The sequence below is a fragment of the Dendropsophus ebraccatus genome, chromosome 8 (assembly GCF_027789765.1).
Source record: "Dendropsophus ebraccatus isolate aDenEbr1 chromosome 8, aDenEbr1.pat, whole genome shotgun sequence".
Lineage (NCBI taxonomy): Eukaryota > Metazoa > Chordata > Amphibia > Anura > Hylidae > Dendropsophus > Dendropsophus ebraccatus.
Window position 1 is genome coordinate 28,577,873 of NC_091461.1, and position 144,179 is coordinate 28,722,051.

The 144,179-nt window shown below is 43.8% G+C and overlaps 2 protein-coding genes and 2 long non-coding RNA genes across 4 annotated transcripts; 2 read left to right on the forward strand and 2 right to left on the reverse strand.

Moving 5' to 3' along the window:
- Positions 1–257: 257 nt before the first annotated feature.
- On the forward strand, positions 258–44,847 carry LRRC27 (leucine rich repeat containing 27). The gene is made up of 11 exons (XM_069978947.1): positions 258–354; positions 1,088–1,289; positions 4,459–4,589; positions 8,605–8,663; positions 24,109–24,261; positions 25,549–25,765; positions 27,244–27,333; positions 29,409–29,502; positions 35,956–36,092; positions 38,226–38,352; positions 43,669–44,847. The coding sequence occupies exons 2-11, from the start codon at positions 1,134–1,136 to the stop codon at positions 43,813–43,815; spliced, it is 1,311 nt and encodes a 436-aa protein (XP_069835048.1). The 5' UTR covers positions 258–354; positions 1,088–1,133; the 3' UTR covers positions 43,816–44,847.
- On the reverse strand, positions 5,486–37,630 carry LOC138798475 (uncharacterized). The gene is made up of 3 exons (XR_011364086.1): positions 37,591–37,630; positions 10,416–10,528; positions 5,486–5,662 (listed from the first exon to the last, which is right to left on the reverse strand). It is a non-coding gene; the product is annotated as an uncharacterized lncRNA (long non-coding RNA).
- A 17,579-nt stretch (positions 44,848–62,426) lies between the features above and the next one.
- On the reverse strand, positions 62,427–66,394 carry LOC138798476 (uncharacterized). The gene is made up of 3 exons (XR_011364087.1): positions 66,315–66,394; positions 63,678–63,778; positions 62,427–62,531 (listed from the first exon to the last, which is right to left on the reverse strand). It is a non-coding gene; the product is annotated as an uncharacterized lncRNA (long non-coding RNA).
- A 12,139-nt stretch (positions 66,395–78,533) lies between these two features.
- Positions 78,534–109,232, forward strand: PWWP2B (PWWP domain containing 2B). Its single transcript, XM_069978948.1, has 3 exons — positions 78,534–78,828; positions 86,187–87,852; positions 108,943–109,232. Exons 1-2 carry the CDS (start codon positions 78,686–78,688, stop codon positions 87,838–87,840), a joined length of 1,797 nt encoding a protein of 598 aa, XP_069835049.1. The 5' UTR covers positions 78,534–78,685; the 3' UTR covers positions 87,841–87,852; positions 108,943–109,232.
- Positions 109,233–144,179: the final 34,947 nt, after the last annotated feature.

The following is a 144,179-nucleotide window of genomic DNA, read 5'->3' on the forward strand; positions in this document are numbered from 1 at the left end:
AATAAAAGAGAAAGGGGGTTAGAATGAGGGGGATATCAAAAGGATGGAAGAAGCATAGATAGACTAAACACAGTGATATGAGTGACATGATGTCAGCAGAGCTATAGCACACAGCATGGCGCCAGCCTCTCTTATACACACACAGTACAGAGGGTGTAATGTATATCAATGTAAAACCAAACTGTACTGCGGCTGCGCACACTCTCACCTCGCGTATTCTTGACTCCCGCGGGCCGCCGTAGTCCGCCTCTGGTTGTCTTGGTAACGCGTCTCTGTTGCCGGCTTTCCGCTGTACATCAGTGTATAGCCACCTGATGAGTGCAGAGTACCGGCGCTGTGCACCATCATAGCTGGGTAAGTGACCGCTCTGCAGTGAGGATGAATGTGCAGCACGCGGGACGTTACCTTACGTTACCTGCTGTGTTTGCCATTGATTATGCCTGAGTATTGTAGTATTACATTACAGCAGTACTACATTGTCCTTATAATGTCATACAGCGCCATAGCAGTACCCAATATGATGGCTGGCCCTTATGCTCCTATACTGTTATAAGAAAAACCTCAACTATTAGTTATAAAGTATCTAATACTGAATGATCAAATAAAAAACTTCATCCCATGCCTCCCCCTTCCTGATAATGAGCAGTGGATGAGAGAGGAGCGAGGGGGGCTGGGGAAAGTCTTGTTGAATGCAGATTAAGGCATATTTGCCTAATAAACACAATTACAAAGTTTCTTAAAATCGCCGGGAGTATTGATTTCTGCAAAGAAAAGAAAGAAAAAAAACACGACAGTGACACTTTAATACTATTAGGGAACTGTGGGCCTATCTACTATACAGGTTTAAAAGGGGGGGGGGTATCTACTATAAAGGGAAAAAGGGGGGGCCTTACTATACAGCAGCACAAAAGGGGCCAATCTACTATACAGGAGCACAGAGGGGATCTATCTACCATACAGGGGCTAACTACTATAGAATTTCTATCATGGCATCCATGGAGGTCTTCTTGTTGCTACCTTGGAGGTTGTGTCCTAGGGTTGTATATGTTATTAGTGTGTCATATAATGCTCTATTCTATTTTTACAGATATTACTAGAAAACGGACGCGCTCAGTATAAGGTAGGCCGCCACCATGCATTCCTCAGTGTTACAACATCCCGACACCTCGATCGATCAAGCCAATAGGAAAGATTCCACGGAAAACCTGAAACTTGAAACTTTGGATCTAAGTAAAAAAAAATTGCAATGTCTTAGTGAAGATCTGTACAGGAATAACCCCTGTATAAAGGTATGGTAATGCAGGTATATTTGAAATGTTATAGTTTTTTTTTCTCATTCACAGTATTTGTGATCTTTAACTTTTGTTATAAAAAAGTAACAATAGTTTATCAGAGATTTCCTGTACTATTTATTTATTTATTTATTTAAATGAGTTTTGCAGAAAGGGTTTAAGATACCTCCTGTACATATGCCCTACAATATAGAGAGGACCCCCTCCCCCCTCATTTATAAGGCATAGAAGAAGGCTTGGTGTGAATGACTGAGGTCACCTATGTATTACACAGTAGCCAGTTGACTTCCATGGGTGCCTTGTAGGCCACGCTGATTTACTGAGGATTAGGTGTGGATTCTACTGATATTCCCCTGGTAAGTTATAACCCAGTTACATGCTCAATGTGTTTATTATTGCCGTCAAACATTTTAGCTGTGGATCCCTATGATTACGGTACCATTGGGTAGCTGTCACCAGAAAAGATGATACCCCTTCCAGTGGAGCACATTTCTTTTTTTTTTTTACTTTGTATAGAATGATGGATGTATTTATCAATTCAGTGGTGTACAAAACTCCATTGACTAGGGTCAGGTTCATATACATCTGGTGATCTGGTATAGTTGCCATTATGGCTATGGTTGTGTCCATGTTTTCCAGGACTCCCTAGAGCTGCATGCAACTTCAGCCACTTGTAATTAAATGCCGCACGCTCGGGTTTGGACGAACTGGAGCAGACTAGAAGATAGCTCAACTCTAGTTGCCATCCAGCATGGTTGCACTGGATGAAAAAGTTGCATTCAGCCACAGACATATTATCCATTAATCTAGCACTGTGCCAGTCGTCAACCAGATTGTTGCATCTGGTGTCCCCATCCGAGGCGTCACTGAATCCCAGCCTAACGTTAACTATTTGAGACTATTGCTGCACTGAAACACTTGTAGATATGTTCTCTTTCTGATGTAATCCTCTTTGTCTATGTGCTATATTGGTGGCTGATGGGATTCAGTTCATCATGAGAACATAATGGTCATAGCTGATGGCAGGAGTGTTGGATGGGGTTTCAGCTTACACTGTAGCTTATGTGGATGGAGTAAACATATGTGACACGACTTAATCCCTAGACAAATATATTGTATGCGTTGCTCTGCTACTATAGCCCAAGTGTTACTAACAACCATAAAGGTACAATACTGTATCCGTCATTGCTGGTAAGAAGTAACAGTCAGCTTCTCTATATATCATTCAGTCAGGTCAGTACCGGGTCCTCTTGTTACAGTTCACACCATACGTTTAACAAGTCTCCCTGCTTTCAGTCTACATGAGTTTATGCTAATCAGGCAGTCTTGTCACAAGAACCGTATCTTCTTGAATCTTAGCAACCCCTTTTTTATGACATCAGTGACATCACTGATGACAATCATTGACAACAATGATAACTTTATCAACAACATCATCAGTGACATCTCTGATCAATGTTCTCATCATTGTTGACATCATTGATTACATCATTGATGACATCATTGAGTAGTGATGATATCATCAATGACATCATCGACTACATCGTTGACATCAATCATGACATTATTGATTACATTATCGATGACATTGAATAGTGATGACATCATCAATGACATCACTGATGAAAAATCATTGAAAACAATGATAACTTTATCGACAACATCATTGTTGACATCACTGATGACATCATTGAATACGTCATCGATGATATCATTGAATAGTAATGACATCATCGATGACATCTTTGATGACAATCATTGACAACAATACTGGTGCGTTTACACAGACAGATTTATCTGACAGATCTTTGAAGCCAAAACCAGGAACAGACTATAAACAGGGATCAGGTCATAAAGGAAAGACTGGGATCTATCCCCTTTTCAAATCCATTCCTGGCCTTGGCTTCCAAAATCTGTCAGATAAATCTTTCTGTGTAAACGCACCCTAACTTTATTGACAACATCATCGTTGACATCAATGATGACATCATTGATTACATCATCGATGACATCATCTATGACATCATCGAATAGTGATGACATCGTCACTGATATTACTGATGACATCATTGATTACATCATCGATGATGTCATTGAATAGTAACAACATCATCGATGACATCACTGATGACAATCATTGACAACAATGATAACTTTATTGACAACATCATTGTTGACATCACTGATGACATCATTGATTACATCATCGATTATATCATTGAATAGTAATGACATCATCGATGACACCATTGATGACATCATTGATTACATCATCGAATAGTGATGAAATCATCAATGACATCACTGATAACAATCATTGACAACAATGACAACTTTATCGACAACATCGTTGACATCAATCATGACATCATTGATTACATCATCGATGACATCTGACAGATTTTTTAAGCCAAAGCCAGGAATGGATTTGATAAGAGGAAAAATCTCTTTCCTTTATGACCTGTTCTCTGTATATAGTCTGTTCCTGGCTTTGGCTCAAAAAAATCTGTCAGATAATCTGTTGGTGTAATAGGGCCCTAAGGGTATCTTTACACAGAGAGATTTATCTGACAGATTTTTGAAGCCAAAACCAGGAACAGACTATAAGTAGAGAACAGATCACAAAGGGAAGACTGAAATTCTCCTCTTTTCAAATCCATTACTGGCTTTGGCTTCAAAATTCTGTCAAATAAACCTCTCTGTGTAAAGGCACCCTAAATAACGGCTCCTGGACGTACTTTACATTGTGTTCTATGGCTAATTGGAGTGTGGGCACACCTGAATGTGTCCGCATTTCAATTAAGAGGAAGTGATGTTCACCTGGCCGATACTGCAGTATCCCACAACTGCATTGTCAACCAAAGGCTGTTGTTTGTCCCACGTGTGAACATGGCCTTAAAGTGTACATTCAACTATATTTAAAGGGCTATACCAGCAAAAAAAAACACCACTCCACCGCAATAGGGAGAATTCTTGTGAATGCATCAGGCCCCACAGTCAGACACCGATCCCCTACCCTCTTTTGTGAAAGCACAGATAACATTTTCATAGTATGTAATATACATTGACATAGGATTATACAGGTGTGTTTGCTTTTACAGCACCTTGCCATAGAGAACATTAATAAAAAGATGTTGAAGCTGATAAATGTCTATTCTGTTGTCAGAGCGTGCATCTTGAGGGCAATGCATTGCGCTCCCTCCCGGAGAATCTCTTCATCAATCTGGCACACCTCGTCTGGTTAGACCTCCGAAACAACGAGATCACAAGTTTACCGAGCACTATAGGAAGACACAGGTAACGTTTATATCTAAAGAAGCCTTTCCTTCATTTTGACACCTTCCTTTCCCAACCTTTAGATTCGCACACACCTGCTTGTGAGCCAAGCTATACTTTGTATACACGCAGAGAGTGTATACCTAGCATTTATGTCCCCTATCGCTGCTCCCCTCCCCCTCCCCCACTTACATTTGATTGACATCCTCTGTGCTGCAGGGGACAGATTTGCTGAGCACTTAAACAAATGCCCTTGTATACTATGCCCCAGTCCTATTGAACTCTGAGTTGAAGATTTCCCATTTGTATTGGTCATCCTCAGCTGATAGGGAGTGGAATATACAGTATTGGTGATTACAGCAAGTAGCGTAGGGCCTAAAGCAGTAAAGCAACCTGACACCATTCTGCTGCCACCACATTTCCTGTTGGTGCTATGTGATGTTGTTATTCATCAATCCAATGAAAATAATCCCAAAAGGCTTAAGGGTCACCAAGGTGTTTCTTTTTTATTTTAAAGGGTTTCTGAGACTCTTTTATTGATGGCCTGTCCTCAGAATGAACCTCATGATCTGATCCATGCACATTAAAGTGAATGGTAGAAGAGCTGCAGTACTTAGTATGGCCACAACACAATGTATGGCGCTGTATGCTCACTGTGCATTATGGGCGCAGCTCAGGCAGACAACGAATTGGCGGTGGTGCCAGGTGATCGCACCCCATTGATCACTCATTGATGGCTTTTAGAAAGGAAAATAAAGTCCCTTTAAAACAAAAAACCCTTTAGATGCAGGGAATTTCTATGGTCCTCTTGGTTAGCAGCAGTTTTTGCCTTGCACCTTCTTTTTCTGGGGTAAGGAAAGCATCCAGTTCCTTAGACGTTCATCTCCGGCCTCTTTAATGGCCATTTGTGGTTGCCTGACGTTAGTTTACACAGGAAATAGGAAATAGCCCAAACCCAATCTTGTTTGCCATGTAAAGCATGTGAAATAATGCATGCTCCGGTAATGGCCGAGCTGTCAGAAAAAGCATGCACGTCCCATGACTGCTTGACCTCTCACACAGAACTCTGTATATTCTCCGTCCTCTGGCCGTATCTGTCAGTAAATAAAATATCAGTGACAGCTAAGATCAGATGACTGACAGCAGACGCCTGCGTGAGGATAAACAATGGTCATAAATAAATCATAGGAATGAATAAATTACAGAGAATATTTAATCTGCAAACTAAAATAGAGTGGAGCCTGTGTTGGTGGTTGTGTGTGTGTGTGTTTATATATATATATATATATATATATATATATATATATATATATATATACAAACACTCTGATCAGCCATAATATTAAAACCAACAGGCTTTTGTGTGTCACCAAAATAGCTCTGACCCATCAAGGTTCTCCAATACCTCTGATTGTGTCCTGTGGTTGGTATCTGGCACCAAGATTTTACCCCGTAATAGTTTGCTCTAGAGTAGCTGTTCTGTGCGAACATCACATCTATGTCCACCTTAAAGTATATGTCAATATTTTTACCATTTACTTTTTTTTCTTGAGTCTAAATAGGTTAAAAATATTCATTTTTACCATTTTCTTTTTTTTTTTTTCTTGAGTCTAAATAGGTTAAAAATATTCATATATAAGTCAAAGATCTGTACTTTAATACACCTGCCTGCAACCACCACTAGGGGGAGCTTACAGCATCCTGGTTATACATTATACTCGGCTTGTCTCTTTTAGAGACAGCTGCAGGCAGCCACATGGTATGTTATAATTCTGTATACAATTTAGAGCCTTGAAAGATATACAGATATATGAAGAATTTTGGATCGTAAAAGGACAAGATGATAAAATGCAGAGATTCCCTTTAAACTATTCTGCACTTAGGTGTATCTCTCACGTATGACTGGCTGGGGTATGAGAAGGCCTTAGAAGCGAACAACTTATGCTGCATTATTTAACTCTGCCTGATGCATAATTTAACTGCAGATAATTATCCTCAGTCCTCAGTGCTCCACATAGACACCTGGTGCCCAGTGCTGATCCTGCAGGAGCTATCCCACTGGCAAATAAAAGACAAGAGGTTCTACATTCTATCAATAAAATCCATCTATTCTGAAGTTAATGACGGTTATCGTTCCGTGAGGGCCACAACCACAGTAATAGTTGTAGGCTCTGCTGAGTATGATGGCTCAGTGGCTGTACAGAGTTTCTACAGTATGATCTCCCTATGATTGCATGGATTTCCTATAGTTTCCTCCTAGTCCAGAAAAAAAATGCATTGTGGACAAGCGCAGAAACTGATACATCTGTTAAATAAAACTTCTATCCCTTAAAGGAGTACTCTACATTTCTATCAAATCAATTAGCGTCAGAAAGTTACATAGATTTAAAAATCTCAAGTCTTCCAGTACTTATCAGCTGCTATATGTCCTGCAGGAAGTAGTATATTCTCTCCAGTCTAGCACAGTGCTCTCTGCTGCCACCTCTGCAGCAGCAAATCCCCATAGAAAACCTCTCCTCTTCAGATTAGAAAAAATACTCAGTTTCCTGCAGGACATACAGAAGCTGATGAGTACTTGAATACTTGAGATTTTTAAATAGAAGTAAATTACAAATCTATATAATGGTCCTTTTACACGGAACGATTTATCATTCGTTTTTGCACGATAACGATCGAATTCGAACGATAATCGTTCAGATCGTTCCGTGTAAACATTCTTTCAACAATTTCACCTATGTGTGAGATAGGCTTAAGCGATCGCAAAACGATTTTTCCGTACAATGTATCGTTCCGTCTAAACGCTGATCGTTATAAAAAAAACATTGTTCATTCAAAATCGTTAATCGCGCGATCGTGCGAATTATCGCTCCGTGTAAAAGTACCATAACTTTCTGACACCGGTTGATTTGAAAGGAAAAAAAATGTCACTGGGTATATCAGATACTGTTTTAGGGTGGGTTTACATGTAACAAAAGCAGCAGATTTCACACTGCGAGTTCGCAACAAAATGCGTTGCGATTCCCCTCCTGTCAGTTTTAATAGGATTACATGCTGGCAGCGGAATTATCATTGCGCAGCGAGTATGTAAGAGGCACCCCCCTTAGCCTACGGCTTCTTTTGTGGCTCCTGGCGTCTGGACATCGTACTGATTGGCTGAGCACTATGTCCGGATTCTGGGAGCCACAGAACAAGCTGGAGCGCGGCCCGGTGCATACATTACCTGGTCCAGGGGGGTTAAGGGGGCTGTTGCTTACATACTTACAGCAGGATGACAATTTAGCTGTGAGTATGTAATCCTATTGAAACTGACAGGAGGGAAATCGCAGCAAATTTTGGTGTGAACTCGCAGCATGAAGAGTACAAGCAGAGCGGAGCTAGGGGAGTCTAATAGGTGATGATGATCGGGGGGATAGGATAGGTGATGTAGTTGTGTAGTTCACAGGATGTCAGTAACACAGCAGACCCTGACATCCTGTCTATACCATAGAACTTGTAATTTTCTGGTTGTCAGACTGATGGTTAAATGACAGATCTGTAATGAAATGTATGGATGCATCTGAGCTGGTATGAAACAGATGATACTGTAGGAATAGTTAAAGTATAACGTGCATTATATGAAAAAAAAATATAGGACAATAGTGTAGTGCTTCTTTTACAGCTTCCCTATAAATTTTGCCCTTGTATGCAGAAGATTAAAAAATTAGATTGTGACCCCCATTCAGGGCACAGTTCATGATGCTAAATTGTGTTCATCGCTGCAGAATTTATTGGTATCATGTAAACAAGAGAAAATCAATACATTATTAGAGATTAAATTTGTTGAAATCACTCATCAGATTCGACTTAGATTTAGATTCTTACAGGAGCAGGGACTTCTGCCAAAAGACAGGTGCTCCTGCTCATGTGCTTCATTTGCCTGAAATAAACCCCTTTATAATTGGAATATGGAGAAATCTGATTTTTGGGGAAATTTGAAGCAAATTGATTCTAAATTAATTATTATGATTACGATTTCTTTTCATTACTTTTCCCACAGGCATTTACAATATCTTCTTCTTGAAGGAAACCCAATAAAAGAGCTTCCAGTAGAGCTGGGTAAGTGAAGTGTTTTGTGCATTGCTGTATACAGAAGATATACAGTAAAGCTTTAAGGTACAGTTGTGTCCCTAAACCCAATATATTCCAAGGTGCTTGATGAAACAAACATGAAGAAACATGCACATCCCACAGAGGCCATACATCAGTCATCTTTTAGCCATTGGTCTATTGGAATATTCCCATCTCAACTAGCATAGATAAATTTGTTAGAGAAGTCCCACCAAATAAAAAAAAGTCAGCAAGCCAGAGAGGTGCAGGAAAATAATAAAGATACTATACTTACCTATCCCCGCGCCCCGTAACGTTGTTCCTGGGTTCCACTGACAGCCGGCGGTGACCTGCAGCTCTTTCAGCTGCAACGCCACATACCGGCTGAATGATTGGCCGCTCAGCCAATCAGTGACACTGCCCCAGTCTTTGACTGGCTGAGCTGGCGATCGCTCAGGCGGGCCGTGACGTTGCAGCTGGAAGAGCTGGGTACATGACTTACCTAGTTTCCAGCAGTGATTAGCGGAACCCAGGATCGGCACAACGGAGCCACGGGTACTGATGAGTTGAGGTTGTTTACTATTTTCCCGCACATTCCTGCTTACCTTTTTTTTTTTTTTTAAATCGGTGGGACTTCTCCTTAAATATTTTAGCAAATACACTCATTCAGCAAAATTGTATGCTGCTCTTTCCTTCCCATTGTTGACAGTTTATTGTCCAGGTTACTGACCACCGCTCTGCTCTTAAAGTAGTGGTTAGGCTTTATTAAAGCAGTGTATTAAAAAAAAAATTAGTACTCTCCAGAATACCCCTTTAGGCTATGTTCACACTACGTATATTTCCTGCCGTAGTTCGTACGCGGCCGGACATGTGCGGCTGAAACTACGGCCGTGGGAAAAATAGACATGCGGCCGGATTGCGAACATGCGGGCGAACCGCAAACATACTCCCGTAGTACAGTTCTGCTTCCCTAGCTTGTTTCGAAGCGATCTGAAACAGGTCATTTACTTGAAAATCTTCACCCAGCCCAATAAACCACACAGAACCTTTTGGATCGAAAAATCAAGTTCAATTTGGCTAAAATAAGTACTCTGTACGGGACCGCATGGAAATCCACGGCCGTGAGTTGGAACAGTTCTGGCCGCAAACAATGGTCTTGTTCATTTTTCATGGCGCCGTATACGATCCGGCCGTAGGCTCATACGTAGTGTGCATTGTGCGGCCGGAAATCGTATACTTCCAAGCGTACGCATCAACCTCAAAACTATGGGCGTATATTTGCGGTTCGCACTACGGCCGGAAATATACGTAGTGTGAACATAGCCTAAGGGTGCGTTCACACGTAACGGATCCGCAGCGCTGTACCCTCAATGGCATCCCTGCCCTGTACATTCAATGGCAGACAAACTCGCAGCGGGATGGACATCCTGCTGTGAGTATGTCCGCAGCCTGCCCTGTTAACCCCCCCGACGCCGGAGCGTATACATCACCTGCTTCACACTCTGGCTTGCTTTGGGGCTTCCGGCGTCTTCACGTCCCGCTCAGCCAATCAGTACGCTGCGGCGGGAAAGCGCACTAATTGGCTGAACGGGACATGCCGGGAGCCCCGAAGCAAGCTGGAGCGGGGACCAGGTGATGTATACGCTCCGGCGGCTGGGGGGTTAACGGGGCGGGCTGCTGACATACTCACAGCGGGATATGCTGTTACATGTTACATGGAGACATTTATACTAAACTATCCAGTTATCCAAATTATAATACCTTATAAATTATGGCTGTATGTTTTCCCAGGGTTGCGTCCAACTTCTCCACCAATCTGATGCAGAGACTTTTGAGTTCGGATGGACTCGAGCGTGCTTGAGTTGCGCTTATCCCTAAAATGGAGATAAATTTCCTAGCTGATCATTTTTGTCCAGTTTTCTGTAAAATTCCATATTTTTCTGGATTATTACGTGTTGGATTTATGATGCTAGACAGATGGTTGCGCAGTCATTGGACGTTAGTTATTGTTGTACCACTTGTAAGTGTCATTATCCACTACTGTACCGAAACACACAGAGCCGGGGGATACGTTCCTGCTTGATAAGACGAGGAATTAATATAACCAAATACTGAAATATTATTACAATGCTCTGATATTTTGTATCCTATTTTTATCTATGAGGTTAGCTTCTCGGGAGATGGAGAAGATGAGGTAGATTTCCGGTAATCATTGTAGCGCTGTAGTGTTTTGGTTGCCATACACCCTTCATCAGGTATTATTGATTGTGACGCTGATTTGATTGCAATAGAATAATGATTTAATCGCTGAGTTCCTGATTAATAATTTGCATATTTTAGCACAGGATATTGTTAACTCTTTAGACGACACTTCTTAGTGAGCTGAATAATAGGGCAAGGTTATGTCTTCCACTTGAAAGCACTTACTGTGATCTTACACACTGCTAGTCCCTGTAAGAAAATGGTGGCCCGTGGGGGGAGGACGTAAATGGTCAATATAGTTTCAAACAACCTCCCTCTGTTTAGTGGCCTATGTGATTCCTAACATTTTTGTAAACGACTTAATTTATAAAAAAAAAAAAAAATACTTCTTGCCCCAGAAAAATTACTTTAAAGTTTTGGCCACTGGGTGTCTCCCCTCCCTGCAATATGCTGTCCACTGCCTGTTGTTGTGGGAAGTCTGTCTTTAGCAACAGCTTTAGCAGGACAGAAGACAGGAAGTGGGGCATACTATGTGCCCTGTGTATTAGAGAAGGAGTAGGAATAAGCCAGAAAGCCTGGGCTGTGTACCTACAAACTATGAGCCTACTGGCCACCTGCATTCTTGACGCACAGTAATACTCAACCCTGGTCCTGCCCTTTGAAATGTAGTGAATGACCAATAGCCGTGCAACATGGAAAGGACACTAAGGGGTTCAATAACAGCAGTGAGAAGGATAAATTTACCTTGTCATGATGCTAAAGGGTTAATCTGATAAAACCACACAGGTTTTTAAAGACTTTTCGAAACAATAGGTACGCCTTGAAGGGAAGCGTCAGCAATAAAAATTTCTTTCAAATCAACTGATATCAGAAAGTTATATAGATTTGTAATTTACTTCTATTTAAAAATCTCCAGTCCTCCTGTACTTATCAACTGCTGTATGTCCTGCAGGAAGTGGTGTATTCTTTTCAGTCTGACACATCACTCTCTGCTGCCACCTCTGTCCATGTCAGGGACTGTCCAGAGAAGTAGCAAATCCCCATAGAAAACCTCTTTCTGCTCTGGACAGTTTTTTTCACGGAGGTGGCAGAGAGCACTGTGTCAGACTGGAAAGAATACACCACTTCCTGCAGGACATTCAGCAGCTGATAAATACTGGAAGTCTTGAGATTTTTTTAATAGAAGTAATTTACAAATCTGTATAACTTTCTGATTCCCCCCCCCCCCCCTCTGGAGTACCCCTTTGAGAATATTGCTGCATCCATGCCTTCAGCTCAGCAAAAAATTTAGATGCACTTCATGTATCCAAGTTACAGTGGATCCGGTACAGTGTCATAACTCCCATCTATAATGCCAGTGTGAACATCACCTTATCTGTAACCTGTGATAGGGAGGAAGGCAAGGACTGTATTACGAGCTGTGAACAGCTGCCCCTTCTGTGACTCGCTCTTATCCTATTATAAGAACCAGGGGCGTAACTAGACATGGCTGGGCCCCATAGCAAACTTTTGATTGGGCCCCCCCCCCCCCCGACTGACCACTAAACGGTCAAGTGAAGTCATAACTACATAACTGCTAGCTCTGGTCAGGAGTCCTTGCAGTTAAAGGGACATTTGCAAAACCCAGGAGACCAGCAGGGCCACCCGGTGCTGCAAATGATGACGGCTCAGGGGGCCCAGTGTATTGCAGGAGCAGGCCATGGGGCCCCCTGATGCGGCGGGCCCCATAGCAGCCGCTATGGCTGCTATAGTGGTAGTTACGCCCCTGATAAGAACCTCATTACGTCCCCGTAGCTTCAGATTTTAGCAATAACAGGAACTTTATCTATCCCGCATAGGAATTTTCTTCTACATTTTAGCACCATTAAAATTCAGTAGCTGTTAGTGGAAAAGTTCGGAGAACTAATCTAAACTACATATTCATCTGGTATTAAATTCCAATTTGAAATTCAGAAAAGCAACTAAACATTATCCTTCAGAGAAATGATTATACGCGTTGTGCTTCTTGTACTTTACATGGTAAATTGCCCCCCCCCCCCCAATCTGCTGTACTGTATATGAGCCACTGGGGTGCTGCAGCTTTATTGCATGGTAAGTGTTGGTAAGCAGCTCACAGGTTCGGAATTAACATCGGCATTTTGTTATAATTCCGCTAAAGTCATTTAAATCTCAATAAAACCATTAATAGAGCTTTGCTAGTTCCATTTGCTGAGAGGTGACGCTGATGGCCGTGGTTTCCGCGTTTTCCATACGTCGTAACAGTTAAGATTAATTGCAGCCATTTTCTGTGCTGCTGAGCATGAATGTTTGCTAATGCATCCCGGCAATTGTATTTCACCGCGCACAACTTTGCGTCTATAGACAGTCACCCAAATGTATTTCCTACTGTGACAATATAATATTGTTTTTCCTTCTCTGTCCTTATAAAAACATGCAAATGGGTTCTATGGAGAAGAATATATTAACTCCTTCCTGGTGGAATTAGCAGCTTTGCCAAATTTTAATGCCTGAAGCAGATTGCGTAAGGGTAACGTCACTCTGCGTTTTTGCGGTCCGTTTAATGGATGACTTTTTAAATTGTTACTTTTAATGTAAAGAAAAACGTGGTCACACTAAAAAAATAAATAAATCTTTTGCCAGATTTTTTTTAATGGAAAAACGGGTCAGTGAGATCCTTTCTCAACTGTGTCACGTGGCAAATCAGGCTCCCAATGTAAGTCTATGGAGCCCGATTCTTTCACTGACATTGGTACAGGTTTGAACACTCTGGACCCTGGACCGATTAAAACTTTTGACATGTTGCTATGACTTGTGAAAAGTTTTTCCAAATGACAGTTTAAATATTTTTTTCTAATAAATTAGTTTAGCAAACTCGTCTGCTTTTTTCCTATTGTTGACAGTTTGTTGTATAGATATGCAGTGACAGATTGGCCCCCAGAGAACCAGAGGATCCTCCGGTGGGCCCCTAGCTTTAGAACCTGTAAAAACACTGACTGACATGTTGTTTCTCACTGGTTCTTCATTAGTGGGCCCCCAGGATCATTTCCTCTGGTGGGCCCCAGATACCCCAGTCAATACCCCAGTCCGACACTGTAGGTATGTGTCCACCACTCTGCTCCAAAAGCAGTGGTCTGTCTGATGTGTTTAGCACTGGAGAGGTTTCTTATACAGTACAGTACTGTAAAAGATTGTTGGAGTGCATATACAGTACAGTAGTAGTACAGTCAGTGCACCATCATCTTCCATCCTATACTGTATAAGACTGCTGGAGTGCATATACAATGCAGTAGTAGAAAAGTTAGTGCACCACCATCTTCTATCCTGTACTGTATAATACTGCTGGAGTGCATATACAGTACAGTAGTAGTACAGTCAGTGCACCACCATCTCCCATACGTTACAGTGCTGGGGGGGGGGGGGGAATCTATACAGTAAAGGATGAATAAGGAGTTGGTGACTTCTGTACTATAATTGTTGGTTTTGTTGAATGTTTATTGTATATAATGTCCTGTACAGTATAGTGCTGTTCTGTACTGTACTGTAGAGATTAAACTCAGCACTTTTCAATGTAATATATGGGTACTGTAGGTAATTATTGGTGGGTGCTGGAACCAATTAAACTCATTTACATTATTTCCTATGGGAAGACACTGCTCGGTTCTCAAACTGCCTCCCGGAACCAATTAAGTTCGAGAACCGAGGTACCACTGTATATATATATATATACACTCACCGGCCACTTTATTAGGTACACCATGCTAGTAACAGGTTGGACCCCCTTTTGCCTTCAGAACTGCCTCAATTCTTCGTGGCATAGATACAACAAGGTGCTGGAAGCATTCCTCAGAGATTTTGGTCCATATTGACATGATGGCATCACACAGTTGCCGCAGATTTGTCGGCTGCACATCCATGATGCGAATCTCCCGTTCCACCACATCCCAAAGATGCTCTATTGGATTGAGATCTGGTGACTGTGGAGGCCATTTGAGTACAGTGAACTCATTGTCATGTTCAAGCAGAAATCGAGACTCATCAGACCAGGCAACGTTTTTCCAATCTTCTACTGTCCAATTTCGATGAGCTTGTGCAAATTTTAGCCTCTGCTGCTGCTGTAGCCCATCTGCCTCAAAGTTGGACGTACTGTGCGTTCAGAGATGCTCTTCTGCCTACCTTGGTTGTAACGGTTGGCTATTTGAGTCACTGTTGCCTTTCTATCAGCTCGAACCAGTCTGCCTATTCTCCTCTGACCTCTGGCATCAACAAGGCATTTCCGCCCACAGAACTGCCGCTCACTGGATGTTTTTTCTTTTTCGGACCATTCTCTGTAAACCCTAGAGATGGTTGTGCGTGAAAATCCCAGTAGATCAGCAGTTTCTGAAATACTCAGACCAGCCCTTCTGGCACCAACAACCATGCCACGTTCAAAGGCACTCAAATCACCTTTCTTCCCCATACTGATGCTCGGTTTGAACTGCAGGAGATTGTCTTGACCATGTCTACATGCCTAAATGCACTGAGTTGCCGCCATGTGATTGGCTGATTAGAAATTAAGTGGTAACGTGCAGTTGGACAGGTGTACCTAATAAAGTGGCCGGTGAGTGTATATATATATATATATATATATATATATATATCTATAGTGTAGATGTATAAATAAGGTATATATATATAGGTGTATGTATATATATATATATATATATATATATATATTTATATATATATTAGCTATAGTGTATATGTATAAAGAAGGTATATACTGTATATATATGTGTGCGCATATATATATATATATATATATATATATTAGCTATAGTGTAAATATATAAATAAATAGTGTATATATACATATGTATACTATAGCTATATATATATATATATATACACACACACACTCACACACCAGACCACTGCTTTTAGAGCACAGTGGTCAGTTACCTAGATAATGAGCTGTTAACAAGAAGAGGGAAAGAGCAGCATATCAGCAGGAGCTTTGCTAAATGATTGTATGTGCAAAAATTTCAACTTGACGAGTCCTACAAATATAACTAATATGTTAGTTGAGATGGGAACACCCTGTTAATGGGAGTTGCATAAACAGTATAGCATTTTGAGCTTTGGTGTTTATATACCTTTCTGTGTAGTAGTATGATGTTTCAGCAGCTACCATTAAAGGGGTAATCCCCCCAAGAGCTAAAAATAAATAAAAAATAAAAAGCTCCCAAACCGAGCAGGACTCGCCAAGTCCCCCTGAGAATTTTAAGCTGTCTCCCATCTTTCTAGCTGCTTCCATTCCATAGTTACAAGTTTTTTATCCAACATGGCGCCGGCCAGAAAACTACATCTCCCATCATGCAATGCTTATGCCTGATTGGTCCATGATGTAGCAGAGCTGATAGCCACAAGATATAGCAGAGTTGAGAGTGTTGCATAGCAGAGTTGAGAGTGTTGTAAGAGTTGAGCCATGATTTGCCCAGTTGAGTTGCGGGGGTGTTGTTTATTGCGGGAAGGGATGTTGGTCGCCCCGGGTGAGTCGCGGGGGGTGGGGGATATAGTGTGCCGGTTGCTGTGGGTGAGTCACGGGGGGGGGGGTTGGTGAGTCGTGCTGTGAGCCGTGGGGGAGGGTGACGCTGTGAGGCTGCTGGCCGTTGCCGCAGGGGGAGGTGGGGGGCTTTGCTGGTGCCGCGGGTGAGCCGGTGAGTTGCGGGGGGCGGGATGCTGGTGCCGCGGGTGAGCCAGTGAGTCACAGGGGTGGGGGGGGGAGGCTGGTGCCACTGGTGAGTTGCGGGCGGGAGGGTGGCTTGCTGGTGCCGCCTGTGAAGCTGTGAGGCTGCTTGCCGGTGCCGGTCTGTGCGCCCTGCTCACTGATCCCTGGCGACAGCGGGACTGCTGCGGGTGAGTCGCGGGGGGAGGGGCTCTCACGGGTGAGTTGCATGGTGGGTGGGGGGGGGGCTGTTGAGCCGCAGGGGGGGCAATGTCAAGGGCACAGTGTGGGGGCCACAGGTGAGCTCAGGGGCGGGGGCACACAGGTAACCTGGGGGAAGGAAGCTTGGAGCTGTCAGTGTCCTCCCTCACTTCAATGGGCAGGGTTAGAAGCCAGCCCATTGAAGAGACTGAGGACATGTGATCCCGTCTCGGAGGGGGGGGGGCAGGAGCAGGGAGTGGTGACGGGTTGGACTGAGATTTGATGATTTTATGCATTTGGTTGGGGTGAATGCATCTAGATAACAGCAAAACTGTGCAGAATCCATAATTAATTGATATTGAAAAGATGGAAAGCTATGGGTTGGGCAACGTATTCATGCAAAAATAATTTTGAAGGAGAATACCCTTTTAAAGTCACTGAAAGTTATACATCTTGGCTGTTTTTGGCTTCCTAACCACCTCCAGTGACTGTAAGCAAGTCATAGGAAGCCATGGAGCCCACATTGCTAAATGGGAATACCCCTTTAAGGTGGTCATAAACATTAGACAGCTGTTGGCTCCTCACTTATTCCGCAAACAGGGGAATAAGCCCCTGCCGGACACCTCTAACAGAATACTGATGTATTATGGAGTTCAATATGGACTGCTTCAATATGTATAAATCTGTTACCATATAGAAGCTATCTTCCTACACCAAGCAATACTATGAAATAGCACTAAACTGAAGTGTCACGTGTAAGCTAAGCCTAATACAGTTGTAGATAGCAAGAAGAATAGGTAAAGCATGACTTGCACTCATTAGAAATGTATATTCCCTATAGTCCATTTTGAATATGTTCAGTGCACCTGTCATTATGTGAAAAAAAATTATCACTAAAACCGGCAGGAGAGAAACACACTGCTGTGCACTTCTCTCCCTACTCTGTGTCTGTGTAAATATGATGATCCCATATATATATAACACAGTAAGAAGTGGTCGGCACTACAGCCTGGAGCTAGACCTTGAACAGCAACCAGATCGTGTTTGGGAAAATGTGCGGTGGTGCTAGTTATGAATACAGTCTCTGTGGCATACAAGAAATAACGAGGAAATGAAGAAACTGCACTCACCGGCATATAAAAAAATATTTACCACTGTTGTGGCAAGATGACAAACTGCAGGTGATGACGAAAGGAGGAGTTAAAGTAGTGTCTCGCAGAGCCCCCACCATAGGAATGACTCTATCCCCCTCACTTTATGTTAGAGAGAAACCCAGGGAACAAACCTGGCTAGATGTGAAGGGGTCATATAAGTGCGGACATCAGCGATGTATAACGTGTTCACATGTTGCGATTTCCAAAGAAGTAACATCATGTTCTAATAATAATACATATAAAATCCAAAGTTACATAAACTGCAATACAACCCATGTAGTTTATGTTGCTACCTGTACACTCTGCAATGTACAGTATGTGGGGTGCACATCCACCAGCCTCAAAATGAGAATTAGGAAACACATATCAGATGTGCGCAATGAGGTGGTGAATGTATCATCCCTAACCAGACATTTCAGGGAAACCCATGCTGGAAAGGTACAGTCCCTAAAAGTTATGGGCATTGAGAAAATCTGTCCACCAAAAAGAGGAGGTTCTCTGAGACGTAAACTATTAAATAGAGAATCCTTCTGGATATTTAGACTAGGAACGAGAGTCCCAGAAGGTCTGAATTCAAGACATGATTTGATCCTGACATATTAAGGTCTATAAATATATTGTCTGGTGCTTTATATACTACATTTAATGTAAGCAACTTTCTAGCCATGCTTTCAATAACCTATATGATGTATGAGAAAAATTGGTTATATTCACTTTCTACTTTGAACTTACCCCTTAAGGGTTAACTTGCTTTCCAAGCCTGTGAAGTTTTTAACATGTGTTATATGGTTCTTAATTGGGGGTTAGTCATGTGATGTACAGCACTACCCTTTATATAGCAATATGAGCTTGTATGTATCATGCTTCAGTTGTGAACAAGGCGCGAGAAGCGCTGAAACGCGTAAACTTTTATTACTGTCCTATGTGAAGATTTTCTAATAAAGTATGGAATTTTAATGGTATATGCTGACCTGGTGCTGGACTTTTTTCTCTGGTATGCTGTGACCCTGGCTCCGGGTCTTACCGTGCACCGACGGCTATACCACAGCAGGTGAGCTGACCAACAAACAGACTTTTGCAATTATCCTGGAACCAACAGGTCGTGCACACCTAGCTGAGCTGAGCACACTAAGACTGAAAGATACAGCATGTCTCAGCAATCTTCACAAACGGATAATGGAGAGGCATCAACACCCGTACAAGCAGGCATCGACCAGATACCACTGGGAGACAACGCTAGCAGGAAGGCTAAAGCCGCAGGCGTGTTTGAGATGAACCTCAGTTCAACGGGTGAGAATGCCTCTTCTGACCTACTTATACTTATGCGAAAGCTTGAACAGTTGACAATTAAGGAGTTAAAAGTGTGGTGGGATAAAGAAACCTTAATGAAATATGTGGAAAAAGAGATGATACCACGAGGACTGAGGTTGAAAAAATTGCCCACACGTGTATATGACCCTGAGTTTAAAGAAGAATGGGAGGCAGCTTTATCTGAGTGCTCACAAAAAATTATGAAACTTATTATCAACAGAGAGCAAAAATATCTGGCTGCATTGGCGGATGAAATTAAAGAAGCCAGAACCCAGATAAACCAGTTTCAACAAGTAACCGGCTTTGATGAATTAAATGTTGCCATTAAAACTAATGTGGAAAAACTAGAAAGTGAAATCATGACCTTCAAGCGCACCAAATTCCAAAGAGATGTATTGGACTATGAAAGAAAAGAGGTATACGCCTGGAAAAATTTCCAAGAACAAAATGATTTGGAAAATGGTGCCTCTACCCCACGGTCTATCCTAAAAAAACGCTTCTCCAAAAAACGCAAGTCGAATAAAAGTCCTGCGGATAAACCGCATGTGAGCTTTTCAGATTCTGAGGACCAACGAGGACTTTCTTCCGAATCAGACACATCGGTGGCAGGACCATCGACCGCAGCAACGAAAAAAAGCACTACAAAAAAGACGAAAACTCCAAAAAACGGAGGAGAAGAGGCGGCCGGAAACACGGGAATAAGAAGGTACCCAAAGAGACAATAATACCTGAACTGTCAGTTATAAATCTGTCTGGCCAAATTATCTCTGATATACAGTTGTCTGTCTTACAAAAGGGATTGAACTTTTCACCTACCTGTAATTTTGATTTATTTAAAACTATACTAGATGTTAATAAATTTTCTCGCAATTTAACAGTCAAAAGACACTTTTTTGACAGCCAGAAGGAGGATAAGGTAACATCTAGTATGGAAAATATGTATTCTGTTAACATGTGTACTAATTTAACTGAACAGCTGTCCACTTTGAATCTACATTGTCTAGCTGCAGAATCTATGATAGAGGACAATTCACATGCTGCATCTTTTGTGACTAGCAATCCTGGGTTTTACCCAGTGGCTTCACGCTGTGAGGCACTGGATAGATTCCAGGAGCTAGTAGAGAGGGATCTTACGAACCTTGAGTCGGCAGTAATACTGAACCACGCACAGGATAATTTAACTAAAGAAGAGCGGCTTGCTCTCATGGAATTAAAAAATAATAAAAATCTTACGATCCGTAGTGCAGATAAAGGTGGAGCGGTAGTACTGCTTGACTCGGGTTTATATGAAAAACTTAATTATGAAATGCTTGCGGATACCAATACGTATCGTAGGCTTTCATCAGATCCTACAAAGTTGTTTCAGACCAAACTTCAACGATTGGTAGAGGATGGTGTAGTTATGGGGGCTATTACTCAAAAAATGGCAGATTTTCTGCTGGTAGAAGATCCTATTACCCCGACATACCACTCTCTGCCAAAAGTACACAAGGGGACCTTCCCCCCCCCCATGAGACCCATAGTAGCCGGGATCGGCTCTATGGGAGAACGACTAGGCTCATGGGTAGATCATTACTTGCAACCTTTGGTTACAGTAACCCCCTCTCATGTGAGAGATACGAAACATGTACTGAATATCATGAGGAATTTTGGTTGGTGTGAGGGGTGGAAATTAGCTACAATGGATGTGGTAGCGTTATATCCTTCCATTCCGAGAGAGATAGCTATTACATCACTAGAATACTATTTAAAAAAATTTGGCTCATACTCAGATCCAGAAATTGAATTTATCATTATGGCTACAGATTTCCTTTTAAGCCACAATTATTTTGTGTTCAATGAAGAATATTATTTACAGATCCAAGGAGTGAGTATGGGAGCCAAATTCTCACCACCCCTAGCAAATATTGTGATGTCATGCTTAGAGGAAAAATACATATTCTCAGCAAACAACAAATTTCTGAAGCATATTCAGTGGATCGGTCGTTATATAGACGACTTGGTCCTGGTGTGGAAGGATTCGGAGGATTCCTTCAAGCTATTTGCTGAGTATATAAATAACAATGAATATGGTCTGAAATTTACAACATGTTTTGGAGGTAATGAAGTATCCTTCCTGGATGTGCGTTTGGTGGCTGACACGAACAATAATTGTGTACAGATTATGCCATACAGAAAGGATTGTGCAGGTAATTCTATACTGATGGCTACATCGTGTCACCCACCACACGTCATCCAGAATATGCCCTATGGGGAGTGTCTAAGGCTCAAAAGAAACTGTAGCAAGCAAGATACATATGAACTGGAGTTGGAAAAACTAAAAGACAGATTTAAGGAAAGGAAATTTCCGCAAGAAATTTTGGATTCAGCAATAGAGAGGGCAGCATTAGTGAGTAGAGAAGATCTGCTGAGTGAGGAATTGTCTAATAGGAAAAAGAAATCTAAGGACAGATCGGACAATAAACAGGTAGTTTTCGTCACCACCTACAGTAAACAATTTTCTAAAATAAGCAAAATAATAAAAAAATATTTACCACTGTTGTGGCAAGATGACAAACTGCAGGTGATGACGAAAGGAGGAGTTAAAGTAGTGTCTCGCAGAGCCCCCACCATAGGAATGACTCTATCCCCCTCACTTTATGTTAGAGAGAAACCCAGGGAACAAACCTGGCTAGATGTGAAGGGGTCATATAAGTGCGGACATCAGCGATGTATAACGTGTTCACATGTTGCGATTTCCAAAGAAGTAACATCATGTTCTAATAATAATACATATAAAATCCAAAGTTACATAAACTGCAATACAACCCATGTAGTTTATGTTGCTACCTGTACACTCTGCAATGTACAGTATGTGGGGTGCACATCCACCAGCCTCAAAATGAGAATTAGGAAACACATATCAGATGTGCGCAATGAGGTGGTGAATGTATCATCCCTAACCAGACATTTCAGGGAAACCCATGCTGGAAAGGTACAGTCCCTAAAAGTTATGGGCATTGAGAAAATCTGTCCACCAAAAAGAGGAGGTTCTCTGAGACGTAAACTATTAAATAGAGAATCCTTCTGGATATTTAGACTAGGAACGAGAGTCCCAGAAGGTCTGAATTCAAGACATGATTTGATCCTGACATATTAAGGTCTATAAATATATTGTCTGGTGCTTTATATACTACATTTAATGTAAGCAACTTTCTAGCCATGCTTTCAATAACCTATATGATGTATGAGAAAAATTGGTTATATTCACTTTCTACTTTGAACTTACCCCTTAAGGGTTAACTTGCTTTCCAAGCCTGTGAAGTTTTTAACATGTGTTATATGGTTCTTAATTGGGGGTTAGTCATGTGATGTACAGCACTACCCTTTATATAGCAATATGAGCTTGTATGTATCATGCTTCAGTTGTGAACAAGGCGCGAGAAGCGCTGAAACGCGTAAACTTTTATTACTGTCCTATGTGAAGATTTTCTAATAAAGTATGGAATTTTAATGGTATATGCTGACCTGGTGCTGGACTTTTTTCTCTGATATATATATATATATATATATATATATATATATATATTTATTTATATATATATTTCTAACACATCAGTAGGGAGAGAACATGCTAAGCGCACACACTAGCTGATTCTACTGGTCATTTGGGGGTCTGATCACAACAGTCAGAACCTTCGATATGTCTTTATTACAGATGAGCGAACCGGGTTCGGGTTTGAGTCCATTCTAACCCGATCGTTCGGCATTTGATTAGCTGGGGCTGCTGAACTTGGATAAAGTTTTTTCTGCAAAACATGGATACAGCCAATGACTATATCCATGTTTTCCACATAGCCTTAAGGCCCTATTCCACAGAACGAATATCGGCCGTATTCGGACGACATCAGCCGAATAGAGTGCAATGATCAGCCGACATCATTCATGTCGGCTGATTGTTGCAGTCGCTTGTTTTTCAACATGTTGAAAAACAAGCGACTGATATAGCATCGATCTGCTGCCGTCGCTCCGTTGAATAGGAGCATCGGCAGCAGACGCTGCTGTATCCTATGGGCTGCCCGGAAGATCAGCGATCACCCGGGCAGCCCCCCTGCAGCTCCCCGCCGCCCCTCCCGCACTCACCCGCTCGCTGCTGCTGCTGCGTTGAATAGCGGCGGCAGCGAGCGGGGAACGAGGAGCAATCAAATGCCGAACGTTTGGATGGACTCGAGCATGCTCGAGGTTCGCTCATCTCTAGTCTTTATGACTTCATATCTTAGTGCCCATTTAGTCCACTTTAAAAAAACGCCTGCAACTTGCTCTGCCCTTCATACAGTCGCTGCAGATTCTCCACAGATTCTCCAGTCCGGTTCCAAAGTTTTTTAGCACTCGCCATGTAGGATGCAGGAAAATACTTTAATCCTCGTTCCCTGAACAAAGTAAAGAAGGTTACAAAGAGTGTCTCTTTCTGGAGGACCTGTAGTACGCAGACAGCCTGGGATTTGAATAAGCACCATGGAATGTTTCAGTGCTCATGTGGTCTAGGATAGAATGGCATTTAACTGGGCTGCGGGGACATGTTAGTAATATAAACTTACCTGCCCCGTTGCACCGCCAATGCAATTTCAAGGTATGCCGCAACGCACCGTTCCCTCTGGATATGGAAGCTTAGCATAGCCAGTATAAATTCTTTGCTGAGCTTCCACCTCACAGATATCTTGCAGAGAGTGGGCAGCCTAGGGCCCGGCAGCAGCATCGAAACAGGACAGGTAGGTATACAATATAATTTTATCCCGGACAACCCCTTTAAGCTCTATTGTCCAAAGCAGAAAACTCCTTTAAAGTTTGTACTGTCAGACTCCTTAATTTGAGTTCTAATTGAATTCTGTTTTTTATTGTACAGGGGACCTGTCTACACTGAAAGCCTTGAACCTAAGACGTTGTCCTCTTGAGTTTCCACCAGAAGAAATTGTTCACAAAGGACTCGCATCCATATTATCTTTTCTGCGTAGCTTCAAAAAGCAGGCTCCTGTACGTCCTGATTCTGAGGTGTCAGGTAAGATGACTCAGCCTTGTGCTATACATTTTAGGTATGTGCAGCTATAATTAAAAACACCATACAGCATGGTCCTATAGCCGTCTATGGGAGCCGTGATACAGATTTATATAAAGTAGTTCTGTAATAAGTGTGGGTGCATTGATCCAACATCAGTCGGACCTGACAACTGAAGGATTATCACAAAAGCACAGGCAACATGTAGGCGTTGAGATACTTCAGAAACACAAAACAAAATGTAAAAAAAAAATCAGCATTTTTTTTTTTTACTTTAGATGTGTCTCTTATCTTCCGAGGTTTATTGTTGTTTCAATTGTATTTCTTAAAGTGATACTGTCCCCACCATGGAGTAGTTGCCGTTTTTCGGCACCATTAGCTACTGATTCTGTTCTGTGTTCCCAAAATACCCTTGACAGAGCTGTCCTGGTCCTTCTTTTGGTGAAAAAATGCTTGTAATCATTGGTGGACAGTGACATAGAGGCGGGGCTTCTCAGCCTCTAAGTCCCCTCTTTCCTCTCTGGTTCCTAAATCCACACCCCCAACCCCTTGTGACGTCACCAGGGGACAATCCTAATGCAGCATGTGCCAGACCGAGTAGGGGAGAGGGGACTCCGCGGCCAAGAAACCCGCCTCTATGACACTGTTGACCTAAGGAAAGACCAGGACACCTATGTCAAAAGTAGTTTGGGAACCTACAGCAGACATAGTATTCATGATGCAGAAAACAGCATCTACCCAGTGGCAGATTAATGGTACCCTGGGCCGTCCACCCACCCTGGACTCCCATCCCCCTGCCATGTACAGACGCACTGACACGGTACCCTAGAGAGACGGGCATCAGGGCGCCTGCAGCACATCCGTAGCTTCGGTGCAAGATTTGTGATGGAAAAAGAAACAACTCACTTCTCACACACTCCCGTTGTTGCAGCTCTCCCGGCACCCACCCTCCTCCTCTGTCTTCCGACTGTGCTCGAAGTCCCACCCACCTGTCAGCTCTCTGTATTTGATTGAGCGCTGACAGGCGGCCGGGCGGCGTCTGTAACACATGCTGCCTGTGCTGGAAGACAGAGCAATGGGGGAGTGTCTGGTAGGTGAGGGTTGTTTTCTTATTCATCATTTATTGTGATCATCGGGACCATCTAATTTAGAGGGGCTGCACAGAGTTTCTGACACCTCTGTACCAAATCCCCACAGGTACAGCTTCACTTTTCCCATAGTCCATTCATCCATTGCACTCTCTGTGTACAACATGAGTATCGGTAATCACACAATGTTTCCTTCCAAAAGAATTGCCCCCTATGGAGAAGCTGAATCTGAAAGAATTGCGATCCAGCATGGATCTGTCAGGTGACTGGTCAAGCAATGAAGAAATGAAGCACTTTGAGATGCTGAAACATAAAATAGAAGAGAAACAAATGGAAGAAATGCTTAGCTGTCATAGGAAGCCTCAGAACATGAGGGACCCTCCGAAAGGATCTGGGTGGAAATTTCTAACTGAGTCAAGGTAAATGAGATCTAGATAAGGGCAGAAGTATCAATCCTCCCAATACACATGAATGTTCGGTACCGCTGAGCATTCATGTGTACCCTATGGGAAGTGGTGTGGTAAGCCACAGCCAGACACCTCTTGTGGCAGCTTATTACTCCGAGCACAAAGGGGGTCAGGCAGTGAAAATCCATCTTATCTTGTTCTTATCTCCACTGACATCACCTGTTGGTGGAGAGTGGGGCGGCCCCCTTACACCTTACACTGTTCTCGAATCTGTCGGCCCTCCATACACGTGACCCAAAAAAGCTCCTGTGTTGACTGCTAGGTGAAAGTAGCGACACAGATAACATTACTGGTTTTGTGCTTTGAGTTTAGTAGGCAAAACCATGTTTACACAATGTATCGTCAAAAAGTGGTTTTCTGTAGAAAAAAATCTAGAAATATTTTCCTTGAAATGATCTAAAACTGCTATTGCAACCACAGTAAAGCCATGGCTAGTGAGTTTTTATAGCTGTGCATTATATGTAAAGGTATAGGTATGTGTTTTAAAGTGTCACTGTCGTGTTTTTTTTTTTTTTTTTTGCAGAAATCAATAGTCCAGGCGATTTTAAGAAACTTTGTAATTGGGTTTATTAGGCAAATATGCCTTTATCTACATTCAAAAAGACTTTCCCCAGGTCCCCCTCTCCTCTCTCTCATCCACTGCTCATTATCAGGAAATCTTGACTCTTTTACATCAGTCGAGCCCTGTCTAACCTATGGAGAGGGGAGGAGGGAGATTAGTCGCCAGCATAGAGCAGAGAACAAAGGATTACACAGTGGGACCTGTGTGAAAGCCTATTCAGAGGTCAGAGAAGTCAGTGCTGACTTCAGAGGAGATAGCCCGGTGATGAAGCTGTAAATTAACTCTTTATTGTCCTGTTTTGGTGCCTCATCTCCCTCCACCCCTCCTCTCTCCATAGAAAATCATGAAGACAGGGGGGAGAGTTTCATACTGCTTTTTCATGATAAAAATGCATTTTTCGGCTAATAAACCCAATTGTAAACTTTCTTAAAATTGCCAGTGACACTTTAAAAGTAAAGCATTACTTTCCTGTATACCATTTAAAGGGTGGTTTTTACCACCATAGACCATATATTACATATCCACAGCCTATAGGGCCCCACTTAAGAATTTCTATAAATGTTCATGGTGGGAAAATCCCTTTAGTTCCTGAAACCATAATTTATTTGTGAACTTCATAGACCATTACAGGCCATAGAGATGCAGGTAACACTTTGGTGATGTTTTTGGGCATACTGTAGGACAATATGGGAAGGAAGGCGTGGATTACAGCTTCTATAAGTGATTTATTAGGTTTTTATCAAGCAGACACAGAGTATTTTATTAGTCTGTCTTTTTTCCTCAAGCAGCACATTTCTATGACCCCGCCACCGCTGGGATTCACCGTGTAAATCACTGACTTGTATTCTTTTTTTGGACATTTCCCCAGACCTGCAATGCTCTTAGAAAGGAGAAAGTCAGAGGCTGATAGACAGGCAGAGGAGAAGGAAAGGCTAGCCATGGTTATTCAGAAGCAGAGGTGAGTTATGACTCATGGATGTGTCTCATAGCTTTCCGAAAGCAGGAAACTCATCAGGCACATACTGTCTTCGAGGGGTTTTATGACTAGGGATTCATGACCTCCATCAGTTAGTTAGGAGTGAGCCTCGCTCTCTTTGGAGAACACGTCTGTGTATTATATGGATGACATATAATTGAGAGCTGTGTAATGCCTCATTTCTCCTCTGATTGCACTGTTGGGGAATTTAAAGGGTTATTCTACTCAGGGATATGCAATGAGACGTCATTCTCATTGCTAAGAAATGTCATCACTGTATAACCGCTGGGGGTTTGACATCTAAAACCCTGTCAGGTTCTGAGAGTGAAGTGTGTATGTAGGGGGGTGGGGGCTGCAGGCTGATATAGAACTGTGCTAGGAACTATACCATGATCACATCTGAGTGTAGGGAAGACATAGAAGGGGACACAGCACTAAACCTGCACTGAAGCTGTCAGGATTGGTGGGAGTTCCAGGGGTTGGACCCCCATCGATCATAAACTGATAGCATTTACTATGGGAATGCTCCTTTAACACATACTGCCAGGTCAAAAGGGGTGGGAAGGTGTTAGCAAAATGGGTGTGAATGCTAGACTCAAGAGGGTGATTGGGAGCTTCATAATCAGTCCCCCTCCCAACATGATTATGGGGCTTAAGGCTATGTTCACACTAGTAAGTTTTGTAATAATCACGGCCGTTGTTGCCAATTTGCAATAACGGCCACGATTATTACGGAACTTACGTAGTGCTGTCCTCTTTGGAATCCTGGCCGGAGTATATACACATAGTATACACTCCGGTCGGGATCGGACAATACAGTTTTCGCGGCCACTATTCACTGAATAGCAGCCGCAGAAATCCTGTCAGTGCACACAATGGAGCGTGCAGCGGCGAATTGGGATGCTGGCCGTTCTGTGACCCAGCCAGGTCCAGAACGGCCAGTGTCTTGCAAAGTGGGAACATGGCCTAAAGAAGTATTCCGTTCTGGATGGAGTTATGTGCTATATCCACATATGCAGAATCCACAGGATAGAGCATAATTAAGAGATGGAGGTGAGTATAACCGCTGGGGTCTCTCTCCATCTTATATGGGGACCCCAAAATCCCTGCTAGATGGAGCTGTGGTCCATGCATGGACGTAGCCACTCCATTTATGTTCTTTGGAGCGGCTGGACATAGATGAGTGCACCTTTCGCCTATCTTCAGCAGCTTTATAGAGAATGAATGGCATGGCGACAAGCGTGCGTGGCCCACCGCCTGGTTTGTGGGGTCCAGTGCATACTGTGGATAGGGCATGACTGATCCAGATAGAAATACCCCTTTAAAACCATATGAGACAATCGAGCCACTGATCTCCTAGATTGGAGCTTGGATACGGAGCCTATTACATGGCTTAATAATTCTGTCAACAGGATTGCACAAACATTCGCTAGGTCATTCGTGCAGCGCTAGCGTTAGTAAGCCATCGGAGAGTTGTACAGCCAACAGCATTGTATTTTTTATAACGTGTCACAAATTAGCGATCAGCCAATGATCATTGTTGGCCCTATTACATTAGATGGTATCTGATTGAGCACATGTAATAAGGCCTTAAGCCTGGCTTTCACACCCCATAAAGTTTCTGTCCACTAGACAATTCAGTATAAACTGCAGAAAAATATGTGATAGATGGAAGAAAGCTGTATGCTGTGATATACCAAAGGATTTTGAGCAGGATGTCTGTGCACACAGTAGAGTAAATCCTAGGAGTGAGAGTCCAGATTATCCCCGTATAGTGATGGACCGCCATCTATGTATACACTGATACAAGTAAATCAGATTGTTGTATATAAAACGTGTGACAGTACTGAATCAAATTCATTTCCATAGGAGCCACAGGGTCATCATACAGCAGTACATGGAGCGCCTACAGCTCTACATGTATAATACATTACTCAAAGACAATACAAAGACTGGCAATGACTCTTTCCTCCCACAGCTTTTTGTGTTGTAGCTCAGGTCCAATGATCCAAGGTTAGAATTTAAAAATTTTAAATAAATGCTATTTCCCTTGTTAGGAATCAAGAAATCCTCAAAGATTGGCAAAGACAGACCAAGCTCATGCAAGATCAGAAAGCGAGAAGCAAGAAGAGGACAGAAAATCACCATGAGGTAGGTATATATATATATATATATATATATATATATATATATATAAAAATATCTGTTACCAATACAAGATGCAGAAGAGACAGGGCCAGCAGAGGGCGCTGTGGTATCATCTGCGTGATTGCTAGAGGTTGGAGATCCCTGCCTTGACATTTCAGTCATCCTTATTTTCCTATGTAAGACACTATATGCTTTATAAAGGAAGCTAAAGGTGACTATACACATTAGACAGATATTGGTGTCACTCACTTGTTGACCATTCATTGCGCCCCCTACAGCAGATGTATAGGGAGAGAAGGGTCAGGCATGTTGGTGGCAGAGACGTCTGGCAGTAGCTTTTTCCTTTCTCCCCATTCAGGACATATGTGTTAGTTGACATGTATATGGTATAGTGGTCAGACAAGTGGCTTATAGTTATCTAAGATGAATGACCATTGAAAGCGCCATGTAAAACAAGTAATGATGATGATGATTATAGGGGTATAGCCAGCCCCCATATTCTTAATCACACATGATGGTGAAGAAGATTGGGTTAACTTATAAAGTGAGTCTGACAGCCCCCCTTTATATATGTCACTGACATCAGAGCATGGAGAGGACGCTGCCAGAATGATCGCAGACATGGAGCTGCCCGAACCATGACAGGGTCTGGTATGGGAACGTTGATGCAGTGTATTCAGGATGGAAAGACATCAGTAAGGTTTATTAGTTTAGGCAACTGAGCTAGGCTTCACAAAGTCAAAGCCATTTAAAGGGGTTGTCCAGCGAAAATCTTTTTTTTTTTTTTTTTCTCAAACCAACTGGTGTCAGAAAGTTATATAGATTTGTAATTTATTTCTATTAAAAAATCTCAAGTCTTCCCATACTTATCAGCTGCTGCATATTATGCAGGATATGGTGTTTTATTTTCAGTCTGACACAGTGCTCTCTGCTGACATCTCTGGCCAAGGCAGGAACTGCTTAAAGTAGGAGAGGTTTTCTATGGGGATTCATAGAAAACCAAGACAGAGTTCCTGTCTCGGCCAGAGCTGTCAGCAGAGGACACTGTGTCAGACTGAAAATAAAACATTTCCTGCATGACATACAGTACAAGCTTGTCTATTGAACAGAACACTGAATACGTTTTTTCACATTGCCTTTCACAGCATCTGGTGGGGTGGAATGCATGTGGGGTACTTCCTGACTTATACCTCCATTGTATAGCTATGAAGGATGACTGTGGCATCCACCATATATAAACTCTGATTTATACTGCTCTGTATATTTTCTTTATTTTACTGAATCCTGCTCTGCGGAATAGTGTAGAGGTGTTTAATATGCCAACCGGCAATTGAAGGGGTACTTTCTTTCAAGTCAGCTGGTTTCAGAAAGTTATATAGGTTTGTAACTTAATTTTATTGAATATCTCAAAAATCTCAAGTCTTCCTGTACTTATCAGCTGCTGTATGTCCTGCAGGAAGTGTTGTTTTCTTTCCACACTGGCATGATGCTCTCTGCTGCCACCTCTGTCCGTGACAGGAACTGTCCAGAGTAGCAGCAAATCCTCATAGAAAACCTCTCCTGCTCTGGACAGTTTCTAACATGGACAGAGGTGGCAGCAGAGAGCACTGTGTCAGACTAAAAAGAAAAAAACACCACTTCCTGCAGGACATACAGCAGCTGATAAGTACTGGAAGATAAGTACTGGACTTGAGATAGAAATAAATTACAAATCTATATAACTTTTTGAAACCTGTTGATTTGAAAGAAAAAGATTTTCCCTGAATTTCCCCTTTAAAAGGAGACCACCTGATGGAGGCCGCTGTGAAACTTTTATAAGGTGATTGGAGTCTGTGGATTAGTTTTTTCGATATTTTTATGCATACAGACATCACTTATGTACTGTGGTCAGAGCCTTAAAGGCCTGTTCCCACATAGAATAGAGGATAACAAGCCGGGGTTCTGACCACTGCTGTGAGAACATAGACTAAAACATCACCGCAATGAATGGAGCGCTAAGTTGAGATGGGAATACCTCTTTAAGGCTCGTTTACAGAGGCCGATTTGTCGGGAAATGCCTGTAAAGGGCCAGGAATAAGCCAACGATTGAGTATATACTTATTTGTCAGCTGAATAGATCAGCCATTTAAATTATTGTTATGGACCTCCCATTGCCCTGTCTAAACAGAGGCTGTGCGGCCAATAACATTGAATTCACATGGGCCATCTGATTTAGCCTTGTAAAGGCTGATCACTGATCGGCGCTGGTTTGCTGCCAGGCCTGTAGAGTATTCAGTGTCAGGCTATGTTCACACAACGTAAGAGACCAGCCATGTCACGGAACGGCGGGTCTCTGAAAAGATGCATCCGCCGCATCAGAACTTCCCACAGCACACTATGGAGCGAGCGACCAGAGCCGCACACTCCACAGTGTGTACTGACAGGGTTTTGTATGGACGCTATTCAATGAATAGTGGCCACAGAAAACTGACGTCAGTTGTTTACGGCCCTGCTAGGAATCCCGGCCGGAGCGTATACTATGGGGGACATTTATGAAGGAAAAAATGCGTATTTTTCGTCCGAAAAGGGCCAGATTTGAATAAATGTATTTGTTTTACGAATAAAATATTCAAATCTGGCCACTTTCCCCCCGGTACGCCAGGGGGGCGGGGAGCGGGTTTGGAGGGGCTGGAACTGGGGGCGTGGACTATTCATCATTTTCTTTGCAATAAAATAGTCAGGAAACCTACTCCAGCTATGAGCTGGCGTAGGTTTCCTGGCACGCGCATTGGTGCGCACGGGATTTATGTAGAGGCAGTGCGCCTCTACAAAAATCTCCGGACTGTCTGAGCTGCGGGGACATTTTGAAAGGGGTAGTGCGGCGCTAAACAATTATTCACAAAATAACACACATTACAAAGTTATACAACTTTGTAATGTATGTTATGTATGTGAATGGCCCCCTTCCCCGTGTTTTCCCTCCACCCACGGTAGACCTGGAAGTATGGTGCATTATACTCACCGCATCTCGTGTTGACCCCCGTCCGCCATCTTGGGACAATAACGCAGTTTTTCGGGAGGCCGGCCGAACCGCTCCATCAGTCCCTCATGTCGGCCCCCCTCTGCCGCCTCATAACTGTGCTTAGCCGCGATTGGCTGAGCACAGTTATGCTCAGCCATTTGCAGCGGAGCTGCTGATGACGCGGCAGAGGTGGTTTTACAAAAATATACGTTGTGTGAACATAGCCCCAGACAGCAACAGCAGATATACATTATTATTTTGGTGCAATAAAATAAACACTGATGAACAATATGCCCTGGTGAAATCCCTGCTTGAACCGCACCTTAATGGTGCGTTCACACCTACAGGATCTGCAGCTGATTTTCTGCTGCGGATCCGCAGCAGATCTGCAGCAGATTTCATTTAAATAACTGAACACAGCATCAAATCTGCACCATCAAATCTGCTGCAGATCTGCTGCAGATCCTGTAGGTGTGAACGCACCCTAAATAATCATTACAGATTCTAACACTTAAATAGTTGTTTGTGAACTACAGTTTTCAGAGACACCCTTCCCCAGCCATCCCGTACCACTCTGCACACAACTACTTTCTTGTGAAAACAGTGCCACTCCCATCCTCAGGTTGTGTGTGGTGTTACAATTCAACTCCATTCACTTCCATTGAACTGAGCTGCAATACCCCACATCCAAACTGAGGACATGAGTGGCGCTGTTTCTGAAAGAAAAGCCTGGACAACCCTTTTAATGCTGTCACACTTCAGCATTGCCCTTTTATAATACTGTTGTGTTTTTGTGTGGCCTAAAGACCATTAGGCCCTTTTGGACATCTGGGCTCAGGTGGGCTGCAATCACTTTACATCTAATAGGCACATTGCTGTTTGCTCCTGTTCTGCATAATACACTGACTAGGAGTCATTTAGGCAAGTGATGAAACCTAAATTGATAATAGATTCATAAGCTGACAACATGCACAGTATTGCAGGGAAAACACGCACATTTTCTCCACGTATGACACTACACGTAGCTGCCAGGATGTGAGACTACACCCTTGTGCTAACCAAGGAAACGCAACCTGCTGCTGCCATAAAGCAACGACTTTGCTGTAAAATGTGTCACAATACACAATCTGTCATTTTTGTAGGACTGGTTATGAAGGTTGAAAAAAAAAGGAAATTCAAAGAATCATCTGTGGAAATGTTACAATATAAAAGCCTAACAAAATTATATACGGATAGTATGTGAGTTCATCGCATGTGGATAAACTTTAAAGAGACTCTCAGCAGGTTTATGTTGTCCTATCTCAGGGTAGCATAAACTAGTGACAGAGAAGTTGAACTGAGGATGTATCACTTACATTTGTTTTCTGCAGCTGATTTGGAGATATCCTCCTAGATAACATGGAGAATAAGTAGTCCTCTCCATTATGTGCATGAGCCCAGTAGTCCTGGATATACATGAGAAGCAGAAAACTCCACCCACCAGCTGCTGATTGCCAGTTATCTATCCATGCTGTGTATAGGCAGTCACCTGTCAATCAGCAGCTGGAGGGTGGGGGGAGGGGTGTGGCAAGGATACTATTCTCTTGCATATTAGGAGAACAGTTGAACAAAATGATGTAAGTAATACACTGATCTGTTCAGCATTTCTGTCACCAATTTATGCTGTCCTCATTTAAGGCAGCATAGACCTAGTGACAGATTCCCTTTAAGGAGTCCAGTGGGCGGTGTTATATTAATTATCTGTACCTATTGATATATATTTATATGTATTACCAGTAGTATGCCTATTATTATTACTATTATGGCTTATATATAGTCACAACTCTGTTTCATTCTCTTGGAATTTTTTATTTTTTTTATTTTAACCCAGATTATGACAGATTGTGTTTTTTCACACATTTTACACCAGCAATTTTTAACAGAATAACCTACAATATGCTGTAATGGTAATAATTCAGTATTTATACACAGCCACAAGTTACTTCACAAGGCCTTGGAGGGAGCGTTATTGCCGTAAATCTATATTTATGATCACAATCCATGTCTGGGTACATTGCTGAAGGCCGTGACTCAGAAGATGATTTATACAATTTATCATCTGGACGTTTTACAAGGACAAGACTTTATTTCAGCACAGTGAATCAGGTCCCATTATGAGGCCGTAACATCATACAAAGCACTTGTTCTAAGTAAGTTTTCTAAACTACAGGATGCCATATAGTGCGTGGTATACTTCCTTTCTACATAGGAGTCCATGGATGACGCATGTTGCTGGAAAGTATATGCTGGCATGCATCAAGGCTTTATGCTCAGTGCTTACATCAGGGAGAGCCACTGAACAGAATGTCAAAGCGTTTTACATATCTAAGTGCACATTCCATAGCATTGTATAAAAAAAAATTACATAAGGACATAGCTAATAAGAAATAATGGATTTACCACCTGCAAGATAAACTTGTTCTTTGCAACAAAGTTTTCAGATTCTATATATACGCAGACAGTATAACATATATAACATATTGTTCAGGGACAGTCTTTGTGAGTGCTTGTAGCTATAGACTATGTTCACACTACGTATATTTTCGTAAAATCATGGCCGTTGTTCAACGGCCATGAATATTATGAGAATATAACCTTGCATTGCTGTCTATGGGATCTATGAGATCCCGGCCGGAGTGTATACATATAGTATATGCTGCGGCCGGGATCCCTCGCGGCGCCACGAAGAACTGACATGCCAGTTTTCTACGGCCGCTATTCATTGAATAGCGGCCGCAGAAACCCATGTCAATGCATACTGTGGAGCGAGCGCTGCGGAGTTCTAATGCGGGCGCGCACGGATGCACCACATCAGAACTCTGCGACCCGAAAGATCATCCGGCCGGTACTGCAGTACCGGTTGGGATGATTTTTTCAGAGACCATGATCATGGAACGGTCGGTCTCTTACACTATGTGAACATAGCCATATAATGATTTTCCCAGGAGATCACCAGCTGTATAGCTCTATAGACTGGCAAAGTGATGGCCAGCAAGACCAATTGACATTTAAAGGATGACAAACAAAATATTGATTGGGATCAGCATCTCTGTGAGTGGCGTATATGCTGTGGTTTGCAGTCTCGCTGTAGGTCTAGATCACTATACGAGCTCGTTCACACAGGGATTTGGTCAGAACACAGAAAAAAAAGGGGAACGTCTTTCCACAGAACTTTCCTCTCTGTTAGTTCTGCTCCTGACCAAAAAGACAAAATATTGATAGCCTGAGGCCATGTTCACACAAGGGATTTATGCCTGCTGGCTCTAGTCTATTCATGAAAAAAAAGTTTAGCTTTTATAGACCATTACAATATTTATAGATGTCATTTCTGTTTAATATTTCAGTGTAATTTCTATTTAATATTTTGTTAGAGATCTGTGCCCCTTACTCATGGCTCTGTCATTACACATGTCTAGGTGCCAGTCACTACTCCTCCATTTGCCACAGATCTGGACACATCCCAACACAAGAATAAGCAAAAGAATGCCGAAAAACAGGAAACGATGCCAAGGGTCATGTCTGTGAACTCATTGAAAGAAATGGAGAAAGCAAGGTTTGTTTCATCTACAGTCACCATATTCAGGGTGTTAAAATGTGAACCACATCACTAGATGCCCTGTGGTACACCCAGACGCATGCCTCGCCTGGCACGGGCTCAAAGCTCCAGCAAATGGAAATTTTCTGGCCGCTCTACGTCTGTTCTCAGTCTTGTATTGCTGCAGAATTTATCCTGTAGTCCCAAGAGGAAAGTTCCCAATCATAGAGAGAGTCTGTACCGTAGGATGTTTTTACAGTACGAAACCGTGAATCCTCAGTATTAGCAGCTATGAACAAGATCAAACGTTTTCTGTAAACCAGGTGGTTTATTGTAAACTGATCACATGGAACTGTGATCAAGGAAAGTTCCGGCTGGCCGTACATTTCTTCTGTACAGGTTAGGGATGGCCAACCATGTAAAGCACAGTCCTGAACTGCTAGAGCGTGTGCTCCTTTCACTTTCTGGCTCCTGGCTCTAGGTAATGGAAAAGAATCCCAGGCATGGTCCCCCTATAAAATTCATAGGCCCCAGGAATGATTAAGGAGCAAGGTTTTGCATCACAAAGACAACCTTTTTTATATAAAAGCTAGACTGGATGTTCCGGGATGTCAGCGTGACTTAAGGCCCTCTTACACAAATCGATTATCGGGCGTATTCAGTCGATAACGAGCATTACGGCCGAAGTTGGCTTAGTGTAATAGAAGACATGCACAATGTCGGCTGATCATTGTCGCTTTCAGTGTCTTTCAACATGTTGGAAGACCAACTATGAGGATAGCAGCAATCTGCTGCCATCGCTCCGAGGAATAGGAGCAGTGGCAGCAGACAGCCACTATCTTCTATGGGCTGCCCGGATGATCTAGCGATCACCCAGGCAGCCCCCCGCAGCTCTCTGTGGCCTCCCTGCTCTTACCCGCTCACTGCTGACATGTGTAATAGCGCCAGCAGCGAGCAAGGAACGAGGAGCAAACGAGCGCTGACCTGACAGGTCGGCACTTGTTTTCTCCTCTTAATCGCCCCGTGTAATAGGGGCTTTAGTAGTCAGCTTCCCTTATAGACAGGGGACGCATCACTATCAGTCATCTGAATGACTTCCTGTGCATGTAATGCAGAGATCCCCAAACTTTTGTAACTAGCAAAAGTGGAATTATTATTCGTCTCCATTCACTTTAATGGAACTGAGCTGCAAAACCACACCACAGAAACAGAAATGTTTTTCTTAGCCTGAATAAACCTTTTAAGACACACAAACAGTTAAGGCCCATGTATCAACTAAGAGATAGGTATTATTATTATTATTATTATTATTATTATTATTATTATTATTATTATTATTACTTTTATATCTCTATCAACTATCTGCCCATGTCAACAGCTCTAAGCATGATATACAGCTGACCCCCTAACAGATTGTGGCTTAAAATGGATTAGCTAGTTACAAAAGTTATGGACCTCTGCTTTTACTGATTATTAGACATGATCGAACTTGCTGAAAGTTCAGGTTCACACTAACCTGAATGATCGGCATTTGAATCCTGCTGCCTGGAGAAGGTGAATACAGCCTGAGAACGGCCTGAAAAACACGGATACAGCTATGATCACTCCTAGGACTCATTGATGATTCTGTGCAGCTGAGACAAAGAGCAATTCACAAAGTGTCCCCGTGTCCATCAATCAGATGTAATCTGAGGGAAAACCTTACAGTAATGGCCCTATTAAACCAAGAAATTATTGGCCAGTACGGGCAATAATCACTTGCTGTAATAGCTCCTGTTAAAAGGCAACAATCAGTCAACTTGCAGTCCACGTAACTCTAACTAATTCTCTAAAACATTATATAAAAATAGTGCTTTTTATTTGGCAAATAGCAGTAATACATAATTTGCTCTGATAAAGAAGAACGTTGAATAAGATGCTTTGTAAAAAGCTTCTGTGTTACACAAATGGGTAAGACGTCCTGACGTTGAAGCGAGTTATTACACACAAACGTCCATGCCAGTTTGTACATAGGGCTTTTATTGATGGGTTTCCTGACAGACTGTTCCTTTGGCAAGTATCCCTAAAACAAAACAGGCCAGTGTCCTCTCTTATGAGACAAGAGGATCATTGTGTCATAAATTAGTAATCTTTCCTATTTTATATGCGTAGAGCCTCGAGAGACCTCCGACTGGAACACCGCATCAAACAGCACATCCAGAGCATGCAGGAGAGGAAGAAAAACCCCAAGCGTTCAGCGCAGGAAGAAATGGAGGCAGCAAGGAAGGAATTAGAAGTGGTGAGTCACGCTCCAGTTCACTAAACTGGTGAATTGCATTTATTATACCCAGCCACAGCCATCTATTTCATCCTTCACCGAGGCAAGCATGAACTCACACACATATATATATAGAGAGAGAGAGAGAGATTAAGGCATTATATCCATATGTGCTTGGTTAAAAAACATGACCAATAGTATGAAGTTTTCTATAGCAGACTTCACTGTTCTGGAAAGTATAGACCAGAAGTGTCAAACTCAGGGCCTTCAGCTATTTCAGAACTACAATTCCCATCATGCCTGGACAGCCAAAGCTTTAGCTTTGGCTGTCCAGGCATGATGGGAATTGTAGTTCTGAAACAGCTGGAGGCCCTGAGTTTGGCACCCCTGGTAAAGACTATGTATGAAATGTGCAATACCGCAGATTCTGGAGCATGGCCATAGGTCACTATCCTCTGTTACTATGAACATCTTACAAAGCCATTATCCCAGAATATATAGCTTCCGGCTGTTTGTCCCACCCAGAGGTTGAGGAGTACCGGGTGTTAAAATAAACTTAGGGTCTTATTAGATTGTCCAAGAAAGTAACCCAACCCTCAGGCCCAAAAGGGTACAAGACCCCTTTATAAAAAACCCACATCTGAATTACAACCTTTATTCTTGTGCTAATAAAATATGAACAGTTCAAGTTTAAAACTTCAACAGTAGGGTAACAGTAGGCTGCCCAGATGATCCTTATGGTGTGTTTACACAGACAGCTTTATCTGACAGATTTTTGAAGCCAAAGACAGGAACAGACTAGAAACTGGGAACAGGTCAAAAAGGAAAGACTGAAATTTCTCCTCTTTTCAAATCGATTCCTGGCTTTGGCTTCAGTAATCTGTAAGATAAGTCTCTATGTGTAAACGCACCATTAGGCTATGTTCACACTATGTATGTGTGCGGCTGTATTTTTTATGCGGCTGTAAATGTGCGGATGAAACTACGGCCGTGGGAAAAAATAGACATGCGGCTGAAAACATACGGTCATTTACTTGGAAATCTGGTTCAACTAAAAATAACAAATAAAATCTTAAGAAAGTGATGCAAACACCTCTGGATGCATCTGGGAAAGCAGGGAAACAGTTTACATGAATTGCTATTACCGCGGTTTGCGATCCTCTGCAGTATGCCGATGCCGATGCCTCTCATGGTTAATATATTGAATTATTAAAACACATTTTCTTTGTAATAAAGTCCCTTTCATTGTTCAATAATTTAATTCTAACGAATCCATCATTTTGCAATTAAATATACTGTTAAAATAAATATATATATAAATAAATGTATATATATATATTTATTTTTTGACAGTATATTTAATTGCACAATGATGGATTCGTTAGAATTAAATTATTGAACAACGAAACTGATTTTATTTAAACGAAAATGTGTTTTATTAATTAAATATTAATTAGTACAGGAAGCTCCAGTAAGCCGTTAATTCATATTGCCGGCAAAAGAGCATTCTGTACTAATCATCACTTTACTTTAATTAAAACATCAAATGTTTCTTCTAATTATGTTATGACAATAGCATTATTAGAAGAAACATTTAGAATTATATGTGCGCTCAGCTGATTGGCTGATCGGCTGAGTGCACATATAATTAGCGGGTCCGCAGCACAGTGACTTCATTGTGCTGCGGACCAGCGAAGAGGACACATCGGGGTGAGTATAGAGCTCTCCCCACCCCCTCCCCAGCACTGCACCCCTCCCAGCAAGGAAGGGGGGTCACTTAACCCCTTCCTTGCTGGGATGGGTGCAGTCTGACATCAGTCTGGCCCCCAAGGGATTAAGGGGGATGCAATACATCCTCCCTTAACCCCTTGGGGCCAGACTGTAAGCAGCGATCTGTAAAGATGCTGCATACTGTAAGGTGCACAACACCGCTCACAATGATGGGTGTTGTGCTCCTGTTTGTGTGTTTTTTGTGTGTTTCTCCCTTTTTGTTTTTCAGATATCGGTATCCTGGGGATTACGTCGGATTCCGTGGACTACGTCGATGACCAGCGGTTGTTTGTTGTTTTTTTTTAATAAAATGGTCAATGAGGGGTGTGGGGGTGTTTTTATTTGAATAAAAAAAATTTTTAACTTGTGTCTTGTCTTTATTTCTTTACTTTATAGACTTAGTAGTGGAAGCCGTCTAATAGACGGAATCCATTACTAAGTTGGGGCCTAGTGTTAGCCGGTATAAAATGGCTAACACTAACCCCCCATTATTACCCCAGTACCCAATGCAACCAGGGGTAATGGGAAGAGCCGGGTGCCAGTGGTCCCAGAGCGTAAAAATTGGCGCTCCTGGACCGGGCGGCAGCAGGCTGGTAAGATTTAGGCTGGGGAGGGCCTAAACCAATGGCTCTTCCCACCCTGGTGTTACCAGGCTGCTGTCGTTTGGTTTTTAACCCGGCTGGTTATAAAAATAGGGGGGACCCTATGCGGTTTTTTTTTTAAATAAATAAATAATTTTAAAAAAACCGCATAGGGTCCCCCCTATTTTTATAACCAGCCGGGTTAAAAACCAAACGACAGCAGCCTGGTAACACCAGGGTGGGAAGAGCCATTGGTTTAGGCCCTCCCCAGCCTAAATCTTACCAGCCTGCTGCCGCCCGTTCCAGGAGCGCCAATTTTGACGCTCCGGGACCACTGGCACCCGGCTCTTCCCAGTACCCCTGGTGGCATTGGGTACTGGGGTAATAATAGGGGGTTAGTGTTAGCCATTTTATACCGGCTAACACTAGGCCCCAACTTAGTATTGGATTCCGTCTATTAGACGGCTTCCACTACTAAGTCTATAAAGTAAAGAAATAAAGACAAGACACAAGTTAAAAAAAATTGTTATTCAAATAAAAACACCCCCACACCCCTCATTGACCATTTTATTAAAAAAAAAAAAAAAAAACAACCGCTGGTCATCGACGTAGTCCACGGAATCCGACGTAATCCCCAGGATACCGATATCTGAAAAACAAAAAGGGAGAAACACACAAAAAACACACAAACAGGAGCACAACACCCATCATTGTGAGCGGTGTTGTGCTCCTTACAGTATGCAGCATCTTTACAGATCGCTGCTTACAGTCTGGCCCCCAAGGGGTTAAGGGAGGATGTATTGCATCCCCCTTAATCCCTTGGGGGCCAGACTGATGTCAGACTGCACCCATCCCAGCAAGGAAGGGGTTAAGTGACCCCCCTTCCTTGCTGGGAGGGGTGCAGTGCTGGGGAGGGGGTGGGGAGAGCTCTATACTCACCCCGATGTGTCCTCTTCGCTGGTCCGCAGCACAATGAAGTCACTGTACTGCGGACCCGCTAATTATATGTGCGCTCAGCCGATCAGCCAATCAGCTGAGCGCACATATAATTCTAAATGTTTCTTCTAATAATGCTATTGTCATAACATAATTAGAAGAAACATTTGATGTTTTCATTAAAGTAAAGTGATGATTAGTACAGAATGCTCTTTTGCCGGCAATATGAATTAACGGCTTATGGAGCTTCCTGTACTAATTAATATTTAATTAAGAAAACACATTTTCGTTGAAATAAAATCAGTTTCGTTGTTCAATAATTTATTTCTAACGAATCCATCATTGTGCAATTAAATATACTGTACAAAAAATAAATATATATATATATATATATATAAATATACATTTATTTATATATATATTTATTTTAACAGTATATTTAATTGCAAAATGATGGATTCGTTAGAATTAAATTATTGAACAACGAAAGGGACTTTATAACAAAGAAAATGTGTTTTATTAATTTAATATATTAACTATTAGAGGCATCGGCATTCGGCATCATTGCTGGCTATTTTTGAAGTACTCCGTACGGACCGCCTGTCAATCCACGGCCGCATTTCCAGCCGTAAACAATGGTCTTGTTAATTTTTTACGGGTCCGTTTACGATAGGGCCGTAGATTCATACATAGTGTGCACTGTGCAGCCGTATATCCTATACTTTCCAGTGTACGCATGAACCACCAAAAATACCGCCGCACAATTACAGCCGCAAATACAGCCGCACAGTTACATAGTCTGAACCTAGCCTTAGAGCGTTCGGGCTGTACATTGAAATCAGCAGCAGACTGCCGCCACCGCTAATATTACTCGGGGCGACATGCTGCAGATCATCACTGACATGATCAGGATCTTTCAACATGTTTCATCAAGCCTACATCTTGCGTTCCTATTACACCAAACAGCCAATAATGGCTGATAATTGTAATAGGGCCTTTAGTTCTTAAAGTGTCACTGTTGTTTAATTTTTTTTTGCAAAAATCAATAGTACAGGCCATTTTAAGAAACTTTGTAATTGGGTTTATTAGGCAAATATACCATTATCTGCATTCAAAAAGACTTTCCCCAGGCCCCCCCCCCCCCTCCTCTCTCATTCACTGCTCATTATCAGGAAATCTCAACTCTTTTACATCAGTAGAGCCCTGTGTAACCTATGGAGAGGGGAGGGGGGGAGATTATTCGCCAGCTGAGAGCAGAGAACCTAGGATTACACTGCGGGAGGTGTGTGAAAGCTGGTATTCAGAGGTCAGAGAGGTCAGTGTTGACTTCAGAGAAAAAAGCCCATTGATGTAGCTGTAAATTAACTCTTTGTTGTCCTGTTTGGGTGCCTCATCTCCCTCCACCCCTCCCCTCTCCATATAAGAACCATGAAGACAGGGGGGAGAGATTCAAACAGCTTTTTCATGAAAAAAAAAATGCATTTTCAGCTAATAAACCCAATTACAAAGTTTCTTGAAATCGCCTGTACTATTAATTTCTGCAAAAAAATTTTAAACCACAGGAACACTTTAAAGCAAAATGTACTGCCGGTACATTGATTTTCTGATATTTACATGGATAGAGCAGCGCTGGCATCTTGCACGGTATTTTTGGTCCCTGTTTCAGTTGGTATCTGTGGTGGGTAGAGATGAGCGAGCCGGGTTCGGGTTCGAGTCGATCCGAACCCGAACGTTCGGTATTTAATTAGCGGGGGCTGCAGAACTTGGATAAAGCTCTATGGTTGTCTGGAAAACATGGATACAGCCAATGACTATATCCATGTCTTCCACATAGCCTTAGGGCTTTATCCAACTTCAGCAGCCACCGCTAATCAAATGCCAAAAGTTCGGGTTCGGATCGACTCGAGCATGCTCCAGGTTCGCTCATCTCTAGTGGTGGTCAATGCCATCGGATTAACACACGCAGAAAAGGCAATAAAATGTTATATATGTACTATACACATCACATGTAGTTTTAGGCTTTAACTGTAATTCCTGTCTATATTTGAAGGCTTCATCACTTCAAGCAGAAATATTACAGAGGAAACGGGAACAGGATTTAGCACTGGAATATCGATTCACTGCCTTCACAGGGGACATTTCCCGACCACCTTCTCCAAGAGGAGGACCTCACAACATCTATGCAACTACAATGTGATAAACTCTTTATACTTTTTGAAACTAAATCCTGAATTTTCTACTCACAATGAAACTTCAGAATATGAGGAAGACAAATGATCTTCAGTGACCTTTTGTGAAGGTTCATATATGGACAGTGAACTGAACCAGACATATAAAAAGCTGACATCTCCCCTCTACCAATCACTTGTCTGCTCTATACATTTTGGGGCATAGCTCTCTACAGTTTGTAACAGCTGTCTCTGCACTACGGCGTGCTGGTGCCATTCACACACCCATAGGTATTGCAGGGCCCTGATCTGTGCTACAAACACTGACCGCTCTGAGTATGGATCGCAATTGTGTCAAGGATTACCATTCACCAATGAAAGGGTTCATGCATTGCCGATAGACACGGATGCACATTTGTAAGGCTGTCAGTAGCTATGGATCCGCGGCTATGGACCACCTTACGGACATGTGAATTTAGCCTAAGGCTCACAATTTCTCCATATGTGACACATATACATTGGCATCCTGCTACAATGGGTTCCAGCATATACAAGCACATAGACGGTGACCCTATTCATTTTAATGGCTTGTATGTAGTCATCCAATGCTACAGTTGGACCATTTCCCACATGTACATGTTTACTTAAAGTGTACCTGTGGTTTAAATTATTTTTTTTGCAGAAATTAATAGTACAGGCGATTTTAAGAAACTTTGTAATTGGGTTTATTAGCTGAAAAATGCATTTTTATCATGAGAAAGCAGTTTGAAGCTCTCCCCCTGTCTTCATTGTTCTCTATGGAGAGGGGAGGGGTGGAGGGAGATGAGGCACCAAAACAGGACAACAAAGAGTTAATTTACAGCTACATCACCGGGCTAGCTTCTCTTAAGTCAGCACTGACCTCTAAATAGAGGCTTTCACAAAGCTCCCGCTGTGTAATCCTTTGTTCTCTGCTGCTGACTAATCTCCCTCCTCTCCCCTCCCCTCTCCATAAACAGACAGGGGCACGTCTGATGCAACAAGATGTGATTTCCTGATAATGAGCAGTGAATGAGGGGGGGGGGGGGGCTGGGGAAAGGCTTTTTGAATGTAGATAATGGCATATTTGCCTAATAAACCCAATTACAAAGTTTCTTAAAATCGCCTGGACTATTGATTTCTGCAAAAGAAAATTTTAACCCTGACAGTGACACTTTAAAAGTATGGTGTGCTGCTGAAAAAAACATATACATGCAAGCAATAGCATCGGCTATTGAAGTGAATAGGGCTGCTGCCTGTAAGTGCTAGTTCACATGCCATGTGTGGACAAATCACAATAGGATTGAGCCCTAACCTGTTTCTGGATCACCAAAATAAATCCTTTTTTATGGTTACTGTACATGCTTATTGTACAACACGAGGACAGTTGTATTTCCCATTGTATATTATAACGGAATTGGAAGGACGAGGTTTGACAAATGTATAAGGACAGTAAAAGTGAGAATCGACTGAGGGAAAGGGAGAAAAGTTTATCCTTTAGTAGAGAATGTGTGGAAGTATATAGAGATAAGGCTGGAAATGTAATGCGTGTTAGCTGGCTAGAGGGTAAGATTATATAGGTGATCTGGTATTAATGGGAACGTTAGGCATCTGAGGGCAGAGCATACTGCAGAGTTTACAGGAAGGGGTCATCTTCTGCCACAAGCAAGTCATTGATCTTATGTTATATGAGTATCAACCCCTAGTGGCCCAGGGAATAGTGTCATATTTTTAGTTTTAGTTTTTGTACTTGCAAAGCGCACTGTTTATATTATAGAAATGTCTCTGGATTGCCCGCCAGCAATTTCAAGGAAGGGTCAGGCCAAGTCACAATGAACTGTAATGTAACTCCAAAAATGCATCATTTAGTTTTTAGGTCCAGACCTTTGTGATCTGGGTTAAATGTCGGTTTTCCTAATAGTCCAAACCTCCCACTTACTACTATGCAGCTTCAAATTAAAAATGTATGACTCCCTGCAGCCACCATTAGGGGGAGTTTGTTGCATACAGATTTCTACAGCTCCCATATATTAAGTGCAATAATAAATCCATATGTAGTAAGTTCCTGCAGTTGTAACTCTTTGTGCCAGAACTTTAATTTTTTGTATGTAACAATATTATAAAATAATCATTGTTGTTTCAGACTTCCCTTACGGGATTCATAAGATATTTGTATATCACTTAATTTACCAAAAATGACTCCTTACCATAGAAAACAGCTCTAAGGTCTTGGCCACTGTGTGTCTCCCTTCCCTGCAGTCTGCTATTTACTGCCTGTTGTTAGGTAAACCCTGTCTCTAATAACAGCTAGAACAAGACAAAACACAGGAAAGGAGGGCAGGGTTTAGCATGTGCTCTGTGTAGGAGAATGGGAGAAAGCCTTAGCTGTGTACCTGCAAGCTGAGCCATTGTTCCTGCTGAAAATGATCCATACTGTTGCTGAAAGGTAAATCAAGTCTTCCCTCACCCAGGGCACTTACCAGGGCACTTACTGCTGTATGTCCACAGTACTTTAGTGTAATCTCCCCTCTTCCCCCGTCCTTTAGCTTCTCAGAAGCAGCAGCAGTTCAGTGCATAGTTTAACCCCTTCTTTGCTGTGATGCCACTTTCTGCTCATTTAGCAATTTGCAATACCAGTGCATCAGTAACCTTTTCTCCCCATGTCCCATCTATAGTACTGGACTATATAAAACACCCTGAACCAGTACCATCCTGTTCAGTCCAGTTCTTTTTTCCCAGCGCTATGTCCTGGCATAGCAGCAAGGAGTATGTGCTGTGCAGTGATTGGTCAGAGAGGTAAGGGAAAGAAAGCCATATGTATGTGTGTACTACTGGCCAACAGACCCTCAATTCATTATCATTAGAGAGGGACGGTCTGATCGGGGGCTGATTGGCGCTTTGGGGGGTGGGCAGTGCTCCTAACGGGTGCCCCAGTGCTTCTAATGGTGTCACTGGACTATGGAGCATATGACTAACTGTGCATTAGAGGTTATAACCTGCTGATAGTTCCCCTTTAAATCAAATGCATAATCATTTTATTATAACATATTCACATACACCGTCCCTTGCATGACAGATATAGTATGCTGGTAATAAAAACCAGTTTTCTCCGATGACGGTGATCTGAGTTCAGCAGAAGCGTGGTGGAGGTGGATTTTGCATATTTTTCAGCACTGCTCAGCCATCACCTATGTCATACTGAGTATGTGGAGCATGCAGGCCAGTGAAGCCGCACCTTTATAGGAAAACCATTGCCTCCTACTTGTTTACAGCTCTCTGAAACTTGCTTGCTGCCTTGAAGAGTTAGTGTCGGATAAAACAACTTTTCATAGTTTCTGCGGTGTAGCTGGGTACAGCAACCGGTCAGGGTATCTGACAGACTCACTCCATAGACTATAATGGTGAGAATAAGGGTCCATTTACACAGAAAGATTATCTGCCAAAGATTTGAAGCCAAAGCCAGAAACAGACTATAAACAAAGGTCAGGTCATAAAGGAAAGCCTGAGATTTCTCTTTTCAAATCCATTCCTGGCTTTGGCTTCAAATCTTTGGCAGATAATCATTCTGTGTAAATGGCCCCTAAGTTACATTTGATTGACAGCTGAGGAGGGAAGCGTGCTGTCCCACGCGTCACCCAGCTATATATCGGCCTGTGTAATGAGACCCTTTTCCATTAGGTTCTTAAATGGTCTTCTATTTCTTACTTCTACCTGTTTGTGGGAGACCACCTTGGCTGACATTAACACTGCCCAAAACCGTGACTCGCCCTGAAGAATGAGTGATGTTGGTCATATCGGTGGTTACAGCATAAAAGGACAATATGTCAGCTCACCCTTGATAGCCACAATTAGCGCAGGTGTGTGTGGACCTCCTGGAAGTGAAGCACGTTCTGGTTGTATTGCGGGCCGCAACCCGGAAAGTCCATGAAACGAAAAAATCCATCCACGGCTTCAATAAAATTATGGCAGCTTTATTGGGACATCACAAAAAAAAAAAATTAAATAAAAAATAAAAACACGCAGACGCGTTGCAGGGTTAGAACCCCTTAATCATGGCAAATGTATGTGGGTAACTTACAGGTTTATATGTGTATGGAATGTGATGTCCCGCCTCGGGATAGACACGCCCCAGACAAAGGAGAACGGGAGCACCTGTTCCGAGTAAGGTCACATGACCATTAACATCCATTAGTATAACATCATAGAATACAAATGAAAGCAAATACAAAATATATACATCAGATACAAATATATACACAAATTGCTGGAAAGAAAAAACAATAAATGATAATATAAATAGGGGCACTAGTATCAGCCATAGGTGTGAGGTGCAGCACTCTTTTTCTTCCCTGAACCGTATTTTGTTTCTCTCTTTTCTCTGTGTTTTGCACTCCTCCTGGTGAGACCCACATGACCGCAATTACCAGGAGACACCTGAGTGCACAGGTTTTAATCCCTCCTGTCTTTTCCCATTCTGTCTGCAGCAGCTATGGTGAGCGCAATACCTCATCCAGACTTGTGCTGTTTGGGGGCGACCTTCTCCGCCGGCGGTGCTGGCCGGGTTCTGGTGTGGTGTTTTTGGGTCTGGTCCTGTGGCATGGGGGTCGCAGGGCCGTCCCATGGCCCCCATTCCCTGACTGTGCACGCCTGCGGGGTTGGTAGCCACTGACTGGCACGGTGTGGACTTAGTGTAGGGACCCATGTTTATCAGATACCGGCACGAGGTACATGGGGCAGTGTGGCTTGATCAATTCATACACAAAATTCTGATGTGTTTTTTATTTAGCCTAGGGGCACTAGTATCAGCCATAGGTGTGAGGTGCAGCGCTCTTTTTCTTCCCTGAACTGTATAATATAAATAAACATGTTTAGTTTTTTGTTTTGTGATGTCCCAATAAAGCTACCATAATTTTATTGAAGCCGTGGATGGAATTTTTTGTTTCATATCGGTGGTTACCTAGCGTCTACAGAAAGAAGTAAAGCCAGAATGGCTAAATGGAATGGTAAAAGACATTGACCTGTTCAGATTTATTTTTCCTTCAAGGGAAAACGCTTCTCAAAGGGGTTCTCTGAGTCTTAGGCCAGAGCAGACACCAACAGCTACATGATATTGCTGAGGTTGGTGGAGAACATTGTGCAACTACAGGTGACCAGATGGCGATGTGGTTTCAGCCTCTTGTGGGAGGCACAGATGTTATAAAATTGCCCCCTTAAAGGGGTTTAAAAAAAAATACTTTCAAATCAACTGGTACCAAAAAGTGCCAGAGATTTGTAATTTACTTCCTACAGGAAGTGGTGTATTCTCTCCAATCTGACACAGTGCTCTCTGCTGCAATCTCTGTTCATGTCAGCAACTCTCCATAGCAGTAGTAAATCCCCAAAGAAAACCTCTCCTGCTCTCCAGACTGGAAAGAATATCCCTTTCTGCAGGACATACAGCAGCTGATAAGTAATGGAATACTTGAGATTTTTTTTAATAGAAGTAAATTACAAATCTTTTGCACCAGTTTATTTGAAAGAAAAATGTTTTTGGTGAACAATCCCTTTAAAGCTCTGTCTTGGAAGCCATGGTGTTATATCACATCCATAATACAAATAACCCTAATAATGTTGGACAGACCCTAATGTATGTGTAGCATGTGTCCAGAATGTGAGTAGTAATGTTGTGCATATTCATTGTGTGCTCAGCAAACGGGAGGCATGTATGCCAACAATTTTGGCAGCATGTGCAGTAGATGGTTGGCAGCATGTGCAGGGTATATGTGCAGGCTATGGTTGGCAGCATGTGAGGGTATATGTGCAGGCTATGGTTGGCAGCATGTGAGGGTATATGTGCAGGCTATGGTTGGAAGCATGTGCAGGGTATATGTGCAGGCTATGGTTGGCATCATGTGCAGGGTATATGTGTTGTGTATGATTGGCAGCATGTGCAGGGTATATGTGCCGTGTATGGTTGGCAGCATGTGCAGGGTATATGTGCCGTGTATGGTTGGCAGCATGTGCAGGGTATATGTGCCGTGTATGGTTGGCAGCATGTGCAGGGTATATGTGCCGTGTATGGTTGGCAGCATGTGCAGTGTATATGTGTTGTGTATGATTGGCAGCATGTGCAGGGTATATGTGCCGTGTATGGTTGGCAGCATGTGCAGGGTATATGTGCCGTGTATGGTTGGCAGCATGTGCAGTGTATATGTGTTGTGTATGATTGGCAGCATGTGCAGGGTATATGTGCCGTGTATGGTTGGCAGCATGTGCAGGGTATATGTGCAGGCTATGGTTGGCAGCATGTGCAGTGTATATGTGTTGTGTATGATTGGCAGCATGTGCAGGGTATATGTGCCGTGTATGGTTGGCAGCATGTGCAGGGTATATGTGCAGGCTATGGTTGGCAGCATGTGCAGGGTATATGTGTCGTGTATAATTGGCAGCATGTGCAGGGTATATGTGTCGTGTATAATTGGCAGCATGTGCAGGGTATATGTGCCGTGTATGGTTGGCAGCATGTGAGGGTATATGTGCAGGGTATAGTTGGCAGCATGTGTTGAATGTTGTGAGTATACAGAATAATCCTTTGTGCAGTTTTTTAGCATTGAAGGGAAAGTGCCAGTTCTTGCCACTTCTTGCCAGTGTCTGCCTATAGCTTTAAATGATGCAGGTTAAAGAGAGAAGATCCATTTATATATATATATAGCAAAGAGAGAGGACCCATCCCACATTTACTATTACAAATGCACCAGACATCTGATGGTGTTTGCACCAAAAGAGCTGGTACAACATTTACTATGTGTTTTAGATAGGGATGGTCCGAACCTGTATCGGTTTTGGGTTCGTACGAACCCAAACTCTCTGCAATGATTCCCGCTGCCTGGCGGCTCCGTGGAGAGGGTGGATACAGCGGGAGGACCGCCTGGAAAACTGGGATACAGCCATAGCCATAGGCTGTATCACAGTTTGGCAGGCGGTCCTCCCGCTGTATCCACCCGCTGCACGGAGCGGCCAGACAGCGGGAATCTGATGCCGAGCTTTTGGGTTCATACGAACCCGAACCTCGGAAGATTCAGTCTATCCCTAGTTTTAGACTCTCTTAAGCGTGACAGACAAGAACCTGTGTGTGTGTGTATGTATGTGTGCGTGCACTTTACTATATGATTGAATAACATTGATGCCAGTCATACATACAGATTTAATTACAGTCCTATAGGGCACCCATAGGACGCTTTCATCCAACTGAAAATAATCTGGTGCCATGTCCCATCAGATGTCCGATCATGGAGAACGCCTCCATATTCCATTGTTGTATCTAGTATACAGAGCTTTGCTTTTCCCGCTGTACATCAGTATGACCTTTATCTTCTTTTATCTATATGTCTAGTGCCGTCTTTCTCGATGACCCTGCTACAGCGGGCACATCAGGAGCTAATGGGGCAGAAAGCTGGATGCACACCATATTGGCAGGGTTAGCTGATCAGTCACCCATGAAACCAGGTGTGTGGACATCATGTCAGAGCAATGTTCTGTGTAGCAGGGTGGGGCAGACATGCAGCAACAAAAAACACATTTGTCATTGCTCGGTTTCTCAGAAATACCTTTTCTTGGAAGAAGAAAAAAAAACGATGAAATGAGCGTCTTGCAATATGTGCTGGCATGATGTGGAACCATTATAGTATTAGTCAGATGATTATACTTCGATGCCTGGAGTTGTGACTCTATTATCCACCATTCACACCTTTTTTCGGGATAAAGTTGGTAAGTTATCACTCCAGGACAAGCAGTGAGTGTCAGGTTTTTACTGTTTATTAGTATAAAACACACAGGAAAATTCTACCGTCACATAGCCTTAATATGGGAGTATATTGTATTCCATAACCAAGCTGCAACATCTGGACCTTCTGTGGTTTATCTGAATCTACTGGTGTCAGATAATAACATAGATTTTTTAATTTACTTCTATTAAAACATTTCCAATTGTCCTGTACTTATTAGCTGCTGTATGTCCTGCAGGAAGTGGTGTAATTTTTCCAGTCTGACATGGTGCTCTCTGACACCACTTCTGTCCATTTCAGAAACCATCCAAAACAGTAGCAAATCCCCATACAAAAGCCCTGTAGCGAATGGAAGCACAATTATTACATGCGTTGTTGCAGTGCAAAATTGTGATTTTTACATCATGGAAACATAGTCACTGCATAGGCCAAGTCCAAAGTTGAGAAAACATGATGTATATGAAAATATATTTTAATGTTTCAATGTACTATCCGCTCTCCTGCCGATGCTGTTCTGACAGTGCTCAGTAGTATTTGTACAGAGGACATGGGGGAGATTTATCAAACATGGTGTAAAGTGAAACTGTCTCAGTTGCCCCTAGCAACCAATCAGATTCCACCTTTCATTTTCCAAAGAGTCTGTGAGGAATGAAAGGTGGAATCTGATTGGTTGCTAGGGGCAACTGAGACAGTTTCACTTTACACCATGTTTGATAAATTTCTGCCCTGGCCTCTAATCCAATCACTGGCTGCAGTGGTGACCTGCTTCAACCTGTGATTGGCTGAGGCAACACTTCCTGTCTGTCAGACCAGAAAACAGGAAGTACTAGGCAGTGAGACCAGCACAGGATAAGTGGCAGGTGAGTATATGTTTTGATTTTTGTCTTTTTATTCACATCTGCCATCCTGAGAAGATTAAAACATTACAGTATTTTTTCTGAATAACCCCTTATAATCTTAATTATGAGATTTTTTTTACAAGACCAGATTTATGGGCAGCCCCTGGGAGAAAGTATTATACCAGAGGCAAAACCACTGGGTTCATGGTTCTGATGCAAAATATGTGACAGGACTCCTCACCCAGAGAACATGTGAAATATATTGTACTGGGGTCATTTAATGTGGCAGAGGGGCCTGTGGATCCCTTCAAGCATGACTGCTACCTCTGTTCACGCTGCTTTGTTGCTCACCATTTAACAAATCTGTTTTTAAAGTTTACAGTGTCACTGTTGTTTAAATTTTTTTTTGCAGAAATCAATAGTACAGGCGATTTTAAGAAACTTTATTAGCCGAAAAATGCATTTTTATCATGAAAAAGCAGTTTGAAGCTCTCCCCCCTGTCTTCATGGTTTTCTATGGAGAGGGGTGGGGTGGAGGGAGATGAGGCACCAAAACAGGACAACAAAGAGTTACTTTACAGCTAAATCACTGGGCTATCTCCTCTGAAGTCAGCACTGACCTCTCTGACCTCTAAATACCGGCTTTCACACAGGTCCCCTGTGTAATCCTTTGTTCTCTGCTCTCTGCTGCCGACTAATCTCCCTCCTCCCCTCTCCATAGGTTACACAGGGCTCGACTTATGTAAAAGAGTCGAGATTTCCTGATAATGAGTGTGTGTGTGGGGGGGGGGGGGGGCTGGGAAAAGGCTTTTTGAATGCAGATTATGGCATATTGTCCTAATAAACCCAATTACAAAGTTTCTTAAAATCGCCTGTACTATTGATTTCTGCAAAAAAATAAAAAAATACGACAGCGACACTTTAATTTTAACGTACAGAAAAATGTGGGCAACCATGTTTGTGTACACTAAAAATATTTTTCTAAAAATGGATCTGCTTTGTTCCTTTTTTTCTTTATAATGTAATTCAATGAAAAATGGATCTTGATGGATGGCATACAACTGCATCAGTTTTACCACACCCCTTTTTTGTTCCTTTTTTTTTTAACCATTAAATGGTTAAAGGGACAGCAAAAACGCAGTGTGATCCCAGCCTGACACATGTAGTACAATTGTTCTGCTTTTTTACTCAGAAACAATAAAAGCACAAACACTTTGACCACCAGAGGGCAGTATGTGAAATACATTTCATGCATTGGAGCTTCTGCAGAACATCTCTTCTCACACTGAGACATGAAATAAGAAGCTGTAGGCGTCTTTGTACTGTTGTTCCAATATATATATATATATATATATATATATATATATATATATATATATATATATCCCTTTCAGGACCAAGGCAAATTTTATGAATATGACCTGTGTCACTTTATTCATCAATAACTTGGGAATGCTTTTACCAATCCTTCTGATTCCAAAATTGTTTTTTTGCTACATATTCTACTTTATGTGTAAAAATGTAAAAAAAGCGCATTTCTCTACATTTGAAAGTCTCTGCCAATAAGGAAAATAGTAATACTACATTCATTATTTATTAATTCATATCTATATCATGTCTACTTTATTTTAAAAGCATTTGGTGAACATGCTTTTACTTATTTGGGATGTTAGAGGCCGTAAATGTTTAGTAGCAATTTTCTAAATTTTCGTGAAAATTTCAAACTCAGAAATTCTTTAGGCACCAGTTCAGTTTTGGAGTATATTTTAGAGGCTAAAAAACTAAAAAAAAACACAATTCAACCCATTTTGAAATCTTCACTCTTTCAAGTGTTTAAATTTACATTCATTCAGTTATTTAACCCTTTGGGCATTTCACAGGAATAACTGCAAAGTAAGAGTTAAAAGTTAAAATTTGCATTTTCTTTCCAGAGATTCCAATGTAATCCTATGTGTTTTTTACAAAACCAATTACCGTTACTGATCCACCAATGCCGGCAATTGCCGATGTTGGACCCCCTTTGGGGGTCCAGTGGCAATTACACTAAACTGTCAGCTATCAGCTGAAAGTTTAGTTGCAGCTCCCGGTCACTGTTTGTGTAAACAGTGAGCATCTGAAGCAGGTCAGTAAATTTACTGACTTTTGCTTGAAAGGGATATATATATATATATATTATTCTAAAATAGAAAAAGATATTTCAGTAAAAGTTCATTTTAGGTGGAAGTTACGTTATGTCCTTTATCAGAGTATTGAATGCAAAACAATGTACCATAATAAAAAGATGCAAATCACTAAGGTGAAAAAGACAAATCGGAGAAATTATTGAGTAGATATATCGTGAGCATCTTATATACACAGCGCGTCAATGTGTTATTGATACCGTGAAGAATTTCCTGAAATGTAGAAGACATAATCCAGCTGATAAGTGGATACAACCATATCTCTCTAATGTTCGGTTTGCTACAATGTATCACTTCAGGTAAATTTAGTCCAGTCTGTTTACGGAGGATTGTCTAGACTAGATACCATTGTATCCAACTCCCAGCTGTAAGCAGGACTAGTCAGGACCAGTTTAGACAGCCCCTCTCCCCCCCCTCATTGTTCCATCCATGCTGCGTAATAGCTCGGCTGTACCATAACCCAGAGGACTTGAGTGTTTTTCATGTGGATTCGTGTAAATCCCATTTTGTACCAGCACGCTCGCATACTATATAGCCTTTCAGTATACAAAGACTAGCATTAACCATAACACCGCTACATAAGGCCCAAATAATACCGCTACAGCAGGAAGACAACCATTACCATACATAGGGTCTGAACAATACCATTATACCGCCATACAAAGACGAATATTTCCCTTAAGAATAATCGTCCGAATCTTCCTGATATTATCGTTCTATGTAATAGAGAGAATGAAATGATCATTGGCACATTGTTACTTTAGGTCCTGACTTAAACTTATTGGGCGTCGGGCGCGCATCACTATGTTTAATAGCGAAGTGTGGCCAATGGCTGATGATTGTATAAAATAATAAAGTATTTATAAAGTATTACCACTTTCCCTGGTGTCCTCTGCCTTCCCCGAAGTCCTTGGAGGCAGGGGTGTAGCTAGGATTCACGGGGCCCCATAGCAAAAAATTTTAAGGGGCCCCCCTCCCCTAAGCACAACACAAAGCTTGCTCGCTCCCTCTCTCCCCTTATGGTTAAATACATAGGTGCAGGAGCAGACTACCTTCTGCTTAACCCCTTGTGTACTGCAGTGTGTAAGTGACCCAATGTTCAGATGACAAGTATATATCCGCTTTACTGCCTGGGCACTGATAACCCCTGGCCTCTGCAGGGAGCTCTGCACATTTTGCTACTTGATGGCACAGCTTGAGAACAGAGGTCAGAGGAGATCTCTTTGTCTTCTACTTGTTAGTCCATTTTTTGTATTGCAGCATGTAAGTAAACACTTGGTCACTTACACACTGCAGTACATAAGGGGTTAAGCAGAAGGACACACACTCTTAATTTTTCCCCTGGGCCCCCTTCCTGCATGGGCCCCATAGCAACTGCCTACCCTGCGTCTATGGTAGCTATGCCACTGCTTGGAGGCCTGCCCGGGGTCTGCAGCTCTGCCTTCTCCGCACTGACAGGCGCTCCCACCCCAGTCACTGACTTGCTGAGTGGCCAGTCCATCATTTGGATCCTGATGTCAGGATATCCTGGAGCCCAGCAATGTGGCGCTGAAGAGGCATGGCGAGAGGTGAGTTAATACTGTTTGTTATCGTACCCCCGTGCCCTGTCATAAAAAAAAAAAAAAAAACACCTTGGCCGGACTTTTCCTTTGACCATGATCTCTATGTCACTATCACCGTCAGATTTTTTTTTTCCACTTTTGCCCAGCGATCTATCCGCAAGGATAAACCATGATAAAAATAACTTTGCGCTGACAGTTCTTTAAGTCAGCGATAAGATGTTATCTCTCGCTCATGGAAAGTGGCTATATTTTAATCCAAAATCACTCTGTCATGTTCTATTATTAGACTATCCACTTAGCTTAATGTAACAGAGAAGATGAACATAATGGCTGCATCATGAGAGATTGCTGGAGATAGGCAGACACAGCCATTAGGATGCAATTACGCGCTGCACACAGCTAGCTTCTACCTCCAGCTCCGTATATGCCAGATTGCCGCTGATACCCGCATACAGAAATAAACGCAGCCGCCGCAGAGACGCTTGCTGTAAAAGCCCATTCACATTGTCTGCGACTGGTGAATATTTTAGACATAAGGAAATAAAATTATGGGATCATTCATAAAATCAAGCCGGCTATCCAATAGGGATTTTAGATTAATCTGTTTTGTGAATGAGGTATCGGACCAATCTAGCCGTAATCTGTAACCTGGTCTGTGCTCATGGAAAAATCCAACACCAGTTTACTCTCATTTTACAAAGAGGTTCTGATGGTCTGTAGAAAATAGTCCAAACTGATTGGCCTTTTTGACCATCAGAAGAAAGTGGAGGAGGGGAGGTGAGTGGCTGCAAGCTGTAAGCGTCAAGGGGAACTGCATAGTGTATACAGGGTAAATAAGGGCCCTGTTCCACGGGCCGAGCAGGGCTAGATCGCCGCTCGTTTACTGGGCCTATTACACGGCCCGATGATCGTTGAGCGAGGGCTGCAGGGACATCATTACCGATGTCCTTGCAGCCCTTGCAGCATACATTACCTGTCAGGTCTTCTCCTCCGCTCTGTCTTCCTCCCAGGGTCCCGCACGCTCTAGCTTCAGAATGGCCTGTCACCTGACAAGCCACTCAGCCAATCACAGGCCGCAGCGGTCCCGGCCTCTGATTGGCTGAGCGCCCCGTCAGCTGACAGGCCACTCTAAAGCTAGAGCGTGCGGGACCAGGGGAGGAAGACAAGGCGGAAGAGAAGACCTGACAGGTAATGTATTGTGCTTCTCAAATCGTCGGTCACCCACCGCGTATTGCTATTCCACCGTAGCGATGCGCGGTGGGGGAACGATGATTTTAGGGCTGGCCCTAAATGAACGATCAGCCGATAACACGATCATCGGCTGATCGTTCTCTCTATTCGGCCGATTATCGTTCCTGTGGAATAGGGCCCTAAGTGTGGTACTCGGCCCGTAGTTGAGCTAACCGTGATGCCAATTCTGTAGTGTACGGCTAGTGATGTTAATGTTGTGACGCCAGTGCTAGTCCAGCACACAGGTGTGATGTTGGTGCCTTTTTTGTAGATGGCTGGTTTGTGTCCCCAAGATGGTCGGTAACCTGCCGGGTTGTTGTGGGTCCCTTGGGCTCTTGTCACGGTAGTCCTTAGTGGTAACTGACCCACCCGGACTAGCGGTACCGCCACCCACAGAAAAGGGAAAAATAACCCAAGGGGTCTGGTTTGTGTGTATGGTTGCTGGTGCGTATAGAAGATGAAAGTGTCCCAATAGTTTAAAAAAAAATAGAGCAGCTTTACTGGCAGGTTTTTCAATATAACAATACTCTTTTACGGAATAGATAAAGCTTCATACAAACATTTAGTGCTTGAGCTTGTTGTGCTTGAGAGTAGCAAGAGAAAAAGAGGTAGTTGTAGCAGTGCTTGAAGAGTAGAGTAGAGGAGTGAGCCAGAGGAGCCCCAACCCAATACTTTGTATTGAAGTGTTTACTTGTATTTGTGTTTAGACTTTGGTCTAACCACCTTCTGCCCTACAGTTGCAAGCTACTCGTCCTGTCAAGGTAATACAAGCCCCAGTCGTGGTTATCTGGGTGTAGCTAAGTGTCTGGGGGTGTCCCAGTTACCTGCACTGCGTGATAGGATTTGTAGGCCTTCAGTACTGGCTTATTTGTCCTATCAAGGCTTGTTCCTCTTGTGCTCAGGATACTGCCCTGCTCCTTTTAGATGTGTTCTTGGCATGGGTTAGGGTGTTCCTTGGAGACCTCTCCCTTTAAAGTGCTTAGCACTGCATAGAATATATAGTGGTAGTTGTGAAAGAACTGGTTGTCTTTTGCTGCATCTATACACTCTTGTGTCTAGAGTAGACTCAACTGACTCGCTCACTTCCTTCCACACAGAACTAACTAACTCCTCCTACAGAGGGTGAGTGTGTGTGAAACGCAGGTATAGGTAGAAAGAGGGAGAGCACCTCCTATTGGTTAGCACAAAACACATGGTATAACAGAAACATTAACCCAATACTGACTTCAGCTGTGCAATACATATACATAGAGAAGATACTGACACCTAGTGGTAAAACTGTAAAATACCTCATCACCACTTAACCTGAAAGAGAACTTTGTAACAGGTGTTTAAGTCACTAATAGTTGGACACCACATAAGGCTTCCATCTTAACTCAGTAGCAGCACTGCAGTGTAACACTGTGCTTACTTCGCTGCTATTTATTTCCTTTCTGCTCATACCACCATGCAAACCCAGTGCATCAGTAACCTCTTCTTTCACCCATGGACCATCTATAGTGCTCTTCTGTATAATTTATCCCCGACAGGGTGCTATTCTGTTCACCAGCACTTGGTCATGTCACAGAAGAGGAGAATGTAATGTGCTGTGCTCTGATTGGCCAGAGATATAAGGAAAAGGAAGTCCTGTGGCATACTACTGGCAAACAACTGGCCCAGCTCAAGTCCACCCTTTTGAAATGAAGAGAATAAAAAAAAATCACTGTGCACCATGAAGGGGACTCTCGGGGGGCTCAAAACAGCAATGAAGGCATGTACGCATTTATGAACAAACAGCCATTTCAGTGGCAATTTATGCCCCCAAAATGTGCAAAAAACTGTACGTGAACATAACCAAAAAGAGTCCATTCGTTTTTTAAAATTTCACACAGGCCTGGAACTTTCCGCGATAACGTCAAGTTCATTATTCACTGGCCAATCACTGGCGTTAGGAATTATATGCTTCACATTTAGGAAGAAACTGCTGTCCATCATGTGACCAATGTATGTGGATTGCCACATCTCCACTAGGGACACCAGAGTGAAGATGGTGCTGGAGCGGTGGCCACTTTAAGGGGGATTAAAGGGGTGTCCTAATATTTTATAACTACTTTAAGGGCTACAGGAATTTTTCTTTTTGGTTTTACCTCCTTACATTTTGCATTGGTTCTGAAGTCTCCAAGGTATCTTTGCGTGCGTGTGTGAGTGTGTGTGTGTATCTTGTAGCAGGACGGCCTTGAGTCTTTTCCTCCATGGATTTTCTGTGTTCTCCATGTGTCCTCTTTTCCGTTCCATTTCCGCTCATAAAACATAACAATAATTATAATCAGAGAGTATAATGTACCATTCCCCAATCTGTGGCTTTCAAGCTGTTGCAAAACTATAACTCCCATCATGTACTGATTAAAGATGAGCGAACCAGGTTCGGGTTTGAGTCGATCCGAACCCGAACAATCGGCATTTGATTAGCTGGGGCTGCAGAACTTGGATAAAGCTCTAAGGTTGTCTGGAAAACATGGATACAGCCAATGACTATATCCATGATTTCCACATAGCCTTAGGGCTTTATCCAAGTTCAGCTAATCAAATGCCGAACGTTTGGGTTCGGATGGACTCAAGCATGCTCCAGGTTCGCTCATCTCTAGTACAGATGCCTTCAGCAGCCAATGACTTATGGGAGTAACAGTTCTGTAACTGCTGGAGTTTCACAGATTACGGAACAGAATTGTGAGTTGTAGTAGATGCTTGGAACAAACTTCCAGCAGATGTGGTAGGTAAATCTACAATAACTAAATGTAAACATGCCTGGGATAAACATATATCTATCCTAAGATAATAAGAAAGGAAATACTAAAAGGGCCGACTGGAGGGACCAGGTGGTCTTTTTCTGCCGACAATCTTCTATGTTTTTCTCAGCGGGTTTCTGTTATTCTAGATAGAAGCTCCCATTATTTACATACACCCTGCTCCAGTAGATTCCTTATTGATCCATTCTCATAGTGTTTAGCCTCAGCTACCTCCTGTCGGGCACTGTTGTTACATGGCCATTTGTGACCTCAATCAGCTCTTCTGCGAATGTAGATTATCAATACACCAGAGACTAGCGGTGACATCCCTGAAGCAGCTGTTATGTTCCCTGAGGAATACTATGGATAATGCAGGGACACTGCGTAAAAAAATGTGCACAAACATTTCCTGGAACTGTAGTGAGGATACATGGAAGTAAGACACATGGAATATAGGATGTATTCATGCTTTTTGTGCAGCTGAAGTTGAAGGAGTTATCCATGATCATTCAAAAGAAAGGTGGTGTATCCCCCCATGGTCACAGTCCTAAATTCCTCACATACATACTTGTCAACAGGGCTGATTCTGTTAGGATAAACCTGCACGCTAGGCCACAGTGAGGGCTGGGATATTACAGGGCAGTCACAAGTGTTTAAAGGGGTTGTCCAGCAAAAATCTATTTCTTTTAAATCAACTGGTTTCAGAAAGTTATATAGATTTGTAATTTACTTCTATTTGAAAATCTCAGCTTCCCATAGTTATCAGCTGCTGTACGTCCTGCAGGAAGTGTTGTTTTTTCAGTCTGACACAGGGCTCTCTGCTGCCACCTCTATCCATTTCAGAAACTGTCCAGAGCAGGAGCAAATCCTCATAGAAAACTTCTCCTGCTCTGGACAGTTCCTGTCATAGACAGAGGTGGCAGCAGAGAGCACTGTGTCAGACTGAAAATAAAACACTTCCTGCAGTACATACAGCAGCTGATAAGTATGGGAAGACTTGAGATTTTCAAATAGAAGTAAATTACAAATCTGTATAACTTTCTGGCACCAGTTGATTTGAAAGAAAAAAAATCACTGGATAACCCCTTACATGTCTTGATTAGGGCCTTAAAAGTGTTGGTAACTGCATAGATCTCATGTCAACATGTCAGAAGGGCCTGATCAGCCGCCGAAGAAGTCCTATTACACAGCTATAGTGGCGTGTGTGCGTGTGTGTGTGTGTGTGTGTGTGTATATATATATATATATAGGGTACATATGAAGCATTACAGAAAGATGTGATGTGACGGTAAGAAAATCCTAATATGACTACCTTGCACCCCATTCCTTTTCAAATTTGATTTTCAAAGCATGCTGGGAGTTAACATTTTGAACACTACAACTTCCAGCATGCCCTGCAGGTGTACTGCACTCAGTGTATGTTGGGAGTTTTAATTCCTCAACAAATGAACAGGCAACCTCTCTATCTCAAACCAAAGCATATACACATTAGGGCTGCACATCAATTATTCTTCCCCAAAAAATCATACCTATACATAAAATACTAAATGGAACAGATGGAAGGGAGACCAGCCTCCTTATCTATTATTTGTTCAGGCAGTCTTTTTTGACAGACACGATGGTGTACTGACGCAATGGGCCTTAAGGGTACACATGAACCATAGATGAGAAACCCCCTAAAGGCCTCCATCTGCTTGTGGCAAGTTTGGATGTCAATCTTAGGTGTATGAGGCTCTCCCCCATGATAATGTAGTCGGTGATAGAGGTTGGGTGAGCCCTTTGTTCTGGAAGAGGTAAGCCACAGCCAGAGCTCTTCCGCAGCTGCTTACCCCTCTCCATAGAGAAGACAGGAACGTCTGGCTGTGCGGAGTGTTCCTGTGTATGGGGAGGACGGGGCCAGTCTGGGCAGATAACTGACAGCCAGACAATCATTCCGCCGTACACCTATCAGTTCACCTTTTTTATGGTGATGATGGTTATTATTGGAGTTGTCCGCTCTTCAGTTAGGAAACTACAACTACCAGCATAAACTGAAAGCTGTGCACATAAGGTATTCTGGGAGCTGTAGTTTGACTAAATACTGGTCAGTCACTTTCCATAGAGCAGTAGGGTGCACCCCCAGAATCAATTCCACTGATTTGCACCAGGTGCCCCAGTCTGCCACTAAGAGGGTGGAATAACGTTTGCTAGCCTTTACCAGAGCTGGATTGGGTTCAGGAATGTAGTCATGTAAAAGTTGCATACACGCAGAATAGCTCGGACATTCTTCGTTATGCGTTATGCTGGAGTTATTCTCACAAACTGCGGCTAAAATACAATCCATGGATTCTTTTCAAATGTTCAGCAAGTGACTATATCTAGAACAGTAGAGGTCCAATATGGCTGTATCTGTGCGGGGAAGGTACTATTATTACATAGAAGACTGTTTAACTGTCGAAATGCACATGTAATCCGCTCAAAATTTCGTAAAAAATGAGCAGTCTTGGCTCTCATTGTTTTCTATTGTATTTCCATGGATTAGTGCACATGGCAGAAACTTCTGTCCGGATTCTACACGGAATATGCGTTCCTGGGTGGATTCAGCTAGAGGAATCCTATAGAAGTCAATGGGGCTTAAATTCTGTTAGAAATTCTGCTGGAATTCCGCTTGCTTTCTGCTTGAATTCCGCTCCTAGGGTGGGTTCACCATATGGAATCCGCGTGGATAAGTTCCGGATTAGGTCGCTCGTACCTGTTTGGACACCATTCTATGGCTGGGCCGATTCTGCATTTCGCCGAAAGAATTGACATGTCAATTCTTGTGAACCTACCCCTATTCTGACAGGGCAGAAAAGGAAAGGAATTTCAAGCAGAAATCTTTCCTCTTCAGTTCCTCGCAGAATTCCTGAGAATCGCTCAGTGTGCATATACCCTTAACATGTAGATGTGTATATGTATATGTATATGTGTTAATCCCCCGCCAGCTCCTTCTTAAGGCACTATTACACCAAGCGATTATCAGCCATATATGGCCGACTATCAACCAATGCGACCGATAATCGATTGGTGTAATAGCTCCTGTTAAAAGACAATGATCAGTCAACATGCACGTTGTTGGCTGATCCTTGTCTTTCAACATGTTGAAAAAAACTAGAACAATATCGACGATCTGCTGGCCGCTAGCCCGCTACAATCTACACCTGCATGTAGCAATATTGTAATAAATTGCGACATGGAGAGAAAGGAGCTGCTGCACCTCACACCTATGGCTGACACTAATGCCTCTAGGCTACATTTAAAAACCAATGCCAGGATGTTGGTATATAATTTGATCAAAACATATTGCTGGCCCACATGAGTCCCTACACTAAATCAACACTGCGACCGCCAACCCCGTAAAGTGTGCACAAGCAGGGAAGGGGGGCCATAGAATGGCCCTGCAACCCCATGGTCACAGGACCAAACCCCAAGGGCCCCCCCAAAACCCAGGAGGCACCACCAGTGGAGGAAGCTGCCACCAAGCAACACAAGTATGAATATGGTCTTATTACTCACCATTGCTCCTGCAGGTAGAATGGGAAAGATAGCCATGCCATGTGTGCACAGGTGCCTCCGGCTGATTGGGGTCACATGGGTCTTACAAGAAGGAGTGCCAACTGCTCGAAAAGGGAGAAAAGTAAAATGCGACATGGAGAAAAAGGAGCTGCTGCACATCACACCTATGGCTGACACTAATGCCTCTCGGGTACATTTAAAAACCAATGCCAGGATGTTGGTATATAATTTGATCAAACCATATTGCCCCATGTACGACGTGCCAGTCTCCTGGTGTCATGGGTCTTCCAGGAGGAGTGCAAACACTCAGAAAAGAGAGAAACATAAAATATGGACAAGGAGAGAAAGGAGCGCTGCACCTCACACCTATGGCTGACACTAATGCCTCTTGGCTACATTTAAAGACCGGTGGTGCCTGCTGGGTTTTGGGGGGGCCCATGGGGATTGGTCCCGTGACATTGGGGTTGCAGGGCCGTTCTATGGCCTCCCTTCCCTGTTTGTGCTCCCCTCACGGGGCTAGCGGTCACTGACTGACACAGATTTGAACCAGGGGACCTGCACGTGGTACATGGGGCAATATGGTTTAATCAAATTATATACCAACATCCTGGCGTTGGTTTTTAAATGTAGACGAGAGGCATTAGTGTCAGCCATAGGCGTGAGGTGCAGCGTTCCTATCTCTCCCTGTCCATAAATTGTAATAAATGATGTTGGTAGAGATAGAGGTGATGAAAAATCACTACCCGACCCCTTTTTTCTGGGAAAGATAAGCTGCAGCCAGAGTTCTCCCCTCTCCATAGAGAACACTGGAATGCTCAGTTGTAATGGACGTTCCTGTCTATAAGCAGGACGGGAGCTGGATGGAAAAGATAACTGATGGTTGAACGATCGTTTGGCCGTGAGTTATTGAACGTGTATGGCCAGCTTTATACCCAAAAGGATGAAAGGAGGGAGTAGCACCTCTAAATATTCACAAAGAATGGGTAAAAACTCTGGGAGAGCCCTGACTCTCCATCAACATGTCAACCTATTGTGAGGATGCACGCTACAATATGCGGAGAATGTTTTTTCTTTATGCGGCTAATGGGTCTATTACCCGGCCTGATATTTGAGATTAGCACTCTTCGGCAGGGCCTTCATGAGGCCTGAATAATCGTGGGGCCATTATACATTGTTATCGGCTGCACATCTCCTGTCCGCACTACAGGGTCTTGGCTGATGATAGATAAACATTGGATGACAAGTAGTCAATTAGATATCCCGCAGTATGCTAGTACCGGTCAGTCTGTCTATTATGCTTGCTTCTCTCACAGTACGCTACACCTCAGCACGTCTCAGGTGACACATACTTTATTTATCATAGACTTAAAGACACTGACAAGATGAGACGTGTATATTCAGTCCACTAGAGTACAAACCATGATTTATATGGAGAAAATATGCATACTTAGGCTATGTGCAGACTATGTATTAGACCGTCTAGTCTATCAAAAGATCATCCCGTCCGGTACTGCAGTACCGGCCAGATGATCTTTTCGGCCGCAGGGTTCCAGCTAGAGCCGCTCGCTCCATAGTGTGCACTGACATGGTTTTCTGCGGCCGATATTCACTGAATAGCAGCCGCAGAAAACTGACATGTCAGTTGTTTGCAGCACTGCTAGGGATCCCGGCCGGAACGTATGCTATGTGTATATGCTCCAGACGGGATTCCATAGATGGAGAGTTAACATATATTTTCATAATTTTATGAAAATATACGTTGTGTGAACCTAGTATGACAGTATAGAGTATACAAGGCAAGGTTTAGTGTTTTTGCCACTTTTTCCTTAACTAAGGGCCCTATTACACAGAGAGATAATCTGCAGAATCAGGATTCAGCAGATTATCGCTCCGTGTAACAAAGATAATGATCAGCTGATGAAAACGATCATCGGCTGATCGTGTCATTTAATCCTGCCTAAAAATCATCGGCCGTCGGATGCATCACTACGTGTAATAGTGATGCGGATGACGACTGATGAATGTGTAGAAAAATAGAAAATAAAAAAATGTTTTTCTAGCTTCTCCCTTCTCCCCGCAACCACCACTGGAACTTCTGAACCGGTCTTTAAAAGGACAGACTGCTCTGCCAATCACTGGCCATGGTACTGTCCCATCTTGGCCTGTGATTGGCTGAGCAGTCTGTCACTTTAGAGACTGGTTCACAAGTTCCAGCGGCTGCGGGGTAAGGGCAGAAGGGAGAAGAACACAGGGGAGTGCGGAGAGGTATGTATACAGTTTATTATTTTACACTAGGGCGAGGGCTGCACGGACATCGCTAATGATATATATATATACAGCCCTTGTTGCACGATTATTGAGCTGTGTAATAGGCTCAATAAGCGAGCGACAATCTAGTAGAATATGGTAGTAAGGTAGTAAGGTAGTATGGTAGTAAGATCATATTCTATCCTAAAACCGTATGGTAGTAAGACCATATTCATACTAGTAGATACATCAGGGTATGTAATATGGCCCTTACTAATCTTTCAGCTTATTTACATTGGCGGGGTCTTGTGACAGTGTACCACAAATTCAGAATCCTCCTCTTCTCCACAGACCCTTAAAGTCCCATTACACAGGGCAATTAAAGTGTACCTGTCATGACAGCCGCTGCCGAATCAGCAGAGATTTCCTCTGTTATTTTGGAAGTTCAGGTCTCCATGACTACATGGCCTACATGGCTATAGGTCTCCATGACTACATGGCCTACATGGCTACAGGTTTCCATGACTACTCTCTGCCACATGAGGTTGTCATGGCTGATTTATTAAATAAGTTCAAGGGAGGCCTGGATGATTTTCTTGAAAAATATTTTCCGGTGATACGTTGATCCAGGGATTATTCTGATTGTCATTGGAGTTGGGAAGGAATTTTCTCCCTGTGATGGGGCAATTGTCATGTGCCCTTTAAGAGTTCTTGCCTTGCTCTGGATCAACATAGTAGGGTTTCTCTAGGTTGAACCTGGTGGACTCTTTCATGGTCTTCTTTCAACCTTATTAACTATGTTACTATGTTACAAACACGCCATGAGGCCGTAGTGCATGCAACCCCCATTCTGATCCAATGGGGGTCCTGTGCATTATGGTCACATGGTGCGCTTACAAGGGGAGATGGGTTGACAGCAAATAATTGGCTGCATGAGCCAAGTGATCATCAGATCAGAACGTTTGGTGTCTCAATCATTGCACAGCTGATTAAAGGCTCGGCAAACAATCACCGATCACTGAGATGGCTGCTTACTGGGCACAGTCAGCCTGTCCAAGGGGCCTTTAGAATGACCTGTGAAAATACTGCCGTGTGACAATGGACTTATGGGTCAGTCTGTTCCTATGAATGTCCCAAGTACAAAAGAAAACATATAAAAAAATAAATGTCTGAGAAGTCTTTTATAATCTCCTTGTGACACGTTATGTAAAAAATAAATCTGTTAATAAAATAGCAAAACATGACATTTATAAAATTACAAACAATAAATCAGTATAAACTCAAATGAGAACTTAGCTGTATACAGTATGACACAAAGAAAAATAATGCAAAAAAAATAAATATATATATATATATATATATATATATATATATATATATATACACATATATAAAAATATATTGAGTAGATCAATAATCAAAAGACAATAAGCAACTGCATATGTAACTAAATGTGTCTGAACCAAAACTGGTGGGTAAAAGAAAACTATGGGGCAATAAGCAGGGAGACACTGACTAAAGGCCCTATGACACAAAGCGATTATCGGCCATAGTCCGCATGCACAATGTCAGCTGATCTTTGTCTTTCAACAGGCTGAAACGCCAATGATCAGCCTGGCAGGGATCTGCTGCTGTCGCTCTGTGTAATATTACGTTGACACAGGAACCCCCCAAAAGTTACTATATTGCATTCTATTTTTACGATTACACCAATTTATATCTTCATCAACAATATTTTTGGGGTTCCATCATACATGTTATGGCAGAATGAAAGACGCCATTACAAAAGTACAACTATTCCTGTAAAAAACAAGCCCCCACATGACTCTGTAGATAAAAAAAAAATGAAAGTGCTAGAGCTCTTAGAAGGGGAGGAGCAAAAAATGAAAAAGCAAAAATGAGAATTTGTGCGGTCCACTGGGTCATTTTGGGCTTGGTCCTCAAAGGGTTTTAAGCTGTATCCAACTTCTTCAGCCACTGGTGCTTGAGGTTTGCTCATCTCTAGCGCTCTTAAGAGTGTTTGGTGCACTGGGACAGTACGTTATCCTTCGGTGCACTAATCCATCCACCAGCACAGCCCTCTTCATGAGTATTCATCCAGTGCTCTGCAGTGAAGAGCAGCCAGAGTGATAGGGAATCTGTCAGCCTTGACAGAGGGCAAGATCCCACCCTACCCCGATATATAGCGTGGGATAGTTAAGGTCCTATTCCACGGAACGATTATCGTCCGTATTCGGCTGATATCGGCCGCTACGGATGATAATCGTCCCGTGAAATAGAGTGCAACCATCAGCCGACATCGTTCATGTCGGCTGATCGTTGTAGTCGCTTGTCTTTCAACATGTTGAAAAACAAGCAACTAATACAGCAACGATCTGCTGCCATAGCTCCGTTGAATAGGAGCATAGGCAGCAGACGCTGCTGTATCCTATGGGCTGCCCGGACGATCCGCGATCACCCGGGCAGCCCCCCCGCAGCTTCCCGCCGCCCCTCCCGAACTCACCCGCTCGCTGCAGCCGCGTTGAATAGGGGCGGCAGCGAGCGGGGAACGAGGAGCAAACAAGTGCTGAGAGCGCCCGTTTGCTCCTTTAGACGGCCTGTGTAATAGGGCCTTTACTTTCTCCTGGCAGTCCCGCTCCAGGTGCCGTTCCCATTATGTAGAAATCGCCACTGCGCTCACTATGCAAATGAGCAAAGATGAGTCCAATGCCCATAGGAAATCACCGCTCCAGTGATTTCCTATGAGCAGCGGACTCATCTCTGCTTTATTGTATAATGAACACGGTGGCAATTTCTATGCGACAGGATCGGTATCCAGAGCGGGACTACCAGGAGAGGGTAACTATCCCACATTGTGGGTGAATTCCTGAACAATTTTGCAGTGTGGTTAGAGCATTATCACTGCCATAAGGGGGCCCCACTACAATGAGGGGGGGAGCACAGCCTGTTCTGTACAGGATCTATACAATGTTTAGGTAGCTGGTCTGTGTTATCCATATGAAGGCCAAAATTTAAGCCTTCCCATCAATACATTGCCCAGGGAATCATACTGCCACCACCAGCTTAATCACTTCTCATAGTGCATTTTGGTGCCATCTCTTCCCCAGGTAGGGATACATACACCCAACCATTTATATGATCTCAAAGAAAATGTGATTCATCAGATCAGGCCACCTTCTTCCATCGCTCCATCCAGTTCTGATGCTTATTTGCCCATTAAATGTGATTTTAGCAGATGACAGGGTCAGCTGGTCACCGTCTGTCCAAAGAATGAACATTTTCAGAATGGAGTCTATGGCAGAGGCGGACACGCGCTCGTGTGGTGTCTCACCACGGGTGTTACTTGTCTGGCATCTGTCGCAAAAGCCTTGAACTCAAAGTTAAAGGAGAAGTCTGGTGAAAATTTTTATTGAACTATTGTATTTCCCTACAAAAGTTATACAAATCACAAATTACAGTAAATGTTTATAAAGTGTTTTTTTTCCCTGCACTTACTACTGTATCAATGCTTCACTTCCTAAATAAAATGGTGATGTCACGACCCGACTCCCAGAGCTGTGCGGGCTGTGGCTGCTGGAGAGGATAATGACAGAGGAATACTCAGTGTTCCTCAAGTGCCCTGTGTCCCTCAGTGTCCCCCTGCCGTTATCCTCTCCAGCTGTGAAGTAGTCAGACACACATGTATGGTGAACCCAGAGATTTTTCCATTCCAAGCTATAACTATGGACAGTATGTAGTGTTAAACCCCTAAAGGAGGATAAGTCAGAGATCACCCCAGCCCAAGCTGTGTACCTCTCTTAAAAGTGCATGGCGGTATCCTAAGGCAGAGGAACTGACCCAGATAGAGCAAAGCTACCATAACAAAGGTCTATGTACTCTATCTCGCAGCTCAGGTGAAATCAGGACACCTTCGGACACTTAGCTTCGCCAAGGTAACATCGTCTGGGGCTTGTGTCTCCCTCGTACGACGGTTACCCTGACACTGCAGGGCAGAAGGTGGTTTAGTCAAACACAGGCACAAGTATTCTGCTCTCAAGTCTTCTTCTCTTCAGTACTCTCTTCTCAATTCCGGCAGAGCACACTACTACCCTGGTTTGGGGCTCTCCTGACAAACTTCTCTGCTCAACACTAAACTAAACAAGCACTGCTACTCTACCTCAGCACTTAAAGTGAGCTCAAGTCTGTATCACAGAAGTTACCTATTGAAAAGCTATCCTGTATTGCAAGAGACTCAGTAAAGCCCTTTTATTTATTCTACGGGGACTTAGTGATAATTGCACCAGCACATACACATACCGGCTACACACTTCTTGAGTTACTCTCCCCTTTCTGTGGGTGGCAGTACCAACAGTCCGGGTGGGTCTTCTCCCCAGTCTGGACCACTGTGACAAGAGCCCAAGGGACCCATCACAACCCGGCAAGTCACCGACCATTTTAGAGGAACAGTATAGCCAGCCACAATTAAAAGCAGGTGTAACACCCAACCTGTGTGCTGAGTTGGCACTGGCATCACGACAGTACAATCACTGCCTGAGCTGTACTATACCACCGACCGACCACCACAGAGGTGGTGTCACCAGGGACAACCTAGTAAGTGACCGGTCGAGCACCACATGCGGCCCTGAATGGTGGAATCCACGGCGGGTGTTCCACCTGGATTCCTCGGTGGGAACATACCCTAACAAAGATGGTACACTCTGGTCAATATCACATGGTTTTTACTTGATTTATGTAATTTTGCAATGTTAAAGTAATATGTGATTATCTTTAGAAAACATTATACATTAATAGATTAGTTGTGATAATAATATTGCACAGGGCACATTACATGTGATATATGGGGATGACGTGACTTTTATTGTGCAAAGTCCAATGGCCTCAGTTGCGCAATGACTGTTTCTGTGTAGCACAAGCCTTAAAGGGCTTATCCAAGCTTAGAAAAACATGGCCACTTTCTTCCAGAAACAGCTCCTCTCCTGTCCTCAGTTTGGGTGTAGGGTATTGCAGCTCAGTTCCATTGAAGTGATTGGAGCTAAATTGTAACACCACACACAACCTGAAGACGGGGGTGGTGCTGTTTTTTCAAGAAAGTAGCTGTGCTTTTTCTAATCCTTAATAACCCCTTTAAAATACCTAAATACAATAGATTAAGTAGACAATTCCAACCAAGATAATAATTCATTGGGTGAATGAACAATAGTTTCAGACAAGCAGTGACATGTCATTATTGTCTGTAAAGATGTTTGTTCTATATCCGCTTGTAGGGATGAGCGGACTTTGACAATGTTGTTCAAACTCGAAGGCTTGCCTTTTGACTCCCGAAGCTGGAAAAGTTGGATGCAGCCCTAGGAAGTCCTGGAAAGCATGGATACAGCTATAGGCCATAGGCTGTATACATGTTTTCCTGGCAGCCTTAGGGTAGTATTACACGGGCCCATGGGGACCCGATAATAACTGTAAACGAGTGGCGATCTGCTAGATCAGTGCTCGTTTACTGGGCCTATTACGCGGCCCCATAATTGTTTAACAAGGGCTGCAGGGACATCGTTACCGATGTCCTTGCAGCCCTTGCTTAAACTCTATACATTACCTATCCAGGCTGCAGGGCTCCTCTTGTGCTCTGCTTCTCTCCGGGTCCGCGCGCTCCAGCTTTAGAGCGGCCTGTCTGAGCTGCCAGGCCGCTCAGCCAATCACTGGCCACGGCGGTCCCAGCCTGTGATTGGCTGAGCGGCCTGTCAGCTGAGACAGTGCAGCAGAATAATACACGAATGATCTTTCCATGCAGGAACAAGTTAAAAAATGATCACCCTTCACCCAAGGTTACTGATCATGTACGGCCATCAGCCTACCTCTGTGTAATGTGTATGGCCACCTTTAACCCCAGGACTATAGGACAGCTGAATACATACGAGTGCCTTCCATCACAGTGTATTCCTATGCAGTAAATGTTATTTGACAACAACAATGCTGGAGTTTTCTGGATTTTCCAACCAATATAAAAATCACCTAACTGTAAAATTATAGGGGGAGATTTATTAAACATGGTGTAAAGTGAAACTGGCTCAGTTGCCCCCTAGCAACCAACCAGATTCCACCTTTCATTTTCAAAAGAGTCTGTGAGGAATGAAAGGTGGAATCTGATTGGTTGCTAGGGGCAACTGAGCCAGTTTCACTTTACACCATGTTTGATAAATCTCCCCCATAGTGTTCTGTGATACAGAACAGAATACAATCTTAGTCGTGCAACCAAACTATTTGTGCACTCTGTCCATGACTTCCTGTCACATGAACTTGTTACAGTTGCGATTACCAAAGCAGGTCGCAGTGATCACGGCAATATCATCTCAGGCTGCCGTAGTGGTGGTGGTGGTGGTGCATGTAATAAGCATAAACCCAAGGACCATGACACAACAGTCACCCAAAGTTGCAAGTGACTTTGCTAGCATTAACCCCAATGCAAGTAGCTTGTGAATTGCAACCAATAAACCATCAAACTTGGATTTTGAGTGACTGTTGTTTGAGGGGTTTTTGAGGGGTTGTTTGCCAAAAATTATTTTCTTTCAAATCAAGTGGTACCAGAAAGTGTCAGAGATTTGTAATTTACTTCTACTTAAAAATCTCTAGTCTCCCAGTACTTATCAGCTGCGGTATGTCCTGCAGGAAGTGGTGTATTGTCTCCAGTCCGACACAGTGCTCTCTGCTTCCACCTCTGTCCATGTCAGGAACTGTCCAGAAAAGTAGAAAATCCTCATAAAAAACCTTTCCTGCTCTCCAAACTGGAAAGAATATCACTTCCTGCAGGACATACAGCAGCTGATAAGTACTGACAGACTGGAGATTTTTTTTTAAATAGAAGTAAATTACAAATCTATGACACCAGTTCTTTTAGAATTTTTTTTTTTTGGTTGAACTACCCCCTTAGGGAGCATTCACACATACAGAATCTGCAGCAGATTTGATGACGCAAATATAACTAAATATAACTATAATGTAACTAAATAACTGAGCACAGCATCAAATCTGTGCCATCAAATCTGCTGCGGATCCTGTACGTGTGAACATACCCTAAGGGGGTATTTCTTCCAAATGAACTGGTGCCAGAGATTTGTAAAAATGTAATGAAATAATATGGAATCTTTGGCTACACCCACACTGTGACTTTGGTCATGCATCAGGAAAGCGCCGCATTGCAACATTGCAGCTAATGATTGTCAGTGTGGTCACAACTTTGCCAGCATGGATGTCAATTCAAGTTGTAAGCAGCCCGAAACCAAAAATAAACACTGGATATTTAGATGTTTGATGACTTTTGCGTCAGGGTCGCATAATGTCCCAAGTTGCAATGCAACCATATACACTCACCGGCCACTTTATTAGGTACACCTGTCCAACTGTACGTTACCACTTAATTTCTAATCAGCCATTCACATGGCGGCAACTCAGTGCATTTAGGCATGTAGACATGGTCAAGACAATCTCCTGCAGTTCAAACCGAGCATCAGTATGGGGAAGAAAGGTGATCTGAGTGCCTTTGAACGTGGCATGGTTGTTGGTGCCAGAAGGGCTGGTCTGAGTATTTCAGAAACTGCTGATCTACTGGGATTTTCACGCACAACCATCTCTAGGGTTTACAAAGAATGGTCCGAAAAAGAAAAAAACATCCAGTGAGCGGCAGTTCTGTGGGCGGAAATGCCTTGTTGATGCCAGAGGTCAGAGGAGAATGGGCAGACTGGTTCGAGCTGATAGAAAGGAAACAGTGACTCAAATAGCCAACCGTTACAACCAAGGTAGGCAGAAGAGCATCTCTGAACGCACAGTACGTCCAACTTTGAGGCAGATGGGCTACAGCAGCAGAAGACCACACCGGGTGCCACTCCTTTCAGCTAAGAACAGGAAACTGAGGCTACAATTTGCACAAGCTCATCGAAATTGGACAGTAGAAGATTGGAAAAACGTTGCCTGGTCTGATGAGTCTCGATTTCTGCTGCGACATTCGGAAGGTAGGGTCAGAATTTGGCGTCAACAACATGAAAGCATGGATCCATCCTGCCTTGTATCAACGGTTCAGGCTGGTGGTGGTGGTGTCATGGTGTGGGGAATATTTTCTTGGCACTCTTTGGGCCCCTTGGTACCAATTGAGCATCGTTGCAACGCCACAGCCATCCTGAGTATTGTTGCTGACCATGTCCATCCCTTTATGACCACAATGTACCCAACATCTGATGGCTACTTTCAGCAGGATAATGCGCCATGTCATAAAGCTAGAATCATCTCAGACTGGTTTCTTGAACATGACAATGAGTTCACTGTACTCAAATGGCCTCCACAGTCACCAGATCTCAATCCAATAGAGCATCTTTGGGATGTGGTGGAACGGGAGATTCGCATCATGGATGTGCAGCCGACAAATCTGCGGCAACTGTGTGATGCCATCATGTCAATATGGACCAAAATCTCTGAGGAAGCTTCCAGCACCTTGTTGTGTCTATGCCACGAAGAATTGAGGCAGTTCTGAAGGCAAAAGGGGGTCCAACCCGTTACTAGCATGGTGTACCTAATAAAGTGGCCGGTGAGTGTATATATATATATATATATATATATATATATATATATATATATACAAGGTGGTCCAAAAGTAGGTGCCTAGTGTGTGTAATAGGGTTATGAATTCAGGGGAGATTTATCAAACATGGTGTAAAGTGAAACTGGCTCAGTTGCCCCTAGCAACCAATCAGATTCCACCTTTAATTCCTCACAGACTCTTTGGAAAATGAAAGGTGGAATCTGATTGGTTGCTAGGGGCAACTGAGCCAGTTTCACTTTACACCATGTTTGATAAATCTCCCCTGAATTCATAACCCTATTACACACACTGGGCACCTACTTTTGGACCACCGTGTGTGTGTGTGTGTGTGTGTGTGTGTGTGTGTTTGTATTTATATATATAATATATATATAGTGGTGCCTTGGATTACGAGCATAATTCGTTTCGGAACTGTACTTGTAATCCAAATCACTCTTAAACCAAAGCAAATTTTTCCATAAGAAATCAAAATTCCACACCCCAAAAATGATCATTTTTAAATCTGAATAACATGTAAAACTAATGAAACAAACATTAAAAAAAAAGCTGAATATGTGATATTATAAGTTACTGTACAGTTTAGCAATCAGCATGTGGAGTATAATGTATAGTAACTGCATAAACCTGAAAATACAGCAGCAGGTTGTAGATACAGGATGGAACTGCAGATCCCCATAATGCAGTAGTGTAGTACAACAGGCTAGAATGGAGAAGCAGGGTTGCTGTCAGAGGTCTGTGTGGTCACATGACAGCAAGGGGGAAGGGGTGTATATCCAGCATAGACCAACCAGGAAGTGAGAATCACAGAGCTGTGCAGGAGGGCAGTGACAGAAACATCTCTATACTGCAGTGTGAGTAGCTGAGCGTAAGTGCTGGCACATTACAGCAGCAGTGTGTATAGCTGAGTGTAAGTGCAGGCACATTATAGCAGGAATGGAGAGGATGGGAAACACAAGGGCTGATAGAGACTGCAGGGAGCATGGAGGAATGAGCAGGGCAGATGTGGGCACAGTATAGCAGCACTCTCTGTCCGGGGAGAGAGGGGTTACAGCTATAAAGAGATTACCTCCACCGTCCTGTCCCCTGATGCAAGCCCCAGCCTGAAGTGGATCTGCTATGATTTGGAAGGTGAGGGAGACTTCCTGGGTTGGAGTACAGTACTGTAGACCCCGCTATGCAGACCATACCCCTCCCCACTCCCCCTCCCACCCAGTACAGGGAGCTCTTAAACCAAAGCAATGCTCTTAATCCAAGTTACAATTTTGAAAAACTGTGAGCTCTTAAACCAAAATGCTCTCAATCAAAGTTACTCTTAAACCTAGGTACCACAGTATATATATTACTATTGTGTTATGTCCCAATCTTTACATTTACAATGATTATAATTATTATGTTATGGTTCAATGCGACATTGTGATCTTCATGTTGCCAGTGCAAAGTCAATGGGGGGAATTTATCAATGCTCTCACCAGAAAACTAGTTTAACCCCTTAGCGACCCATGACATATCTGATACGTCATGGTGCCGCTCGGGGTGTTCAGAGCGGGGTCCCGCAGGGACCCCGCTCTGAACGGCGCTGATCCCAGCTGACACGTGCAGCCGGGCAGTGCCTCTATTAGCCGGCGCGGGTCCCGTTGCCGCGCCGGCTAATTAAGCCTCTAAGTGCAGCTGTCAAACCTGACAGCTGCACTTAGATGCTGTGCTCTCCGTGTCCCTGGTGTCTAGTGGGACGGATCTCCCCCCCGCGATGTGATCGCGGGGGGGAGATCCGTTCTTCTGCCCGTGCCGGGCCTCAGCGTCGGAATGACGCTGATCCCGGCTCGGCAGTAGATCGCTATGGCCTGCAGCAGGCCATAGCAATCTATGACCGATCTAATCGATCTTTGCTGTGTATATACACAGCATTGATCTCTATGAGAGATCAGTGCTGTCTATATACAAGTCCCCCAGGGGGGCTTCTAGTTACAGTAAAAAAAAAAGTAAAAAAGTGTTTTTATTAATAAAAAATCCCCTCCCCTAATAAAAGTCCAAATCACCCCCCTTTTCCCATTTTATAAATATAAAATAAATAAATAAATAAACATATTTAGTATCGCCGCGCGCATAATCGCCCGAACTATTAATTAATCACATTCCTGATCTCGCACGGTAAACAGCGTCAGCGCAAAAAAATTCCAAAGTGCAAAATTGCGCATTTTTGGTCGCATCAAATCCAGAAAAAATGTAATAAAAAACGATCAAAAAGTCGTATATGCGCAATCAAGGTACCGATAAAAAGAACACATCATGGCGCAAAAACTGACACCTCACACAGCCCCATAGACCAAAGGATAACAGCGCTATAAGCCTGGGAATGGAGCGATTTTAAGGAACGTATATTTGTTAACAATGGATTGAATTTTTTACAGGCCATCAGATACAATATAAGTTATACATGTTATATATCATAGTAATCGTAACGACTTGAGGAACATGCATAACAAGTCAGTTTTACCATAGGACGGACGGCGTAAATGCAAAACTCCCCGAAATCAAAACAAATTCGTTTTTTTTTTCAATTTGACAGCGCAAATGATTTTTTTCCGGTTTCGCAGCATATGTTATGGAAAAATAATCCCTGTCATTGCAAAGTACAATTGGTTTCGCAAAAAATAAGCGCTCATATACGTCTCTAGGTGAAAAAATGCAAGCGCTATGGACTTTTAAACTTAAAATGGAATAAGCAAAAGCGCAAAAACGAAAATAGGCTTTGACCTTAAGGGGTTAAAAAAATAGCACATTTATTTGAAAAAACAAAACAAAAACACAATAACGTCATGGAGCGGCCAGTCTCTGAAAAGATCTTCCGGGCCGGGACTGCAGTACTGTCCGGGTGATCTTTTCGGCCGCAGTGTCCTGATGTGGGCGCACCGTGTGCGCCGGCACTCAAACTCTCCATAGCGCACAATGGAGCGTGCCGCCAGAGCCACTCGCTCTATAGTGTGCACTGACAGGGTTTTCTACGGCGGCTATTCAATGGATAGTGGCAGCAGAAAACTGACATGTCAGATGTTTGCGGCGCCGCGAGAGATCCCAGCCGGAGTGTATACCATGTGTATACGCTCCGGCCGGGATCCCATGGAAGGAGAGGTAACGTATATTTTTGTAATTATCACGGCCGTGGTACACAGCCTTAGGGATGCGTTCACACATACAGGATATGCAGCAGATTTGATGACGCAGATTTCAAGTTGCAGATTCAAAGCAAATCTGGGCTATCAAATCTGCTGCGGATCCTGTACGTGTGAATGCACCCCAAAAGTCCATATATTTTTTTTTATGATTGCTCAAAGATACTCATTCGCCAAAATCTACACAAATCCCCTTAGTAAATTCCTCCATTATGAATCCCACCTGATTTTATTAAATTTTAATCAATTTATTTCCAGGTAACTACCCTGTAGAATAATCCCATGTAATGCTGCGTTTACACGGAACGATTATCATTCGAATAACGATAACGATAATTGTACGTGTAAACGCAGCGAAAGAACGACGAGCGAGAAATCGTTCATTTTGATCTTACAACATGTTCTTAAATCGTCGTTCGCAAAAAAAAACGCAGATCGTTCCGTGTAAACAGATTTAACCTATGTGCGAGATAGGCTTAAGCGATCGCAAAACGATTTTTCAGTACGATATATCGTTCCATCTAAACGCTGATCGTTAAAAAAAAATATTACTTCAAAATCGTTAATCGTACGATCGGGCGAATTATCGATCCGTGTAAACGTAGCATAAATGAAACCATTCCTCCCTTGACTTTATAGACAGAAGATAACTACTCACTGGCAGGAATCGATCAAATAAAAATCTATATATATGACTCATGTGAAATAATGTATCACACAGGAGAGGATTCCCCCCTTGCAGTGACGTCACAAAGCCTGCTGTCCCGGCGTGACGTCACAATAGCCGGTGGGAAGGGAGAAGAGGAGGATAAGTGGAGGGGGCGGGGAAAGCCGGCTGTGTCGTCATCACAATCCCAGGAGCAGCGGCGGAGCAGGAGGAGGAGGCGGCGGTGCTGGTGTAGCCGGAGGTCAGACGGAAGAGGGAAGGGGGCGCTGTGCACACTGTAGGCCCTCGGCTGCGGGGATCGAGGGAGGGCCAGAGCTGGCATCCGGAAGCCGGAGGGAGCATGGAGGCCGAGGACGGGCAGGAGCTGCGGGTCGGCTCCCTGGTGCCGGTCCTGCTGGAGCACATAGTCAATGACACTCTGGTGGTGACTCTGAGCTGCGGGGAGAGGAGGTATACCGGCGTCCTGCTGGACTGCAGCAAGAAGTGAGTACACTGCCGGCTCAGCTGCACGCCCCTTTAAAGAGCCCAGACACCCTCTAAGCCTTGCATTGTCTTCTAGCAGGTTGTCACGCGTTCTTCTAAGAAGTTTCAGACTTTCTATCTGGTTCCTGGAAAGATGGGTGACAACCAATATGGCTGCCAAAAAAATAAAAGATTGTCACTTAAAGGGGGAGGGGGGGCAGGGCCATTCCTAATAGTGCATGACCCCTCTCATGTGTAGTTACAGCCATGTTGGTTATCATCCAGCTTTTCCAAGCAGCTGAAAGGATCCCTAAAAAAAAAAATAAACTGGAAAGGACGTCTCAAGGACTTGAGCAAAGTTTGGTTAAGACGCCTTAAAGGAGCGCTCTCATATTGGTTGATCACAAGTATGGTTTGTAGCAGATAAGTAAGAGTCTGTTCACACCATCCTGTTTATTTGCACCAGATTTCACCCCTTTGCATTGCCAGGTAACAATATACCGCCAGTCGGTAACACACAGGGCAAAAATCTGCAGCGTGTGTGAATTGGATTTTGGTCCGGCATTGCGTTGTAGTATGTTGCAATTTTTGGTGAGGATTCTGCATAGAAATATATTATTAATATATCTATCTATCTATATATATATAATATATATATATTATATTTTTTTTAATATAGTGCAAACAAATTTCGCAGCGCTTTACAATTGTGGGTGTACATACATAGACAAAATTAGACCTCACAGGGATATACATATATACAATAGGTAACAAGGAAAGGGTTAAAAAAGAAGGCAAGAAGGATTAAAAGGGAAGTTAACTTAATTATTTAATGGGTCTCTCATTTTCCTTTTTTTTTCTTCTTACCACTCCACAGCCGCGGGTAGAGGGAGGGGTCGGCGATTGGGTTTGGGGAGATGATGTGGTCTCTGTATAATTTGGCATTATGTTTTTGTATTGCTAAAATATTGGAGACATCATCTTTTTTTTTATCATATAGTGGTTATTCTGTTTTGTAATTGGTAAAAAAATAACAAATAAAGGAATTAAAAAAAGGGTTAAAAAAGAACTAGTATAAGCCAAGTAATAAATATTTGTATCTATTTGTAACAGTCTGGAACCTGTGATACAGTAACTACAACTCACATCTTGCTGGAAGAGGAACAAGTTGCGGATCACTGCCGTGATATTGTAGATCAGGGGTGGGGAACCTTCGGCCCTCCAGCTGTTGTAAAACTACAACTCCCATCGTGCCTGGACAGCCGAAGGCTGTCCAGGCATGATGGGAGTTGTAGTTTACAACAGCTGGAGGGCTGAAGGTTTCCGGTCCCTCTTGTAGATATTCGTTCTATGGACGTTGCTATATTCATTTTGTTCCTATAGGTGAAGACAATCGTCAAAAACCGAGGAGGTGTCATAAACAAAAGAAGCCATTTTTCTTTAGTACAGTTGCATTTACCATCAGTGATTCTTGAACCTTGCTCTAATCTCTGGTCACTGACTGATGAGATGGCAGCCATTTTTCATTACCTCCAGCTGCGGAATGACTGTGCAGGCTGCTGGTCATTACCCTGAGGGCTCATACACCCTGGTACAGTGGCTGTATGGCAGTGTACCGAGCCCGTCAGCCTCCATGTGCTCACTTCTTCTTTGTTTGTATGAAGATATTAAAGGGAACCAATCACACCGAAAAATCGCCCTAATGATAAGGTCACCCAGCACGCTTCCCAAACATCCCCCTGTACCCTTAGTGCCCCCTCTATTAGACCGTATTCTTTCTTTTATGATGTCTCGCGTTGTATGTAAATGCCGGGCAAATAGTCACGGTGGGCGGATCTGGTCCTGGTCCTGGGCGGTGGAATTGCTGTAATCACGCCCAGAGGGGCGTGATTGAAAGACCTGTGTTCCGCTGCCTTCACCCGGGGCCTGCGTTCCACGTCAGCGGCGCGGGGACGTCTTTAGCACACCGTGCATGCGCTGTACGGAGGTAGAAGATGCTGACGTAGTGCGCATGTGCGGCGTCCTGAAGACCTTGGCATGCCACCGAAATGGAACACAGGCCCCGGTTGATGTCAGCGGAACACAGGTCTTTCAATCACGTCCCTCTGGCCGTGATTAAAGCGATTCCAACCGCCCAGGACCGTGACTAGATACGCCCGTGACTACTTGTCCGGCATTTACATACAGCACGGGACTACATAAAAGTAAGAATACGTTCTAATAGAGGGGGGCACGGAGGGTACAGGGGGATGTTTTGGAAGCGTGCTGGGTGATGTGCCAGCACATTTCCTTATCATTAGGGTGATTGTCGGCGTGATTGGTTCCCTTTAAGAGGGTTATGCAGCGCTACAAAATGCTACAAAGTTCCATTGATGTAAATAGAGCTTAATTGCAAACCACACCTGAACTGGAGACAAGACAGAGCGAAAAGTGGCCATGTTTTTATAGCGCTGCATAACCCCTTTAACACCCCCTCCTAGAAGTAATGGATTCAGGGAAGAAAAAAAAATAAAAATGAACTAATCTCTATGGAAGTTTTATTATGGCTCTAAACAAAACCTATAAATGGTGGTTTTGGCAGATTGATGGGGTCTGACAGTAAAAATTTTTACGTCCCTGATTAGGTTTTGACAGCCCCTCCCTTCATTTCTGGGAATATGCGGATTTAACAAGGTTTGTGTTTATTCTGTTATCAGGCCCATTTAGCCTAAAGCCATTGCGTCCAGTAACGCTGGCCCTAGACCTTTAATAGCTCTGCGATCCCCTATTACCTCATTAGCTTGTGCACAAGTCAGACACCTCTGGAGCCGCTGATCTCCAGGGGGAACCGAGAAGTGGAGAGATGCAAGCTGTCAGATCTTTGTTTTTTTCCTGGCAGGAGGATTGTTTGTCAGGCCACATAGGCGTCAAGGGGGGAGATTTATCAAACATGGTGTAAAGTGAAACTGGCTCCGTTGCCCCTAGCAACCAATCAGATTCCACTTTTCTTTCCTCACAGACTCTTTGGAAAATGAAAGGTGGAATCTGATTGGTTGCTAGGGGCAACTGGGCCAGTTTCACTTTACTCCATGTTTGATAAATCTCCCCCAAGGTGCCCAAACATATTGAATCAAAGTCGCTCAGATTAACCAACTGCGGTGAGAGTGTGAGACTATTAGATGTGAATGGGGGCATGCCAATTCTTCAATCAAACATCTTTTGAGCAAAGGAAGGATTGAGCATGTTTAATCAGAATGCCTGATCCTTTTGTTCTTAGGAGAGATAAGTCAGCACCAAGAGGTACCCATGGAGGGGCCATAGCGATCTCCATACACGGGTATGTATAGCTTGGCTTAGTTTTCATGTGTTTTGAATGAAGAGAGAGGGTACGTAAGCCAGTGCCAAACTTCTGACTGCTGCTTATCTCAGTTAAAGGGGTTATCCAGCACTACAAAAACATGGCCACTTTTCCCCCTACTGTTGTCTCCAGTTCAGGTGCAGTTTGCAATTAAGCTCCATTTACTTCAATGGAACTGAGTTTCAAAACCCCACCCAATCTGGAGACAACAGTAGGGGGAAAGTGGCCATGTTTTTGTAGCGCTGAATAACCCCTCTAACAAAAGAGATTGGGCAGTTAAAATCCAACATGCCCAATCCTGCTCCTTTTTGGGGGAAGAGTTGGTAGACCCCGACACCGGTTTAGCTGAATTTGTAGAGTTGTAGAGCGTGCGTATGTAGGATTGAGAAATGGTTGTCGGCCCTAAACTGTGTCAAATTCACATTCATTATGGCTGATGCAACTGACTGTTTAACCTCTTCAGGACCAGGCTAATTTTTGTTTTTTCCTCCTTGTGCTTTTAAGCAGCTGCATTTTTACACCTACAGACCCACATAAAGTGACTGTACCACCAGGCCCAGGCTGAAGCACTGTAGGCGGGCCAACCCACCCCCAGTGGGAAGAAACCCCAGCCCCTCCATGACGTGACTCCATTAGAATCAATGGAACCCTATCATAGAGGGGCTAGGGTTTCCTCCCACTAAGGCTGAGTCGGCCTGCCTCCAGTGCTTCAGCCTGGGCCTGGTGGTACAGTCACTTTAACTTCAAAAGAACTGAGCTGCAATACCACTCACAACCTGAGGACTATGGTGGTGCCGTTTCTGAAAAGTAAAAACATCTATGGTTTTCTAATCAACTAATAGTCAGTGTGAGAGTTTTTGGCTGCAGCAGGTGCGCTGTGGTTGCTGCATGTCAGCTCGGCCTTAGGCAACTTTCACACGGTAGTAATTCAGTCAGCATTTTATATCAGTAATGGTAAACAAAAACTAGGAGTGTGGCCAAAACACTGAAGAGGAACAAATCTCCCCTTTACAGTTTCTTTCTGCGTAGGTCTCGGCTGTGGTCTAAAATACTGCTATGTGAGTCCGGCCTTACTTATACACTTCTAGGCTGCAGTCATACAGGATGGGTCAGAAAATCTGCAGCGTAGCAACTAGCAACATGTAAATCCTGCTGGGGGAATCTGGACTTGTGAATTTTTAAAGCGAATGTACCAGCACTACATTCTGTTTAAGGTTTTTACATGGATAGAACAGCGCTAGCACGGAGAAGCTGGTGCCGCGGTTCCCACGTATGACGCCGTTCTATTCCCAGGCAGCGGCCCAGGCTGAAACACTGCAGGCATGCCGGCCCGTCCCCAATAGGAGAAAACCCCCTCCTCTCTATGACGTCGCTCCATTAGAATCAATTGAGCCACGTCATAGAGGGGCAGGGGTTTCCTCCTACTGGGGGCGGGCTGGCACACCTGCAGTGCTTCAGCCTGGGCCGCTGCCTGGGAATAGAACAGTGGCCATGGCTTAAGAAAAGGACCGTGGCACTGGCTTCCCTGCACTGGCGCTGTTCTGTCCATATGTAAAGATCAATGTACATTCAGTTTTGTTTTTTTGTTTTTAAATTCAGTTTAAATGCAGTGTGACTTTATATGTGGATATGCCGCAGTTGTTTTTTTGTCAGAAATTTCACAGTGTGCCTGGCCTGTGAATAACACCATCCTAATGTATGGCTACAAGAACACACCATTTGCCATTTCTAAGGCTGAAAAAAGCTTTTTTTTTTTTTCCTTTTTCTTTTTTGATCTTTTTATAGCTGTACTAACAGATTTTTTTGAACTACAGAAAAAGTTATAGGCCAGAAAGCATTTTCTAGGTGCCAAATAGTCTGTATTTTGGCATGTAAAGGGCTGAGAAAAAGGCCCTGATTTTTCAAGGCTTGGGTACAGTGTAAAAAATAATAGTAGTTGTACCCACCCCAAACCTATGAAACTGACACCAACACTCCTGGCCCTGTTCACTACTTTTTCCAGGTTCCTGTGATGTGTCGTTTCTGCAAGAAATATCCCCCTGCCCCACTGCTGTGCCCAGTGATTGGCTGGGTGGTAGAGTTCCTGCAGGGATGCCCCTCACAAGCAAGTGGGGGCAAAAAGTGATGTGGCAGCTACGGAGGCTTTGGCTAGGTAAGTATTACTACTTTATTATTTTTACATTACTTCCAAGCATGTGCTAGCTATATATATATATATATATATATATATATATATATATATATATATATATATATATATATATATATTATAATATATATATTATAATATATATATTTTTTTTTAACCCAGACAACCCCTTTCATTTCACAGCCATTAAAGATCTGTTATCCCATCATGTTCAATAGAATCCAGTGGAAAAAATATGGTCATTTTGGGGTCATTTTCGAGCTATAAAGAGGCCATTTTTTGGCCCAATAAGTTCCAAAAACTGTGTGCACACACAGCCTATTAGATAATGTTTTCATGCCCCCCATAAGCATTCAAACTGGGAACAGATACCTTTAGCACCACTTAGGATATCCTTGTGGAACAAAGGGTTGTATTGCAGGAGAAAGAATACATGGACAGGCCAGGTTCATCTGGGTGAGAGCCGCCTCTTTGTTCACAGCTTTCCCTTCTGGCTTCTAGACGGGCGTCCTCAGCAGGGAACAAATAGAAAGGGATTGTCTTAATTCCCATGGCTAGCTTTATTCTCCTAGAGTGATCTCTATAAGTGGCCCTATATTAATGCATGCCCCGCTATGATAAGCACAAGGAGTGGTTTAGGCAAAGGGATGACTGGGCTGAGGCAGTCGCCCATCCTCCGACCATGTGTCTGATGAGTCAACTCCTTCTGTCTGATAAAGTGGGGAAAGCTCATTGTAATTGCACAGGGACTTTCCAGTATGTTGAATAATGACCATCATGCAATCTGTAATGCACTAGAGAACTGTAGATGCGCATTATATTCCGCATGGCTAGACTGTGAAGGAAAAGTTGCATCTGATCTGCAGTGCCTTTTCTCGCTAGCGTACCAATGGCATTGTGCATATAAGGAGGCCCAGATAAAAGCTGGTTTCTTACAGATTTATAATACTTAAGATATGTGTGTAATACATGGCCATGTAGGGTATGAAGGGAGCTGTCTGGACAATAGAGGAATTGCTCAAGGCATATGTCAGATGTCTTCAGTTTAGCTTCTCCGTGCCAACTTCTGTTATGCTACCTTTTCATGTCAAGCAAATGCAGGATGTAAAAACTTTGGGTCGGTATGAGATTGATATAGAGGTGAACAGGATAGAAGAAGATAGAAAAGCAGCTGGCAAGGCCTTGGGTATAATCAGCTTTAATGAATGTAAGCCTTGCACGGCGACGTGGGGGAAGGGTGGCAGGCTGCTTTCAAATGATCTGCTGTCCTTCCCTGTGTTTACTCAATTTACCTTCAGTGCTGGCCGATAGACAGCATACAGCTGCATTCACACACAGCATTTTGCAGCTGCTTTTATGAGCTTTTTTAAATTATTTTTTAGGTATATTAGTTTTAAATATATATTGATATAAAGTCAGGCAATTCTTTGTTTAAACATGGTAGTGGTATAGGACTGCACAATGCGTGTATAAAATGAAAAAGATCACCATAAATTCTTAAATGTATTTTTTTTTTTTTATGTGTTAAAAACTCAGAATAATAAACGCACATTGGAAAACTTGCCAGTGCGGATTGTAGTTAAACTGCTATTTCTTTAATGTGCATGTAAAGTAAGACAAAGGGCTCGGATGGTGTGATCAGGTCACATTGTTTGCACTGTCAACTTTTTGTAAATTGGGTAAAAGCTCTTCACTCCAGTTACCTGGAAGAGTAACTATAAACAAGCCCTGGTATTCTGCATGAGTCAGCTTTGTGCAGCTTGTTCCCTTTAAATACCACAGCTATATGCTATTTCGGACGTGAGTGTATTAAAGTGTGTCCACTGTTCAAAAAAAAAGTTAAGGGTTTGCCCAGCTCAAGAAATGACACTGATCTTTTGTTTGTCCTACTAGGTCCGGATTGTTCTGCGTGCCACCAGCTTCAGTTCCAAAAGACGATGACCCACCGTGCAATAGTTCCTGTAACAGTATTCTTGAAGATGCCAATTTTTCACATCCTGTATCGGAAACGCCTAATCAAGACACTGGTCTCCCCGTAACGAGTAACACTGATCAAGTTCCTCCACTCCTTCCACCTCCTGGGACTGCGCCACCTTATCCTCCTTACTTTGAAGGTGCTCCTTTCCCCCCTCCTCTTTGGTTGAGGCACTCGTACAATCAGTGGGTACCTCAGCCTCCTCCTCGTGCTATTAAAAGGACAAAAAGACGAATGTCAAGAAACAGAGACCCCGGTCGGCTCATAATGAGTACGATAAGGCTGCGGCCTAGGCAGGTACTTTGTGAGAAGTGTAAAAACACGTTAAATACAGAGGAGGCTTCTAAAGATAAACAGAACCCTAGAAGTAGCAGGAGGATTCATGGTCAGGATAAAGAACGCCATAAAGTGGAGTCAGATCCCGAAGAGAAGAAGGTGGGGAAAGAGAGGAGGGAGGAAAACAGTGCCTCTAGAGACTTGGTACATAAGAGTCCCACTAAAGACTTGGTGCACAGGAGTCCAGTCATAAAGATCTCTTACAGTACACCTCAAGGTAAAGGAGAGGTTGTTAAGATTCCTTCACGTGTACATGGCTCTATTGAGCCATTTTGTCCAAGTAAAGCTCAAGAAAATGGAAGTGGGGACCATGAAACGTTGAAGGACTTAGACAGTTGTCAAACGCCTAAACGTCTGATAGACAGGTCGAATAGTCAGGGGGCTTCCATTCCAAAGTTAAAGTTAACTAAGCCTTTGCATTCCAATGTGGAAGTTCCTCCACCTAAAATCAGACTAAAGCCCCAAAGGATTAGTGACGGACAAAGTGTTTCGATCTATAAATCTGAGCTAATCGACGAGATCAATGTTCTTCAGAGCAGCAGAGGATCTGAGACCGATTCTTCTGCTTTTTGTATGGACGATGCCGCAGAAAGAAGTTATCACGATGTCTCTTTGGGAAGCTCGGGAGAGGATGATGATTTCAAAGGATTTCCGCACAACCAAGAAGGACGTAACCTAAATCTACTTGGCAATTACCGCAAAAGAAAAGCCGATTCTTCTAGTGCATCTTTGTGTAGTAACGACAGCTTGGAGGAATCAAAGTCTTCTTGCCTGGAGTTGAACAGGATGGATTTTTGTGATATCATGCCTGGTGATGATCTTTCTGTGTCGTCTTCTAAAGATGAGCAGAAAACGGTGCCACCGCTAACGGTTAGACTGCATTCTAAAAGTGTGTCCAATTGTATCACTGTAGAAGGAAAGACTATTTCTGTGGGGGATATAGTGTGGGGGAAAGTTCATGGCTTTCCATGGTGGCCCGCACGTATTCTAAGTATTAATGTGAACCAAAAGGAAAATGGTGATCCTTCTTGGCAAGAGGCTACAGTCTCGTGGTTTGGTTCTCCGACAACATCTAGTTTATCAGTGTCAAAACTCTCTTCTTTCTCGGAATTTTTCAAACTGAGGTTTAACCGTAAGAAGAAAGGAGTCTACCGAAAAGCTATTGCAGAAGCTGCCAGGGCTACGAATCACCTGACTCCGGAAATTAGGGAACTCTTATTGCAGTGTGAAACGTAACTTTCCTGGCAAGTAAGTAAACCAACCCTGTAGGAATCGAATGTGTTTCTTGGTTGCCAAGCCAATCCGTTGTCTTTATGCGTCTCTCTATTCTTAGCCATTCAGGAAATAGAAGATTTCCTTACGGTTATATTTAGGACGTTGCAACATTAGTTTTGCTAGAAAATATGAAGGTGCTTGGTATGAATAGTTTTGCAGACACGTAAGGAAATTTTTCAGGAGCATGAGAGAATGTAAAGTATTTGACATTAAACTTAGGCCTTAGAGAATCGGCAGTGTATAGTGAAGGGCACTGCATGTGACTGCTGTGAAACTGGACAGACTGATAACCCAGGCAGGTCACTTGTAGGGTATATGTGAGAAAAGATGTTTGTCAGTGATTCGGGGATTACTTGGTGACCTTTTTTTTCATTAAGTAGAAATGTTTTGATGGGTTGGGGTCCGTATGTTCAGACATCCACTGATCATAAGAGCAGGGAGAAGCATGCCGATGAGTTCTTCATTCTCCAGCTTGCTGTGCTCCGTGATGCACTACAGGAGACAGGCTTCATAGGCTTACTATGAATTTTGTGTCCTGCAGAGCAAAGGAAAAAGCATTGAGCCAGGGAGAGAAGCACTCAGCCATGTGGTTTTCTGGCTGTTTCTTATGATCAGTGAGTGTCTGAATATCCAGACCCTGGCCGATAAAAATGTTTGAATGTTTGAGCCAATTTAGGCTTTTCTGAATTCAGGACTTGTATAACCTTTCTGTGGTATGTGGATCCAGTCAGAGCATTGCATGGTTTGGACAATTGGATGGCATATTAACAATTAAAAAGACGTTTGTAAGTAGACATGAGAAAATAAACGATTCTGTATTTCTCTTATCGGGCTGGAGGCTTTGAAGTCTGTTCTGCTTCTCCGCAGGGGCTGGGAAAGGGCCCTTGCACACTTCAGAAGTCACGCGGATAACTTGCCGTGGATTCCATCGCTCGTCAGTCCGCGCTCCCACTTGAAGTTCCACCGGTCCCATAGGCTCCCTTCTATGCTCAGGCAGATTCCTCCGTCCGTCTAAAGAATTGAGCGACGGAATCCGCTGGAAGTTATCTGTGCGGATTCTGTAGTGTGCATATACCCTAAGGACTTATCAGCAGGTTAGGTGCTTCTTTAACCTCCTTTCCCTTTAAGGTTGGAGGACTTTCCCTAAAGAAAAAAAAACATCATAACTAGCTTAGGTTAAGCTAAAAGTATTTTTTTTAAGATTTAGTAGTAAACCTCCTTTTGCCTCATCAGTGGACTAGTAGGGTCTCTGTATTTGGTTATACACATGTCAATTAGGTTCTTTAAGATGCTAATTATCTTGATCATTATGTTAAAGCGTTACCATGACCCGTGTCAGAGCTCTGACTGCAAATTCCTGGAAATTTCCAAAGATTAATTATAGGCTGTTCAGGTTTTTGAGGGGGGGGATTCACTTTGATGGTTACCTCGCCCATGTTTTTTTTTTTTTTTTTGGCAATTAAGCTGTGTAGGTATCCTGAGGTTGAGACTGTGAACGTGTCTTTAACTATTGCAGTCCTCTCCTATAGAAATTACTTGAGGTCAGAGACTAAAAACCAATGCAGTCCTCACATGCATCAGGACCTTGACAGATCTTCTCAAAACAGATCCTGTTCTCTATATAGTACTGATATGTTGTGCCCTATAATATCTGATCAACTGGATTACAAGTACTGGCAGAGAGCAGCGGGCCTGGCCTCTGGATCCCGCCGGGCTATGGGATCTCCGGCGCTGCGTATGTCACCACCTGGCTGATGGACAGGTCTCTCAGCCAGTCAGTGACAGGGATGGGGCACTGCTCCAGTCACTGGCTGAGCGACCAGTCCTCCACCTGGGACAGGCCTTTGTGGCGGTGGGGGAGGAATGCCTTCCGGCGGGGGGGGGGGGGGGGCTACCAGTTCCTACTTGTAATCAGTTTCCCCCCTTCCCCTACCAGCTGCCAGATTTTATAATCCGCTGGACTTCTCCTTTTAAAGAGAACCGATCCCTTTCTGATGGGGTGTGACCTGGCCCCTGGAACCTTATAACTGTTGGGCACAGCTCTCTGGTGGGGTGGCAATTTAAAAATTAATGTTTAATGCTTGCTTCCGGCTTCTGGTAACTTGGCGTGAGTGCGGAGCTGCAGCTGCATGTAGTCATTCCCACGCTTGATTGGCAGCCTGAGCACTGGCCTTTGCATTGAGTTTCCGGTGCTCAAGCTGCCAATCAAGCATGAATAGCCGGGAAGAGGGTGGAGTCAGTGAAAGTGCCTGCTGCTGCTGCTGCTCCACCCTACTGTCTAGTTACAGGAGCCAGGACCAAGCATTAAACATGGATTTATTATAATTTTTTTTTTTAATTCCTGCTCTTTTGGAGACTGTAGGTCACATCTTTGGAGAGCTGTGCCTGTCAGCCATAAGTCCTGGACACACTCCCTCAGGGAGGCAATTAGTTCCCTTTAAGCTAAACATGTCTGTAGGGACCTCTCCCTACAGATAATCTCAGGGTAGAAAGTAGGATCAGGCATAATGAGTTTCAGTCTTGAAAGCGCTCTTGAAGAGCTTCAGTCCTGCCGCTGCCAGAGATGTCTGGCAGTAGCTTACTTCCCTACCTATGCGTGGGCCTGAGTGGACTATATGCTGAGCCACATGGGCATTAAACATGTTGTCCGTGGTAATATGATGGATGGCCTATCTGCTGTTTGGCACCTGCACTGCATAGTGGGACCTCTGCTCCCGTTATGGCCGTCCTGCCAGAGATGTATGTTGACGACTAGAGATGAGCGAACCTGGAGCATGCTCGAGTCGATCCGAACCCGAACTTTTGGCATTTGATTAGCAGTGGCTGCTGAAGTCGGATAGAGCCCTAAGGCTATGTGGAAAACGTGGATATAGTCATTGGTTGTATCCATGTTTTCCAGACAACCTTAGAGCTTTATCCAAGTTCAGCAGCCCCAACTAATCAAATACCCGAACCCGGTTCGCTCATCTCTAATGACGACGCAACGTGAGAAAATATTACTTTACTGAAAGATTAGTGCATCCTTGGAACAAACTTTCAGCAGATGTGGTTGGTAAATCTACAGTAACTGAATGTAAACCCGCCTGGGATAAACATATATTTATCCTAAGATAATAAGAAGGGAAATACTAATAGGGCGGACTAGAAGGACCAGGTGGTCTTTTTCTGCTGACAATCTTCTGTTTCTAAATGTCCCTGTTTAGGGTGATAACAATTGTGCTTCTCTGAGGGAACTGTTACCTCTATATGTGGCACAGAGGCTCGTGCGTGGTAACCATGTAATGAAGCTCCTCATTGCACAGTGTTTTTTTATTTTTTTTTATTACAAATGAGAAAAGAGACACTATTTGTTATGCGGCCTAGAATACCATTTTACAGTTTGTTTTTTTTTCAGTGGAAGTTTTAATCTTGTATATGGTGCATCATCTAGTGAGCTGTTTTGCCTGCATTTTGCATTTTTTGCTAATGTTTGTTTAATGGAACCTTACAATTACCGTAATTATACCTAACAGTGTGCAGCAAACATGTTTACATAGAAGCAACCTCTCCCATGTCAGTCTATGTACACTATAACGTCTGGATGCTTAGCATGTACACCAGGCACATCTCCAGGCATACACCTGGCAAAGGCCAGAAGAGTATCTTTTTGGCCTCTGTTGGACCGTTATACATTGGTGTACTACAAAGGAGTAGAGAGGTATGGAACAATATAGACTACATTATCCCCTTTATTATTATTACATCACAAACCGATGAATATGATTCCAGCAACTCTTCCTTGCTGCGTTATTTTTTTGTTGGTGAGCATACATCATCTGGAAGCCATTACCCTGACGTTCACACACTCTTATTTAGGGATTAGTACTCGCACATATAAAACCCATCTTGGCATTTGATTCCTGCCCTTTCTGTACACAGGTTGTCTAGCAAGAAAAACCTACAAAGCTGCTGCCTGTCTTTACATTTTGTGACAAGTCCAAGAAGTTGACATTTTGTATTTGGAAATGTTTGTATCCACACTTACATCTACAGGATATAATACCTGTTCTAAATGTTTACCCACATAATGACCAGCTCCGGGCCCTTTTATGGCGGCCATTACAAAGGGTTTTTTCTGTAAAAAGTAAAATTTATGGCGTGTCACACAAGGTATAACCTGAAGGTCTAAAATGTATTGTCCAGAACCTCTGGAATCCCCTATCATATTAGCACATGCGTTCTCTGCCTAATGGATATAAGGGTTCATTCACACTGAGGAAAACAGACGGAAATTCCTGGCGGAATCCCCACCGCGGATTCCGCCCTGAAACCCCTCTGCCTCATTGTCTCAATGTCATGTATAGGGCGCCTCCGCTTTCTGACATGTCAATTCTTTTTGTGGAGAGCTGCAGAAAGCAGAGGCGCCTTATACATAACATTGAGACAATGAGGCAGGCGAGGTTCCGAGTGGAGCCCGCGGTGGGGATTCTGCCAGGAATTTCCGGCAGTTCTCCTCAGTGTGAACATACCCTTATATCCATTAGGCAGGGAACACATGCTAAAATGGTAGGGGATAAATCCTGTGTAAAAATAGTAATTTTAAAAGAAGCATTCCAGAATTTGTATTATTCCCCCGCTTTCGCACTAGCGCTTATACTCACCAGTGATGATCGTTGTCCTGTGGCACGGTTTTATTCCAGTCCTGTGACGCGGTTCAAATCCCGCGCACATTCGTGTCACCGCTCTTTTGACCCCTCTTCTGTCTCCCTGTCGGTTGAGGGCCAGAAGACACTTTCTCCCATAGAGAATGCATTGGAGAGGGTGACTTTGGGCCTTCGATCAACATTGAGATAGAGGAGCAGTGACGTGAACACACATGGGATTTGAACGGCGAAGCAGGACCGAAGCGAAGCCTCACCGCGGGACACCGATCATCGCTGGTGAGTATACGCGCCAGCACAAAGTGGGGGGTCACATAAATTTTTTTTGCCAGAATGCTTCTTTAATAGCGAGATATATCCAGGCCATAGATTGGAACACACTGATCCAGCCGCCACTGTAAAAGCTTATACTCATCGGTGCGCTTAGTGTTTCTATGGTTTTGAGGCACATTGTTTATTAAGTAGATATTATCCAAGGATTCAGTGAAATGCAATGACATCACTTGACCTCGGCACTTAAAGGGAACCAATCAGCTGCGACTGCTGCAGAAGCTTTTTACCGGAGAAAAACGAGTTTAATAACCCGGGCGTGTGACAGGCAGAGTCGGGGAAGTTGTCATCTGGGTGGCTCCCCACCCTTCACTAGTCACCGCTCTCTGCCTGTCAGCGTGCTCTGAGGGGAAGATTGACAGGCAGAGAGGCCAGTAACAGACCTCTCTGGCTGTCAATCATCCCCTCCGAGCACGCTGACAGGCAGAGAGCGGTGACTTGTGACTTCCCCGCCTCTGCCTGTCATGTGCCCGGGTTATTAAACTAATTTTTCTCCGGTATAAAGCTTCTGCAGCAGCCGTGGCCGCTACGTGCAGTGGCTGCGGCAGGAGCTTTATACATTGCTCCAGGGAATCATATCAGCCCAATTGGGCTGATTGGTTCCCTTTTAGGCACCAGAGAAACCAAGAAATTCTGAGGGTTCAGAGTACATTGACGAACCTGAACAGTTCGGCCTCTCTGCTCAGTGCTAGTGGTGAAGCCTTCTGGAGTTTTTTAATTTGATTTTTAGCTCACTTGACCGTTAGACAACCCCTTTTAAGAAGCAATAACCACATCCTCTTCGATAAGGGAAATAAGAACTTGTATACTGCTTTCTACTCCATAGACACTGCAAAAGTTAAGGCCCTATTACACAAAACTATTATTGGCCGTTACGGCCAATATTCGTCTTGTGTAATAGAAGGCAACAATGAGCTGACATGAACTAAGTTGGCTGATCATTGTCTGTCTTTGTCTTTCAACATGTTGAAATACAAATTACTTGGATAGCAGCGATCTGCTGCCATCACTCGGTGGAACAGGAACAGCAGCAGACCACTGCTATCTTCTATGGGTTGCCCGGACAATCTAGCAATCACCCGGGAACCTCTCCGCGGCCCCTCCTGCACTTACCCGCTCGCTGAGGACACATGTAATAGCACCGGCAGCAAGTAGGGAAGGAGGACTCGTTGCCTCCCCTCCGTCGCCCCGTGTAATAGGGGATTTACAATGGAAAGGCAAATCGGGTTACAAATCAAACTTCTGTTCTCGTATGAGAAATGGAGTATGACACCCCTGTTATATTTTTTTCAGGTATTTCTCTCACTTTCTTATATAGTGGAGTGTTAATAGTCCTTGTGGCTCTCTAAATCCACGGGTTGATTCAAAGGAGCCAAGTGAGCACCGACCTGTCAGATCAGCGCTCGCTCTCTGCTGACACTATTACACACGCCAACAGCTAGCGGGTAAGTGCAGAGGGGGCCGTGGGAGCTGCAGGGGGCTCCCCGGACGATCCTTAGATCGACTGGGCAGTCCATAGGAGATAGTGACGAACTGCTACCACCACTCCTATTACACCGGGCGATGACAGCAGATCATTGCTAAGCTGATTGTTTGTGTTTCAGCCTGTTGAAAGACAACGATCAGCCGACATTGTGCATGTCCACTGATCGTTGTCTTCTATTACACAAAGCGATCATCGGCCGCAACGGACGATAATTTTTCGTGTATTGGGCCTTAACGTGGCTTAAATAGACAATGTTGAAGGCAAATGGATGGATGTGCTGTGTAGAAGAATGGCTGCTAAATTCTGCTTTCCATGATCCTCTATAAGGAAGGAGGACATCTCACACTTTGTCACTTTATGTCTGTGAGTTTTATCTTTGTGTGTTATTAATCCTAGCCTGTTTGCCTGTACACTGCCAGCACGTGACCTGTGCGCACACTCCAATGATAAGGGGCAGTGTATTCGTATTATGATACGACCTTCGCTGTGAATCCCGCAGACCCCCATACTTGGGGCAGCGCACAGAGGACACGATTTTGCAGTTTTGCTGCCCTTGACATGAGGCCTACAAGCCATGAAGGTTAATGTTACGTTACTCTGTGAGCTGTGAAGGACTTCCTACAGCTGCAGTAATCTGTATTTTAGATCACGTGTAACACGTTTTTGGATTATTTTTTTATCCCTTTGATGGCAGTGCATCAAGTGTCATGACATTTTTCAGCTTGAAAACTTTAGTAAAGTAAAATTCTTGTTTTTAGTTGAAGCTGCTATTATATGGGAGCAATAGGGTTGTGTTCAAACTGGCGTTTATGGCAGCAAGAATGGCCTAGGCTGAAGTTTTCTTACCATCAAAAGTACAAGAAACCTTCAAGGTATGAAGTATTGTATGTTCTATTACCTTTCTATTATTGCCAACTTTATAGTGTAAATAACAAAAAAAAAACACCCACTGATAGCTTGAACAATCAGGGGAAAGTTCTGGTCGAGACCTTTTGGATAGTATTATGCTTTTAACTTTGTGCACTCAGCTTATGCCCTTTTCTGTTCTAGTATGACTGTGCCGCTGTGCACAAAGCAAGATCCTTAAAGAGATACTCCTACTGGGACCCCTTTTCTTTACAATCGCCCTAGAGGGTGTGGATGAAACCAGTTACATCTATTTACCTCTCCAGCACTTGCGCTGTCATTCTGCTGCTCCGGGCCCCGGCTGCTTCCTTGTCTTAGATGGGGCTTTAGAAGTGATGTTTCAGGCCCAATCATTCGGCGGCTGTAGCTGGTTTCCATCTCTGCTGCTCAATGGCTAAGTGGGCCTGAAAGGTCACATCTTCGTCTAAGACCCGGAAGTGGCAGGGGACCAAAGCGGCAGAATGACTGCTCAAGTGCTGGACCCGGGGAGGTAAATAGATATAATTGTTTTTATTCACCCCCTTTCTCAGTGATTGTAAATTAAAAAAAATAGTAGTCCTGGCCAGAGTACTCCTTTAAGTTATGGAAAGGGAGTCTGTTGTGGAAGACCTGAGCCCCGAACTCAACCCCATCCAACAGCTTTGGGATGGAGTAGAACAGACGTATCGAGCCCCTGACATCTGACCTCGCAAATGCCCGCAGACGCCACAAAATCTTGCAGAAAGTCTCCCTCCCAAAAGAGTAGAAGCCGTTCTGACTTCATATTAAAGCCTATGGGGTTGAAATTCAGGGTTCTTAAAGTTCCTGTAATAGGTAGCTGTCCCATTATTTTTGTAAGAAAAATAAAAAATTCTTTTGGAAAGTTTCTTTGTAGATTTCACCCTTCTCTATGTAATATGGATGAAGTCTGGTAAGTCCACAGCACGTCCATCCTGTGGGTTTTCCATGGATTTGGGGCAGAGTTCACCCACCCTAATAACGCATAGCTGCTCTCTGGGCCTCCCCATTCAGCTGCAGATTAGAAGTGCCATGGCTTTGTTTGGACGCTGGTAGAGAATAAAGCCTTGGCTTCACAACAAAGAATTGTGCTAAAGTCTCATAATATTTATTAGTTTCTAAAAATAAGTAGATGTGGAATAGGTAAGGATACAGAGTGGCTTTGCTTGCTTTCCCTGAATGCCTAGACGTCGTATGAATCAGCAGTTCTTCCGCAGCTTAATGCACATGCAGGCCCTTTTCCCCGTATTTTTGCCATGGTATCTCCATGAGGTCCATTTCTCTTACGTAGCAGCAATGCCAGTAAGGAAGGTTACTTCTATATTTTTCTCAGATTTTGTATTGATTTATAAGCATTGAGAAGGCTAGTGTGGACCTATAGCTATTGTATTATGGAGTGATACAACGCCCAGATGAGGATTTGGCCATCATAAAGAGAAGTAATTACAGTTACTCACCGGGGAGCCCTGTACAATCCCTACTGAATAATGTCTACAATCACCGAGCCAGCTAGACAATGCCCGATGCCTGGCAACCAGGTGACTGGGCAGGCTGCGGAGGTTCGTGTACAAATAAACACTTTTTTTTTTTTTATTATTATTATTATTTTCCTTTTTGATGAATGTATAGGTGATATTTATCTTATTTATGTTGTGTCTGGTATTAAGTGATTGTGGAAATGGCTCATAGAAAGAAACTTTTTGTGCAGTTATGGGTACACTTTAGTTTTACCCGTGTAGTAATGGAGGCGGTTGTTCCGCATCGCAGTGATAATGCCTATATAAAAGGACCACCAATTATATGACAAGCCTATTTTGGGTTTTAAAAGCCTGAGATTGTGCTGTCATTTAGATCGATAGGACTTTGACCTCTAAGGGTATTTTCACACTACGGAAATCACATGGATAACTTGCCGCAGGTTCCTCCCACTCTCCCACTAGAAGTTCTGCCCGTCACATAGGCTCCATTCTGTGCACGAGCAGATTCTATCAGAATCCGTCCAAGCATAGAATGGAGTCTATGGGATAGGCGGGGAGTTATCTGTGTGATTTCCGTAGTGTGCACATACCCTTGGACCTCCACCACTACTGAAAATTGGGAAAATGTGAAGCACTTTAACCCCTTCAGTATTTTTTATCCCTACAACCGTGGCAGCCAATAACCCGGCTGTGCAGGGGACTTTAACATGGTCACTTACAGCCGGGCAGCCAGTAATACTGCTGTGCCGATGAAAGCACAGAAGGGGACCCAATACTACACCAGTGGTGCACCCTTTCATTCTCACAATCTGTTGAAGTCCCAAAGTTTGGATCCTCCACCAATTATAAAGCGATGGTGTCTCCTAGTTATATGATTAAATAAAAAAACATGCACTCGCCATCTCGCTGGACAGGCCTGTTACATCACTCCCCCCCCCAAATCAGGAAGCGTTTGCACAAGTGGCAAAATACCGGAGGTGGCGCCCTCCCCAAGCACAAACCTAGAAATTCTCCTGGCCAAACAACCCCGTTAAGTGGTTAGGTAATCCTTCCGAAATCAGCAGGATTAATTTAATGTATAGGGCCATCTTATAGTGTTTTTGTCATTTGTAAAAACTCGTGACATGTTGTCCAGACAAGGTGTAGATTTTCACCAGGTCTCCGTCCAGTCGTAGGTTATAGCTGGGTGAAGTGCACGGCCATAAGCCTAATTTCCTGACCAGCTGCCTGATCCGACTCATTACTAGTGTTGAACAGCGAGACCAAAGTGTTCGGGTTCAGCAACGCTCAAAGCTATTTCCATGTTTTCCAGGACTCCCTAGGGCGGCATCCAACTTCTGCAGCTGCGCGGAGTCAAATCCAGAGCGTTCCGGTTTAGAGAGCGTTGCTGAACCTGAACAGTTTGGCCTTTCCGCTCAACACTACTCATTACAGGAGGCAGGTTCCATTATAAGAAGTAGCTGTGCGCCTTACCTGGGTATAACCTAGGATCAAATAGGTCTCGGTGCAATCAAAACGTTTTACCTGTCTGGACAAGATATGACGTTATTACAAATTTGAACTTTTTAAGATCCAAGATGTAAGATTCTTATTCATCCAGAGGAGCTCTAGAATCTAAAATTTAAAAAAATGGTGGAATGTTTTCTACTGTTGTGTACAGATAGTCCTGAAACGGTCAGACCAGGCATCACGGGAAGGGTAAACTGTATTTTACTTATTTTTTTGAACCTTACTAGCTTGTCTAAAGCATCTTAGTTTGCAGTAATTGCGCATGACTTGGCATACGTAGAGCTGCTATCAGGATATCCTCTTTCTATTGTACACATACACGTAATAGAATCTTTTAGGTGCCCTTTATCTTGGATTTTAAAACTCTCACCGCAATAATATATGAACAGTATTTCCTTACAGAATAATATCTGTCCACAATGAATAGTCTTTTGTTTCACTCCCCACGGAAACATCTGGATGCAGGGTATTCTTTCCCCCCTCTTATGATTGAAGCCCCGTGACATCAGGGACTTCTTAATGAGTTCAATTAACTTAAGCGTGGATCAGGCACATTGCAGTGAACACATAGGTAGTGCTGTAAGGCTATGCACAGAAAAAGTCTCTTATTAACAAAAAAAAAATTCTGACATTTTTTTTGTTTTTTTAAATCTTTGCAAACTTTTTTATTGGATCTTGGGAAAAAGCAACTTTATAAAGTTGATATTTAGCCTTACACCCCAAAATACATCCAGTTTATTTATGTCCATGACTATTACGGATGTAAAAAAAGGGATTATCCAGGTTTAGAAAACCATAGCTGTCCCCAGGTTGTGTGTGGTGGTACAACTCTATTCACTTCAATGGAACTGAGCTGCAGTACCACACGCAAACTGTGAACAGGGGTGGTGCTGTTTTTGAAGGAAAGCAGCTATGGTTTTCTGATCCTAGATATTCCCTCTAGACCAATCGATGGAGCTAATCCTTATTCAGGTTATGCATTGTAGAGTAATATTTTTTTTTTCTGTATGCAGAGTTCAGATCTACAGTGTTAGGTATATGCCACGTATACCCTTAGGCTTTTCTTACATCACGGTTTAGCATCTTTAAACATGATGCAGGATGTGGTGTGAACCTGAACCTAGTCTCATTTAGCTTTTCCTTTTCCTTAGGATTAGTTCTTAATCCCATGAAGAGATGACTAATTCCACGGTGTGTGCGTGTGACACATTTGCTTTCCATCCCCAGGCGGCTGTGTACAGAGCGGCCTCCTCACTCATGCATGTACGCCATTTACAGAGGAAATTGCTTCACTCATTAGAAGGCAGATTTGCATAATTACAGTTATTAAAAGTTGTTTTGCCGTGTCTTACACAATTTTATTTCTCTTCCCTTTCCAAAGAACGTCTCACAAATCACAATGGTGCCGCAATTTTTTTTTTTTTTATATTAAATATGAAGCCATAAATTAGACTTTATTCCACCTAGGAGAATACCTCCAAGTTCCTGTAGACCATTAGCCCCCTTGGCCATTTGGGATCAGTCTGACGTATCTTAGCATGTCCCCTCCAATTTTGTAAATGGTTAAAAATGGTGCACAGTATTAGGAGCACGTTCTTCTGTGGAAGCATTGCCTCTAGAGGAGCAGCCAACTTCCCCATGGCCCACAGAGTCTTTATGGCTCCATACGATCTATGAGGCTTTAGGACCCCGTTACTTTTGTCTTGTGTGAAGCAAGAAGACCGATCAGTCATTTGATTTAAAGGGGGGGGGGGAGGGCTGCAAGTTGCTGATTAGAATGTCTAATTATGTTCCTTCTTAATATTGATTGCATCCTCGCGTAGTCCCCAGTGATTGTGATGGCTGTGTCATCAATCATTTGTGATGCCGCTTCCCTGGCAATGCTTTTTTTTTTTTTTTCCTTCATTTACCTTGCAGTCAATCTAATCTGATAAATCTCGAGCGATATGTGATGTCTAATTTGCTTTGCTTTGTGTTGTATTGTTTGGTGTTCAGTGTTGAGTTAAAAAAAAAAAAATTAAAATGTTAGTTATTGGCATAGTGTGTGATTTGTAATGTCTTAAATTGTATTAGGTTTTTTTTTTTTATTTTAATTCATTCCATGACCACATAGATATGCTGAAAAAAAAATGACAGGTTTAGGGCCTCATTCACATATGTCCATATTTAGGACCAGTTGATATTATTGGGTTGTCTGTAGTTTTACGGATTGGTTATCCATGCCGCAAAAAAAAAAAAAAAAAAAAAAAAAAAAATAAAAAAAAATATATATATATATATATATATATATATATATATATATATATATATGGACATAAATGCATGCTCCAATAGAAGTGTATGGGAGAATTTGTAATTTTTGCAGTACCATCATTTTTATGGATCCATCTCCTTCCCATTGAAGTAAATTATAAATCTATATAGCTTTCTGACACCAGTTGATTTGAAAGCGATAAGCAGAGAGGCCGAACTGTTTTAATTTGGCAACGTTTTCCATTTGACTCCCCGCAGCTGTAGAAGTTGGATGTAGCCCTAAAGAGTCCTGGAAAACATGGATACAGCCATAGGCCATAGACTGTATCCATGTTTTCCATGACCCACTAGGGCTGCATCCAACTTTAGCCACTGCATGCTTTGGGCCCTATTCCACCAGATGATTATCGTTCAGATTATCGTTAAATCGTTTGAATCTAAACGATAATCATTCGGTTGAAATGCAGTTAACGACTAACAAGCGAACGAGAAATCATTGATCGAGAAATCATTGATCGTTTAATAAGACCTGGACCTATTTTTATTGTTGCTCATTCGCAAATCGTTTGCATTGAATAAGACATTGTTTGGTAGCTCGCAGTAGTGACGAACGCAATAGCGACGACAAGACGACCGCAAGAACGATCATAAGTAACGATTATCTTTCCATGTAAATGGGTGAACGATTTTTCATAATAGCGGTCATTTGGATCGTTTATCTATGAACAACCCAGACAATGTAAAGATTGTCCCCACCCCCCGCGCGCGCTTCTAGCGGTCCTCCTGCTTCTCCCCGCATGATGTGTGTGTATAATAGTACTGACAGCGAACAGGGAGCGGGGAGGAGGCAAGCGCTGATTAACCAGTCAGCACATGCTTCCTCCTCAACATCGTCCTGTGTAATGGGGCCTTAAGGGTGCGTTCACACCTATAGGATCTGCAGCAGATTTGATGCTGTGTTCAGTTATTTAAATGAAATCTGCTGCAGAAAATCAGCTGCAGATCCTGTAGGTGTGAACGCACCATAAAGGAGATGTCAGGCGAAAATTTTTCTTATAGTATTGTATTTCCCCCAAAAGTTATACAAATCACCAATATACACTTATTATGGTAAATGCCTATAAAGTGTGTTTTTTTCCTGCACTTACTACTACATCAAGGCTTCACTTCCTGGATAACGTGGTGATATCTCTTCCTGGATAACATGGTGATGTCACGACCCGACTCCCAGAGCTGTGCGGCTGTGGCTGCTGGAGAGGATGATGACTTGAGGGACACAGGGCACTGGGGGTACACTGAGCATCCCCCTGCCATCATCCTCTCCTGTAGCCACAGCCCCCAAAGCTTCGGGAGTCAGGTTTTGACATCACTATTTTATCCAGGAAGTGACATCACCATGTTATCCAGGAAGTGACGACCTCATGTTATCCAGGAAGTGACGACCTCATGTTATCCAGGAAGTGATGACTTGATGCAGTAGTAAGTGCAGGGAAAAAAGCTCTTTATAAGCATTTCCCATAAGTGTGTATTGGGGATTTGTAAAACACTTGGGGAGGCAATACAATACTTTAAAGGGGTTGTCCGGCGATAAAAAATTATTCACAGAATAACACACATTACAAAGTTATACAACTTTGTAATGTATGTTATGTCTGTGAATGGCCCCCTTCCCCGTGTTTCCCCCCACCCACGCTAGACCCGGAAGTGTGGTGCATTATACTCACCGCATCTCGTGTCGTCCACGGTCTCCGATCCTCAGCAGTGACGTCTTCTTCGGGAGGCCGGCGGATCTTCCCGAGTGCCGGCCACCCTCTGCAGCGTCATCCGAAGCTCAGCCGCGATTGGCTGAGCATAACTGTGCTCAGCCAATCGCGGCTGAGCGGCTGATGACGCGGCCACGTCATCAGCTGCTCAGCCACGATTGGCTGAGCACAGTTATGCTCAGTTAATCGCGGCTGAGCTTCGGATGACGCTGCAGAGGGCGGCCGGCATTAGGGAAGATCCGCCGGCCTCCCGAAGAAGACGTCACTGCTGAGGATCGGAGACCGTGGTCGGCACGTGACAGGTAATGTATAGCGCACCACACTTCCGGGTACACGGGTGGGGGTGGTGGGACATGGGAAGGGGGCCATTCACAGACATAACATACATTACAAAGTTGTATAACTTTGTAATGTGTGTTATTCTGTGAATAATTTTTTATCGCCGGACAACCCCTTTAATAAAATTTTTCGTTGGACTTCTCCTTTAAGTTTACAGACAATGGGGCAGATTTGCCAATCTTGACTAATACATCATGAATTTCTCTGTAGACACTCATGGACCATCTGGCTGCAGTATTTTTATGAACATTTCCTTTAGAAGTTGACTCCACAACCTCGTGTGATGATTTTTATTATTGCCGGTTGCGTGATCTTCTTCATTGTTACCGCACATGAATCCTGAATGACGATGCTGTGTGTCATGTTTGGGTGGTGAAGTGGGTGGTGAAGTGTATGTGCAATGAAAAGAGAGACTGAGACAATATCAAGAGACTGGTATTATTATAAAACCTTTGTCTTATATACTTTTATTCATGAACGGCTTATATGTTTTGTATGTAGGGTACAAATCCAGAGATTATTTGTGTTGTAGAATATTGTTTATTATTGGTTATTACTTTATGTAAATGAATGTTTTACTATCTGCCACAAGGTTGCGTCAGCAGCAGTGAAGCAATAAGGACAAGATGTCTATAGGACATATGGGAAGGGGTTATCCTGATGATGCACAATTTTAAATTTGCATAAATAATTGAGCAAGTAAGCAAATAGCTTTGTATATTACATGTATACGGAGCCTGTGCTTGGGCTGGGAGTATATAGGCCAGAGCTGCAGTAACAATTCCTCCTCTGTTGCTGGTACTGATTCATAATCTGTGGACACACTCATCCTTAATCCATTAACAATGCGGGCAACTTTTTATTTTAATATACAGTATATTTTTTGTAGTGACACTTTTCCACACAAATATACAACAAAGCAAAAAAAAAATTGAAATAGAAAAAAAGTAAGTTTTTGGGGCTATTGTTTTTACGCAATACGCTTTACAGTAAAAGTTGGGGTTGAGCAAATAATACTATACCAGTCGAGTGCTTCGCTAGACTCTGCCGTCTGCTTGTCAGCCTGCTGCCTTTGAACTCCATGCTGCTCTGCTCCAGGTGAAGCTGCATCCAGTTCTGGGAAACTTCTCCTACTTTTTGAGGACTGGATCCAGCTTTTTCAGACACCCGGGAGGAGCGGCACGGAGCAGGGAAGAGTTCAAAGGCAGCCGGCTGATAAGCTGATAGCTGATAGCAAAGCTCTTTGCAAGTACTGTAAACTGCTCATCCCTAGTAAAAATGATATTTAAGTACCTTCTGTGTTGTTTTGCTACTTTTTAAAAAACATGTATTCTTTCCTAAAAAAAAATTAGCGTAAAACTGCTCTATTCCCACCCCTATAACTTTTCTTCTTCTTTTTTTGCGGCTGTATGTTTTTTGTTTGTTTGTTTTTTGCATTGTGATATGTGGGTTTTATTTTGGTTTAGATGGGACTTCTTGGTTCCATTTTATTGAAATTTTTTCCTGATATATGTGACCAAAAATTCAAAGTTTTGAAATGTTTTTCCGTTTACGTCTTTTATCTATACAACTAATAACAGAATATTTTAATGGTTTGGAAAATCGCACATGTGGTCATACCAAATATTGTTTACTAAGCGAAACGCTTTGTTAGCTCGAAAGTTGGCTTATCAGCCAGCTGCTTTTTTTAGCCGGGAAAAGCTGGATCCAGTCCTAGGAAACTGAGAGAAGCTTCCCAGGCCTGGATCCAGCTTTTCCCGGCACCCAGGGAGGAGCGGTATTGAGTTGAAAGGCAGCCGAGGTAGCAAAGTGCTCTTCCTTTTTACTGTAAAGTCTATCATCTCTAGCCCCTAAGAAACTATTATAAGCAGCATTTCTGTAAATACTAATCAATGCTCTAGTAACTGCCACCCTACAACTGCGTTGCAGAAGTGCCGATTGGCACTAAACTCAATCAGTGACCAGTCATTGGGCCATTTAAATCCTTTTTGCTATTAACGGAAATCAGAGGGATGTTGATAGTAGTCAGTACTCACTTTTGCATCAAATACATGCTCTGTCTGTATACAGCATAAAAATTGCATTTTGGGAACCTATAGGTACAGAATTTAAGGCACTTCAGAGTGTGACTGAACCAGGTCACACCTTATGTGTAGCCTATAAAGCAGAGAATGTCTGGTCAGCACTATCCATTCTTAGGTTATGATTAGTCATTAAGGCTATATACAGCTGTGGTAGGTTTGTTACAACTGTAGGCTGGTTTCTAATCTCATTCTTAGGGCCATTTACACAGAAAGATTATCTGACAGATTATCTGCCAAAGATTTAAAGCCAAAGCCAGGAATGTATTTAACCCCTTAGCGACCCATGACGTATCTGATACGTCATGGTGCCGCTCGGGGTGTTCAGAGTGGGGTCCCGCCGGGACCCCGCTCTGAACGGCGCTGATCCTGGCTGACACGTGCAGCCGGGCAGTGCCTCTATTAGCCGGCGCGGGTCCCGTTGCCGCCCGGCTAATTAAGCCTCTAAGTGCAGCTGTCAAACCTGACAGCTGCACTTAGAGGCTTCAGACCTCACGTCCCTGGTGTCTAGTGGGACGGATCTCCCCCCCCCCCCCCCCCCCCCCCCCGCGATGCGATCGCGGGGGGGAGATCCGTTCTTCTGCCCGTGCCGGGCCTCTGCGTCGGAATGACGCTGATCCCGGCTCGGCAATAGATTGCTATGGCCTGCAGCAGGCCATAGCAATCTATGACCAATCTAATCGATCTTTGCTGTGTATAAACACAGCATTGATCTCTATGAGAGATCATTGCTGTTTATATACAAGTCCCCCAGGGGGACTTCTAATTACAGTAAAAAAAAAAAGTAAAAAAGTGTTTTTATTAATAAAAAATCCCCTCCCCTAATAAAAGTCCAAATCACCCCCCTTTTCCCATTTTATAAATATAAATTAATAAATAAACATATTTAGTATCGCCGCGCGCGTAATCGCCCGAACTATTAATTAATCATATTCCTGTTCTCGCACAGTAAACGGCGTCAGCGCAAAAAAATTCCAAAGTGCAAAATTGCGCATTTTTGGTCGCATCAAATCCAGAAAAAATGTAATAAAAAACGATCAAAAAGTCGTATATGCGCAATCAAGGTACCGATAGAAAGAACACATCATGGCGCAAAAACTGACACCTCACACAGCCCCATAGACCAAAGGATAAAAGCGCTATAAGCCTGGGAATGGAGCGATTTTAAGGAACGTATATTTGTTAACAATGGTTTGAATTTTTTACAGGCCATCCGATACAATATAAGTTATACATGTTATATATCATAGTAATCGTAACGACTTGAGGAACATGCATAACAAGTCAGTTTTACCATAGGACGGACGGCGTAAATGCAAAACTCCCCGAAATCAAAACAAATTCATTTGTTTTTTCAATTTGACAGCGCAAATGATTTTTTTCCGGTTTCGCAGCATATGTTATGGAAAAATAATGCCTGTCATTGCAAAGTACAATTGGTTTCGCAAAAAATAAGCGCTCATATACGTCTCTAGGTGACAAAATGCAAGCGCTATGGACTTTTAAACTTAAAATTGAATAAGCAAAAACGAAAATAGGCTTTGACCTTAAGGGGTTAAAAAGAGGAAAAATCTCAGTCTTTCATTTATGACCTGATCTCTGTTTATAGTCTGTTTCTGGCTTTTGGCTTTAAAGGGAACCTGTCACCCCCCGTGCCGGGGTGACAGGCTCCCGACCCCCCGTTAGAGACCCCTATACTTACCTCATCCCGCCGGGTCCCGCTTCTGGATTCGGTCGGGTCCCGGAGATCTCAGCCGCTGCAGCCCGGCGCGCGCGCTGACAGATGAGTCCAACGCTCATAGAGAATGACGGAGCGCTGGACTCTCCTGTCATTCTCTATGGGTGTTGGACTCATCTCTCAGTGCGCGCGCCGGGCTGCAGCGGCTGAGATCTCCGGGACCCGACCGAATCCAGAAGCGGGACCCGGCGGGATGAGGTAAGTATAGGGGTCTCTAAGGTGGGGTCGGGAGCCTGTCACCCCGGTACGGGGGGTGACAGGTTCCCTTTAAATCTTTGGCAGATAATCTGTTAGATAATGTTTCTGTGTAAATGGACCCTTACCTGTATTCTCCAATATGTTCTCTATAGATACTCTAAACACTTATTGTTGTATAGGTCTCTTCACCATAATAGGCTGAGATGCTTGGCACAATCATAATGTACTGATGACAGAGTCATCCAGAAGAAAGGAAAAACGATCCAGCTTGTTCAGTAAAATATATACTTGTGCTTTATTGGAGTTCTTTAAAAGACAGGACAATACACCTCATCGTGCACACACTTCTAGTGTCTGATGCCAGAGTGCAGGGTTGTAGAAGTAACCATGAGGAGCCATAGCAAAACTTGGATCGGGGCTCCGTTCCAGCATGACAGCCTTTAGCAGCAAGTCTTCTGCTATTGTAATGCACACTGGGATGTCGCAGGACAGAAATAAGGCACACAGGGATGTCGCAGGATAGCAATAAGGCACACAGGGATGTCGCAGGATAGCAATAAGGCACACAGGGATGTCGCAGGATAGCAATAAGGCACACAGGGATGTCACATTACAGGAATAAGGCACACTGGGATCGGATGTTGCAGGATAGCAATAAGGCACAGGGATGTCACAGGACAGGAATAAGGCACACAGGGATGTCACAGGACAGGAATAAGGCACACAGGGATGTCACAGGACAGGAATAAGGCACACAGGGATGTCACAGGATAGCAATAAGGCACACAGGGATGTCACAGGACAGGAATAAGGCACACAGGGATGTCACAGGACAGCAATAAGGCACACAGGGATGTCACATTACAGGAATAAGGCACACAGGGATGTCACAGGACAGCAATAAGGCACACAGGGATGTCACAGGACAGGAATAAGGCACACAGGGATGTCACAGGACAGGAATAAGGCACACAGGGATGTCACAGGACAGGAATAAGGCACATAGGGTTGTCGCAGGACAGGAATAAGGCACACAGGGATGTCGCAGGATAGCAATAAGGCACACAGGGATGTCACATTACAGGAATAAGGCACACAGGGATGTCACATTACAGGAATAAGGCACACAGGGATGTCACATTATAGGAATAAGGCACACAGGGATGTCACAGGACAGGAATAAGGCACACAGGGTTGTCGCAGGATAGCAATAAGGCACACAGGGATGTCACATTACAGGAATAAGGCACACAGGGATGTCACATTACAGGAATAAGGCACACAGGGATGTCACATTATAGGAATAAGGCACACAGGGATGTCACAGGACAGGAATAAGGCACACAGGGTTGTCGCAGGATAGCAATAAGGCACACAGGGATGTCACATTACAGGAATAAGGCACACAGGGATGTCACAGGACAGGAATAAGGCACACAGGGATGTCACATTACAGGAATAAGGCACACAAGGGTGTCACATTACAGAAATAAGGCACACAGCGATGTTATAGGACAGGAAAGGGATAACCAGGGATGTTACAATATATAAATAGGCTACCCAGGGGTGTCACAGTACAGGAATAGGACACTGGAGTATGACACATGGAGATGTCACATTACTGCGATAATGCTAACAGTAATATCACAGTACATGAATAGTGCACATAGTGTTGTAATAAAGTGCACTTGATGTACCCATACAGGGAAACCGCACCACTGTCATTTAACAACAGTGAAATAGTTATGGCACAGTACAGGCATAAAGTGCAATACAGAGATCACGGTAGTGATGTTACAGTACACCGATAACAAGCACAATAATTTCACACTACAGGAATAATGCAGGCCATAATATTGTAGTGTAGGCATAACATAGAGATTAAAGGGATCATCATGTTTCATCAGGTTTCTTTTAGGTAACTTTAAATGGGTTATCCAGCGCTACAAAAACATGACCACTTTTCCCCCTCTTTTGTCTCCAGTTTAGTAAGCTCCATTTACTTCAATGGAACGGAGTTTGAAACCTCAGCCAGTCTGGAGACAGGAGAGGGGGAAAGGTGGCCATGTTTTTGTAGCGCTGGATAACCCCTTTAAGGCCTTATTACATGGGGAGATTAACGACTGAACAAGCTGATATCGCCCTATTACACGTAACTTACCATTCTTACCATATCTGTTACTTATATCTAGATTAAAAAAACTGCAGAGTTTTCTGTGCCGTCATTCCCCGGAGTTTACTCGGTCATTGATTTGTTTTGACACGTACTGTTGGCTACATCGTTCTGTGATAGTTAATGCATGAGCACATATATATATATTACCTATTTTTCCCTTCCTTTTTAGATAAGAGGATCAGAACACAGCTGTTCTAGAGTTTCACTACACTGATAAACATCCTGTCAAGCTCCCCTGGGGACTCTCACAGTGGCTGCACGTCTGACAGCAAGATGAGTTTTCTGATCATCTGTGAAGGTTGGGTCGTCGTCACCATCACCGACTAGAAGTCTTGTCACCCAGCTGACATACAGAGTTCTCAAGGACATCCAACTACGACTAAACCTGCTCAGCTGTCTTAACAGCAAACAACCACAAACTTAATTTATTAAAATTCTTTTTTTTTTTTTTTTTTTTTTTTACTACAAAAAAAATTGAATCTTGCTGCTGCTTAGTTTACAGGTAATAGACTAAAGCTACCAAACCTAACACTATGAGACGGAAGTATTTATTCAAAGCCTCAAAAAACGAAATCTTTCAATAAGCATTAAAAGGTTCCAACTTGCCGTCAATGACACCAGTATGTTTCTTTCTGCACATTTTTTTTTCCTGAAATCTGTACCAAAGGAAACTGTAGTTTCAACTAGTAAAAGTATTTATTTAACAAACGGCTTTAGGGATTTTTTTTTTTTTTAATTTCTAAATCCTAATGTGAATTTCATGTATTCACTAATGTACATGAACATTTTGCAAAGTCTGTTGGTTGATTTTATCCCAAATTTAGTAAAAACTATTTTATTTTTAAACTCTATTTAGTTTGGTTTTCTTATGTATGTTTTCTGAATTACGTTACTTGGGCTTTCAATTACTACAAGCTGTATGATATGATGCCTATAGATTAGTTATTGCCAGAGTTTGTAGGCACAGAATTGTAATCAGCCATGAAAGCCTTGTTCTCTCTATGTATGTCCACACCACCATAATTGTTTTCACTAAAAATCCACATTGCCATTCACATGATGCAGAAGTTTCCATGTCTAGAATATCATACCATGTATTACTCCAGTAAGCCGGGTCAGGTAGCCAGGATATCATTTAGTTCCATTGATTTGGGTTAAATCTGCATCTCTGTAGTTTTAGCTGAACCCTTCAAGGCAATGACAAAGTTATTGCACCTCTGAGAGTCCCTTCTTTGGTGCGGAGCAGTTTCTAATTCACTCAGGGCTAAATTGTTTGCCAGTGGTACATATACATGGATTTCCTACCTTAGTTGCCTGACCAGTTACAGTTCAGCAGTAGTACACATACATGGATTTCCTCCCTTAGTTGCCTGGCCAGTTACAGCTCAGCAGTAGCACATATACGTGGATTTCCTACCTTAGTTGCCTAGCCAGTTACAGCTCAGCAGTAGTACACATGGATTTCCTCCCTTAGTTGTCTTACCAGTTACAGCTCAGCAGTACATATGCATGGATTTCCTTGCTTAGTTGCCTGGCAAGTTACAGCTCAGCTTACTCCTCTCTTATATGCCATGATATAGTGCTGGAAAAAGTAAACAGGTCTGAACAGGCTGGCATTGTGCTGTTGATTTACAGAGTACAGTACAAGATGACATGTGAGGGGAGAAGCAGTTACTGATGGACTGGGTCTGCAAGGTGCTACATGAGCGGAAAGGAAAGCAACAATAGCAGCATAATCACAGCAAGGAAAGGGTTACACTAAGCACTGATCTATTGCCGCAGCTGCTGAGACGATCTAGAGAGGGGTGGGAAAATGCAGTACAGCACTGTGGACATACAATAGCAGGTACACTGCTATTTACACAGGAAGCCCTGAGCTATATAGGTGGTGAAAGATTGGGGGACCTTTTTATTTACATTTTAGGAACAGTATAAACCATCTTCAGTGGGCAGAGTGGCGTAGCCGTACACCCCCCAGTCTCTTTCTCACTCACTGGCTATGACTTTACAGCTGTTTTTCAGGGGTAAGAAGTCAGGTATTCAAAATATTTCCCAGACCTCTGCATATTATGAGAATTAAAGGGGTTGTCCAGGGAGCAGAAAAGATCTTACCTGTCCCTAGGTTGTTTTTCCTGACACCCTGAGTGATCTTAAAAGTGGAAACTTATCTCTGGAATATCCCTGTAAGGTTTGTTATTGACTGGTATGTATGCGACAAGACTTTACAAATAGAGATGAGCAAACCGGGTTTGAGTCGATCCAAACCCGAATGTTGATTAGCGGTGGCTGCTGAACTTGGATAAAGCTCTAAGGTTGTCTGGAAAACATGGATACAGCCAATGACTATATCCATGTTTTCCACATAGCCTTAGGGCTTTATCTAAGTTCAGCAGCCACCGCTAATCAAATGCCGAAAGTTCGGGTTCGGATCGACTCGAGCATGCTCCAGGTTCACTCATCTCTATTTACAGATCTTCATAAGGTCACTTTTTTTTTTTTTTTTTAACATTTGATTCTGAAGCAAAAAAATTTTACTATGGTAGTTGGTTAAAAAAAACTGTCTCGGCAATCAATTTGTTTTTGACACTTGTGTAGTTGTGAAAGAAATGATGGCATAATGAAATGATGTGCGGAGAATGTTACTCTGCAAACTAGCTGATCTGCAAGGTGCCTGACAAGTTGTTTTGCTTTGGTGCCTTATCGGAGGTGCGATTTAGTGTTTTTTGAAATATTAACCCCTTCCCATCCCCTTACATACCCGTACATCCTGATAACCCTGAAGGGGCTAAAGTAGTAAGGTTTTAATGGGGAGGGGGGGACTAGGAAGTGGGGAATAAAAGGAAAATAATATCTTGTTGGGTGCCATCATGTTATTTACGGAAGTATAATTTATATTAGAAACTGTTAGAATAGCTGCTTGGAAAAAGCATCAAGGCTTGTGTGAGCTAGAATTAGCTGTTAATACGTTGCTATATTCGAACCTGTTTTCACCTAGAATGTAAAAGAAAGTTCTGGGTGAAGTTGTTATATAACAAGCAGATATTAGTCACATCCTCTTTACTAACCTCCTATTCCGGTGGATCCTGTTTCAAGGGATTTGACTTGCACAGTGAACTTTGATTACGGGTCATTCTACTTAAAGGGATATTCCCAAAAAAATGTATGGCAAATCCAGAAGGGCTTTTTAACAAAACAAACATTACTCACCCGCCTAATCTACTGCTGTACCAACACTTACTGGGTCCTGCCTATCACCACTGGCTGAACAGGCATTTCCTGTGTGTTGCGATGGGATTAGGAAGCTGCAGGCATCCAGTGAGTGCTAGAATGGCAGTGGTAGAGGATTGGGTTGGTAAGTAATGCTTTATAACAGGGATGGGGGAGCCGTTGACCCTCCTGCTGTTGCAAAACTACAATTCCCATCATGCCTGAACAGCCAAAGCCGGTTGAAGCAAACACCTTCTCTCCTTTGATTAGAGGTCATCTACAGCTTTTTTTTTTTCTTACTTCCTTGAAAAGTTACAGCAACTCTCATGTTATCGCGGAGCTCAAGACCCGACCCGAGGTGCTGACTGTGTGCATTCAGTGGCAGTTCATTAGTGAGCATGTTACCTTTGCCTAATGTGGAGGTGATGCTGTACAATATCATTTCTCCTGCTGTAATGAAGAGTCAAACAGGAGTCCTGATATAGCGCTGGTGCCGCACTCTGGCACGCCTCACCACTCCTTCCTCCTCCTTCTGTAGGAATATTCTGTGTTGCCTGGCCTCCTACACGCTCACACCATCTTTCCTGTCTGCACATGCGCTGATGATTACAGAGGTCATGCGCCTCCTGCATTCGCCATCATTATTGAAATTAGTGGCACATGCACGGACCAGGAACATGTCACCAGTGTGCAGGAGGCTGGGCAGCACAGATTATTTATACAGAAGAGGAAGGAGTGGTGAGGTGTGCCAGAGCTCAGCACAAGCTCTACACCACAACTCCTCTTTGACTCTTCATTACAGTAGGAGAAATTATATTGTGCAGCATAACCTCTACTGACATAAGCGAAGGTAAACATGCTTACTAGTGAACTGCCACTTAATGCACACTGTCAGCACCCCAGGTCGGGTCCAGGTGCTGACAGATTCACTTTAAACATGAGATCCCAGTGAGTTATACTGAGTGATGGCCAACTCTGCTTTCTCTCTACCTCATTGGAAGAACAGAAGGAATATTTTTCAGGAATTCAGAATTTTTAAATATTTATGAACTCATGATTTTTTTTTTTCACGCAGAACAGGTTGTGTGGATTGTCACAGAATAGGACGGGACAAGACTGATAAGTATGTTTTTATAAAAAATCTCAAGAACAAGAGGACACAGTGAGAGTTTAGTTGGGGGAAAGATCAGAAGCAACAAGAGAAGATATTACTTTACTGAAAGAGTAGTAGATGCTTGGAAAAAAACTTCCAGCAGATGTGGTAGGTAAATCCAGTATAACAGAATGTAAACCTGCCTGGGATAACCATATATCTACCCTAAGATAATAAGTAGGGAAATACTAAAAGGGCGGACTAGATGGAGCAGGTGGTCTTTTTCTGCCGACAATCTTCTATGTTTCTGTGGTGCAATTTTGGTTGCAGGCTAAAAACTAACCTCTGTGCAAGTTGCATGCAACTGCAACCTACTTGGGACATTTTGGCAATTTTTTTTTAAGCAGCCAAATTGTAACTATAATAAAGTTGTGTGCTTGCACTTATCACAGTGATTTATGTGTGCACAGATATACAGCCGCTAGCTGTCGATCACCGTTAAGAAGGCAGGTGTAATCGGGAAGAACTTTTAATATTAACACTCTAAAGTCATAACTAAGGGTTCTTTTACACGTACAGATAAATCCCATAATCACTTGTTTAAGGAAGGATAAGTGATGAGCGGCTATAAGTGGCTGACAGCTGTACGTTATGCGGACAGTCACAAACTGGATATTACATAGCAGCAAGGCTACACTGATTTTATACATGACACAGTTTACACAATGAAAGGGATGCAGCACTCTGCCCTGTTCCCCTTATTGTCTACACAAGCACAGCCGTTCATCCATATGAGCCATTTAGATGAATAGGACCGAGATGCAGAATCGGGGACAAAAACTTGTACAGCTGTGCAAATGTTACTATGCAAGGGACCCCCGCAGTGTTATTTGGCATAGTTGTGTGTGGATCTAATATTTTCAGTTGTTTTTGTCATTTTGTGACTCATGGTGTGTCTTGTCAGTCAAGAAATGCTAAAATACACCAGAAGCCATTAGTGAATTACTAATGTCTGACTAAGGAGTTCAGGGTCAAGTCTCAAGCACACTGCCTTAAGACTAGGCGCTTGTATTTCCCTCAGGGATGCTTGCTCATTGTCTCTTCGGCACTGCTTGTCCAGACAGCTTGAAGCAAATGGGACTCACCAGGTTCTATGAAATGAATACACTTTTGCTCATATCTGACTTCTGGCCTTATGCACAAGTCGAAAGAGCTGGAGTAATATCTACTATAAAATAGTATACTATGGTAAAGTGCATTTCCACAGGTGTCTTCCAGTGCATTGTAGTGGAGCGCATTGCATTTCACTTTAAGAATTTTTTTTGCATATACCTAAAACAGACACTTTATTGGAGACACCTATCTAGAAGGGTGTTGGCCTTCAGTACTGCAGCCCTGTATCATGGCATAGACTCCACTAAGTACTGAAAGTGTTCTGCAGTGATATTGGTTCATGTGAACAGGATGGCTTCTTAATTGCCGTACAATAGATAGGGTCTGTGAACAACCCATTCTACCTGAGATGGTCTTATAATGCTGCGTTTACACGGAGCGATAATTTGCCCGATTGTACAATTAATGATTTCGAAGTAACTTTTTTCTTTTTTTTTATAATGATCAGCGTTTAGACGAACGATACATCGTACGGAAAATGGTTTTGCGATCCCTTAAGCCTATCTCGCACATAGGTTAAATCAGTGAACGAATGTTTACACGGAACGATCTGCGAATTTTTTGCGAACGACCAACGACGATTTGAGAACATGTTAAAAATGAACAATTTCTCGCTCTACGCTTGATCGTTTGCTGCCTTTACACGTACGATTATCGTACAAATTCGCACGATAATCGTTCCCTGTAAACGCAGCATAAGACCTGGTGCCTGTGAACGTCAGGGAAGCAAGAAAAATTCACTGTTATGCTCCTGGAATCAATTCATGACTGCATTTTGGTGTCCCTGCCATGCCTCTTGACTCTTAACTTGGGCTTACAGAGTTTTTTTTGGTATCCAAGCCATGAAGAACCAGTATACTGGTATCATTACTGACGTACCACAATCACTAGTTTTATGGTGATTTTCCTGCAGACTCACTTTAAGGCAGGGATGGGGTAACTTTGTCCCTACAGCTTTTGCAAAACTACAATTTCCATCATTCCTGGACAGACAAAAAATGTTGTTTTGCAATAGCTGGAGAGCTGAAGGTTCCCTATGCTTGCTTTAAAGAAATGGCTGGGCCCCATAGCAAACTTTGATTTAAACTACATAACTGCAAGCGCTGCTCAGGAGTGCTTGCAGTTAAAGGGACATTTGCAAAACCTGGGAGGCCAGCTCGGCCACAAGGTGCTGGAAATGATAACGATTCAGGGGGGCCCAGTGTATTACAGGAGTCCCCTGATGTGACGGGCCCCATAGCAGCCGCTATGGCTGCTATAGTGGTAGTTACGCCATCCATTGGCTCTGTATCCAACAGCCCACCCCACCAAATGCTAGTACCATCCGTTTGATGAGATTAAATCCTTACCGGTGGTGTCTTTTAAAAAATGTGCTTGGTGCCTTGGTTAGAGCAAAAACTGATCTTTTAAACTTGTAGCATTGGGCCATATTGGCTGCCCACCCTCCTCTAGGCCACGCCAGTATGACACAGCACTGCGGATTAAAAGATTATTTTTTACTCTAACCAAGGTACCGGGCACATTTTAAAAGACACGACCGGTAAGGATTTACTCTCATCAAATGGCTGGTACTAGCGGTTTGGTGGGGTGGTTTAGTGGATACAGAGTTGCTTTAAAAGCTCAGACAAACATTTTTACATTTATTGTTTCGTGTCTTTAGTTTTGGCAGAAATTGCACAGTTTTCTAGCTGCATTGAATATGTGACACCATTCTGCAATTTTTCATGAACTGACAAGACAATTGGGAATGAAAACGAGGAGAAGAGATATCATTTACCCTACATTACTCCCACTAATAGCTCAAATATATGGCTGTTTATTGCAGAAGTAAAAAGTACTAAAACTGGAAAACATTTCCAAAGGCACACTCCTATTAGAATAGTCCATATTATGGTAAAATACATAAAACCATTCTAAAAGAATATTTTTCTTAGTTACCCATCGCAAGAAATCAGAGCTCAGTTGTTAATTACTTAATTGATTAATTACTGTCAATGTTCTTTATCTTGCACAGCGAATGCTGTAAGTGAAAGCATCAAATAAAAAGCAAAAAAATACATCTACCTCCAAAATGCTACTAAAAAACTACATGCAAAAAACAACTTCTAACATACCCTGTTTCCCTGAAAATAAGACATTCTCCAAAAAAAAGGCATAGTGGAGGATTTACAATATAGCTTAAAGGAGTAGTGCGGCGAAAAAGGTTCTCCCCCATTCCCTCCCCACATGAAATTTTATATAGATGCATAATATACATTGGTAGGCAATTCATGCTCCTTACCCCACTTTTCCCGGTCCTGCTGCCCACCGGAAGTGGCTTACTTCCGGGTTTGGTCAGGACCATGTTACAGCCCTGGGCGCCATCTTGGGTCGGGACGTAGGGCCGACTATGTCATGATCCGGGGTGCTCCTGGGGAGTTCCTCTGAGCTCTCGGGCACTCCCTCCCTGCCTTGGCACGCCTCCCTAAGCTCTGCTATTAGGTTACCCTGCCACGCTTTCTACAGGAATGCCACTACTATTAGAACTGCAAGTCCCAGTGCACCCGATGGCCATACACATGTCAGTCCAGTTTTTTTTTTTTTATAAATGTAATATTTATTGACATTTTTTTTTTAGAAGAAAAACAAGGTAAACAGGTAGATAGGGCTACCAAACACATACCAATTTGGGTGTATGGCTAAATGCAAAGTTAGAAAACAGACACATAACATTGCTAACCATAATAAACATATATCAGCCAGAACCATCAATACACCTATGCAGTTTTATCAAAAACAATATGTAGCCCCACCACAAAGTATAACTAAGGGTAAAAACACAAATACACGCAGAGTTAGGGAAAACACATAAAGGAAAAGCAGGGAAAAAGGAGGGGGGGGGAGGTACAGGTCAACCTATCCAATACTCTACTCTATTAGTGAGATACTCCAGAGCGCCCACAGTAAGCTTCCCAGGGAGCCCAAACCGATTCAAACAATGGAAGTTGGTTGTTCAGGGATGCGGTGAGTCTTTCAAGGCCCCTGATTTCTTTTACCCTAGCCAGTAGGTCCTCAAATGATGGAGGGGATGTCCGCCTCCAATTGCGAGGGATGAGGGTCTTAGCTGCTGTAAGTATCTGTAGCATCAGTTTGGTAGGTTTTTTACCTAGTGTTTTAGGCGTAACATTAAAAAGGTATGTTAGGGGATCTAAAGGGACCGAAACTTCCAAGACTGATGAAAGCATTGCAGCCACCTGAAGCCAGAAGCCCGTTATAAGCGGGCAGTCCCAGAAGACATGGAGCAGGGTACCCACCCCACCATTACACCTCCAGCAGGCCGAGGGAATAGTGCTATTCAATTTATGTAGCAATTCAGGGGTATGATACCAGTGCATCAGGAACTTGTAGTGGGTCTCCTTATAATTTGTACAGATAGAAGAAGAGGCCGCCCTGCTCCATATCACCTGCCACAGCTCGGGGGAGATCACTCTACCCAGTGAAGCCTCCCATCTATCCATGTATTTGTGTCGAACAGGCATATCCCCCACAGGAGAGTTCAAAATTTGGTATATGGCCGAGATGAGGCCTCTGGTGGATCCTCCAGCCCTTATCAACTGCTCAAAGGCTGTGGGCCTCGAGACTATGAATGACCCAAAAATCGAGTGCATATAATGTCGTATGGCCAGGTAGGAAAAATACTCCGAACTAGGGAGGTCGTACTTGTCCCTGAGCTTATCAAAGGGCCGGAGGATTCGCGTCACTGGGTCCACAATGTCCGCATAGTGGAACAACCTTCTATCTATCCAATGTCTCACCACTGAGGGGGACATGCCTATCTCGAGGGCGGGTGTTAGCAAGAAGGACATGAGAGGAGAGGCCCGAGAGTAAAGGCCGAACCGAGCTGCGCACTTGGTCCATATCTGTCTAGTAAAGAGAATCGGGCCTAGCGTGGAAGAGGAGGGAATGGGGGGAGGGGCAGAAGACCACAGATAGGAGTTCGGGTGAACAGGAGCCAACCACAGTTTTTCTATCACCGCCCATACTTTAAACGTGCTTTGGGACGCCCAACCTGAGATCTGGCGCAGGTGTGTGGCCCAATAATAATGGAGGATGTTGGGGGTGGACAGGCCCCCCTGGGACTTATTATGCATCATCACTGATTTAGGCACCCTATGTCGCTTATTAGCCCATACAAAACGAAAGACCGCCACCTGCAGTGCTTTCAGTTCGCTCAGGGGGACTCGGACAGGAAGGGTTTCAAAATAATATAGGAGTTTCGGTAAAATGGTCATTTTCACCGAGGCTATGCGACCCAAGAGGGAGATATACTGGGAGGCCCACTTCCCCAGGAGAATCCTGAGATCCTTAAATAGCTGCGGAAAGTTTGCAGCATATAAAGTATCATACGAGGGTGTGAGCTTAATACCCAAATACTTTAAGGACGATGTAGACCATTTATACTTATAGTTGGCCTGCAAGTGCACTACTTGGGCTTGAGGGAGGTTAATAGGAAGGGCCTCAGTCTTAGTCGTGTTAACCTTATAACCAGACAGCTGGCCGAAAGAGGTCAGGAGGGTGTGGAGGACAGGCAAGGTAGTGAGAGGGTCCGTCAGAGACAGCAGGATGTCATCTGCAAAAAGCATAATTTTAAATTCCCTATCCCCCACCCTCACTCCCCGGATATTAGGGTTGTTCCGAATGGCACACGCCAGGGACTCTATGCACAATGCAAATAATAACGGTGAGAGAGGACACCCCTGGCGCGTGCCATTGTGGATCTGGAAGGGACTAGACAATTGATTGGGTAATTTAACCGAGGCCGTAGGGTTAGTGTAGAGGCCATAAATTGCAGTCAGGAACGAGCCCGAGATGCCATAGTAGCGTAAGGTCTCAAAGAGGAAAGGCCAACTAAGGCGATCAAACGCCTTTTCTGCGTCCAAACTCAGCATCAGAGCCCGTCCCGTCTGCTTATTCACTGCGTCAATGAGATCTATAGCCCTGCGGGTATTATCTGCCCCCTGGCGTCCAGGCACAAAACCAACCTGGTCCTTGTGTATAAGGGTGGGGAGCCAATACCCCAGTCGGGTCGCCAACAACTTAGTATACAATTTAAGGTCAGAATTCAGTAGCGCGATCGGCCTATAGTTAGCACATTCCGAAGGATCCTTCTCCGGCTTAGGGATAAGGGTAATATATGAATGGAGAAGGGGGGTAGGCATCTGTTCCCCTCGCATAAAGGCGTTAAACAAAAGGACAAGGTGAGGTAGAAGAAGAGGAGAAAAAGTTTTATAGTAAAGATACGTAAAGCCGTCCGGGCCCGGGGCTTTGCCAGACGGCAGGGACTTCAGAATCTCCTGAAGTTCCTCCGTGGTAACTGGGGCGTTAAGCTCCTCTAGTGCCTCTGAGGGCAAGGTCGGAAGCCGACAGTCCTTCAGGAAGTCCCGTATCCGCCGCTGGCGGGCCCCAGGGTCCGAGGGCAAGGTGGAGGGGAGGGAGTACAGTTTAGAGAGAAAGTGAGAGAATACAGAGGCAATATCCCGGGGATGATACTTAGGATTGCCCATATGATCCTTGAGGACATGCGGGGTCTGAGCGGCCGAGCGGTCAGAAAGCATGCGTGCCAGCAATGTGTGGGCTTTATTCCCCTTCTCATAAAATCTCTGTTTAGAGTAGAGCAACAGACGCTCCACCTTCTGCATGAGAAGGTCCTTTAGGCGCGCTCTAGCCGCTATGAGCTTACGCAATGTCCCAAGGGTGGGCTGATCAGTCAACTTCCGTTCAAGTGTCGCTATCTCCGTCCTAGCAGTCTGTGCTTGTGCCTGGGTGTCTTTTTTAAGTCGGGAGCCTAGTGCGATACAGTGCCCTCTGACTACCGCCTTATGAGCCTCCCATAGGGTGGACTGCAGCCCAACCGTGCCCTCGTTTTCCCTAAAATATGTGGAAATGCATTCTTTTATAGAGTCCCTATGAATCTCTGTCTTCAAGAGTGTTTCATTTAGCCTCCAATGACAGCAGCGGGTAGGGGATAGCAGAGAGGCCAATGATATGGCGACATGGCCATGGTCCGACCAGGAGATCGGCCCTATGTAGGCACCCTTTAACAAACGCACAGTCGGCACGTTCCCAAAGAAGTAGTCGATTCTAGTATGCGTCTGACGGGGATGAGAATAGAATGTATAGGAGCGCTCCGCAGGGTGATCAATGCGCCACAGATCATAAAGATTGTGGGTACGAATTAGCTTCCTAAATTCCTTAGAAAGTCTAAGTAGTTCAGGAGATGGAGGCGTACCTGCAACAGAGTGCCTATCCATTATCCCAGACATGGGAAGGTTAAAATCCCCTCCAATCACACGTGGCGATGGTGGATAGGCAGCCACTCGCTTGAGGACCCTGCGGAGAAAGGGAATCTGAGTGCGGTTCGGCGCATACACATTACAGAGTAGAACCGGTCGCCCCTGAACAGTACCCTCCACAATAACATATCTCCCCCCTGGGTCTTGAAAGGAGGAAGTCACCTGCAAAGGGCAGTGCCGTGATATTAAAATAGCCACCCCCGCACATTTACCACCCGCCGAGGCAGAGTACACCTGAGGATACTGATGCTGGGCAAACCTAAAATTAGCAGTGTGATCAAAGTGTGTTTCCTGCAGGAAAGCTACATCAGCCTGGGCCTCCTTCAATTCTCTCAGTGCCAGTCTCCTCTTAACATTAGAATTTAGTCCTTTCACATTAATAGAGATACACTTAATCATTGGGAGCAATAAAGGGAGGATACTTGCCCATATGGAGGCTCACCCGGCTCCAGGGTGCAACAAAGACCCGCAGGAGGAGTACCTTCAGTAGATTCGACCTGGCAGAGACGCTGCCGGACTGGAGATCTGTAAACTAGGACATAACTGTGGAGAGACAAGGTAGGGAAGGCAGGGGAAGACACAGACAAGACTAACCCATAGGGGTAAAGTATTAACATTACAATGAAGGCACAAGGCCAATGCCCCATACACCAAACGTAGGGAATGGGGTAAAGAAAAAGCCAGGGAGATAAACTCACAAGGAGAAAGCCTGAACCCCAACGGAGGCGGAAGAATAGGGACAGGGGAGGAGAGAGCAGAAAGAGAAACAAACTCCAGTCTACAGAGCAGACCCACGCAGCAGAGAGAAGAAAATGCACATTTCAAAAACCAATGAGAAGACCCTAATTGCAATAAGAATACCGTTAATGCATTAAGGCAAACATAGTCGAACCCAAGTCCTCTAGCTTCAAGCTACTATGGGTTCAGGTGGGGGTCCCATGGGAGGACCGATGACCAGGAGACAGAGTTCCAGATCGACGTCGACGCTTCTTTTGCCCCACCTGTTGCCAGACCGGAGGAAGAGGGGGGGGCGGCGGTGAAAGAGTCCACTCCTCAATCTTGGGTACTCGGATATTCAGAGTGTCACAGAATCGAGTAAGATCCGAGAGGTCCCGCAGAACAGCAGAGCGTCCATCTTTGCGGGCAGATAAGGCAAATGGGAAGTTCCACCTATAGGTAATGTCATTGTCCCTCAGCAAGGTCAGGAGGGGGCGGAGCAAACGTCGTTTCTGCAGGGTGATCCACGAGAGATCTGGGAATAGCTGAATTGGGGCCCCATCAAACTCCAGATTATGCATATTTCTTGCCGTGTTCATTATACGCTCCTTCAGCTGAAAATCATGCACACAGCAAATTACGTCTCTGGGAACACCAGAGGAGGACCGTGGCCGTAGGGCCCTATGAGCCCGATCAAGCTTCACTTTGTGGGATGCAGGCTCCCCCAGGATGGAGTTAAAGATAGCCTCCAGAGTCTCAGGTAGATCCTCATCTCGCGTAGCCTCTGGTAAGCCCCGAACCCTTACATTATTCCGCCTCCCCCTATTGTCCAAATCCTCAAGGTGTCTTTGCATGTCGCTCAGGGCGGAAGTTTGGGAGCAAACCGTGGATTGTAATTGTGCTATATAACCCCTGGTAGCGTCATGATCATCCTCTAGAGTCTCCATTCTAGTCGTAATCAGCTGGATATCCTTTCGCACTTCAGATATTTCAATACACGCTTTCTTGACCTCTGAAATCAATGAAAGGAAGTCATTTTTTGTAGGGAGTTGAGATAGGAGGTGGCGGACATCTTGCATGGAGGCCCCTTTAGGGGTGAGAGAGTCAGTGTCCGAGTCCTGGGGCATGGGCCAAATCCCTGAGGGAGAGCTATCCGCCCCCAGCGGGTATAGGGGGTCAGCAGGGGAGGCATGGATCTCAGCAGCTACATGGGTGAGAGCCCGTGTGGCCAGGCGCCCTTTTTCAGCTCTCTGTGATTTAGGCTGGGAAGCCATGGTAGAGCTATAGGCTTGGGCCTCAGTGATGGAGGCTGCACGTAGTGAGGGGGGGGGGGAGTCCCCTTTATCAGCCCTGAGAGGGTTAATGGTGGGCAATCCGGTCCGTCAGGCCGATGGAAGGGCTGCAGGAGCTGAGTGGGGGTGCCCAGCAGGTGCACACTATCTGGTGAGCCGCAGTGAGGCACACTCCCTAGCCTCCGTGCAGGGGATCGTGGTGGCACAGTTCTCAGGCTGGGAGATGGCGGGCTCCCACCACGACAGTTCCCCCCTGCTCTCTCCTCAGATGGGGTGGGCAACAGAGAGCCACCGACCGCAAGGAAGCCGGTCCGCTTGTCCGGGCTGCTTCCGTGCAGATCTCCTAGCCGGCACTGCGTTCGTCCCACGTGACGGCAAGATGGCGCCGGGCCCGGAGCCGAGGGGTCTTCTGGCGCCTGCCGAGGAGAGGGCTGCGTGGGCAAAGCCGGGGTGCTTAGAGGGGTCTCCCCCGCTGTCGGAGCTCCCGCTCGTCCGTGGGGTAAGTCAGCAGCAGGGGGATCAGTGCGGGGCCGGGTGCGGGCTCTCCTCGATCTCCGCAGCACTGAGGGAGGAGGGCTAGGGGAGAGAGGGGCCGCGGTACTGAGGCGGGCAAAGTACCTTTTTATGGGTGAGACCCCCGAACCGGCTCTGGGGGTAGCGGAGGGTGCCTTTGAGGACTTCCTGGTAGATTTCCCCATGTACTGGGTGCCTTAGGAGTGAAGGGGTCTTCTGTGTAAGCTGCGTGGGTCAGGAGCTCTCCTCTGCACGTCCTACTCCATCGGCTGCTCGCTCCGCCTCCCCCATGTCAGTCCAGTTTATGACCATTGGGTGCGCTGGGACTTGCAGTATTAATAGTAGTGGCATTCCTGTAGAAAGCGTGGCAGGGTAACCAATTGCAGAGCTTAGGGAGGTAAGGGAGGCTAGCCAAGACAGGGAGGGGGTGCCTGAGAGCTCAGAGGAACGCCCCGGATCGTGACGTAGTTGGCCCTACGTCCCGACCTAAGATGGCGCTTGGGGCTGTATCATGGTTCTGACCGAACCCAGAAGTAAGTTACTTCTCGTGGGCAGCGAGACCGGGAAAAGTGGGGTAAGGAGCATGAATTGCCTACCAATGTATATTATGCATCTGCATTTGGTTATGCTGGCTTGGGATGGCAAATATTGTACAGTATATAATAAATATAATTTATTTATTTTTTTTGTTCACCAATAAGTGTGAATTCTCCATGGAAAAATAAGTAGCAACCAATCAGATTCCACCTTTCATTTTCCAAAGAGGCTGTGAGGAATGAAAGGTGGAATCTGATTGGTTGCTAGGGGCAACTGAGCCAGTTTCACTTTACACCATGTTTGATAAATCTCCCCCATAGTGCCTTTTTGGGAACAGAAATTAATATAAGACACTGTCTTATTTTCGGGGAAACACAGTAGCTCTATAAAAGAAAGGACAAATGTTACAATGTTAAATAGTTACAATGGGCAGAATTTGGTATTGCAAAGCAATTTTTTGAGGTAGTAAAACAAAAAAAAACTGTGTTTTTGGTGCAGAATAAATAATATAGCTTTATTGCTCCGGTCATTATGGAAATTGAGATACCGAATATGAGTATATTTTTATGCAGAGAAAGAGACTGAACGGGGGTGTTTTTAAAGTTTATTTTCTTTACTTCTTATTGCCGGCCTGGGGACCTTCACATGGAGGCCAGTGAGTAGAATGGATTCCTTACATGATGTCAGAACGGTCTGACTGCAGAATATAAGGAGTTAATGGATGGGCTGTCTTTAAGAGGTAAAGAAATATATGTCCCCCTCAGGTACAAGATGCTGTATTTACCTCAGGATGCTTCCCGCCATTTTCCAACAGCTCACCCTGTGTCATCACAGCCGCCTCACAAATATAATCGTGTCATCATATTGGAGCCATCCATAGTGATTATAACTAATGGCTGTGCCTCAATAGACCCACGGGACCTCTATTAATCCTAACACACCTCAGGTATAGGTGGCGGTCATGTCCCGTGACGTTACAGCAGCCTTACAACAACAACGAGGACACTGAGGAGTGCGAAGAAGTGACCGTAGTGTTCCTGTCATCAGGTGCTGAGAAGTATAGGCAAAAGCTAATGGCTATGAGGAGACTGTGTGCCCTGACACCAGGGACATGGAGTGATGCTTGGACAGTGTAATAAAAGGTGTCTGTGTGCCGTATGCAGATGGAGCAGTGTCCGAGCATTATATGAGGTGTCTGGCGATGAGGGCTATGGCTCCCCGACTGCAGGTGGCGGCTTCTGGAAGGGAAATTATTTTATTCACCTCACTTGCACAAACACCTTATGAAATGTCTCCTGTTAGTGTGGGCACAGGGGGTGTATACAGGCCTCCTTATACAGGGACACAAGGGGTGTATACAGGCCTCCTTATGCAGGGACACAGGGTTGTATACAGGCCTCCTTATACAGGGACACAAGGGGTGTATACAGGCCTCCTTATGCAGGGACACAGGACTGTATACAGGCCTCCTTATACAGGGACACAAGGGGTGTATACAGGCCTCCTTATGCAGGGACACAGGGTTGTATACAGGCCTCCTTATACAGGGACACAGGGAGTGTACACAGGCCTCCTTATACAGGGACCCAGGGTTGTATACAGGCCTCCTTATACAGGGACACAAGGAGTGTACACAGGCCTCCTTATACAGGGACACAGGGCTGGATACAGGCCTCCTTATACAGGGACACAGAACTGGATACAGGCCTCCTTATAGAGGGACACAGGGCTGGATACAGGCCTCCTTATACAGGGACACAAGGGGTGTAAACAGGCCTCATTTTACAGGGACACAGGGAGTGTACACAGGCCTCCTTATACAGGGACACAGGGAGTGTACACAGGCCTCCTTATACAGGGACACAGGGAGTGTACACAGGCCTCCTTATACAGGGACACAGGGAGTGTACACAGGCCTCCTTATACAGGGACACAGGGAGTGTACACAGGCCTCCTTATACACGGACACAGGGGAGTGTACACAGGCCTCCTTATAGAGGGACACAGGGCTGGATACAGGCCTCCTTATACAGGGACACAGGGAGTGTACACAGGCCTCCTTATACAGGGACACAAGGGGTGTATACATGCCTCCTTATACAGGGATACAGGGCTGGATACAGGCCTCCTTATACAGGGACACAAGGAGTGTATACAGGCCTCCTTATACAGGGATACAGGCTCATACCTCCCAACTGTCCCGGATTCTGCGGGACAATCCCGTTTTCGGGGTTCAGTCCCGCGGTCCCGGAACGGCACCCAGTGTCCCGCATTATATGTGGCCCCACCGAAAAAAACAATGAACCAGTAACTCACCTGTCCGCCGGTCCCAGCAGCTCCTCTCCCGGCAGAGCGCGCACTCCCGTCATCCTCCGGGGCGGGCAGCGAGGTATACAGACACTGACTGTGCCAGAAGTAACCTGCAGCCTATGTCATGAATTACTTCCGGTACAGTCAGTGTCTGTATACCCCACTGCCCGCCCCGGAGGATGACGGGAGTGCGCGCTCTGCCGGGAGAGGAGATGCTGGGACCGGCGGACAGGTGAGTTACTGGTTTATTGTTTTTCTGGTCGGGCCACACTAATGGGGGGATTGGCTACTATGTGGGGCGCTATATGGGGCATTGGCTACTATGTGGGGCACTCTATGGGGGATTGGATACTATGTGGGGCACTATATGGGGGCATTAACTACTATGTGGGCACTATATGGGGGCATTAACTACTATGTGGGCACTATATGGGGGCATTGGCTACTATGTTGGCACTATATGGGGGCATTGGCTACTATGTGGGGCACTCTATGGGGGATTGGCTACTATGTGGGGCACTCTATGGGGGATTGGCTACTATGTGGGGCACTCTATGGGGGATTGGCTACTATGTGGGGCACTCTATGGGGGATTGGCTACTATGTGGGGCACTATATGGGGGATTGGCTACTATGTGGGGCACTCTATGGGGGCATTGGCTACTATGTGGGGCACTATATGGGGGCATTGGCTACTATGTGGGCACTATATGGGGGCATTGGCTACTATGTGGGGCACTATATGGGGGCATTGGCTACTATGTGGGGCACTATATGGGGGCATTGGATACTATGTGGGGCACTATATGAGGGATTGGATACTATATAGGGCATTTTTGGGGGAATTGGATACTATTTCGGGCACTATAATTAGGATTGGGTACTATATTGGGCACTATTCAGTCAGCAGCATGTGACTGTAGGGGAGTGGCTATGGAGGGTCGCTATGGGGGCGTGGCTATGGGGACCGCGGCGCACATGTCCCTCTTTGCTCTTTGCAAAAGTTGGGAGGTATGATACAGGGCTGGATACAGGCCTCCTTATACAGGGACACAAGGGGTGTATACAGGCCTTCTTATACAGGGACACGGGGTTGTATACAGGCCTCCCTATACAGGGACACAGAGTTGTATACAGGCCTCCTTGTACAGGGACACAGGGTTGTATACAGGCCCCCTTATACAGGGACACAGGGTTGTATACAGGCCTCCTTATACAGGGACACGGAGGTGTATACAGGCCTCCTTATACAGGGACACAGAGTTGTATACAGGCCTCCTTATACAGATACACGGGGTGTATACAGGCCTCCTTATACAGGGACACAGGACTGTATACAGGCCTCTTTGTACAGGGACAAGGGGGGGAATTCAGGCCTTGTTATGCAGGGACATGGGGTTTATACAGGCCTTCTTAAACAGGGAGACAGGGCTTTGTATAGACCTCCTTGTACAGGGACACACAGGGGTGTATACAGGCCTCCTCATACAGGGACATGGGACTGTATACAGGCATTCTTATACAGGGACATGGGGATGTAAACAGGTCTCCTTACACAGTGAGATAGAGGTGTATACAGCCTACCATATACAAGGACATGGGAGTGTATACAGGCCTCCTTATAGATGTTTACTGGGTGGTATACAGGCCTCCTTATAGAGGTACCCAGGGTGGTATACAGGCCTCCTTTTAGAGCTACACATGATGGTATACATAGACAGACACAGTGCTGATTTATATGTGGATTCTTCATTGCAGATATTGGCCTTGTGAACATGCCTCAACACAGTGGTTTCTTCATTCAAGTCGGTGCGGTTTTCTCAGACTCCATGAGAGCTGAAACATTGCACTGACATGGATGACTGCATCTATTATTACTGCAGCGTCTGGCAGTGCTGGGAGTTGTCCTTGTCCTTCATATTTGTGAATTCTGGATCCTGGGTAAAGTTCCTGACTGCTGTCACCTCACAAACTGTACCCCTTTGGACATCTATCTATCTATCTATCTATCTATCTATCTATCTATCTATCTATCTATCTATCTCCTATCTATCTATCTATCTATCTATCTATCTATCTATCTATCTATCTATCTATCTCCTATCTATCTATCTATCTATCTATCTATCTATCTATCTATCTCCTATCTATCTATCTATCTATCTATCTATCTATCTATCTATCTATCTATCTCCTATCTATCTATCTATCTATCTATCTATCTATCTATCTATCTATCTATCTATCTATCTATCTCTCTCTATCTCATCTCTCTTTGTCTCTCTGTATCTCATATCTATCTCTAACAGACTCAAAAATGGGCATCGGACGATTATATTAGATTAAATTTAAAGCATGTCCCCTGTTGAACGCTCATGTCGCCACTTCCAAGGCAGACTCATCTAAACAGTGACAGGCAGAAGGGGCGTTCAGCGGGGGACCTAAAAAACACCACAGGAGGACATTGGGGGGAGCATTGTTAGGTAAGAATAGGATTTTTATGATTTTCTATGCATTCCCAGTACTAGTTTAAATGACCGTAGTACACCTTATTTCATTTGAGACTGAATAATCTTAAAGTTGAATTATCCTGCATGTCTAGTAGGTTTACTTTAGACTAGGTTCACACCATCGTTTTTGCTTTCCATTTTTAAATGTTAAAATTTAATATACAGAAAAACGTGGTCAATCACATAGGCTTATTATATGCCAAAGAGAAGTCAAAGTACAGTGTAGACCCATCCTGAGCATGAGGCCACCTTATTTAGGGGGGGGGGGATGGTTTACACTATTTGCAAATGGTAACCAAGAGCCTCATTATTTTTTGGGAGATTTTTTGTTTTAGCAGTTGGGCTCTTTTTAGCGATTTACATATCTGTATTGGGTCTGTATCTTGCCATTAGTGGTGACCTGTTGCATGTTTTTGTATGTTTGTAATCACATTTTTGTGTACGCTAAAAAAAAAAAAATCAGTTTTTTAATAATGTAAGTTAAAGGGGTAGTGCGGTGTAAAACATTTTTTCACTAAATAACACACATTACAAAGTTATACAATATTTTAATGTGTGTTATGGCCCCTTCCCCATGTCCCCCCCCCTTCCTCCCCGACCGTGGACCCGGAAGTGTGATACAGTATACTCACGGAATCACTAGTGACCCGGCCGCCATCTTGGGATGATTATGTAATCTTTAGGAGGCCGGCCTGACTGCTCCAGCCCTCCCTCATGCCGGCCCCCCTCCAGCGCGTCATCAGCTGCTCAGCCGCCATTGGCTGAGCATAACAGAAGAAGTCTGGAGCTGAGCAGCTGATGACGTTCTGGGGGGGGGGGGGGCATGAGGGAGGGCTGGAGCAGTCAGGCCGGCCTCCTGAAGATTACGTGATCATCCCAAGATGGCGGACGGGGTCGACAGTGATTCCGTGAGTATACTGTATCACACTTCCAGGTCCACAGCCGGGGGAGAAAATGGGGAAGGGAGCCATTCACTTAAATAAAACACATTACAATGTTGCATAACTTTGTAATGTGTGTTATTTAGTGAAAACATTTTTACACCGCATTACCCCTTTAATGGAAACGGATCCTAGGGGATGGCATACTACTGCATCTGTTGTTTTCCATAAAACAGATATGTCAAGCAAACAGCAAAGACACTGTGTGGCCCTAGCCTTAGATTTGGATCCTTTTTTTATTGTCAGATAACTCATGTGAGGTTCCATTAATGCCAGTTTAAAGAATAATTTACTGTCCTGTAACTATTCAATTTCAGTACAGGTCTCAATATTTAAAAGGGAACTCAGCGGAAAACAAAAACCTTTTTCAAATCAACTGGTGTCAGAAAGTTATATAGATTTGTAATTTATGTCTATTAAAAAATCTTAGGTCTTCTAGTACTTAACAGCTGTTGTATGTCCTGCGGGAAGTGGTGTATTCTTTCCACTCTGACACAGTGCTCTCTGCTGCCACCTCTGTCCATGATGGGAACTGTCCAAAGCGGCAGTAGCAATTCCCCATAGAAAACCTGTCCTGCTCTGGACAGTTCCTGACATGGACAGAGGTGGCAGTAGAGAGAACTGTGTCAGACTGGAAAAATACACCACTTCGTGCGGGAAATACAGCAGCTGATAAGTATTGGAAGATTGAAGATTTGTAAATAGAAGTAAATTACAAATCTATATAATTTTCTGACACCAGTTGATTTGAAAGATAAATATTTAGCTGGTTTACCCCTTTACGTTTAACAGAGGCAGCATAAGTAAGGTTCCCTATCGTCCCATTGGCATCACAACATTGGGGTATTATCGCCCCTGCGAGCCCCTGGGACGAAGGAATATTTAATGAATACTTAAAAGTAAACCTTTTTAATCTTTATTACTCCTCCCCCAGGAAGTATAAATAGACTCCACCTCCCCACACACCTCAGTCTTTTTTTCTTCGCAAACGGAGTGTTTCTCCCTCTACTTCTCAGCCTGTAAGTAAGTTTCCTATTGCTGAGTAGGCTCTCTGGGTCAGTTTCTGATATATATATATTCCTACCCTAGGGGTCTGAATTGAAGATTGCTAATCAGAAGAGATCATCTTCCTCTTCTTCTGAGTCTTCCTCTACTTCAGAGGACGAAAAAGAACTGTTTAAGGGATACTTCACTGCAGATAGAATATATAAGCTTCGCAAAGCTGTGCAGGCAGAGATCCACCCAGAGGAACCGGAAGAGGGTACCTCCTCCACTAAAAAGCCTAGGGCCTTTTATGTGGGAGAGACTTCTATGTCTATGCTACAGACAGAGTGGAAGAAGCCTGAGAAGGCTCCTGTCCTGAGTAAAAGGTTTAAAACCTTGTATGTTCTTAATGAGGAACAAAGCAAGGATTGGATAGAACCTCCCAAGGTTGATACGGCAATAGCCAAACTGTCCAAACGCACGGTCTTGCCGGCGGAAGATGGGTCAAATCTAAAGGACCCTATGGACAGAAGAGTTGAAGTTGCCCTTAAAAGATCTTATACTGCGGGCGCTGCCCAAGGGGCAGTTTCAATCTCTTCATTCGAGGTTTCTAGAAGCCTCAGAAGGTGGCTAGCCAAAGTCCAGGAAAACCTGGAGTCAGGAGTGAGCAGGGACAAGGTCCTTCGCTCCTTCAAGAAAATAAATATGGGTATAGATTTCCTCTGTGACGCAGCTTCCCAGGGGACCAGGCTGGCATCAAAAACTATGGCTCTCTCCACTGCAGGTAGGAGAGCGCTTTGGTTAAAACCCTGGTTTGGGGATGCTAATTCCAAATTCCAGTTATGCAACATGGAATTTCAACCAGGAAGGTTGTTTGGTTCCGAATTAGATAAACTCATGGAGGAGTTATCTGATAAAAAGGGGAAATCTCTACCGCTCTCGTATAAACCACGTGAGTCCTTTCGGAGGGCAAGGTCGCCTCAACGTGGGAGAGGCAGGTATCAGTATAGAGGGAGAGGAAGAAACTACTCCAGGAGAACAGCTGGCAAGCAGCAGAATAAAGATTCAAAGAAACCCGACTTCTGACGCCAGAAGTGTTCCAGTGGGAGGGCGATTAACCCTATTCCTCCCAGCCTGGAAAAAACTGATTCAGGACCAATGGGTAATAAACATTATAAGCAGTGGCTATGTTCTTCTTTTTTCTCTTCTTCCTCCCCCAAGGTTTCTCCTATCAAGGAGACTAGCTCCAGAAAAGCAGACGGTTCTAGAAAGAGAGATTCTTCATCTTGTTTCCATAAAGGCGTTAGAGAGCGTTCCGCCGGAAGAGATTGGTCTGGGAGTGTACTCTCCAGTATTTCTCGTGCCCAAGCCATCCGAAAAGTGGAGGCTTATTATAGATCTGCGCTATCTAAACAGATTCTTAGTAAAAAAGAAGTTTCGCATGGAGAGTATAAAATCGGTAAGATCAGTCCTCCAAGAAGGGGATTTTATGGCATCCATAGATCTTCAGGATGCATATCTCCATGTTCCGATCTTAGAGGCTCACAGGAAGTACCTAAGGATCGCGATACAACTTCAAGGAAAGGTGAGGCACTTACAATTCAAGGTTCTCCCTTTCGGGATAACCTCTGCCCCTTTCGTATTCACAAAAATTGTGTCTTCAATGATGGTCTTGTTCCGTCTGCAGGGAATAAAGATCATACCATACCTAGACGACTGGTTGATTATGGCTCAGACTCAGAATCTTCTGAGTCAGCAGTTGAATTATGTCCAGGACATATTGCAACAGCTAGGATGGCTTATCAACCACGAGAAGTCAGACCTTACTCCATCCAGGACCAAGGGTTTTCTAGGGTTCCTAATAGATTCATTTCAAATGAAATTGTTTCTTTCCACTCCCAGAGTACAACGGATCCAGGCAGGAGCGCAATTTCTGATCCCTCCGCGTCAGGTGTCTATAAGAACTCTAATGAGATTCCTGGGTCTACTTACCTCGGCAGCAGAAGCCGTTCCGTGGGCACTGTGGCACATGAGACTCCTCCAGACAGAGGTACTTGCAGTCTGGAATCGAAGGCTGGAGGATTTAGATGCAACACATATCCTGTCCACACCAACGCGACAGTCCCTGATGTGGTGGAGGCAAGTAATGCATGGAGCTTCAATATCAGAACCACATTGGTTGACAATAACAACGGACGCTTCGGGGACAGGTTGGGGTGCTCATCTTTTACACAACACGGTCTCGGGAATCTGGAACCCGCAGGAATCTGCTCTTCCCTCCAACATTCGGGAACTCAGGGCAATTTATCTTGCTCTTCTTCATTTTACTCCTGCCATTCTACACCAAGCGGTAAGAATCAGGACGGACAACATAGCCTGTGTAGCCTACCTGAACAAACAGGGAGGTACCAGATCCCCTTCACTTCTCAGAGAAGTGGAGAAGATCTTCAAATGGGCGGAAACCAGAGTGTCCAGGTTATTTGCAATGCATATCAGGGGAATACACAATACTCTAGCAGATCGCTTGAGTCGAGGTCTTACAGTCCCAGGGGAATGGTCACTTTCAAGGAGAGTGTTCATTCAGTTAACACATCGTTGGGGACTTCCTCAGATAGACCTCATGGCGTCAGCAAACAATGCCAAACTGACGCGGTTTTGTTCCCTGTACACGTCGGACAACCCGACGGTGGTAGATGCTATGACAATTCCGTGGGATTTTCAACTAGCCTACATCTTCCCACCAATCTCCATGATTCCCAGAGTACTGACGAAGATCAGGATCGACCAAGCATCAGTGATCATGGTGGCCCCCTTCTGGCCGAAGAGGTCTTGGTTTTCCCTGCTCATGATCATGAGCAGAGGGAAATGGTGGAAACTTCCTCGCCATCCGGACCTAATAGTCCAGGGGCAACATCTTTGCAGGGACCTGGACAGCCTCAACCTGACGGCTTGGAGGCTAGAGGGGCCATTTTAGAGCCTGGGTTATCGGAGAGAGTCTTGCAGACTCTCATGCACGCAGCGCGGCCACAAATAGGTCTTACCTAAGAATATGGAGGATTTTCCAGGCTTGGTGTGCTGCTAAGGGGTTTGATCCAACAAAGAGTTCTACCCCTCAGATTCTAGAATTTCTACAAGAGGGGTTTGACAGAGGACTCAAGCCTGCATCCATTAAAGTCCAAATAGCGGCCCTTTCAGCACATCTAAGTTTACGGCTATTCCAGTTCATGGAAATCAAGAACTTCATCAAAGCTGTCACAAGATTAAGACCTAACATAGTCAGACAGGCGGACCCTTGGGATTTGTCCTTGGTGCTAAGACGCCTATGTCTTCCACCATTCGAGCCTCTGGAAGAAACAGATGATAAATTTCTATCCTTTAAGGTTGCGTTTTTGTTGGCAATTACAACTGCCAAGAGAGTAGGGGAACTGCAAGCTTTCGGTTCCTCTCGGCCTTATGTGATGTTTTTTCAGGACAAAGTCATTTTGCGATTTCTTCCAGGGTTTCTTCCAAAGGTAGCCACTGTTGCTAATATTAATCAATCAGTGGTACTGCCCGTTTTTTCGCCGGCCGGATCAGCTCAGGAAGAAGTGGATCTTTCTCTTCTTGACGTATCAAGATCGATAAGAATTTACTTGGACAGAGTGGCTTCTTTTCGCAAGGAGGAAAATTTTTTTGTACTTTTTTCTGGTCAGAATAAAGGGAGAAAGGCATCTAAGCCTACAATATCTCGGTGGATCTGCGATGCTATATCACTTGGTTACACGATGGCCGATCTCACTCCTCAGGAATTCACTAAGGCTCATTCGACCAGGGCAGTAGCCTCTAGCTGGGCTGAGCGTGCCGCTGTGCCCTTGGAAGAGATTTGTCAGGCAGCAACCTGGTCTTCCCTGTCGACTTTCGTGAAACATTATCGGTTGGACGCGTCTTGTGCGACAAGAACTACGTTTGCAAGATCAATATTGTCTGCAGCTATAATCGAGAACCCACCCATTGAGGAGCATTCTTGCTAGTTCCCCAATGTTGTGATGCCAATGGGACGATAGGGAAGCGAAAATTATTATGTTAATTTGTTTTCCCTAAGACCCATTGGCATCGCAAGACACCCGCCCTGTATTATGTTCTTTATGATTGACTGAGGTGTGTGGGGAGGTGGAGTCTATTTATACTTCCTGGGGGAGGAGTAATAAAGATTAAAAAGGTTTACTTTTAAGTATTCATTAAATATTCCTTCGTCCCAGGGGCTCGCAGGGGCGATAATACCCCAATGTTGTGATGCCAATGGGTCTTAGGGAAAACAAATTAACATAATAATTTTCGCTTCTCTCATCTCTGATGTCTAACATAGAAACTTGTTTTTAACCGATTGATCATTTTCTAAAGGCGCTTTTCCTTTAAGGGTACGTTCACACTTAACGGATCCGCAGCGGATCTGCAGCAGATTTCATTTAAATAACTGAACACAGCATCAAATCTGCACCATCAAATCTGCTGCGGATCCTGTGGGTGTGAACGCACCCTAAAGGGGTATTTCCATATTATAAATTTATGGGATATTACTAGGCTGTGCCATCACTTTATGACCTCTATGTTTCTAGAGGGGGAGTTCCCCTCTAAGTTTTCACTTTACAATATAGGTATCCACCTTTGGGGGAAATCGGTAGGTTATCTTTTATAAATGCTATTAGATTTTATGCTTTATTTTCCCAATATTTCTTTAACTCATTTCAACCTTCTCTATGAGAAAATCCAGAATTAAGACCAGATTTCCAAAATAACCCGTATAACAAGCTTGTCTGTGGATAATTCAGTCTTGTCTCTGACCTTCTTATATAGAGAAAATAGAATGAAAGCTTAAATTGAAAACAACTGCCAGGGATTAAATACTATTAGTAACCCTGTTTTAAATTGCCGTTTCCAAGCCTAGGGGAATAGGCATACAAAGCGAAACCACAATGCAGTGTGACATGTTATCCCAGCCATCATAAAACACGTGTAAAGCAAGGTTTAAGACCTTTCTAAATTGATTCTGTATGGGATTATTAGCTGCTGATATGATTGGATAGACTGCCAGCTTTTTCCAAGACTAGGGAAAGGATTGCTTTAAAAGTTAATAACTCCGTCATGATAAGCAGCATGGACCATCAGGAATTTAACCTATTTAAAGGGTGTGATCATTAGGACCGGCAGCTTGGGTCCCTTTGAGGGGTTCTTCCTATTACCATGCCAAGGCATGTAACTAATATAGTGTAATCACTAATAGCATTGGCTTTAGCACGATTTTCAGAAGATTTCAGAAATGTGCAGACAGCTAAGCAATCAGCTGCTTAACTCACCGCTTCAGCATCTGTACCTCCTGTATGAAATGAGTATGTTATATAAGGGACAGGATACAGTCAATTATAGTTTTTTTTCGTATCCTTGCCTTTCATGAGCTAAAACTTTATTATATAATATATAATAATATAATAATAATATAAGCTAACCCATCCTATATTTCGTATAATAGTTGATAGTGTACCCAATGGAATTAAAGGTAACAGAAATGAGAATTAAAGGGGTAGTGCGACGCTAAACAATTATTCACAAAATAACACACATTACAAAGTTATACAACTTTGTAATGTATGTTATGTTAGTGAATGGCCCCCTTCCCCGTGTTTCACCCCACCCACGCCAGACCCGGAAGTGTAGTGCTCTATACTATACTATAGTATACTATACTACATACTACTGATTTGTGTCGACCCCCGTCCGCCATCTTGGGACAAGGATGTCATCTTTGGGCGGCCAGCCGAACCGCTCCGACCGTCCCTCGTGCTGGCCCCCCTCTGCCGCGTCATCAGCTGCTCAGCCGCGATTGGCTGAGCACAACTGGGAAAAGGGGGGTGATTCAAACTTTTATTAGGGGAGGGGCTTTTTATTAATAACATCACTTTTTTTAAACTTTTACACTTATACTAGAAGCCCCCTAGGGAACTTCTAGTATATACACACTGATCACTCATTGATCCATGCTGTATATAGTTATACAGCGAAGATCGATGGGATAGGCACTCGTTTGCTTTCAGCTGCTGCAGCCGAAAACAAACGAGTGCCGAGCCGGGGACGGCGCCATCGTGGAGCGGTCCCTGGCCAGCAGCAGTAACGGAGATTGCTCCGAGCGATCTCCGCCACTAGACACCAGGGAAGTGCTGCATCCGGTAATCGGATGCAGCTGTCATCTTTGACAGCTGCATCTGATTACCTTATTAGCGGGCATGGCGATCGGACCGCGACCCCGGGCTACATGAGGCACCCGGGACCGTGGCGGTTCAGAGTGGGGTCGCCGCGCGGCCCCGCTCTGAACGCCCGCACCCGCGCGAGGACGTACAGTTACGTCCTTGTGCGGGAAAGGGTTAAAGCACAGGAAGGGCCCTGTATTTGTACTTTGTATTTTTCTACATATACTGCTCCCCCTACTGGACATATAAGGTATAAACCCGGGTCATGATGTCACATTTTTTTTTGGGAGAAATTGACGCTTGCCTGATCTACTAAATTGAGAGATATGGCACTATATGTGCATTTCCCATAATTAGTGTATGTTAGGAATTTGTCTAACTTTGCTTAGGAAATAATCAGCCTGACTGATTATACTCACACAAAATTAAGAGCCTATGCACTGCAGTGTGGTCCTCTCCCCACTCGTTCTGGTGATCGGTACGAGTATGAACACTCAGACCCTGACCGATCAAAACTTTTGGCATGCCTCCATGACATGTCAAATATTTTCTATGATGACAGTGACTCAATGAATTTTTTATGTGTAGGAAGATGTTATTTGTAAATCAGTTTTCCTTCTCTGGCATCAGGGCTGGATTCTTTAGAATTACAGCGAGTACGTGAGTGTGACATGTTTTCCCACTAGCCCGGGTCCTGGTGCACAGTTACATCCTCGTATTAATTAGCTTAGTCATACACTATAATTAAGTTAAACCATCAACGTAAACACATTTCAGTTCACTTCTTTATTTGAACTCCCCTGCTTATTATTAAATTAGAATAAGATTTTAGTGAAATGTGTTTTTTCTTTTTTATAGAATATTTAAAAATTTACTTTGGCTGATGTTTCATGGTCCTCTGGCTAATGTTTTATGGTCCTCTGGCTAATGTTTCATGGTCCTCTGGCTGATGTTACATGGTCCTGTGGTCGATGTTTCTTTTCATGGTCCTGTGGTTGATGTTTCTTTTCATGGTCCTGCTTCTGATTTTGCTTTGTCATGAATATCTGTTTTCTTTATACTATACTATTTCTAGCGCAGCAATTTTGGTGACAGCTGTTTGTTTTTTCTTGTAGGTGTCATAGCTTTTTCTTTATTTTTTTTCCCCCATAGACATGAGAGCCTATTGTAGCTTGACAAGTACTGGAAAAGAAATTGTATGATGAAATAGAACAAAAACACAATCATGACATTTTTTTCACGAGGCAGTACACGTCAGGCTGGCTTTATACTGTAGGTCATTATAATTACAAGGATACCAGATTTATGTAATTTTTTTTGTTATGCTTTACTTGAAAAATAGCTTTGCATTGCCGTATACTGTCCACTATAACATTTGTATTTTTCATTCTGCAGAGCTGTATAGAGGCCTGTTTTTTATGGGGTGAACTGTAGTTATTAAATACCCCTTTCAGGTCTTGTATTGTATTTGTATTGTGTTTTTTACATGAATGGGCATCACGGGTATGCAGGTGCCATGGTCTTTTTTTTTTGCATGGTGCTGTTCTGTCCTTGAGCACAGGCCCGGCATGAAGCACTGGAGGCTGGCCTGCTGGCCCCCAGTGTGACGAAACCCCCACCACTCTGTTACGTGGCTCCCTTAGAATCAATAGGGGGCTGGTGCTCGAGAATAGACCGGCACCTTGTCTGGGAACAGGTTGGCGGTTAAAAAAAAGGACTGCAGCACTGGCATGCCTGCACCCGCGCCAGTCTGTTCATGTGTAAAACACAAAGATCTAGTGGTATATTCACTTAAAATTTTTAAGATACTCCTTTGCTTAGCCACCTAGATGCTGCAGTTGCTATTGACCGTGGTATCCTGGGGGTTAAGTAGCTGGGGAATTATCTCCAATGCCAACTGCTGATGAAGGGCGTCAGTCGTAGCTAACAGCTGGCACTCACCGTGTATTGAACTGGTTCACTTTATACGCTGTGGTGGTTCGGAGTGTTACTATGGACATATTTGTTGTGCCAGATGACTGTAATGTACTTACTGGTGCATTTAAATGGTGTTTAACACAAAATATTACAGTACACAATAACAAAGTAAACACATGGCAAAGAAAATATTAGTACATTTATTTATGGAACACAGTTATAAGTAATACCCATATCACTGGTGTGAGACATCAGTGCAATGTACAAAAACATTCCAGAAAAACATTCAAAGAATTGTAGCCCTGTCTTGTTTCTGCTAGCACCTGCAGTACACACCTTGGGGGAGATTTATCAAACATACAGGGAGCTTTATCAAACATGGTGTAAAGTGAAACTGTCTCAGTTGCCCCTAGCAACCAATCATATTCCACTTTACATTCTTCACAGACTGTTTGGAAAATGAAAGGCGGAATCTGATTGGTTGCTAGGGGCAACTAAGCCAGTTTCACTTTACACCATGTTGGATAAATCTCCCCCCTTGTCTTCACTGCCATGTGGTATTACTGTAGGAAAGTGGCTGTGATGCTCCAACAAGTGTTGTGCTGATCTTTAGGTTCAGACGCCTACTGATCACACATTGATCCTCCCTTTTGAGGACAGGTCTTTAAGGTGTGACTGTGCTAAGAAAGGTACACTGTGTAGGTACATGTGTCAGAATCCATCATGTTTCTGGCCCCAGTTATACCCCAATAAAGCAAAGACAGTATAAAAAGTATACAAATAAAGGGTTGGCATGTATTACTGCCTGGACAACTGGCTATCCATATTACCTTAAATTCTGTACTGTCCCAAAAAGGCGGATAGTCAGTCATTGCTGTGTAAACATAAACTGCAGAGGTTTATACTCATATGTTTATACTCTAGGGGAACCCTTAAAGGGGTATTCCACTCAAACATAACTTTTTGATATGTTGCTGCTCATGGTGAGACTAACAATTGCTTCCATACTTGTTTTTATCTATTCAGTCTCCTTCCTTCAGTTCTGAGCTGCTGCTTTCTGCTGAAGACACAAAAAAATTTGTGTGACCTTTCCCTCCATCTCCCCCTCCTTCCCCCTCCCTTTCGAGACAGCTGATGAAAACTAGTCCCTATCTGCAACTTTGAAATGCGGGAGGGATAATAACAGTTAATTCATCAGCAACTTGACCTTAGATTGTCCCTCCCAGTATTACAAAGGAGCGAAAAAGTTGCAGATAAAGCCTGCCAGTGACTTGTTTACAATAGCTGCAGGGGCTGGCTGGCTGGCATATTTTAGGCAGGGGGGCAAGCACACAGCACTGGCCCAAGAGTAGCCAGCTAGCGGCCCATCCTTCAAGGACCACTCTGTCCCTTACCTATTATTACCCTCCCCACAGACACTATATGACACTGGCCACTCCGTGATCCGGCCGGTACTGCAGGATGATCTTCAGCGCCGTTGAATTCGGATGCGGGCCCATCCGTGTGCGCCCGCATCAGAATTTGCCAGTTTCTTGCGTATATACTATGGGGGAGATTTATCAAAGGGTGTAAAATTTAGACTGGTGCAAGCTACCCACAGCAACCAATCACAGCTCAGCTTTAGGCAGTGCTGAAAGGAAAGAGGAGCTGTAATTGGTTGCTGTGGGCAGTTTGCACCAGTCTAAATTTTACACCCTTTGATAAATCTCCCCCTATGTGTATGTATACATGTACTATGTGTATACACTCCAGCCCGGATTCTATGCTTTCACATACAATGTGTGTACTGTATAGATCAAGGCTGTTGTTGCAATTTGCAACAACGGCCATGATTTCTACAACACATAGGTTGTGTGAACATAGCCTAAGGGTATATTCTATTCATCAGGTAGAATTCCACGGCCGAGCTTTCCACCACAGAATCTCACCTGTCTCAGTGTGTCATAGCCTGTCTATTGGAGAGGGCATGCCCCTCCACTGCTGCCGCTCTCCACTCAAAGAAGTGACATGTTTGAGCGGAAAGCGGCAGCAGCGGAGGAGCAGTGTCACACTAAGACAGGCGGGATTCCGTGGCGGAATCCCGCCTGTCTCAGTGTGACAATTCCGCTTGATTTACTCATTGTGAACCAGGGCCGTGGAGTCGGTAAGCCGCAGCTCCAACACCAACTCTGACTCCGACTCCGACAGCCCTGGTGTGAACATACCCTAAGTATATGGGACTGCTCATCACAGAAGCGGAACCGTCCCATAGACTTATATTGACAAAGTGACCTCTGGCCCCTTCACACAGAGCAGTAGGAATTCCCTGTCACAAATGACCAGAAGGGCTGGAGACCTTATCCGAACTGCTGGAACATCGCTGCTGGCAGAAGTACAGGTCCGCGATGCCATCTACCGTCCCTGCACTGATGTGGGGAGGATAATAATAGGTAAGGGCTGGAGTGCTCCTTTATAGGGAACCAATTAGCACAATTGTGATGATATAGTTTTCAGCTGCACAGTATAGATTTACTGTGCAGCTCCCCGAGCCTACCAGTCAGAGTATAAGATGGTGGGAAAGATGGGTGACCACATCATACTGAGTAAAGGATGGTGGGAAAGCTGGGTGACCTCCATATACTGACTACAGGATGGTGGGAAAGCTGGGTGACCTCCATATACTGACTACAGGATGCTGGAAAAGCTGGATGACCTCCATTATACTGACTACAGGATGCTGGGAAAGCTGGGTGACCTCCATTATACTGACTACAGGATGCTGGGAAAGCTGGGTGACCACATTATACTGATTACAGGATGCTGGGAAAGCTGTGTGACCTCCATCATACTGAGTACCAGATGCTGGGAAAGCTGTGTGACCTCCATTACACTTACATATAGGATGCTGGGAAAGCTGGGTGACTGCCATTATACTGATTACAGGATGCTGGGAGAGCTGGGTGACCTGAGTATACAGACAGGGGACAGGAGATCCCCCTCACCCATGTACTGTTTAGGGCCTGGTGCCCATACAGACCACCCCCTCCCCTGCATATATGGGCACCAGGCCCTGAACAGTACATGGGAGGGGGTACAGGATCCCCTCTCGCCCCACAATACTGCTTACTAGGCCATGGTGCAGGGGAGACAGAATGCTGTATAATTCATAATAAACATCCCACCCAGATACTGTTCAGGCCTAGTGGATGCCCGAGAGACTCCGCCCCCGCAAATTTTGCCCCGCCCCCTTTCACCAGCGACCCCCCACCCCCTCATTTCCCTTACCTAGGCCATGGCAGATGGGGGTACTCTCCTTCAGGCCCAGGCCGGAGGGGGCGGTCTGTCCGCTTTTCCAGAGCAGTGGGCAGCCCTCACAGATCCTTGCTGTGAGCTGTGCTGCCTGCTCCATCAGTGAAGGAGCCACACAAGTCAGCCTCCACACCCTCTCCCGAAGCGACCGTAGCTCTGCCCCCGTGACAATGGCCCCGCCCACTCATCAGTGACCACCCGCCTTTCTGACATCCGGCTGCCGCAGCCCTTGATGTGCTGGGGGGATCGGCCCCTGAACAGCTCCTGAATAGCTGCCTCAGAAGGGAGGTGGGAGGAGAGGGAGTTGGAGAGAAAAGCTTACACACAGTTTTTTTGTGTGTCTTCAGCTGAAAGCAGCAGCTCAGAAGTATAGAAGGAATTGTTATTGTCACCATGGGCAGCAACATATTAAAGTTATGTTCGCGTGGAAAATCCCTTTAATTTTAAACTCATTCGAGCAATTTCTTTGTGCATGATGCCTTATAATACTAATATAATCTGTAAGGCTCATTCTTAAAAAAAAAAAAAAAAAAAAAAAACAACTTCAAAGGGAAAGTGGACCAAGTGTAACCAATAGTATTGATATGGAAAAATATGATTAATTTAAAGGTTTTGCGATTGCTGAATCCTTAAGATGGCTGTCCTTTACTTAGGGAATTTTAGTATGTACACTATGCATGTGGTGTGCCTAGCCTGTAGCAGATACATTTTTTAAGCAGATAGATCAAGTGTTTGGCCTTGCGTATACAGAAGGTATGTGTATAAAAGGACATGGAGTCCCTGCAACTTTGTATTGCAGAGCTGTAGACACTTGAAGTGCCTTCAAATGTTGCTCTGTACGGTGCCATATCTGGGGGTTGTTGTCCCCTAGAACAGGGGTAGGGAACCTTGGCTCTCTAGCTGTTGCAAAACTACAACTCCTATCATGCCTGGACAGCCAAAGTTAAAGCTTTGGCTGTCCAGGCATGATGGGAGTTGTAGTTTTACAACAGCTGGAGAGCGAAGGTTCCCTACCCCTGCCCTAGAAGGACCATTGTAACAAGGTATTCAATAGGGCATGCTATGTAAGTTTATGAGTACCATATTATGGGTGTGTATAATTATAAAGTAATGCTGGGTTGTAATATAACCAGGATAGGGATAGATGGTATGGCATCAAATAAAAATCTTGTTTTGAAAAAAAAAAAAAAAACAACAAATATAATTCAACCATTAAATCTCGACCTTCAATGTTTTTTTTTTTTTAAATAAGCTGAAAGAAAAATTTGTTTCACTTAAAGAGATTTTGTGAGATCAGGGCTAAAAGGGTAAAAATGCAAAAAAATAACAAAAGAACCATTAGTCACCTGACAGATCATCTGCCCTATTGAACCCTGGCCGTCTTTTTGACAGTTTTAACTGTGTTTAAATACCGAGTGTTTGTATATTATTGCGATAACCCTGAGGAAGGGTCTGGTTCAGACATGAAACACGTTGTATTTTGTGTCGTTTCAAGATTGTAATAAAAGTCTGCATGTTTCACGTATCCTGTAACCCGGTGAATTATTTTGAAGCTCTGCCCCATATTTTATATCCAGCAAGAAGAGAAAAGTACATTAAAGGAGCACTCAGGAAAAAATGTCTTTAAGGTTTGAGCCTATTTTTTTTTAATAGAAGTAATTTAAAATCTGTACAACTTGCTGAAACAAATTGATTTATAGTACTTATCAGTTGCTGTATGTCCTGCAGGAAGTGGTGTATACTTTCCAGTCTGACACAGTGCTCTCTGCTGCCACCTCTGTCTCTGTCAGGAATTGTCCAGCGTTTTCTATAAGGATTTGCTCATGCGCTAGGCAGTTCCTAACACAGACAGGGGTGGCAGCAGAGAGCACTATGCCAGACTGGAAAGAACACAACACTTCCTGCATAACATACAGCAGCTGATAAGTACTAAAAGACTCCAGACTTTTAAATAAAAGCAATTTACAAGTCTGTATAACTTTCTGACACCAGTTGATTTGGAAAAAAAAATGTTATCTCTCCTTTAAAGACCACAACGGGCTCTGAACTTGAGCTTTCGGGGTTTTGTGTGTGTCCGAAAAGCCTCACTATTGTTTGGTTTGCATAGTGTATTATATGTATTGCTCTGTAAAGTGTATTCTATGTTCTATTCTGCGTTAGTGTATTCTATTTGGTTTTTAGGGCCCTATTACACAGAGCTATAATCTGTACAATTAGACCAGGCATGTCCAAACTTTTTTCGAAGAGTGCCAAATTTGATGAAGTGAACATGTGCGAGGGCCGACCATTTTACATGCTACATGCTATATGCTTTATAACACAGGCAGATAATAGCAAGCTGGATACCTGGGGGGCCGTAAAAGTTCGGAAC

Bases quoted from the DNA above. Each gene is read 5' to 3' on its own strand.
- PWWP2B (XM_069978948.1), top strand. From the start codon at position 78,686: ATGGAGGCCGAGGACGGGCAGGAGCTGCGGGTCGGCTCCCTGGTGCCG. The intron at 78,829-86,186 runs GTGAGTACACTG...TTGTCCTACTAG, and splicing joins CTGCTGGACTGCAGCAAGAA to GTCCGGATTGTTCTGCGTGC.
- LRRC27 (XM_069978947.1), top strand. From the start codon at position 1,134: ATGCATTCCTCAGTGTTACAACATCCCGACACCTCGATCGATCAAGCC. The intron at 27,334-29,408 runs GTGAGTTATGAC...TTCCCTTGTTAG, and splicing joins ATGGTTATTCAGAAGCAGAG to GAATCAAGAAATCCTCAAAG. The intron at 29,503-35,955 runs GTAGGTATATAT...ACACATGTCTAG, and splicing joins GGACAGAAAATCACCATGAG to GTGCCAGTCACTACTCCTCC.